Source organism: Mercenaria mercenaria, chromosome 12, assembly GCF_021730395.1.
Source record: "Mercenaria mercenaria strain notata chromosome 12, MADL_Memer_1, whole genome shotgun sequence".
In the NCBI taxonomy this organism is placed as follows: Eukaryota; Metazoa; Mollusca; class Bivalvia; order Venerida; family Veneridae; genus Mercenaria; species Mercenaria mercenaria.
In genome coordinates this window covers 14,677,094-14,792,748 of record NC_069372.1, presented here as the reverse complement: position 1 = coordinate 14,792,748, position 115,655 = coordinate 14,677,094, and the positions used below count along the sequence as shown (strand labels likewise).

Genomic DNA, 115,655 nt, shown 5'->3' with positions numbered 1-115,655 from the left:
AATAAATTATTTCAAATAGCTTATCATTTTCAATAACTTATCACAGCAACACTTGCTAATTGTGTGTATTGCTCTACATCCCAGAAAGAGAAAACTGTGAGCGATACCTGTGTGCAGCGGAATTTAAAGCACGGCTAACCGTGGCGATACCAGAATTTAGAAAACACAAAACTTCAAAGGAAAATGCCGCAGTCATGCAATAAATTGTTGTAGCGAAGGTCAACAAGGCATATTGCTTGCTTGACGTATGCTCAAGGCTCGAAGACTGTGATCTGATTATGATGAAGGATCACCTCTTCAATATGCCAAATGCTGTAGTTAAACACTGGCAGAGGAATGTGTGTAATCTTATTGTAAGAGAGATCAACGGTTATCAGACGGTTTTTATTTTTAAAAAAGTGCATTGGAATTTCAACTAGTTCATTATGATTAAGATATAGGTGTTCAAGCCTTCGCATTATTATAAAAGCTTCGGTCTTTATTAGTGATATCTTATTTTTGCAGAGATCAAAAACTTCTACATTCCATAATGTGTCGAATGATGAGTTCTGGACTCTAGCAATTTCATTATTGGACAAGTTGAAATACCTAGCACCCGTGCAGTTGAAGAACCATCCATTATCTATTGCTGTGTTTGAAGTACTAATCATATAAAAATGAGTTGTATTCACACACACGCATTGGATGCTATTGACATGTATAAGTGTTACAAAGCAAACGATAAAACCTACTACGGTTTCCTTCGTCTTCGTTTCTGAAAGAAAGAAAGAAAATAAACAAAATAGATTTCTTCATTTTCTCTATGACAAAACGACAGAGAAATATCTCGATAAGACGATAGATGAGAAAGTTTTAATATTATATCATCATATCAAAGACGATATCAATATTAATTAAATGCACATACTAAAGCAAAAAATGAACATAATGTTATGTTATATAAAGAGCCTTCTTTACCGGACAGTTGAAATGAAACAAACGCTGCTATTTATTTGTCAAGTAATGCAATATACAAGCATATGAATTGTTATTTTTTTAGCTACCATGGAATTGTATTGCTCGGAAATCAAGTTATCATTGGGGATTAGTACAATAACCGCGCCATGAGAAAACCAACATAGTGCGTTTGCGACCAGCATGGATCCAGACCAGCCTGCGCATCCGTGCAGTCTGGTCAGGATCCATACTGTTCGCTTTCAAAGCCTATTGCAATTAGAGAAACTGTAAGCGAACAGCATGGATCCTGACCAGACTGCGCGGATGCGCAGGCTGGTCTGGATCCATGCTGGTCGCAAATGCACTTTGTTGGTTTTCACATGGCGCGGCTCACATCTTTCTTCCAAAACAACGAACACGACTGAAGCATTTGAATCCCATGGTTATCATTTTACTTTGTTTTCTTTTCAAGTCATTGCATATGCATTGGCAAACTGAGAACCAGTTTTTGCAATATAAGACCCAAAAGAACTCTTTATAAAAGAATATTAGAGCCGCGCCATGAGAAAACCAACATAGTGGGTTTGCGACTAGCATGGATCTAGACCAGCCTGCGCATCCGCACAGTCTGGTCAGGATCCATGCTGTTCGCTAACGGTTTCTCTGATTGCAGTAGGTTTTAAAAGCGAACAGTATTGATCATGACCAGACTGCGCGGATGCGCAGGCTGGTCTTGATCCATGCTGGTCGCAAACCCACTATGTTGGTTTTCTCAAGGCAATTTATTTGTTTTGTTTTTCGTAACTGATCGACGGTATGCCAGTATATGTAAAAGACGATTATCGGACCTCTAACTAGCTTTTACAAAAAGCTAATCTAGTCCACTAAGTTGTTTTATCTTCCTCGTTATTTTTAATTTGTCACTTAAAAATTGATAAAGAAAGATGGAAACGAAAATATGTTAACTGATAAAAATATTTTAGACGTGGAAGTATCACAATCTGTCAGACTGAGTTTTTCATATCTTAGTTGTACGTATATCTTTAATTAATTCATTATTATTAGACAGAGGAACCATGGTTTAAACGAAAACGTAAGTCCCTTCACCACACTAGAATGTACAATACCATGGCAGGAGGTACACACTAAGTCAAAATCTATGTTGAAACATACGCGAATCGAGCTTAAATGTTTAAATAGAAAACATTCTTCTGCTGTGACCCAAATATGTATAACCATAAGAACACATAGAGGTGAAAAACTTTTAAATAACCTTTAACAACAAAAGATAACCGATCCATTTCCAATCACCAATCCCAGCGCAAACCTTGAAGGAATTTACTGTAGACAGATTTCTCCGGCACTTATCGAAGTTCCAAATAATTGAAGTATGACCAACGTTATTTCAACGTTGTTCCAATATCAACGAGTGAGAAAAGCACAGCAATTAATTATACACATGTCTCCCTTATTTTCATATGCTTGGAGGAGACCAATTTTTGGCTTAAATAAGTTTGTATTCGGACTCCGGTCTATTCAACTACGGGTAAAAGAAGATTCACATATTCACATTTTAAATACTTACACAGAGCATTCATTTCTCAACAGTAAGTTTTATTTCAAATGTATCTAAATTTAAAAGCTTTTCTTTTCTAAACTGATTTGTGCTAAAAACGCTATAAATTCCATAGGTTTGAAACGTTTGGGGCATTAAAACAACAACAGAGACATTGCACCGTTATTTCGAATATTGTCATTTGATTAGATGTCTCATGGTTGTCATTTTACATTTGGTATGACCAAATCTTTGGTTTAAGTATGAATTAATGTTCTGAATATAGTCAGATACTTTCAAAATAACGCTTTTGAAACATATTTGCAAGGCATTAAGTGTAACTTGATGAACGCAGTTTCAACAAACACAGTCATTCATGTTTTACATAATTGCTAAATCAAATAAACAGTTTATGCACTGCAAAAATGCTTACCAAACATCAGACCATATTAAAGAAAGACCATACAGGAAGAGCCACGCTCTAAATGCACAGTCGCTCCGACACAATACCCTACCAAAACCCTACAGCAGTGTACGTCTGTAATGTGTAAATTAAAGACTTACCTGATAGAAGGTTTTCCGCATTAAATGAAACACGAATGGCGAATATATTAGTTTTATATGGAGACGTTATCAGGATATTGTCCTATCGGCTCTTCTTATTGGTTGTTATATTTAACAAGAGTGCCAGAATGTCACAATATACGCCCGTCACAGCAAATTTCTTTACACTAGCACCTGTATTTGCAAATGGAATTTTATTTTTCTAGTTATTACAATGTTTTTTTTTTTTTTTTTAGAAATAATTGTAATTCTTTTATTTTTTTAAGTCCACAAAAAAAAATCCTTACCAGGTAGTGATACCTTAAAATACATCCAAAATTTGAAAGTAACATCAATGTTGTACCACAGAAAAGTGGTCTTGGATTTTCCCTACGGTCAATTATAAAAAAAATACAATGTAAGTTATTTATAGTAACAACTAAGGGAAGTTAATCTTTACAGAGAGAGAGAGAAAAAAAAATTACAAGTCCATACAAAAATCCTTACCAGGTAGAGCTAGCTCAAAATACACCTCAGAATTGGATGTAACATGCATGTTGTACTACAGAAAAGTGGTCTCGATTTTTCCCTACGACTTGTAATGAAAAAGTTACAATATAAGCTATTTATAGTAACAGTAAAGGGACGTAATTCAAAAGAAGGGACCAGTGCATGACACTCCGTCTCATGATGGTGTACAATTTTGCCAAGTTACATCAAAATCCCTCCATGCGTGAAGAAGAAATGCTCCGGACAAAGTCATTCTTGTATCTGACCTTTGGCCTCTAAGTGTGACCTTGACCTTAGACCTAGGGACCTGGTTCTTGCGCATGACACTCCGTCTCATGCTTGTGAACATTTGTGCCAAGTTGTATCAAAATCCCTCAATGCATGAAGAAGAAATACTCCGGACAAAGTTTTCATTCTTGTATCCTTGACCTCTAAGTGTGACCTTGACCTTACCCCTAGGGACCTGGTTCTTGCGCATGACACTCCGTCTCATGATGGTGAACAATAGTGCCAAGCTACATCAAAGTCCTTTCTTGCATGAAGAAGATATGCTCCGGACAAAGTTTTCATTCTGGTATCCTTTGACCTCTAAGTGTGACCTCGACCTTAGACCTAGGGACCTGGTTCTTGCGCATGACACTCCGTCTCATGATGGTGAACAATTGTGCCAAGCTACATCAAAATCCTTCCATGCATGAAGAAGATATGCTCCGGACAAAGTCATTCTTGAATTTTTCATTCTTGTATCCTTTGGCCTCTAAGTGTGACCTTGGCCTTAGACCTAGGGGCCTGGTTTTTGCGCATGACACTCCGTCTCATGATGATGAACAATGTGCCAACTTTCATCAAAATCCCTCCATGCATGAAGAAGATATGCTCCGGAGAAAGTCATTCTTGAATTTGACCTTTGACCTCTAAGTGTGACCTTGGCCTTAGACCTAGGGACCTGGTTCTTGCGCATGACACTCCGTCTCATGATGGTGAACAACTGTGCCAAGTTTCATCAAAATCCCTCCATGCATGTAGAAGATATGCTCCGGACAAGGTATGTGGACGCCAAAGGCCCACCCGCCAGGGGCCTTCCCATAATACGTCCCGTTTTTCAAACGGGCGTATAAAAACGAGTCATTTAATGATTGAATAAAAACGTTTAAATATAAATAACGTACTTTTAAAATATGTATTATTTATACGTGATTAAAGGTATAAAATAATGAAACTAATATATTATCAGATAGAAACAAAGATATGTGTTGTGCCATCCAGGTATGCAGTTAACATAAACAGAGTACCAGCAGAAGTGTCAATAAACGAAAGAAATATGAGAGTTGAAGAAAGACTTAAACAAGATAGGCAAATTATCACAGAATACGCCTGTCTAAGCAGAGCAGACAAATTGTTATTTTTTCTACTTCAACTAATTCAAGGGCCATGCCTAAGTACTACAGAGACTGGCAGGTCATCGAAATAAGCAAAGATAATATGCCAATAAACATTCTGTTTGGTGAGCATTTGATATGAACTGCTTATTTATTAAGTAGGCACTGCCAAATTGCAACAATCTTAACTCATTCAGGTCTAAACGCTTCTTTTAAGTTGCAGTCTAATGCATTATTTACCGTTCAAGTCGACAGCTGATTACGATTCATGCAGAAGGTGTAAAACATGAAAACTTAAACACATTCAGCCAATAACTGCAGGGCTATTATACAAAATAAACTTAACAAACAGGAAGCACATGTATAACATATATTAGTCCATTCCACAAATTATTTTATTCCAGATCTTTGAAAAACGAATCACGTTAAAAAAGCTCTAAATACCACACACTAAGTTTCACTTTTACTTGCCTATATATTTTGCATTCCATTAAAAGGTAAAACCAGTCCGAATTAAAGTACATCACCCCCTTTATATTGCTTTTCTTCTCTTTTTATTTGCACGAATGAATGGCATTTTCAAGAAAGTCATATTAGTCGGAAATGATAAATGTCCAAAATATTGTCAATGTCATTTTAAGTTAATTCCTTATCGTCGCCAAAATTATTCAATTCATTCACCGTTTCAACCAAATTATAAAGCTGAGATGAGCGTTCTTGGTTATGAATAAAAAGCAAATGAATAAAAAGCCTGAATGAGTTAAGTAATTAAAGGGTCGTTACTCAGTAGTGATAATATCCCGCTTATTAACGAGCATACCCATAAACGTTGTGACCAAACCTTGTGAACATTTGAAAATAAACTCTGTAAGAAGATCCTTTGGAAGCAAATAATGCAACCAAAAAGAATAGTAGCAGACTCGGTTTTACTGAGTCTGTTCATGAAGGTAACAAAATGAGCAACACCTCTCACATCCCCTAGCACCGGCTTAAGCGGGACTCTATTACACATAATGTTGAATGGACTCCGTGATCCCAAAGGACCAGAAAATAACAATACTGAAGACATACTTATGTAGACAGCTGGCACAATTTTCGCAAGTTTAGGCACCTTAAGGCTATTAGTGACGAATGACTGACTGCTATAGAGTTTGTCTGAGATATTATACCCATATACATTGTGACAAAGCACAAAACGAAACAAAACATATGAGTTAAATTTTAATACAAATAACAAACAATTCTCCGGGACTACAATGTATGTTTTCTTTATTCAGTTTGTCGGGTATTACGAGCTTCTGCATATTGGAGTATCTTCTATCTCGCAATGTCTGTGTAAATGTCATTTCGTGTTAACGTATTAACTTCTTATACATTTGCCACTTTGTTGAAACCTTAATTTGCATCATGAAATGGTTATTCATTGTAATTACAATATATTTCAACATAGTACGTTGTTTGTTATCGCTGTTGACATGCTCTGTTTACAATACTATTTTTTAAAAATAAATATATTCAAGTTTATGCATTGGTCATAGAAAATAGGTTGGTCATAAGAAGTATTCAATTTGCATGCTACTGTAGTTCAATACCTTAAGTTAATACAAACACGTAAAGTTATTTGGATCACCTTTGTTATTTTAGATTGATAGATGATATTGAATAATAATGCACCAGGTGCTTCTATCGTACAAGTTGTCCTTGATGGCTGTAGGTTCCAAAAGCCTAGAAACATTCAACCTATCAAAAGATTTGAATTAAAGGTCAACATTATGTGTATGTGCCCCCGCCTCCTTTTTGGTGCTGAGGGGGAGGGGAACTTAGAGTTGCTCTTGGCCGTCCGTCCGTCTGTCCGACTTTGTGTCGTATATATCTCAAAAAGTATTTGACCCAGAATCATCAAATCTACCCGAATTGTTATTCAGCACGGAAAGTTGTACATCTGGTGTTTTAATTAGGATCATACAAAGTCATATCAGAGTTATTGCCATGGACTTAATAAAATATACCTAAGTTTATGTCGCATGTATCCCAAAATGTATTTGACCCAGGATTACGAAACATCAGAAAATTATTATTCAGCATGTAAAGTTGTGCAACTTGGGTTTTGTTACAGATATCTTTCAGTCAGACCAGAGTTATGATCATTGGCTTACTCTAAAATATGCAAAATAGGGTATATGTTTGTGTTGCTCATATCTTTAAAAGTATTTGGCCTAGAGTCATGAAATATCATTGGAATATTGTAACGCCTCGAACAAAAGGGACTTACCATATTCTTTTTTCATTGATTCATGATCCTAGTCGTTAATCTTGGCTGTGATTTAAATTGTTTAAGTGACATTTCCTTGTAAGATTAAAGTTACAAAACACAGAGTTATACCTACATAATATGTCCGACCAATCACATATCTTACACCCTCAAGTTCGTTTAAATCTTATCCGAATATTGTTTACTTTTACGAGAGACTGTTTTAGCTGGTTCATTCATAATCCTGATTTTTCATCATTAAGCATTTAATTGTTTATCTAAGACAAGTTTCATCCTCTTATTTAAACCTGGGTTTGCGTAAACATTAGTATTTCATTACATAACACTAAATTTGTCACATTGCTTGACAGGATGTGCATCATTTATACTGCATTAAGGGCCTCCGTGACCGAGTGGTTAATGTCGCTGACTTCAAATCACTTGCCCTTCATCGATGTGGGTTCGAGCCTCACTCGGGGCGTTGAATTTTTCATTTGAAGAAGCCATCCAGCTAGATTACGGAAGGTCGGTGGTTCTACCAAGGTGCCCGCTCGTTACGAAATAATGCACGGAGGGGCACCTGGAGTCTTCCTCCACCATTAAAGCTGGAAAGTCGCCATATGACCTATCATGTGTCGGTGCGACGTTAAATCCAAAAATAAAAAGAAAAAAAATACTGCATTAATGGATTATTTAGCTCCGTTAATAGGCAACATAAAATAAGTGAAAGGCGTTTGAATGGTGGTCGCAAATGCAATATGTTGGTTTTCTCATGGTGCGGCTCATATGACACTGCTATAAATTCACAACAAAATTGTAAAATATAACTTGATGCGTATCAATAAAGCATGTTTATTTCGTTTAGTTAGACCATTTACATAATGTTTTGTCTTAAGTTATCCTTTTATTTAGAGTTGCAGGACACTTTCCTTGACCGTATTTCTACGTACAGTCAGTCAAAGGTCACCTCAAAGGCGTGTGTAATCCACGCGTTTGTTGCTCTTTCCAGGCAAAAGAAGGAAGTTTTAAAAAGACCTGTAATAAATATGATCACACACACACGCATGCATGATAGTGCATTGTTTGCAAATAGCTAATGTTGATTAAGGTTTTATGTTTCCTTCAAAAGGATATTTTCACAGATTATCTTTGAAATAATATGATGTTTTAATATAAACCAGACTGAAGATTTATCAAGCAATACTGTGACATTTTATTACACTTTTGTACTTATTATAAAGCTTTCATACGCGATTGTGGCTGCACTAGTATATAATTATTTAACCCTTTTTAAGCGATTTGTTTTGAAAACTATGAGAAGCTGACCGTTTGGAAATCGACGTACGTTCTTTATGTAGCAGTGATATGATGTCATTTTTAATCAGTTATTCTACACAGTCAAAAAAACATTATGTTAATGTGCAGAGTAAAGGCTTCTTGTGTCACGCATGGTGCGATGTTTTGCGTTATCTATCTACATTTTATACGTGGACTTGAATATAGCATATACTTCACCTGTTATTTTTAAGTTTCTGCCAGCTACACGGATCACTAGGCTAAGTGAAAACTGTATTTCATATGTTTAAATGATATCTTATTAAAATACGTTTATTTATAATAAACATGCTGTTCTATGTGATTAAGTAAATTATATATCGGTCTGATACAGGTATGTTTAAATAGTGTTAGATGTCATTAACAACTGTATCCTTTGTCTGCACGATATGGGCATGATATCCCTTGATATCATTTATGAACTTTTGGCCGTGATACTTACATTACTTACATGTATTCTGCAGGTCAGTCGATCACTTATTCAGACATTTTCAAGAGCGTTCCGTTACTATTCCATGAAAAAACAACATTGATCTTTTTACAGATTTTATTGTATTTTATATGATCATATACATGTACGTTTAGTTTTTTTTATTATTAATGTATGGAAACCTATTCTATTCTGTAAGCAGCACGTTTTTCAAAAAGAAAATATGTTCCATTTGTGTCACACCTACTTTGCTGGCGTACTTCGATTGTATTGTTTACGTTAGCGTCACTTTCGTGATTTCAAATAACGTTACTTATATATTTGTTAGCAAGAATAATTGCAAACTGAAAAAAAGATTTATCAAAATTGCAAGCAAGAAATGTAGCATTCTTCCTGGAAAGAATCTTTGAATTAGGGCAGTTAGTTTTAATCACAGCAGTTAGACATGATGTTAATAGTGCCGAAATATTTGAACAAGAGCTTGAATTAACGATGAAGCGAGCTTTATATGGTTGTTTATGCAATATAGGAATCCAGTACATGGTTGAACGTTTAATTTGTTGATCGTCTATATAAACTTCAAATTAAGAACTTCAGTGGTGTGATCAATGTCAACAGAAGGACTCAATGTTTAAGGTTTATTACTATTTAGCTTTTTATAAAAATAGAATCTGAAAAGTACATACATTGGAAGCACCGAGAACAAACAGTGAAAATTGCAGACTCGGTTTGATTGAGTCTGTTCATGAGCACTGGTTTAAGCAGTATTCAATCTTCAAATCTATATGACTTGAAATCAATAATCCCGAAGGACCAGAAAATATAACAACAGGGCCGTATTCATACAGCATCTTAAGTATAAGTTTTGACTTAAGTTGAAGATTTTACTTAAGTTTGTGGTGATTTCAGCTTAAGTCTAAGTAAGAAAGTTAAATCATATTCATAAAACAACTTAAGCTATGTAAGAAATGACTTAAGTCAGAAAACAAAATGGCGTCGTGAGTACGATTAAAGTGTTGTTTTTCAGGTAAAAGCACTTTAAACATTACTGAGCATGTTGTATTTGTCTGAAATTAATGTTGCTTTTTTTAATGTTTTCGTCTACAATAAAATCCAAGAATTACTTAATAAGTTGTTTTATGAATAACAAATATACTTAAGTAAAATAAATTTCTTACCTAAGTAAAACTTAAGTAAATAATCAATTTCTTACACTTATACTTAAGATGCTTTATGAATACGGCCCCAGATGAAATCAGGGCGTAAAACATTAATATATAAACATTACTTTAATGTAGGCGGCAAATGATGATAATATTGCTGGCCGCCTTTTCTGCTGGAACTAAGAGATACTTAGAATGAAATTCTTAGATTTCCTATTTTAAATGTCTTAAAGTAAACGTGGGTTTTGGTGGAAGTAGGTGTTCATTAGCTTGATAAAATTTTAATCGAGAATCAACAATGTTGAAAATATTTAGTTTCCAAGACGTTAATGCATTCGGATCAGCTGTCTCATGACGAAACCATTTAACACAAAAAGTTTCGATGGACTCCGCAATCTGATCACGACAAGCATCAAAATCAATAATTGGAGGAATTCTATATTTAGGTCCTTTAAAGAATAATTATAATACGATTGTCTTTTAAGGATGACTACCCGTAATAGGCCTCAATTTCACTAAAAGCGTACATACAACTTGATAATGTAAGCTTTGAAAATGTCAAATGATAGAAATAGGTGCATATTGACAAGTTATATAGTGACAGAAGTTCTCATCAATTTCCTTTAGATTACCTCCCCTGATAATTTTGTTTTTTCATGAGTTATCTCCTCTGAAAACTAGAAAAAAAATAATTTCAATCTTTTCCTTATGGGGAATTTTAGATTTCTTTTTGATATTTGTATCAGAATCATATAATGCAACTTTCTACCGCAAAATCGAAACTCAAGCTAAGATTCTCATAAGCAAAGAAATTACATTTTCCCCATAGGCATCAATGTTAACTTCAATACCAATTATCTCCCTCAAAAATGATAAAATTCGAAAAATTTCTCAGTGAGACGTTTTTAATTTTGAATGTCTTTAAAGTGACCAAATTTTATTTAAACATCAGCATCCAGTTACAAAATATGAAATATGGCTATTACACCATGTTATCCTTAATATCAAAAAATATGAAATATGGCTATTACACCATGTTATCCTTAATATCAAAATTACCAGTGATGACATGATCGGCATCTAAATAGCAAAATGTTTAGCTTTTACATTCGCAGTAAGAAGGGGCATTTGTTAGATCATCTAGGTAGGAATTTTATTGTAATTGAATATAACATTTCTCATAGGTGTTTTATATTTATAGCAGATAATAGGAACTCTCTGACATAATAAATTATTTAGGCACATACTCAATGACACGTCTATCACGATATACTAGGTACATCGACGAAGTCAATACATTTGTTCATGAAAACAATTTTAAGAAAGTGTCTCTTATGGTCAGATTGAGTGTCAATATGTGGACGGAGGACGTGTTGTGTGTAACTTTGAAAAAGATATGATACAGTGTAAAAAAACAAAGACAAATATCAAACAGGGAATGCCACACACCAAAAACGCAGCCTCCCACAAGCGAAACTCACAGCACGCAGACGCGTGCACCACACACACACGCAGCCAACACACTAGGACAAAACGAACAAACAAAGGAACACACACACACACACACACACACACACACACACACACACACACAAAGCCTACACAAAAGGAAAAAACGAACAAACAAAGGAACACAGTGGGGCACCGCCTTGGAACGGTCAGTGGCAAAAACACCACTGGGGAGCTTAAACCGGTTTATGGTGCGCACCCAACCTCACTCTTACCCCCACCATGTTCCAAAGACACGGGACAGAGTAAATAAAAGTAATACCCTCCAGGTGAATCTCTTACACACGTAAAGGAAACAAAAAGGCATGGCATGGAACACACAAAAATGCTCGTGTATAAATATATAAAAAGCAAACCTTAAGAACCAAAAACCTATGTACTCAATGCCTTTTCAGAAGACAGAGCAACAAGAGAAACACCCTTAAGGGCCCGACGAAACAGGCCAGAAGACAAATATCAAAACAGTTCAGTCCTGGTAGGATTTATAACCTGCTTATCATAGAGTCCTTCCCCCTCTTCCGTCAGACACAATCAAAGAGGGAAGCGTAGTGTCCAACTGTAAACGGGTTGAACACTAAACATGCGGTATGTCTCAAAACAGTTGGGTCGTAACCTCTTTTAATAAAACGTTTTATAATTTTATCAAATACATTTGGAAAATTACCATGACCCAATATCTTACGAAGTTTGTAAACCACATCCCCATAAAAAACGGGTTTAGAAATACCTTCTCGCAGAAGTGTCTTTAAATTACTATTGAATTTTAAAACTAGATCAGAAATACGATAGTAAAATTTAGCAAAATATTTACGCAATTTGTAATAACGGTAGCCTTGCTGAAGAAGTTTACTTGTAATATATTGATTCCGTTCATTGAAATGCTTGACATGACTACACGCTCTGGCAAACCGAATTAATTGAGAAATATATACCCCATAAGATGTAGCCTGAGGTACACCACCATCCAAATGGGGAAAATTTACAATACTAAAATTAAAATCATCCCTCTTGGCATAAATTTTGGTATGTATAATATTGTCATAAATAGAGAGATATAAATCTAAAAATGAAGCATCAGTATCCGAATTGTTAGTTTTAATTAACTGAACCTGCCTAGGATAAATAGTACCCACCAAATGACCAAAGAACGGATTATCCATATTAAGAATATCATCCAGATAGCGTAATGTATTATTGAATGCAGTTATAATATCTGCCTGCGTATCTGGAGAAAGGCTCAACATAAAGTCTCTTTCATAACAATACAAAAACAAATCTGCGACAAGGGGTGCACAATTTGTTCCCATGGGAATACCAACAACTTGTCTAAAAACTGCATTCCCAAACCTGATGTAAATGTTGTTTAATAAAAAGGAAAGGGCTTTATAAACTTCGTCACAGGTCCACATTGTATAATGTTTAATAATATTGCTAGTAAAAAATTGAAAGCGAGAAATGTAGCATTCTCTCTGGCAAAAGTCTTTTGAATTAGGGCAGTTAATTTGTCATTTATTAAGTTATGTGGTAAAGTGGTATACAAAGTAGAAAAATCGTATGTACTGACTGTAGACACCTTGTAATTATTAATTTTAAACTTATCCAGGATTTCGCCAGAATTTTTAAAACGGATCTGTTTGAATAATATACTGGTCCGCTTCCTTGTCTAGCTTTTTAAAGGACTGAACAGATAAAGATGTGAGACGAGAAAGCATTGAACGTCTACCAGAGTTTGAAAGAATTAAATCGAGGTCTGCAACAGATATATTGACTTTATATTTGCGCTTAATGTTACTATTGCGTCTAATTCCGTGAGACCTAGATTTACGTTTCCAAATATCTAAAATAGAAAATCGGTATCAAGGTTTTTAGAGATATTTCCTTCTAGATTCATTTATTTCAAAATTCTATAAAGAATAAAGGAATGATGATTGTTTTGTTTTGTAGAGAAATATTTTTTCACATTTCACGCGTCGGGAAACAATATGACAAATCGAGAGTACTTTCTTGCATCTTGCGTTTTGGGAATAGCAACACATGTTTCCCTTTTATAGATTAATTGCTAGACAAGTATTAGATAGTCTGCTACAGATAAGCTTTATACCTAACAGTTCTTCTTTTACAGAAACACATTCATTTAAATATCAGGAGGTATTTTTCGTTAATAAGATATGGGCGACACGATACCTGCAGAAAAGAGAAAAGCTTTGAAAGATGACGTTGATCGTGGTTTTGCTTGGGTTGTATTAATAGGTATGCATTACTATCTTATTTTCACACTCATTTGATTAATGTATAAATTTGCTTAGAATTTTTAAAAAATTCAATGTTTAAATTTCCTGTTGTCAATGTAAAACAATGGGACCGTATTAGGAAATGAACTTACAAGGGGATTTAGCCTGTATGTTTAAGTCAAATCATTTAATAAAATAATAAACTAGAACTTGATGTAATGCATCGCTGACTTCGAATCATGTGCGCTTCATGTCTGTGGGTTCCCTTGACGAAGCCACTAAGTTTGCCAAAGAAAGATAGGCGGTTCGACCCAAAGGTCCCGTCACAATTGAAATTTTTAAAGCCGTCGTATGAACTGAATTATATCGATGTGGTTTAAGAAAAAAAAAAAAAAAAAACAAAAAAACAACAACACAAAAACTTGCCAGGTCAAAGACAATTTTTCATGCCAGACAGGATCTTCCCGTTACGTGCCTTTGCTTTTACTGGAAAAACTCGACTTACATCTTGGTGTGTAAGATGACTCTCGTTTTATTTCATTTCTTCTATTAATTGCAAAATACGGTATGCAATAAAAACAATCTATCATTAGTTGAAATTGCGGATGGAAATATCTCGTTCTGGCTCTTGGATGATTGGTTAATGGCACCTCGGCAGAGCCTCTTTACCACCTAAGTATTTATCCTGGAGCCAGATATTTCCATCCGCACCTTCAAACAGTAAAAGATTCCTATATTATTTACCAAGTTTACAAAACACTAAAACAAGGAAGAATATCCAACAGGGAAAGCCACGTTCCAAAAACGCAGCCTCCCCAAAGGCACACACAAACAACACTCGCACACCACACACACACACACACAATAAACACACAAGGACAAAACACACAAATACAGGGACACAGTGGGGCACCGCTTTGGAACAGTCAGTGGCAAAATCACCACTGGGGAGTTTAAACCGGTTTATGGTGCACCTAACCTCACTCTTACCCCCACCATGTTCCAAAGTCACAAGACAGTGTAAATAGAAGTTATTTCCGCCAGGTGAAACCCTAACATACGTAAAGGCAACTTAATGCATGTAATGTAAAACACAAAAATGCTCTTACGAAGTTTGTAAACCACATCCCCATAAAAAGCGGGTTTTGATATACCTTCTCGCAGAATTGTCTTTAAATTGCTATTCTATTAGAATATCAAATCTGAATTACGATAGTAAGATTTGGTAAATTATTAACGTAATTTATAATAACGGTTGCCCTGTTGAAGAAGCTTATTTGTAATATATAAGTTACATTCATTGAAATCCTCAACATGAAAACACGCTCTAGCAAACCGAAATAACTGAGAAATATTTACCCCAAAAGATGCCCTATCCAAATGGGGGGAAATTTACAGTACTGAAATTAAAATCACCCCCTTGTCATAAATTTTTGTATGTAAAAACTTGTCGTAAATAGGGAGATGTAAATCTAGAAATGAAGCAGTATTATCCGAGTTGTTAGTTTTATTTAACTGCAGCTCCCTGGGATAAATATTTTCCACTAACTAATCAAGAAACGGATTATCCATATTAAGTATATCATCCAGATAGCGTGATGTATTATTAAATGCAGTAATAATGTCTGCCTGTGTATCTTGAGAAAGGCTCAACATAAAATCTCTTTCATAACAATATAAAAACAAATCTGCGACAAGGGGTGCACAATTTGTTCCCATGGGAATACCAATTACTTGTCTGAAAACTGCATTCCCAAACCTGACGTAAATACTGTATAATAAAAAGGAAAGGGCTTTACAAACTTCGTCACAGGTCCACATAGTAAAATTCTTTACAATGCAAGTAGTACAAAATGCTTTATCGAAATTGCAAGCGAGAAAAGTAGCATTTTCCCTGGCAAAAGTCTTTTGAATTAGGGCAATTAGTTTTTCATTTATTAAGTTATGAGGTAAAATCGTATACAAAAAAGAAAAATCGTGTGTACAAATCATATTACAGTACTTCTTTCCATACTTTTATAAATACTTCAGTAGTTTCAGCAAGGAAAAAGATCCAACAGAAATTATACGTTTCAAGAACACAATGACTCAAAACCGAAACCCAAAATCAACCACCAGTGTATGTATGGATTTGCACATGATCGACATTTACACAAAAATAAAACCTAAAAGAAACAAGGATAAACCGCTCTGATAAAGCACTTTGAGCATCCATTTGGAATGATCAAGGGCGAAAACTCCAGCTGGAAATCAAAACCGGTTGATGGTGTGCACCAAACATACTGGACAGCGTGAATACTAGTGCCTCATGGATCTCTAATACCATCACTGATACATACAAAGCACGAAATGTTAACAAAAAGCAAACCTGAAAGGCTTGATACGCATGTACTCAATGCGTTTTTAGAAGGCATTACAACGAATGAACACCACCATCAGCGTGAACATGCAGAAGAAGTATGAAACAGATAAACAGCCAAAACGTGAAGCTCACAATTTGTTTTATAGAATGTTTAATATTTTTAAAAGATGAAATTGCCGAGACCCAGAATTTAAAGAAGGATGTAAACTATATGTCAATATATAGCAGCTTTTGATATATAAATGTAACGCTGTCAAGTTGTTTATGTGACGTCGTGTAGGTATGAGCCTGAATCAATTACAATTTCACAGAAATATATTTGTACTGTGAATCATTTTCGCGTAGCGAATTGCTATTCGGAACATGCGAAATTATGACGCGTATATTATTTTAATTTCATTTTCATTATAAGAAACGCGAATAAACCCGCGAACATCTTTTCACTTGCGCGAATTTATGCCAGCGATTTAATGATTCAAGTTAAGAAAATGTACATTAAGAGTAGTCCAAGTTTGTCAATGATAAACAATGTGAAACCTTTTCCAGATTCAAGTTCTTTCCCTTCGCCTTTTAAAATTATATTCTGCCTATAGATTTCTTTCTCTTTATTTTCTGCATTGCCATAAAGGATGTTTTGTAATGTACATGTTCGTGGTTGGAAGTATCAAGGCCTATGGGATGCTTTATACGGAGGTGGTCGAGTATTATTCTTCCGGATCTGGTAATACAGCTTGGATTGGCAGTATAGTCATAATACTTGAATTAGGTCTAGGTATGTATATCATATTATTTTTATAAGAAAATACATTTAACAATAGAAGTCGGAATATCACTTTCGACAAAAATGTGCTACTTTTTACGTCAAAATTCATATCTTTCAGAAAATGTAAATATAACCATTGCCTCCGAATACTGTTTTTTCTGTAATTAAGTTATATGTGTGTGTGTGGTGGGGGATTTTTCAACATTTACGTTAGTTTTTTGTTGGGTTTAAAGTCGCATCGACACAATTTAGGTCATATAGCGCCTTTCCAGCTTTGATGGTGAAGGAAGACCCCATAACAGGTGGGCACTATTTTAGAACCGCCGACCTTCAATTAGCCAGCTGGATGACTTCCTCACATGGAGAGTTCAACGCCCCGAGTAAGGCTCATACCCACAGAGGCCCCTACCTTTAAGTTAAAGTGCACATTTAAGGTAATAAATCGAAGTAATGATGTGAGCTTTTAAGAACCAAAATGTTGACATATATTATACATTTATTGACTTATGTTGAGATCAGTATGAGTTTTTACAGGTCCGTTGCGTCCTCGGTCAATATCATTTTTACAGGTATTATATCTGTTAGAAAATAAATTTAACTACTGTGAAATTTACGTCTGAATATCATTTTAAACATAAATTTATGCATTTTACTTACTGACTTTGAGATATGAAACGAATCTTTCAGACGGTATAATTACAACGACAGCCAGTGAATATTGTTTATTTTAAATTTATATGAGATCTAACGCATGGCTACAGAAATACTACAGGCAAATAACAAGCGTAATACAGAAAACATCAAAATCTAATAACACACTCGGTGTCATTCTCTTTGTTCATGAGAGGTACAGAAATGTGTAACACCTCTGACGCCATCTAGCACAAGCTTAAGCAGAACTACAGATGAAACAGAAAAAGTGAAAATCAGAGCTCGCTCAACACGACATAAATGAAAATGTACTCCTTCAGTCGAATGAATTCCCTTATCCAAACTGACCTGACCTTTAAGAGAGCCACCCATGGCACTTTACGACTCTGGACACCTAAGATGGCAAGTAAGCCGTTTTAAAAATATCACTATATCACTAGATGTATTTAAAAATGTATATAGAGTATTTATTTTAACGTGATATATGTAACCTCAACAAAATAAAGTTTGTTGTTTGTTTGTATGTTGTTTTTGAATAAAGCACTGGGCCGAACTGAATAGTACTTAAGTTATGAAACGAAGAACCGTAAACCTAATTAGTTCCAATGTTAAGTTGCCTCCGTAAACGAGTGGCTAAGGTCGCTGACTTTGAACCACTTTTTCATAATCGATTTGGGTTCAAGCCTCGCTCCGGGCATTGATTGTTTTCATGTGCTGGCTTACTATAGGTTGTTTTCCTCAGGTGGCAATCCATGCTGGAGAGGCACCTTGGGTATTCCTCCACCATCAAAGCTGAAAAGTCGCCATATGACCTATACTTGTGTCTGTGTTACGTTAAACCAAAGTTAAAACATTTTTTTCTCTGCAAGTTTCTGACAACTCCGTATGATTCAATAGAGGAGAAATGTTTTAAAAGCCTGGTCATTTATAAACTTTTGGGGGTAGAACTAATTTCAACATTAACTTTCTGGTGTGAAAGAAGTAGTACGTAAGAGAATGAAACTTAGAAAAAATCCTCAAAAATATCAAAGCACATTTCTGAGATAGTGCATCTGGAATTCTGAAATAACGTGTACACCTGATACTTTACTATCTTTGTCATAAAGTGTTGGGATGTCAAAATTCAGAACATAGTTGTCAAAATTCAGAACAGAATTCCTAACCAAATTTATACATATATATTTCTTAAACAGACTCGTCGACATTGGAATTAAAAGGTTTAAACACTCAGACAGAAACAAGGTGAAAAAAACCCATTATAGACGAATCGCGAAACACAAATGTTTTCACAATGTTACTGCAGATGGGTGGGGTACTTGATTATAATTATTTGCTCGAAATTCAAAAACAGTTATATCATTTTTTTATATTTCTTGATCTGGTTTATTTTGTAATGCGTGCATGTGAATGAAGAAATAATACTTATATTTTGTTAAATTGATTTTATTGTAGATAAATCTGCAATACTTTGTGAAATTAAAATGTATCGGAAGCTGCCCTTGAATATCACATTTCAAAAGTTTGGCTTGGATTTCTTTTATTGATTTTTTTTCTGTTTGTATACTTAACTAACGATCAGCAATAAAATTTCATGTTGGAATTAGTTTGAGGTTCGGACATTTTGCCTAGTAATATAACCGACATATAGCCCAAATAAAAAAGCGTTATGTTCGACGAAATTCTCTGGGAGTACGTTGAGAGATAGATTATTATTCATTCATGCTAAAACACACAATTACAAATCATGAGTACAATACTTTACACAGTAAAACATGTTATTGCACTTTGTTAAAGTATTTTATATTTCAAATAATTACAAACACTCTGGAGGAAAAAAATGCTTAGATCATTGTGTATAGTGTAATAATTAAATATATACTATATATCTGTTACATACTATATAATGGTTATATAATATGACTCAAAATACACCATGGAAACAAATTATAATGCTATTTCAAGACTAAATATGTATAATGAATATGTATAAAAAGTGGGCTTATTTCCAATGGGGTCAAGGAATATTACACTTACTATTGGTATTATAGAAAATTCAACCAATATAATATGTGGACGGATAGCTCAGTGGTTTGCACACTGGCCTTCCAATCCTGAGGTCGGGGGTTCGTTCCCCGGCAGCTACTCGGGAATTTTCAGAAACGCTTTTCAGTGTTTCCCACCCAACTAGAGGTGTACTGGTCAGGAATCCAGGCAATTCTTGCGTGTATCAGTGCTATATACTGGGCACGTTAAAGAACCAGGATGTCTATTCGCAACGAGCTAGGCTAAGTTAGCCGGACAAGCCTGTATCTGATTTCTGATCTCTTTGTCGTGAGGGCTTTGTCTCACTCTGTCCCTCTGGTCAGATTGCTCTGTGTCTGTACTAGTAGAGGATGAATTATGCGCCCTGTGTGGCTGCATTTGAACTATGTAAAGCACCTTTGAACGTGAAATTGATCATGAAAAGGGCGCTATATAAATCTGGTATAATAATAATAATAATAATAATATAATATAATAAACCATCAAAGACAATACACAATATTGTTAAAAATATTATATTTTAAATTTCCTCATATGTTACGGATACGTTTATCTACTCAGCAGTGCCTAGGTATTTAGTTTACTATGCACTAGTACAGCAGTTGGTTCTTAACATTTGTCTTCAAGAGATGTAACTTGTCTATTTTCTTGATAATGTCTGGTAAAGAATTCCAGTCTTGTCTTTGATGGCAGTGTTAAAAAAATCTTAACCAAAGCTTTTTGGTACTTTGAAATTATACAGTTTTCCCCTTGTGTTTCATGAATGTGCATCCCTAGCCAGCTCTAAATGTTCCTTCCTGTAGGACTGACATTTTTAATGCACAGTTTAGCCGCAACTGCCTGTTTCCATTTTCTCTACATTCAAAGAACCAATATCCGAAAGCCGACTGTCATTTACAGTTTCTCTAGGTCCCATGGTCTTGATAAATCTAAAACATTTATTTTGGCATATTTCAAGTTTATTTTTAAACACTTATTCAAGCTAGTGTAAAACGAGGAACATGTCTATTCTAAGTGGCACTGTATCAGTGTAGAACACAACTATTTCCTAGTTTTAAAATCTAAAATCTAAAAACATAGTTGTCTATATAAAAATTTGAGTCTTGAGTTGACCTTAGTTACAATATCATTCACAATGGTTTCACTGGACAAAGACATATCGATCTTGAGACCTAGGTATTTTATTGCATTTGAAGATCAAATGTTATGTCCATTGCAGACATTTTATTTTTCATCCGTTTGGTAGCGGTTGGTACAAATTACGCATGCTAGCCTGCAGTCTTATGTCAACACCAGGTGAGCATGTTAGAACAGTACACAGTTTGTAGATATGACACTGATCTCTATGTGCAAATAAAATACACACATCAGCGTACAATGTATTTACAATCGTATCAATAGAAAGTTGAATACTCATAGTCGTTCACACAACAAAAACGAAATGTGCAGGCTCGTTGATTGAAGCTGTTCATGACGGTTGGAAATGCATGCTACAGTCACGCCTCTAGCCGTGACAGACTCAACATTTAGCATTGCCAAAGTACAATAGCATTAGGACATACCCCAGATGTATTATCGGCATGACATTGAATACTAGATCATATCACTTTATACACAAAATATGTTCAGATACAGCATGAGTACTCAAAGTTTGGTTTAAAATCTGAACATACATTGCTATCCTAACTGTTTGCTTCTGTTCATTAGATATGACATAAACAATCTTATTCACATTCATAAGTTTCAGTTTGTTACAAAGTATTTCATGATCAGCTGTATCAAATGTTTTTATAGATCAGAACCATACCAGGGTACAAACCATTTGCATTGTTGCCTCTGATTTAATCAAATGAATTAGAGAGTTATCATTAGAGTAAGAATTTCTAAATCAAGACTGGAGATATACAGTAGTTTGTCTGTTTGTCTATCATCTATTATAACATTTTTAGAAGCTGATGGCTCACAAGAATGCATTGAGAGTCGCCCGACGTTTGAGAATAGATAGTATTTTGACAGTTCTGAAGTGATAGCTGTCTGGTGAACACAGATGAACATGTAACAAGATAATATTTAAGCAAGATGTCTGAACTCTTTTGAGATTTAGTTATGCATTACATGCGATTATCTATACTCCAAATACTGCCATTTCGTTTTAGGACCAGTAGCCAACTTTCTTTGCAAAATCTATACATTTCGACGTGTAACTACAATAGGAGGTATTCTGATAGGGTTTGGATATTTTTTGTCGGGGTTTGTCACAAGGATGGAACACATGTACTTAACATTCCTAAGCGTTGGTTTGTATAACTATTAGTTGTCTCATTGTCCGATTTAATATTGTCACTATCATCACTTTCATAATATAAAATTCTCTCCGCTTCAACAAAATATATACATACAAATTATTTCCGCCTTTTAACCAAATTGCTTCGGTGGGAGAAGCCATGTCAAAAACGTATTTTGTTCATTTTCACGACAACAAACATTTAATTGTTATTTTGTTATAACATTTTAGCGTTGTGCATGACAATATATTTGGACTTAGACTGAGCAAAGCTATATATGCATGGCAAGCATTTGTTTAGACAATTCATTTCCAAAACAATAGGTTAATTCCTATTCAGCAAACTTTATATTTCTGGGTCAATTCACACTACATGTTTATTAACTATTTCATTTCTAATACCTGCAAATCAACTTTTTTTTTAACGTAATGATATTAGACAATTTATTTGTTGCATATGTTTTGATACGTATACATGTATTCTATTTTAGTGATTTGTTTCTTTAAAATAAAAACAACATCTCACAATAATACAATAAAACACAATTTATGGAAGTATCAATGTAGCTTTGTTTCATTACTTTCCTCCTACAAACTATTTGCAAACGAAAAGAGATTTCATCAGATTTTCGAACTGGTAAATCATTTTATAATGACCAATATCTTACATGCTTTATATATAAGTATTGCTTGTGATACTGACCGATACACTCCAAACCAAGTATATTGAACATTCCAATATGCTTATTTCTGTTAAAACACTCTTGCACTTGACTGACGTCACGCTAACGCGCGATGACGTCAACGTTTTTGTTGCGACCAAGAAACGGAACGCTCTCTATTCTATCTACTGTTTTAGATAAAGGATATATTAGAATCGAAATAATTTATAGCACAATCGTGTTTTAACACTATCTATACACTCGGGTGGTAATTCGTCGTACAAATAATTTCACTCGGGCTGCGCCCTCGTGAAATTATTACGCCCGACGTATAACCGCTCATCGTGCATAAATAGTGTAAAAGCACACTTTTGCTATAAATTGTTTCTTAAGTAAGTTTCATCATATTAAGTAACCAGAAAAGATCTTATCGACGAAAGAAAAAAATGTGTTTTACCTCTACAGATGGCTGTTAAGAAAGAAAAAAAGTTGACACAAGTTATAGTTTACAGTTAGAATATTGCAAAATACATAATAAACGCACTTACCTAGTTAAAACATTAAATTCAGCCGCAGCCTGATTTCCTATTCTTCTTTTATACATACCTTTAAAGTGAGCATGATTTATTGGAAAATACGAAAATTCATGAGAAATATTAATATATATTAACATTTTGAAACTTACGTGAACAGAGGCTATACACCCCTAATCTAAGTAAATATAAACAACCGTTCACCATCTAGATTTTCAACAATTGAGATTTCAAATCGGCCATTACTGCCGATTTCTAGATTTTACCTTAAACATGTTCATTTTAGTAGTTCGTGTAACGATGTATAAGACATCGATAAAAGCCTGCCCGCTTAGATCAGTAGGGAGAGCGCTGGTCTATGGGTCGCAGGGCCGCGAGTTCGATCCCCGGGCCGGGGTTATGTTCTCTGTGACGATTTGATAAAAGACATTATGCCTGAAATCATTCGTGCTCCACCTCTGAAAATTCATGTGGGAAGTTGGCAGTTACTTGCGGGGAACAGGTTTGTGCTGGTACAGAATCCAGGAACAATGCTTAGGTAAACTTCCCGCCGTTACATGACTAAAATACTGTTGAAAAACGGCGTTAAACCGAAAACAAACAAAGACAGCAAAAAAAAAAAAAAAAAAATATCTTTGAACACCAACCTACAGTGGCAAAATCTATAATATCATACTACATACAGAAAATATTTGGCAATTGGAAAGTACATATATGGATTTAAAACTAGAAGTGATGCGTGGCATTCCCTGTTTGATATTTTTCTTTGTTTTTTAAAACTATTAGTGGGGTTTAGAAGGCCAAAGAAAATTATTATACATAAGAATTTATGCGTTTATTTACGACGACATTTGAGAAATATTAGAATTTTTGATGACCATAATTCAATGAAAAAGAAAATACTTGACTATATCAGGATATTTATTCATTTCAGGACTTGGATGTGGTTTAACGTTTGCACCTTGCTCTACAATTATAACTTATTATTTCAATAAACGTCGAGCACTTGCTATTGGTATTACGGTGTCTGGTAGTGGTGTTGGGGCGATATATCTTCCATTCCTATATAAGTATGTACCTTTGTAGATTAATTATTTATGATATCTTCTCAACACTAATGAGAAAAAAAGCCGAACATCTTAGGGTCAATAAGAATAAATATGTGTACGAGAGTTATTGTTGAAAAAGATTAATAGAGCTTGCTAACATTTTCTGACAAATACATTTTGTTACGGATAAAATGATTGAACTAGTCATCAATAATGAAACTGAAGATGAATAATGAAAATTTAGGTGGATAATAAAACTTTAAATGCATGACGAACATTAACTATCCGGCTTGCAAAATTAGTTGTAATATCACTCTTTAAACGAATAACGCATACTTATTTCAAATTACAATATTGTGTAAATTTATGATACGTGAATTATACAAAAAGAGATTAACAAATCTTATCGACCTTCGCTGCATGTTAGTTAAAGTATCAAGATATTAGATTTTAAATATTCCAACTGCATTCTTCAAGACAGCAAACAGGCTATAAAATCAAATATGTATACATCTTCAGGTATCTCATTGAGAAGTATGGTCTGAAAGGGACGTTCTGGATCATCGGCGCAATCTTTGCTAACATTTGTGTTGCGGCTTGTATATTTCGACAGCCAATATACTTAGTAGAGGAACAGAAAAAAAGAGTTCTTGCGAACAATAATTCTAACAGTGAATATGATGTTGATGGTGGCCAATCATCCCTTGGGGAAAATGGTGAAAATATTGCTCAAGGGATTAATAAAAGTCGTTGCGATGCATTAGGTCTGAGATGTTCTCTTTTTAAAAATGTGTTATTTACTCTCTATGTTACATCATTCATGTGTTGTGGATTTGGATATGGTGGAAGTCTCGTTACAATTCCAGGAAATGTAAAGGCACTTGGTTATGATAAAACATATGTTGCACTCAGTGTAACAATATCGGGTGGTGCGGAAGTTTTGGCTAGAATTTTGATCGGATTATTTGCAGATATGAACATTATTAAGCCTAAATACATATATGCAGTTAATATGTTTATCGGAGGAGCATTTTCTCTAATAGTTCCATTTTTCGAAAGTTTTACTTTCATTGCTGTTTATGCAGTTATTGTAGCTACGTTTTCAGGATCATTCTTCAGCTTGATGCCACTGATTATGGTAGATGCTGTGGGTTTAGAGAACTTTGTGTCTGCATTTGGACTACTGACATTGTCCTTGGCTGTTGCCGTTTTACCAAGTCAGCCTTCAGTTGGTAAGTGCTAATTCTTCTTTAAGCCAGATTTAATATTATTTGATAGGAACAAAAAAGAACCCTGTTTGACGTCGAAATTACGTCCCTTGTTTCCTTGACGTCAACGTCAGAACTATTAAATTAATTCCCTTTCTTTTATTGTTATATATTTAGACACACTGATGAGCCATTCACGGCGAAACTAGCTTGTGACTTTTCTATTAAAATTTAAGAAAATCTAGGTGAGCGTGTGAAGTCATTTTATAATTTTACGATATATATATAAGTTCAAATCTAGTTCCATGTATTATCCGAAGCGGTCATATATTACTGTTAACAATATCTCATATGAATCTGTAAACAGTTGAATAGTTCTCTGCTATAAAAAATTATACTAGATCCTCCAAAAAGTAAACTTCTGTAAACAACTGCACTGTTCTCTGCTATAAATAGTAATACTAGATCCCAAAAAAGGTAAAATTACGAACGTTTTCCGTAAATCAGTATTAACAAGTTTTATTACATAAAAGTTTAAGACCATTTAGCAAACATGTAATACACGATGTATGTATTAATACTAATCCAGGGGCATCCGTGGTCGGGTAGTTAAGGTCGCTTACTTTAAATTACTTTTACTCGGAGTTCGAAGTTTTACTCGCTTGGGATTAAGTATTTGTCTCGTGAGGATGCTATTTGACTGGCTTACGGAAGGTCAGTGGTCCTACCTAGTTGACCGATGAAATGACACTCGAAGGTGCACATGGCGCCTTCCTCCACCATTAATATCTGGAAAGTTGCAATAAGACCTAAAATCATCTCAGCGCGAAATTAAAAATAAAGGAAGAGAAAATCAAATGACACTAAATACGTTTTGTAGTATACCCTCACTTTACATTCTTTATTACAGGTTGGTTGTACGACTTGTACGGAAACTGGAATCCATCATTAATTCTGACTGGTTGTATGTATATTTTGGCCGGAATCATTGTACTTCTGGAACCTATCGTAGTCCGATGCTGCTCCAGAAGGGACAACGAAGAATCTAATTCACCTGACAACCAAAGACAAATCCATAATCAATGCACACCAGCAGAAGATGTGTGTAATGATAACGTCGGATTCTCTGATACTAGTTTCGCTTCTTGAATTTTCCGTGCATAATATTGACTTGTATCATGTAACTTGTCCATTATCAAGATTTTTATTGACAATGAAATCATGACTATTTCTTAGATTCTGTCACATCAACGTGTTTTAAATGAGGGAATTACTGAACAGTTTTGATGTTTACATCTGTATCTGAAATAGTTAATGATTTGCCTTTGTTTGTTTTGGGTTTAACGCCGCACCAACAAAATTATATGTAATATGGCGACTTTTCAGCTTTTGGTGGTAGAAGAAGACCCCTAGGAACCCCTCCGTGCAATATTTCATCATGGGCGGACCCCGGGGTAGAACCAACGACCTTCTGTAAACTAGGTGGATGGCTTCCTCACATGAAGTGAGGATTGAATAATGTTTTTAAATAATTACTTGTAGCTAGGAGTAACCACCTGAACTTTTGCTGCATATTTTACGTTACTACTTCCTGGAGGAAACCATACTCAGATTTTTGAAAACAATAATCTTTTTCAACATTATGTTTTTTGATAAAAATTGAGGGTGTTATACACCTGTCACTGTATAAACAACGTTATAAAATTAATAAAGGCACAGATATTAAAGTCCTGATCAAAACTATATAATAAAGCCTTGTGCAAATGGACAAGCAAACATAAGTCTTAAACAGAAAATAATTTATAAGTATGCTCTTCGAAATATGTTTGCCATTGTAATATTTATTTCTAATGTTTCCTTCCTTTGTAAATAGACCAATGTTATAGATTTCCTTTGTTCTTGTTGTTTCTTTTTTATCCCCCATATTAAAATCGCACTGTCCGTCCGTGCGTGTGTGTGTGTGCGTCCGTGCGTCCGTCCGTGTAAATTCTTGTCCGGGCTGTAGCACTGCCATCCATAAAGGTATTTTGAAATAACTTGTAACAAATATTCTCCATAATAAGACGACGTTTCATGCGCAAGACCCAGACTTTAGCTCTAAGGTCAAAGTCACACTTAGAGGTCAAATGTTAACAGGGTATGTCTAGTGTCCGGTCTATAACTCTGCAATCCATGAACAGATTTTGAAATAACTTCGCATAAATGCTTACCATAAAGAGACAAGTATCATGCGCAAGACCCAGATCCCTAGGTCCAAGGTCAAGGTTACACTTTGAAGTTAAATGTTAACAGGGTTTGTTTCGTGTCCGGTCCATAACTTTGCCATTGATGCAGGGATTTTAAAATTACTTGGCATAAATGTTTCTCATAATAAGAAGACATGTCATGCGCAAGATACAGAGCCCTAGCTCTAAGGTCAATGGCTCAGAGGTGGAAGGTTAAGATGGTCCATCTCAAGGGATGTTTTTTTTTGCTATTGCTGTTGTTATATATAACATATATGCCTATACGTTTTATTGAATAAAAAACTAAACAAAACAACAAAACAAAAAAAATAACCCCCAAAAAACCCACATTTATAGACAATTTAAAATATATTTGAATACAAGAAAACAATCTATGCTATAAACAGCATTTTTATAACATAAGCACTTTAATAAATGATTTCAGTAGGTTTATTTATACATGCTTCAATTATTTTAACACAATAAAATGGACAGGTTTATTCCCTTCTAGCAATGCCGTAGCCAGACAAAAATTTTAACCGAGGCAATCTAGGGGGATCCAGGGGCATGTCCCCCAGACGTTTTCCCCAGGACGTCTCTGGTGCGTTCTAAAGCACTCTCAAACTGTTTTATATCATAGTAAAATCGTCCTTTTAGCCCTATATTTCACAGTTGCGTTCATATTTTAAGAAAAAATATATTTATAACAAGGATAACTGGGGATTTTTCCTATTCTAATATGGTCTCGGATACAATCATTTTTGTAACTGAAAGGCAATAAGATCAGAAAACCATCAGTAAAGACATACAACATGCTATTTTTCACTATACTAGTAGTTTATTAGTTTATAACCCGGGTGGGGGTAGGTACGGGAGGGAGGACTGTGTCCGTGTTGGGATAGGGGTCATGGGGTCTTCCCCTAGAAAATTTTAAAATAAAGGTATAAAATGGTGGCGTCTGGTGCATTTTAAGGTATTGGAGGGGTTTCCCCTTCATTTTAATGGTGGTCAGTGGGCTCTCTTCCTGGAAAAGTGAAATACAGATACGAAATGGTGGCCTATGGTGCATTGTTTGGTCTAAAATTTGAGGTACTGTAGGGGGATCCTCTCAAGTTAGGGGGTCAGGTGGCTCTCCCCCTGGAAAAAATGAACTACAGGTATTAAATGGTGGCCTCTGGTGCCTTTTTTGGTCTTAATTTTAAGGTATGGGAGGGGGCCTACCCTCATTTTCAGGGGGCTTTTCCCCTGAAAAGTTTTGAAAATTCGGTATGAAATACTAGTAGTGGCCTCTGGTGCGTTTTTGGATTTAAATTTGATAATAATAAATAATTGGGCTCGACTTTGATGAGTAGCTCACTTCTCAGACAACTTGGTGGAGGGGGCACGGACAAGGCTATCAATATGGCTGTTAGGATTTCCGCCTCACCTTGCCTCAATGATGTCATGAGGCAGATTATATTATGTTATATTCTCATCACACTGGATAACCGGCTATCCTGACGCCCGCTGGAAATGTAACCCAGCTGGAAATGTAACCCAGCTGGAAAACAGGTTTTCATTTATTTCTATCAAAACGAAGCCAATTCTTGTAAATCAACTTGACAGTTTTGTCAAGGAATGACCATGGCTTACACTTACAATTTCCGGGCCAAAAACGATCGTTATGTTTTGAGATATTCGCTAACAATTTCTTCAGTTTGAAAAATCGAGCAAAAATCCAAAGTTTTGCGCAAATTGTTCTGTTTATGAACAACCTGTGAAAACTTCTATCATCTGGTGTAACAGATGTGTCCTTTCGGTACACCTGTGTGAAGTTTCCGGATTCTACGTTATTCTTGAAAAGTATATTAGCCGTTAAATAGACATAGTCGAGAAAAAAAAGAATGTCGAAAACGGCCGCTGTATTTGAAATAGGCAGTCGTTGGTGTCAGCAGTTGGCTATCGAGAATACAACTGTATAAAATTAAAAAAAAAACCTGTCATGTAGACATGATATATGCCCCGTTGTGTATCTTCTTTATGCACATTTTGAATCTGTTTAGTCTGTCTGTGTTTTTGCGATTTCTTTCATCTTTCATTTGTGTAAAATGTGTATACTTGCAGTCAGTAAACAGTTTGTATATACTTACGTATGGTCCTTATTGCCATGTCGAGTAATTCTGGTTGATTTCATTATCATTGTCCTTTTGGTTTAGAGTCTAGAAGTTGCTTTGTTCCTTCGTCCGTTCGTCCGTCCGCCCGCAGTGTCTTGTCCGGGCTCTGATTCTACATGCATGAACTGATTTTGAAGTATTTATTTTTAAACTTCAAACATGTGTTACTGATGGTACAAGTATTAGTGAGTCCCATTCATTAATGACCACCTCTAATGTCAGTATAACAAAAAAAAAACTTTAACACAGAGCTATAAATAAGTATTTTGTGTCAGGCTGGCAATTCCTTTACATGCATAGACAAAATTTCAAATATATTGTGTCGTATAGTAGAACTTTTATTTTCATGCGGTTTTATTTGATAGCTGACTGTGTAAGATCGTAAACAAGCAAAGAAGAAATCGCTGCCATGTTAAGAAATAACTGATTTACAGTCATGTGACATTTTGCAAAGTTCTACTCATTTAGATTTCAAATTGAAACAATCGTTTCCAATCGTTTGCCTCTATACATCAACAACTTGCAGTTTTAGACCACGAATAAACTGGTATTTGTTGAAAAGGTATTTATGAATAAAACAAAATGGCAGATTTACATTAGGAGCAATTAAATAATTATGTATGAGCAAATAAGATTATACACCTATCAAAACAAGAACGGGTATTTGAGATTATTATCATAATACTGACTTCTTCAAACGAAATTCAAAGGACTGACGACCAGAAGCAATCATGTGCACTTGCAAAACCCGAGGTGAAATTACTTTCTGTAGTAGCCCGGAGGCAACTGTAGTGGTTTTCCTCCATCATCAAAAGTTGGCAAAATAGCAATATGTACTATATTGCTTCGGTATAATTGCAAAAAATATATGGTTGGCTTTCGCATGGCGGTAAAATGGCAAGAACGCGTGAACTAGGTTAAAATTCAGCCCGGTTGTGAAGGAATATAGTCCTAAAGCCTCTTGAAATGAAAGTGTCATTTTAAAAAATAATTACGTTTCCGTCAAATCACTGCCAGTAATACTTTTACATACAAAAGTATTCAAAATCATCAGAGTTAATGGATAGTCTATACATGTTAACATCCGAGTTCAACGACAGCACTAGCGGCCGTTTTCGACAGTCTTTTTTTCTCGACCATGCCTATTTAACGGCAAATATACTTTTTCAGGAATAACGTAGAACCCGGAAACTTTATACAGTTGTTCCGAAAGGACACATCTGTTAATCCAGATGATAAAAGTTTTCACAGGTTGTTCATAAACAAAAACTTTGGATTTTTGCTCGATTTTTTTCAAACTGAAGAAATTGTTAGCGAATATCTCAAAACGTAAAGATCGTATTTGGCCCAGAAATTGTAAATGTAAGCCATGGTCATTCCTTGACAAAACTGTCAAGTTGATTTGCAAGAATTGGCTTTGTTTTAATAGAAATAAATGAAAAACTTTACCTACCGATTTACAGCTGGGTTACATTTCCAGCTGGGTTACATTTCCAGCGGGCGTCAGGATAGCTGGTTATCCAGTGTGCTCATGATATTAATATATTTTTTTGAATTTTTGTAACTGAAATTTTCATCAGTGTTAAAGGCCTACTTTTTACTCTTTTTTTTATTTTTTTGCTCTTCAAATTTTAACCGAGGCAACTGCCTCGGTTTGCCTCAGTGTGGCTACGGCGCTGCTTCTAGTATATATTAAGATAAGATAAGAAATTTGTTTATTAACGTGACCTGTGTGAGCATATAAACATAATTACATACAATATTTAACAATTAAAAACACCCGGTCGAATGGGTCTATGAGTCACCAGGAAATGCAATACAAAAACATGTCTTATGTCAAATGAAAAGAACATGTTTGTCTGAAACTATGAAGATAGATAATCAATAATTTCAATATCATACCTAATACAACATAGTAATAACAAGCACTTGTAAAACAGATGTGAACATTTATCACAGGATCATGAAATTGTAAATACAAATAAATACATATAAATATACTGAAAATAGATACATTTTCTACTTATATTATTTGGTTTTTATTTATCTGGTGTTATATATTGCTTTCCTCCTCCTTAAATAGCTTTTAACAATGAATTTTGCAACTTTACGAGGGTAATTTTTTATGAGATGTACCAGCTTGTCGCTATCACTCAATACGGTAAAGTTACAATTGTTTAGTTGGTCACTGAACAAATCAGTTCGTATATCCCTATAGAATGTACAGTTAATGAGAAAATGACACTCGTCTTCAATGGAACAGAATTAACAAAGTCTATCCTTAGGGCGTTCACCAATGTACCGTCCAGTTTCGATCCTAAGAGGCAAAATTCCACACCTAAATTAAGCGAACATAGAGCGTTCATATTTTCTCAGATTATGCAAAGTATAATTTTCAGTCTTATAAACGTTCTTAAATATAGCATAATTATGTCCTCAACTTTGATACATCCGGCGAACTGTCTCTCCAAATGTTGCTGAAGTAACAGTTCAGCTTTTCACTTACTGTCTGTAGATTAACGGCGCTTTTGTTTTCGTAGTGATCATTTTGGTCTAATTTGGTTAAAACGTCACTACACCAGTTATTACGACCGTTTGTATAGTCAAATTTGAAAACACACTTAGTTAAACGGTGGTCATCAAAGTTTATCAATGTATTCCAGTATCGAATCATGTTCATCCATCGACGGAAGTTGCTTGGAAGCCATCCATTATTGCCATCAATAGCAATGGGTGGGGTGGGGCAAACCTGTGTACACCAAGAAAATAGCGTATAGCCTTGTGTTGAATGTTATCGATAGTCTGGAATTTCCGGTATCCCCATTCTTTAGAGCAGTATGTGTGTGTGTGTTCGGGTTAAACGTCTTTTTCAACAATTTTTCAGTCATATAAACGACGGTGTCTTCTTGTAGCAGTGAGCACAATGCCCAACTTTATAATGTTGCCTCACTGGAATGTCACGCCGTAGACAGGTGGCATCATACCACATCCAGTCACATTATACTGACACCGGGCTGACCAGTCCTAGCACTATCCCCTTAATGCTGAGCGCCAAGCGTGGAAGCTGCTAGCCTAAGGTCCATTTTACGTTTTTGGTATGACGCGGCCGGGGAACGAACCCACGACCTCCCGCACTCGAAGCGGACGCTCTACCACTAGGCTACGAGGCGGTTTCCCAGAGTAGTAGTCCAAAATGGGGGTAACACCGGATACGTACAAATTAAATTATAAATTTTCGAAATAATCTTTCCTAGTGCTCTACCCGCGTCCTTAGTTTGAATATCGGCGTTTGTGGAGAAATCACCTTTATAATGAAAAGTAACAACCAAGTACTTGTATGTCTCTACAATTTCTACCACCAACAGTAAATATCTGAACAGTTTGTGACGTGCGACCTTTTCTGAAGTACATCCGGTTGGATTTGTCAGTATTTATCAGGACACGCCAACGTCTCCACCAACAGTAAATATCTGATCAGTTTGTGACGTGCGACCTTTTCTGAAGTACATCCGCTTGGATTTGTCAGTATTTATGAGGTCACGCCAACGTTTACACCAGTTGTGTAGGACGTTTAACATGCTTTGTAAATCGTCTTCGGTTTTAGCAAACCTCACTATGTCACCTGCATAGAACAGCATAGACACTTTTCTTTCTTCTCACTCAAAACCGAGGTCAAGGTCATTGACCTCTTTCTCAAGGTCATCGATGAGCATGGAAAAGTTTGTAGGCGCAATATTGTCTCCCTGCTTTACCCGGTCATGCAATCGAACCAGTTAGTCACTTTATTCTTTATTTTCATGCGTGAAACCGTATGCTGCTTTTAACAGTACTATACATTTTTCTGTCAATACCTTTTAAAAGAAGCTTGTATAACATCATGTCCCTTTCAATGAAGTCAAAACACTTACGGAGGTCAATATACGCAATGAACACGGAAGGATTGTTACGTACTATACTGTTTAGAACCAAACAAGATCTTCGCAGAACCTGTTGTATCACGATTGTCCTATCGTTTGAAAAATCTTTCAAGCGTCTTAAGTATTCAAACAAATCTAGCATGTTAACATATTACAAAAAGGGCACAATTTATATTATTGATATATGCAACATGTGCATAAAATGTCATTGTAAAAAAAAATATGGCACTCGCTGCAGTTAAAATGTAAACTGTAAATTAAAGATCATGTTCATATTGCTATGAAAAGTCTTCTACAACCGTTCTGCTCATCGGCCAATACGTCATTATCGTCTAAGAACTGTTGTTTAAGCCGCTTATCAATGACAGCACTGTATAATTTACTCACACATGATAATAGACTAACACCCCTATAGTTCATTGGGATACGTTTAACTGGATTTCGGTACTTCAAAATGGGACAAATGATGGCTTTTCTCCATATCGACGGAATAATGGATTTCTTGAACAACAGCTGAAATAACTGTTGTAATATGGCGATAATTGGCGGATTTTTAAGTACCGCGTACGGGATCTCATCGTACCCACTAGCTGACCGAGAATTGGCATGCATAATCACATTAGCGACTTCTTCCATATCTATATTACACTTTAAAATATCGTTTTCTAAGTATAAAGGATCGTCCATTCTGCTTTCTAATAAGAGTTTATGTACCTTTAATTACATTACTGTTAAAACATAAGCGCTTTGATAAATGATCTCGCGTAGGACGGCAGCATGCAAACCTGTATAATCGTCAGGTGCTTGTCAAACATTATGCGTGTGCTCTTATAGTACAAGATATTTATAACTTTCGAAGTAAGTGCCAAATATTGTCACGTCTAAGTGTCTCAAATGTCTGTAATTTCCATAGGGACTTGTACTAAATGTATACGTAATTTGTAGAGAATATCAAATATTTGAGAAATGTTCAAAGTATTATTTCTTAACGTAAGGCAGCTTCAAACAATCAGCCTATCCAGGTATAAAACTATGCCAAATGCTTGCATTATAAGAAAATGTGTATATAAAGTGATATTTAGACCCATATTCAGAATGGATGTAGTTTTAAATTGTACTCTTCTATGGTTTGTATTGCCTTCCATTGTAAAAGTGCAATTATAACTGAGCCGCACCTAGAGCAAACCAACACTGTGCGTTTGCGACCAGCATGGATCCAGACCAGCCTGCGCATCTGCGCAGTGTGGGGATCCATGCTGTTCGCTAACAGTTTCTCTAATTGCAATAGGCTTTAAAAGCGAACAGTATGGATCCTGACCAGACCATGCTGGTCGCAAACGCACTATATTGGTTTTCTCATGGCGCGGCTCATATTAATTTGTATTACCTTTGCCTACATTGTATTTGGCTTTCACTTTATGTGTGGTTATAGTGGCTACAGGTATTTTTTTTATAATCTTGTAATAATTTTGTTATCTTTTATAACGTTTTGCCCGGATGACTAAACAATAAATCATGTTTAAGTATATAGTAATACAAATAAAATCTGGAAAGAAGATCCCTCGGAAACACCGAGAAGAAGGCTAAGTGTGAAAGTTGCAGACTCGGTTTGATTGACTATGTTCATGTCATTGAGCAGTAATTGAAAAGGCAACACTGCCCGCGCCTCTAGCACCGGCTTAAGTAGTATTCAATCTTTAATCAATGATCCCGAAGGACAAGAAAATATAACAACACTGCCACGGATGTGTCAGAACTATCTTAGGGTCGACAGCAATAATCGTTCAAGTTCTTCTTCTTAAGCAGTTATCCATGCATATGCATACGAAGAAAAATAGAGTTTGACTGCTGTCACAGGCAATCTTTTGAAAGATGTTGTATGATAATCTTGTAGATTTTACATGAAGATACTGGGTTGAAAGCACACTGATGGCTCTTTCAGAAGCCTTAGGGAAACCAAACTACCAGTAATATACTTTTGAAATGAGAAGTCAAAATTTTTGTTACTAGTTGTTACTCTTCGGAGCATATTGTTCTTGACTACAATAAATATGCTCACTTTGTATGTCATTTAAAGACTGGCAATTTTCATCTAACATGTAATTTTCAAATTTTGTCAAGGATTATATATCATGTAACAGATGCGGATGTTGTAAGCCTAAACATTGTTCAGATTTTATTTTACAACTTACACATACGTTTCGTAACTGTTGTTTGTATAATTTCTCACCTGTATCATTGTTAAATGTTTCTCGCGAAAATATAATGTAATGGTAATTTTTGTGCACTAACAATTTAGTATTTCTAGTAAATAAAAACACATGAAACGTTATAAATACATTGGTTTCCTTTATGCTGCAACCTAAAACATTTCAGACAGAGCGGCACTAGTTCTATGAACCTGCTCATTCTCATTTAATATTCACATTAAAGCCTTAATAAACATTAGTTGTATATCAGCATGCGTGTGCGTGTGATCTTATTTATTACAGGTCTTTTCAAATGTAACTTCCTTCATCTTCCTGGCAAGAGCAGCAAACGACTGGATTAAACACGCCTTTGAGGTGACCTTTGACTGACTGCACGTGGAAATACGGCCAAGGAAAGTGTCCTGCAACTCTAAATAAAAGGATAACTTCAGACAAAACATTATGTAAATGGTCTAACTAAAGGAAATACTACTAATATTAACGTTCACGTATTGTACTGGAAGAACATGCTTTATTGATACCAAGCAAGGTGATATTTTACAAATTTGTTGTGATTTCATAGCAGTGCCATTTGTATCTGTTGTTATCCTGTTCACGAAGTGCCCCAACATTTCAGTCACTGTAGAAGCATGATATTATCATTTTACTTCACGATCGAACCATCCATTAACTGTGGAGAACAGGTAAGTACGGAACAGAAATCAGGAAACACAGGTTCGGTTAACTGTCAAATAAAATACTGTTGAAACGGCGCCTAACCCAAACCAGACCAGACAAACACCTTTGTATTCAGTTTAAACAGATTTTACTAACTGACATAATAAGATACTAATAATTGCTGACTAATGTTCTCGCGTAGAAGTCCAGGGATGCACCATGCAAACCTGTATTATCGCAAGATGCTGGTCAAACATCATCAATGGCATTACTACATACAAAGTTCTTAATATGTCAAATATCATATTCAAAGCAGTGACACATCAATTACATTCAGCGAGTGCAGTTTCTTACTTTCATCAGCTGCCGCCAATAATTGCTCAGTTTTCATGTGTTTCCGGACCTGAAGTGAAGGAATCGTCCAAAATCCATTCCAGTTATTGCTAGTTAACGCTTCTGAAAAAACAAACAACAACATTAATTTATACATTTGTTGTAACACTAGTGAAATGTTTTGGTAAGCATGAGCAAAAATAACAATAAGTGAGCAGCACCGTGAGAAAACCAACATAGTGCATTTGCGACCAGCATGGATCCAGACCAGACTACGCAGCGCATCTGCGAATTCTGGTCAGGATCCATGCTATTCGCTTTCAAAGCCTATTGCAGTTAGAGAAACCGTTAGCGAACAGCATGGATCCTGACCAGACTGCGCGGATATGCAGGTTTGTCTGGATCCATGCTGATCGCAAACGTTATATGTTGGTTTTCTCGTAGCGCGGCTCTTATGTACAAGTTGAAATGTCGTACCTGGATTACCTTCGTTAATTTTCCATATCAATGAATAGACTGTATCCTGTTTTACGTCATCAAATCCTATGAATATATGGGAATCATTTTGGTATCTGTAAACCAGTCTGTCGGATCCAGAAGGCAGACATATTTCGAGGAATACATCATTTACAGACATGGAATCACGTGCAGCTAGGTTATTCTCTTTTACATGCGAGTTTTTCATTTTGTCTCGTGCTTTATTGCGATGCTTCCTTGGCTGGCACGTACATATCAGCTGCATCAGATATAAAATCCACAAAACATGAAAATATATTTTCATTGTATCACAAATTTCCTACCGTTTCAAAAATCTTTCAAGTGTCAGAAGTATTCAAACAAATATCTAGCAAGTTTACACATTATAAAAAGAGAACTGTTTATATTATTAATATATGCAACAAGTGTATAAAATGTCATTGTAAAAAAAGATCTGGCACTCACTCCAGTTAAAATGTAAAATGTAAATTAAAGATCCTGTTCATACTGCCATGAATAGTCGTCTCATGTAGCCAGATTACAACGTATAAAACTGCGCTTTTTGAATCTAAAAGTTAATAAGAACAAAACATCCCAGGCTTGTTTAATCATGACTGGTATAAGTGTGAATCTATATTATTAGATCCACTCGTATTTTGTATCTTAAACTTTTACGCACGTTCTGTTAAATGCTGTTTTGAAAAGAAAGCTATTATTACAAACATTAATTTAATGAAGTAAAAGGAAATAAACCTGTCCATTTTATTGTGTTCAAAATAATTGAAGCATGTGTAAATTAGCCTTCCGAAATAATTTATCAAAGCGCTTATGTTATAAAATTAATGTACGTAAAATGCTGTTAAATAAAGCGTTGTCTTGTATCAAAATTCATTTCAAATTGTCTTTGTTTATTTTGACAATAAAACACACTAGCATATATGTTATAAATAACAACAACAATAGCAAAAAAAAAAAAAACAACAACATAAAAAGCCACAAACAAACAAAGAAAGCGAGCAAAAAAAAGAAGAAGAAAAGAAACAACAACAACAACAAAGAAAAACTGTATCATTGGTCTACTTACAAAGGTAGGAAATATTAGGAAGAAAATATTGCAACGACGATAATATTTCGAAGAGTACAACTTAAGCACTTGTTAACTATTTTCTATTCAATACATATATTTTACTTGTACATTTGAAGTAGGCTTTATTATATAGTTTTGTGTATCTAATGCAAATCAGATTATCTGTGATTTTATTAATTTTATAACGGATTATATTGCTTTCAAAAATCTAAGCATGCTTGCTTCAAGCAGGTAGTAGTGTAATGTATGTAGTAAAGTCTTATTAAAAATAGATTAAATCCTCAACTTCATGTGAAGAAGCTATTCAGCTGACTTACAAAAGGTCGGTGTTTCTACCCCAGGGTCCGCCCATGATGAAATATTGCATGGAGGGGTTCCTAGTGGTCTTCCTCCTTCATCAAAAGCTGATGGAAAATCGCCGTAAGTATTACCTACAATTGTGTTGGTGCGTCATTAAACCCAAAACAATTAAAACCAAATAATTAAACTATTTCGGATACTCATATCACTATCAAAACTGCTCAGTAATTCCCTGATTTAAAACATGTTGATGTGAAAGAATCAAAGAAATAGTCATGCTTTCATTCTCAATAAAAAAATGGATAACGGACAAGTTACATGATACAAGTCTTATTTTCAATATTATGCACGGAAAAATCAAGAAGCGAAACTAGTATCAGAGAATCCGACGTTATCTTTACACATATCTTCTGCTGCTGTGCATTGATTATGGATTTGTCTTTGGTTGTCAGGTGAACTAGATTCTTCGTTGTCTCTTTTAGTGCAACATCGGATTACGATAGGTTCCAGAAGTACAATGATCCCGGCCAAAAGATACATACAACCAGTGAGAATTAATGATGGATTCCAGTTTCCGTACAAGTCGTACAACCAACCTGTAATAAAGAATGTAACGTCAAGATATACTACAAACGTATTTAGTATCATCTGATTTGTTTATGTTTAATTTCACGCCGAGACGATTATAGGTTATATGGCAACTTTCCAGATTTTTTAAAATGGTGGATTAAGGCGCCTGATGAATACCTCCGAGTGTCATTTTATCGGTCAGCTGGGTAGGACCACTGACCTTCCATAAGCCAGCTAGATAGTATACTTACGTGACGAATACTCAACACCAATCGAGCAAGGCTGTGAATCCCAAGAAAAAGAAATATAAAGAAGGCGACCTGAACCACTCGACCACGGAGTTAGTATTAATACATTGAGTATTACATATTTGCTAAGTGGTCTAAAATAAAATCTGGAAAGCAGATCCCTCGGAAGCACCGAGAACAAGGCAAACAGTGAAATTTGCAGAGTCGGTTTAATTTAGCCTTATTTAAAAAGACGTGTTTATACTGAATTACGGAGAACGCTATTGGTGATATAGTATAACATTTTATAGTAGAGAACAGTTTAGTTGTTTACAGAATTTTATTTTTTTGGATATCTAATATAACTTTTTATAGCAGAGAACTGTTCAATTATTTACAGATTCATGTTAGATAGTGTTCACAATAATATATGACCGTTTAGATTTGAACTTAAACATCATTCTATTAAAGTTACAGCAAATTTTAGTTTTGAACTACAAACAGGTCAATAACGCAGAGTTATATATATATATATATATATGTATATGTAATCAAATTGTTTATGAGTAGACCTACTTGGCTTAAAGAAGAAATAAGTTAGCACTTACCAACTGAAGGCTGACTTGGTAAAACGGCAACAGCCAGGGAAAATGTCAGTAGTCCAAATGCAGGCGCAAAATTCTCCAAACCCACAACATCTATCAAAATCAGTGGCATTAAGCTGATGAATGATCCCGAAAATGTAGCTACAATGACTGCATAAACAGCAATGAAAGTAAAACTTTCAAAAAATGGAGCTAATAGAGAAAATACTCCTCCGATAAACATACTAACTGCATATATGTATTTACGCTTAATAATGTTCATATCTGCAAATAATCCGATCAAAATTCTAGCCAAAACTTCCACACCAGCCGATATTGTTACACTGAGTGCCACATATGTTCTGTCATAACCAAGTGCCTTTACATTTCCCGGAATTGTAACGAGACTTCCAACATATCCAAATGTACAACACATGAATGATGTAACATAGAGAGTAAACAGCACATTTTTAAAAAGAGAAAATCTCAGATCTAATGCATCGCAACGACTTTTATTAATCCCTTGAGCAATATTTTCACCATTTTCCCCAAGGGATGATCGGCCTCCACCGACATCATATCCATTGTTAGAACTATTGTTCGCAAGAACTCTTTTTTTCCGTTCCTTTATTAAGTATATTGGCTGTCGAAATAAACAAGCCGCAACACAAATGTTAGCAAAGATTGCGCCGATGATCCAGAACATTCCTTTCAGGCCATACTTCTCAATGAGATACCTGAAGATGTATCAAATGTATCAGATGCTATCGAATAGCATGTTTGCTGTCTTGAAGACTGCAGTTAGAATATTTAAAATCTAATTTCTTGACTAACATGCAGAGAAATTCGACAGGATGGATTAGATAATCTCTTTCCAATATTTTGTATCATTCACTTGTCATAAAGTTACACAATATTGTAATTTAAAAAAAGACACATTTTTTGTTTAAAGAGCGACAGCACAACTAATTTTAAAAAAAGGAAAAGTACGTGGATTGTTCATTTGATTCCCGGAAGACCGCTATAACTCTTGAACTATTTGATGCCAGTTTAGAAATAATAAAACAAGCATACTATACTTCAATCATATCTGTATTAATGTGCAAAATTTCGATGTGATACCACTATTGGTTTGTAAGAAATAAAATAAAATGATAATACTTAGGGAAGGGTAATCGGCCCACGTTGACCTCGACACTTTTGACGTCACGAAAAACGTCAATAATTCAGAAGAACACTCTTTCTCAAAATAGCGACCAGCTGCCGCCACACACCTCCGAAATCTATGCACCCAAGCAGAGAAAGTGTCCCAAAACCACTTGTCATCCAGCAAAGCAATAACACGGCTTACCTCCTGTGTCGGACTTTTCAAATTATCAAACTTGATGCCTCGCATTTCTGATTTGATTATTGGAGACAGTGAAAAGTCCAAAGGTGCTCAGTCCGGATTGTAAGAGTGTAGCACACCTGACCAAATCCAAATACGTCCAACTCGATCTCTGCCCTGTCGGCTGTTGTGTCGTGGGATTATATTGGTGCAACAGCAGGTTCTTCAGTTCCTCAGCTTTTCCCGGTCTCCTCTTTCTCAGCGCTCGTGATAAATCACGACGGACAACTGCGAAACAGACAAAAACGCAACAAATTCTTTAGAAGTATATAAATTCGTAAATTTTCTATGATCAAAATTATGTAGTTTGGAGTTTTTACAAATTTTCTTTTTTAATTGATCTAACTTATTATTGGATAAATATTTATAACAATGTTACCTTGCAGTAATATCCAGCATTGACTGTAGCTCCCGCTCGTACTGCATTAGTGAGGATCACACCTTCAAGGTCCATGAAGATAATAAACATGTTCTTTCCAACTGAGCGTGATACCTGTGTTTTCTTAGGGGGTGGAGATGATGCTGTTTGCCTTTGTTCGGGGTCATAGAAATAAAACCTTGATTCATCAGTCAACTCGTTGTAGAAATCGTTCCCATTCCCGATGATATGACCGTAAAAATGTCTTCGAATCTTTAACCCTACTTTCCATTTGCTCGTCCGTCAAATGACGCGGGATCCAGCGTGCACACACTTTCTTCATTTTCAAATCATCCATGAGTGTTCTATACGTAGTCCCAACACTTAATATCACACGCTTCGGCACCTTTCCTGACGGTAACCCTCCTGTCATCTTCTAACATTTTCTGCACTGACGTCGCCTTCCTGTATCTGACACTCAGCTGACCCGATCTTGCGTCATCTTTCGGTGATGTTCTACCTTCGTGAAAGCGTTTGTACCAAGTGTACACCGTGGTTCTCCAAATGAATCATCCAAAAGTTCCTTTGATTGAACTGGCGTGTGTCCAATACGTTCAAAGAATTTAATGATAACACGCTGTTCTTCAATAATTTGTGAATCCATTTGATAAAAAATACAAGTACGCACGATGACAGTAAAACCTATAAACGTTAAAAACAAGTGCATGGATGCCGTCATTTTGCATAGGCTATTACGTCAATAACGTCGTCTAGTGTTTTCCCGCTCAAAACCGTATAAATTTCCGAATTTTAGCATATTAAAGTTTATCAATAAAATAACGGCGCGAGCCGGATCGACGTTCCTTGGGTTGCTATAGTAACTGTTGCAGATTCGTTATATATATTTTCTACACATGTTTACAATACAAAAACTTCGCGTTGATAAAAATTTCAGTACAATCGGATGATAATGTCGAAATTTAGAGCGGTCGTCCGGGAACTAAATGAACAACCCTCGTAAGTTTTATTATTTATGTAAAGCTTTATCATTCATATGAAGTTTCATTCATATGAAGTTTCATTATTCATGACTAGTTTAATCATTTTGTTCTTAACAAAATGTATTTGTCAGAAGATGTTAGCAAGCTTTATCAATCATATTCAATGATAACTCAAGTATACATATTTATTCGTATTGACCCTTAGATGTTCTGCTTTTTTCCTCATTAGTGTTGAGAAGACATTATGAATAATTTATCTACAAAGGTACATACTTATATAGGAATGGAAGAGCTATCGCCCCAACACCACCACCAGACACGGTTATACCAATAGCAAGTCCTCGACGTTTATTGAAATAATAACTTATAATTGTCGAACAAGGTGCATACGTTAATCCGTATCCAAGTCCTGAAATGAATAAATATCCTATTAAAGTCAAGTGTTTTTTTCTATTAAATTATGATCATCAAAATCTCTAATATTCCTCGAATGTCGTCGTAAATAAACGCATAAAATCTTAGGTATAATAATTTTCCATGGCCTTCTTAAACCCACTAATGATTTTCATATCCATCATGTACTTTTTAATTGCCAAATATTCTCTGTAAGTTGATATTATGTTGCAACTGTAGGTTGGTGTTTAAAGCTCTGGACTGAAGATCTTTTCACTTTCTTACTGTCATCGATGTTTCATACATCGTTACACAAACTACTAAAATGATAAGCAAAATGAACATGTTGGAGGTAAAATCTAGAAATAGACAGTAATGGTCGATTTGAAATCTGGTTTGTTGAAAATCTAGACGTTGAACGGTCGTTTAATATTTTACTTAAATTAATGGTATATAGCCTCTGTTCACGTAAGTTTCAAAATGTTAATACATATCAATATTTTTCATTATTTTCCGCACACTCCTATAAATTATGCTCACTTTAAAGGCATATATAGAGGAATAGGAAACCAGGCAGTGGTTGATATAATTTAGTATCTTTTAACTAGGTAGGTGTGTTTATTATGTATTTTGCAACATTCTAACTTTAAACTATAACTTGTGTCAACAACGTCAACTTTGTTTCTTTCTTAACAGTCATCTGTCGAAGTAAAACACAAAGTCTTTACCATTTTTTTCTGTTCGATAAAACAAGTTCTGGTTACTTAATATGATGTAACTCGCTGTTCAATATACTTTGTCAACTTTGTGTCAACTTTGTCACTTTCTTAACAGTCATCTGTCGAGGTAAAACACAATATCTTTATTTTTTTCTCGTCGATAAAACATGTTCTGGTTACTTATGTGATGTAACTCACTGTTCAAGATACTTTGTCAACTTTGTGTCAACTTTGTTACTTTCATAACAGACATACTTTCATAACAGTCATCTGTCGAGGTAAAACATAAAAGACTCTTTATTTTGATTCTCGTCGATTAAACATGTTCTGGTTACGTAATATGGTATAAATCACCGTACAATATACTTTGTCAACTTTGTGTCAACAGTCACCTGTCGAGGTAAAACACAAAATCTTATTTTTTTCGTGTTCTGGTTACTTGATATGATGTAACTTACTGTTCAATATACTTTGTTTGGAGTGTATCGGCCAGTATCGCATGCAATGCTGATATATAAAGCATGTAAGATATTGGCCATTTTAAAATGATTTACAACTTCAAAAAATCTTATGAAATATTTTTTCTTTTGCAAATAACAATAGTTATGTAGGAGGAAAGTTATGAAACGGACCTACAAGATATTTCATAGTTTTGGATTAAGTGTGCTAAAAATAAAGATAAATAAAAAAATTATTTTGTTGATATTTTGCACTTTTTAGAAAGGAAACAGTTTATATATACCGTTTGCTGAAAAAAATTAACCTATTGTTTTAGAAATGAATTTTCTAAACAAATGCTTGTATAGTCAAAGTCAAAATATATTGTCACGCACAACGCACAAAATGTTATAAAAATTAAATAATTATTTGGTATTTGTCATGGTAATTGACAAAATACACTTTTGACAAGGCTACTCTTTGCTGGAGCGGAGTGAATTTTATATTATGAAATAAAATGTAATTCATGCTTTAAAAAAGTGATGATAGTGACAATATTGAACCCGGACAAGGAGACAAGAAATAGTTATACAAACCAGCGCATAGGAAGGTTAAGTACATGTATTCCATCCTTGTGACAAATCCCGACAGAAAATATCCTAGCCCTACCAGAATACCTCCTATTGTAGTTACACGTCGAAATGTATAGATTTTGCAAAGAAAGTTGGCTATCGGCCCTGAAAGGAAAACGAGCCTCGCCATGAGAAAACTAACAAAGTGCGTTTGCAACCAGCATGGATCCAGACCAGCCTGCGCAACCGCACAGTCTGGTCAGGATCAATGCTGTTCGCTTTCAAAACATGTTGCAATTAGAGAAACCGTAAGTGAACAGCATGGATCCTGACCAGACTGTGCGGATGCAAAGTACGTAAGTAAACTTGAATTGTTTTTACACACACAGCTTGGACAGTTTTTAGTTGTGAACAAACTAATGTATAATCTCCAGTCTAAATTTAGAAATTCTTACTCTTATGATACCTGACTAATTTATTTGTTAGATCAAATCAGAAGCAACAATGCAAAAGGTTTGTGCACTGGTATGGTTAAGATAGATCTACAAAAAACATTTGATACAGCTGATCATGATAAACTTTGTAACAAACTTAAGCTAATGGGTGTGGAAAATACAGGTTGGATTAATATGTCATATCAAATGAAAAGTAACTAAACAGTTAGCGTTATTAATGTGTTTTCAGATTTTAAATCTGTCACTTGAGGAGTCTCTCAAGGTAGTATCCTTGGGACTATGTTTTTTGTGTTATGTAAATTATATGATTGTAAGTATTTATACAGATTGTAAATTAATTACATATGCTGATGACAGTGCCATTTTATTTGCAAACAGAGATCCAACATTGTATCTTCAATTACAGTAAAATGCCTAGGTCTCAAGATTGATAATTCTTTTTCCAGTGAAACCATTGTGAATGATATTGTAACTAAGGTCATCTCAAGACCCAAATTTTAAAGCTAGGAAATATTTCTGCTTTGCACTGATAGAGTGCCACTTAGATTACACATGTTCCTCATGGTACCCCAGCTTGAATAAGTATTAAAAATATAAACTTAAAATAAGCCCAAATAAATGTTTTACATTTATTAAGACCATGATACCTAGAGAAATTATAAATGGTAAATGATAGTCAGGATATTGTCTTTTGAATGTAGAAAACAGAAACTGGCAGCTGCGGCTAAATCATGCTTTTAAAATTTTTAACAACAAATGTTCGCCCTACAGGAAGGAAACTTTTGAGCTGGCTAAGGATGCACATTAATATAATACAAGGGGAAAATGTACAATTTCAAAGTACCAAAAAGCTTTGGTAATGAAAAATGAAACATTTTCTACACTGCCATCAAAGACTTGGATTTATTAGCAGACAGTATTAAGAAAATAGACAAGATACATCTCTTGACGACAATTGTTAAGAACCGTCTATCTTATTCTGCATATCTGCATAATAAACTAAATACCTAGGCACTGCTGAGTAGATAAACGTATCTGTTACATACGAAAAAAAAAACATAAGACTTTTAACAATAATGTATATTGTCTTAAATATACTGTGGAAACAAAAGTAACTTTCAGTTTTTAAAATATTAATTCTTTATTGTTAGTTGCTGTCGCAACTTTATTATATTATATTATATTGGTTGGACTTTTATATTAACAGTAGTAAGTAAGTAATATTCCTGGATCCCATTGGAAATAAGCTGCCATCCTAGGTTATTGCACGCGCACTTTTTCATAAACAGTCTTTATACACATCTAGTCTTGAAAAAGAATTATATTTTGTTTCCACGGTGTATTCTGAGCTAAATATGTAACAGATATATAGTATATAATTAGTTATTACTCTCTTAACCAGAGTCCTGTGGTAGTCCGTCCATCCTTCCATCTATCTATCTCTCACAGAGAATTCCCTCGAACAACTAGGACAAATATAACGCTTTTTTATTTGGGCTATTGCTAGACAAAATGTCCGAAACTAATTCCAACATAAAGTTTATAATCTTTAGTTAAGGATACAATACAGGAAAAAATTCCTCTAAAGAAATTCTGAAAATTAGGTGATATTGAAGGGCAGCTTCCTTTACATTTTAATTTCACACAGTATTGCAGATTTATCTACAATAAAATCAATTAAACAAAATATAACCACGTCATTCACCTGCATGTATTACATAATAAATCAGTTCAAGAAGCCTAAATAATTGTCACAACTGTAAATGAATTTCGGCCAAATATTTATTATCAAGTACCCCACCCATCTGCAGTAACACTGCGAACACATTTTTTGTTTCACGAATCACCTGTGAATGTTTTTCCCACTGTTTCTGTGTTTGAGATACACATGTTTGGTGTTTAAGTATTTTAACTCCAATGTCGACGAGTCTGTTTTAGAAATATGTCTGTATAGATCTGAATAGAAATTCTGTTCAGAATTTTGAAACCTGTGTTCTGAATTTTGACACCCAAAACTTTATGACATAGCTGGCAAAATACTAAAGGCAGGCTACCAGTAAGTTCTAGATATCTTAAGATATTTTTACTGATATTCAAAGAACACATTTATGCTGTAGTTTACCATTAGAAGAACAAGACAGCATATTGTTCGAGCCTCACTCGGGGCGTCGAACTCTCAATGTGAGGAAGCCATTCAGCTGGCTTATTAAAGGCCGGTGGTTCTACCAAAGTACCCACCCGTGATTGGGGATTTCCTTCACCATCAAAGCTCGACTTTAAATAATAATAATAATAATAATAATAACGTAAACGTCGAAAAATAACAATAACAAACAACACCCCGACACACAACATTAATATAGTAAATAAAGAATAAATAATATTCGCGGACAGTGGTTATATTTACATTTTCTGAAAGATAAGAATTCACCTAAAAAGCAGCAAGTTTAATGAATAAATTTATGTTAAATGTATTTTCTTATTAAAATCATATGGTATACGTACCTAGACCTAATTCAAGTATTATGGCTATACTGCCAATCCAGGCTGTGTTACCAGATCCGGAAGAATAATACTCGACCACCTCTGTGTAAAGCATCCCATAGGCCTTGATACTTCCAACCACGAACATGTACATCACAAAACATCCTTTATGGCAATGCAGAAAATAAAGAGAAAGAAATTGTCATGAGTAGTATATATATAAGCTTAAAACACTGTATTTACGTCATTTCTTTGTACACTCGCAGCACTGTATTGCACCTATTTCAATGGGACACAGTACTGTATTTCCACATGGAGTCGAAATTTGTTTAATATTGGACAGTTTATTTGATATTTGGACTGCACTAGGAAATTTAATATTGGACTGATTTCGATGGGACACAGTACTGTATTTCCACATGGAGTCCAAATTTGTTTAATATTGGACAGTTTATTTGATATTTGGACTGCGCTTGGAAATTTAATATTGGACTGGTTTCGATGGGATACAGTACTGTATTTCCACATGGAGTCCAAATGTGTTTAATATTGGACAGTTTATTTGATATTTGGACTGCACGAGGAAATTTAATATTGCACTGATTCTGATGGGACACAGTATTGTATATCCACATGGAGTCCAAAATTTGTTTAATATTGGACAGTTTATTTGATATTTGGACTGCACTAGGAAATTTAATATTGGACTGATTTCGATGGGACACAGTACTGTATTTCCACATGGAGTCCAAAATTTGTTTAATATTGGACAGTTTATTTGATCTTTGGACTGCACGAGGAAATTTAATATTGGACTGATTTCGATGGGACACAGTACTGTTTTTCCACATGGAGTCCAAAATTTGTTTAATATTGGACAGTTTATTTGATATTTGGACTGCACTAGGATAACAAATACTATACACAATCAATTTACTCGGGTAGTCCAATATTTAGCAATAGTTGGATTCTATACAAATACGTTACTGTAACCCACTGAAAGAAGTCAAATATTTTAACAAAGTACTGATAATAAAAAATAGAATTAAAATGAAAGCTGATCTTACTGACAGTTTTTTTCTGTATATCTTATTTGCAGTTTGCAGTTCTCATGATCATCAATTTTCATCAGTGGAATCAGGTTTTTACAGTCATGTCATATGATCTTCATTACACATGTGTATATTGGGCATAGATATGTCTCACAAGGACCAAAATGCCCAAGTGGCAAACTTAAGTAGAAACATCCGAACCATGAAAGTAAAGCAAGAGTGTTAATGCTATGGAAAATATGCAGGTAAACCCTTAAACCTTTAGAATATGTACTATCAGATGATCAATTAAAGTAAACTAGCAATACTAGTATTTTACAAGTTCAGTTCGTGTTTGTGTCTCAAAAGAACTATCCAACCTTTAACAGTGTTAAATGTTGGGAGGAAAACCTTGGATGCCTCCTTCGGACAGAACTTTAGCCATGAACTGGTACCTACACAAAGCTATGAATTGTTCTCAAAGCCAGCATGATGACTTACTCTAATTAAAAAGTAGACAACTCGTGCGGGGTTTCAAAAATGCAAGTACGTACGGATTCAAGCTACAGACCATATCTCAAAATATACTTGATCCGAGTTTTACATTTGAAAATATGAACATGTTTATGTAAACATACAATTAACAGTAATATGCAATAGGTTTAAAAAAAGGCAATATTGCTGAAAATAGTTTATTGCCTGTTCATTATGACTGCATTACTATCAGTTATAGTGCACATTAGTTAAGTATCTTATTTTGAGCAAGGCAATTGTGAATGTCAAAAGATTTACATTATTTTCCTTTGTCCTGCAGTAATAGTTTATTATAATACAGACTCATATTGATCGAATAGATTGAAATCTGATTTAACTTTAAAGTAGTTTATATTATATTATATACATAGAGTGCGCATGCGCGAAATTTTACTATAGTTGCTAATAATCGCGCAAGGTGTAATTCCATCTATAGTTTATGTAAACATAAAAGCAATAGGTTTAAAAAAAGACAAAATGCATGGATAGCTAAACACAGTATGAATATTTATTACTAGTACAAAAGCCTAACCAGTTATTTATATTTAATATATATGTATACTAACTGGATGTAAAAGATTTAGAGCACCACTTCAGGGGAATCACTTTGCCACAAACTCCCCAAAATTGGGATAGTCCGTCAAAAAGAGATTCTGTTTCATGTAAGGAAGCCATCCAACAGGCTTACAGAAGGTCGGTGGTTCTACCTAGGTGGCCGCCTGTAATGAAATAATGTCCGGGGGTGCCCTTCGGTTCTTCCTCAACCATCAAAGCTAGAAAGTTCCTTTATGACCTAACTTTGTGTCGGTGCGTCGTTTTACCCAACAAATCCATTGTGCATGCAAGTTTCTACGGCAACGGCCGAGTACTCGCTTTCTACAAACATAACATTATGTATGTCCATTGAACCTCGATGTACTCAATTTGGAAATGTCGGAAAACTGACTTGCACAAAAACAGACATCTCGTCTCACTCTGCCGTTCAATTTTCAAATGACATGCGTTTTATTGGTAAACCGTGAGTGCAGTAGGAGAACAAAAACAATGAGCCGATGTCTTGAGTAAAAAAAACAACAACAGTTACGCTAAATATAACACTCTTGGTGTGATATTGAAGATTTTTAATGGTTGCAATTAAACCTATCAGTCTATATTCCAAACTACAGTCCATAAAATAAAAAAAAATATGTAAACATGGACGGATCCAAACTGAAGATGGAGAAGCATTTTATAGAAATATTTTGCTGGCAAAAATACAATACATATCATAGCCCTGACCAGCCTATAAACCGGGCTAGTCTATTTTATAAGTACAAGAACACGGTTGAACCATTTAAACGAGTTGTACCATTAATTTGCGTTTGCCAATATCATAATCATGTTGTTTACGTTTCCTAGAAAAAGATACGTTTCGCGTGAGTAAACTTGAAATATTTGCAATGTTTGGGTAAATAAATTTATCAAGAAACCTGTTAAAATGCGGATGCAGAAGTTATGCAATAAATTAAACAATGACGAAGATTTCAAAAATGATAACAAGAAAAAACTAGTAAATCCTTGATGTGTGAGGTTTGCCCATGCAATCTTCACAATGTAAAGGATATGAAGTAAGATAAATAAATAAAAACAATAACAGCTTCTCACACGTGTAACAGTTGGGATTAGGTAAGGGTTTAGATGCAGTTACCCTAACAGACACATTGTTAGGTCCCTTTGGCAATACACCATATGCTTGCGCGGATCTTGGTAGTTGCAGAACAAAATATATCATAGAATGACACAGTGTTTCAGTGACGCAAATATTTTGAAACATAATAGGGTTATTATAACAGTAGCTCGATCTGGGATGCTTTATTCGGCTCGAGTAGATTTTGCTAGATCGGATCTCACTAGGCGTGCATGCGGCGAGTGTGGCCCGTCCTTGCCAAATCCACGAGAACCGAATACAAAATCCCAGATCGAGCTACTGTTATAATGACCCTTTTATTAATTACCTCCATCTTTTTGTTTGTTTATTTGTAATCGAACGAAATCTTAAATGTTTGTTGATGTTAAAATGAAATGAGTGATGTTTTTGTGTGTGCTGTTTATATAACTGCGTCAGCATATGCATATTAATGAAAATAGTCCGGCAACATACAATACGGAAGGTATAATACGGAATTTTGGAAAGTACAATACGTGATTTTTTTTCAGCCAGTTCGCATTTCATTGTGAAATTCAAACTAAATTTTTGACAGAATTTATATAGGTATATAATGAAACTATGTCTGGCGTACTATTCAAAATCATCTAGGTACGCCCCTGACTTATACGTACTTCTTTATTGTATATGACATTAAAACAATGTTTTAAGTAAGATATAAGTACCAAACGATCAAATATGTAAATTACTGGACGGTCCTCAGCGCTGACGCCCTTCGGACAAAACCGCCTCGGTAGCCTAGTGGTAGAGCGTCCGCTTCGAGTGCGGGAGGTCAAGGGTTCTATCCCCGGCCGCGTCATACCAAAGACGTAAAAAAATAGTACTAATAGCTTCCTCGCTTGGCGCTCAGCATTAAGAGGGTAGTGCTAGGACAGGTCTGCCCAGTGTCAGTATAATGTGACTGGGTAGGGTATCATGTCACGTGTCTACGGCGTGATATTCCAGTGAGGCAGCACTATAAAGTTGGGCATTGTGTTCACTACTACAAGTAGAGTCTGACACCGTCGTTTATATGACTGAAAAATTGTTGAAAAAGGATATATCCGAACACACACACACACACACACACACACTCACACAACCTTCGGACAATCCAATATTTTACATGTTGGATCCTTTTTGTCTTATATCCTATACAGAATTCGATTAAAAATGGGCGAAGGGAAAGAACTTGAATCTAGAAAATGCTTTCACACTGTTTTTCATTGAAAACATGGACCTTTCGTCTTTAAATGTAACATTTTTCTATATATTACATAGATAATATTTCTTGGTGACAAGACATTGTAATTTAATCATGCCCATACCTACACGACGTCACATAATCAGCTTAACAAGTTACATTTGCAAATCAAAACCTGCTTTTTATTGAGATATAGTTTACAACCACCTTTACATTCTGGGTCACAGCTATTTTCAATCTGTATTTCGTAAAAATTATGAAAGATTTCATAAAAACAGGATAGTGACGCTGCACATTTGTGACTGTTCGATCTGTTTTCATACTTGTCTTCAGGCCTATTGTGTCGGACACTTGAAGGTGTTTCTCTCTCTTCTAAAAAGGCATTAAGTGCATGCCTATACGTTTTGATAAAATCCTGTCAGACATGCAATATACAATTTAGGTTAAACGATACTTTCAAAGAAGTCAATTGCGAAGGGAAACCTCAGCCGAATCTTTTGTTTGATCCACCAACTTTCTGTTAGCAGACTCGTTGGCTTCCTCAAAAAAACCTAGACATGAAGCGTACACGGTTCGAAGGCAGCGACATTAATCACCCGGTCACGCAATTATAAAATAAAAATCTAGAATATTCTTTTACTTTCTTTAGGCTAAATCACCTTTAAAATTCATTTCATAACACGGCCCAATTATTTTTGATTGACAACAGGAATTTTTAAAATTCTATCATATTTATACATAAGATCAAACAAGTGTGAAAAATAAACGGGTAATGCATACCTATTAAGACAACCCAAGCAAAACCGCTATCAACGTCATCTTTCAAAGGCTTTCTCTTTTCTGCAGGTATCGTGTCGCCCATATTTTACTATTAATAAAACCTCCTGTCGTTTTCATGGAGGTGTAACTGAACACTCTTAAAATGTCTGGATAAGTGAGTGTTTGATCAGAAAAATACATGCAAGTAATTAAGTATCACAACTAAATGTTCATAAATGATATCAAGGGATATCATGCCCATATCATACAGTCAAAATATATAATTGTTCACGATATCTAAAAAAAAATTGTAACATACTGTAATAGACCAATTAATTAGTTGCTTAATTACATTGAGCATCATGTATATTACAACCAAACGTAATATAAGCTATTATTTAAATACATAGTTTTTATTGATAAAACCTTACTTAGCCTAGTGGTCCATGTAACTGGCAGAAACGTAACAGATCCCAGGTTAATTATATCCTATATTCAAGTACACGTATCCACGTATAAATGTAGATAAATACCGCAAAACATCGCATCATGCGTGACGCATTATGCGTGACACAAGAATCCTTTAATCTCCACATTAACATAATGTTCTCTCACTGTGTAGAATAACTGATTGAAAATTATATGAGCCGCGCCATGAGAAAATCAACATAGTGGCTTTGCGACCAGCATGGATCCAGACCAGCCTGCGCATCCGCGCAGTCTGGTCAGGATCCATGCTGTTCGCTTTCAAAGCCTATTGCAATTAGAAAAACCGTTAGCGAACAGCATGGATTCTGACCAGACTGCGCGGATGCGCAGGCTGGTCTGGATCCATGCTGGTCGCAAAGCCACTATGTTGGTTTTCTTATGGCGCGGCTCATATAATAAATTTATATCGAAACATTATCACTGCTACATATAGAACGTACATTGATTTCCAAACTGTCAGCTTCTCATAGTTTTCAAAACAAATCGCTTAAAAGGGGTTAAATAATTATATACTAGTACAGCCATAATCGCGTATGAAAGTTTTATAATAAGAACCAAAATGTAATAAAAAGTCAGAGAACTGCTTGATAAATCTTCAATCTGGTTTACATATTTTACATTAAAACATCAAATTATTTCTATAAAATCTGTGACAAGATCTTTTGGAAGCATAGAACGCAACAAAGCAATACATGTAATAGCAGACTCGGTTTGATTGAGTCTGTTCATGAGTAGTAATGTAATATGCAACACACCCTAACACAGACTTAAGCGGAAAATGAATGTACTCTATGATTCTAAAGGACCAAAAAATGTAACACTGAATCATGCTTTAACCAAGTTTTCACATCAATTATATTTAAAATGCATAATAATTGTACTAAGGGGGCTATGCATATGAATGCAGTTAGATATTGAAGAAAGTGATAAACCAATCTTTGACAGTCCTATAGCTTTTAACCCTTAGCCTGCTGGCGACAAGTGATATTCTGCCTTTGCGACCAACGCAGACCAAGATCAGCCTGCACATCTGATCATGGTCTGCACTCTTCGCCATTCAGTCTGTATGTTTTGGTAAGCATCCCTTTAACAGTAGATAATACTTTTCAAATTGGAAGAGGGACAAGTTCATTATAGAAATGTAGCAGGGTAAGGGTTAATTAAAGATGGGTTTGTACATAATAAACTGGTTAAAACTCCTGTTTTATCCTTAGTTGTTTCAAGACGGGGGCCGACTGTTTGGTTTACCTAACGTCTTTTATGTGTAAGGGAACCATCAAGCGATGATAACTTTTATTTACATTGTTCTGTAGCATAGGAATATGATTTATATTAAGAATGAGGGTTTTGCATAGTTAAACTCCCAGGAATTTTTATTCATTAGTGAAATACAGGCTGTATTTCAGAGCGAGAATTCGTAGGTATATTATAATATGAAGTCGGTATAGGAGTAAGTGAATTCAGGGCATATCATTTCCAAACTTTCCATGAACAGATCCGATCAAACAGAATCTGGGTTATGTTCGGTGCTACCAAAAGATATTCTCTAAGCGATAAGGCGGCCGCAAAATATTTCCGTATTTGGACTCTTTTTACCATTTTTGCTGATAATTGTACATATAAATATTATCCAAAAGTAAAGCATACATCACTCCTTAAAAAATCAAATTGCTATTGCTTACAAAGGAACCAAATCTGGAGTTAAACCGAGAGGGCTAGGAATGAACTATAATAACCATGAAGTAATGGATAGACCGGTACAGAAACGGTTATATTAACAAACAGTCTAACACTCTTAAATGTATATAATCTAACATGTATGTTTATAGGGCCTCCGTGATCAAGTGGTTAAGGTCGCTGACTTCAAATCACTTACCCCTCATCGATGTGGGTTCGAGCCTTACTCAGGGCATTGAATTCTTCATGTGAGGAAGCGTCTAGCTGGCTTACGGAAGGTCGGTGGTTCTACTCAAGTGCTAGCTCGTGATGAACTAATGCACTTAGGGGCACCTGGGGTCTTCCTCCACCACCAAAGCTGGAAAGTCGCATTTATGACCTATAATTGTGTCGGTGCGACGTTAAATAAATAAATAAATGTCTGTTTACTAGAAATATTGTTACTCAAATGCCTGATGTCGATGTTTAACAGATAAATAGCATGTCAATTTTATTAATAAAGTACCTTGGAAGCATAGAACGCATCCAATCAAAATAATAGCAGACTCGGTTTGACTGAGTCTGTTCATGAGAGGTCATGGAACGTGCAACATCCCTCGCGCCTTTTACACATGCTTAAACTGAAGCGGAATTAAGTCATTTAATAAACGTGGTTGATAAAGGTAAAAAAACCCAGTGGAAACATGTATTTTTGTGTTGTGCCAAAAGGTGCATTTCAACATTATAAATATGTATCAAGGTTGATTGTGTCACGGCCTGCTTCCAGCCGGTAGACTTAATATTTGCCCATAACACCCTCATTGGTTGATATGGCCTCAGCCTTATAACATGTTAACAAATTGATGGTTGATTGTGTGGACTTGGGTCCTTTCGGACTGGCGGGACACTATAAACTGCAAAACAATAACCAAGATATATATATCAACAGAATGATTTTAAGAGACAGAAAATGAACCTTAAAGTGAACATCCGAGTTCAAAACCGACTTCACACGTCGGTTTACTCGAATGTTTGAAGAAACTCGAGAATTACTGACCAAAATCACATTACCATTGGGAGCTTGAATGATCAGCAGCTCGTACTGAACATATCGCTTCTTTGAACACGTTGAACTTTAATGAAAATAAGTAGTTTTTCTTACCTCACTATAAGGGATGTTGACAAAATCAACAGGAAATGCCGGTAATGGAGCGTACAATATACCATGTATGCAGCGTACCCGCCGTAAATGCGACGTATACGTTGGACACGGTGGTAAAAATGTGATGTTTACATTATGCACATGCAAGGGGAAATCTGCCCTGAAAACATCTCACTCAATGACCAGCATGTATACAAAGGTCATTGAAGGAGCATTAAAATCTTATAATCGGTATGAAAAGGGTCATACATACTATCGATACCAATTAATACAAGCCTTAAGCCTTACTGTAATGACAGTCACTCTAACAAAATTTAACAAATTGCCGTAGTATTCTCAGGCAATATCTTAAACTGGCCATTGATTTTCTAGGCATTATACAAAATACCTTAATTTGTTTAGGCAATTTACATAATGACCAACAACTTTAGTCATTTTGTAAAATGCCTTAAATTTTAGACATTATACAAAATGCCTAAATTTAGAAAACGCCTGTAACATATATATATGTAATAAATGTAAATAACGTAGCGATTACTACATATAAAATATAATGAAGGCGAATGCAATGAAGCGTTGCATTCATCATAAACGCTACGGGTCAAAGGTTAGTAAGATATTAGTGTACTATAACGGGACATATAGAATATATTGGATACAGGTACGAAAGGAGTATTGGAGGGTTGTCGGTGGTTATGGGGCAGACAGTATTGATAATTTTCCTTGGGCCAGTTATGTATTTAAATAAAACGGGTAGTTATGGAATTAAAAACAACATGTTCGATGAATTATGTTTTATCGTATACTTTATTTAAAATCATAAGTTAATATACAAATGAGCATGAGATAATTTGCCCTACGATAATTGCAATGACAAATAAACACAACAGATTAACTTAGCTTATTTTTGATATTACAGAAATAGCAATAATTCAAGTAAAAATAAACTTAAAAATCAATTTACGTGGAATCTGTTATTTTTGTTGACATTCAATTTCTTGATTACGACCAAAACGGCTATTTGTGGAGACCATGATTTTATGAGTTTTAAATCGTTAAATAAGATTTCAAATACTAATACTTTGACCGTACACTGTGCACAGACTACAGTATACTAGTATATCTTCATGCATATTCAGGTTGTACGTCATAAAATTGAAGTAATCAGAAAAAGAAAATATTAGGAGAGCTAAAGTGTGGTCTTTATTTGGAGGTGGTTTTTATTCACAGGTTAAAATACACTGTTAATGTTAAAATGGGAAACAAAACATGTGGTCTTTAGAGCCAGGTTGTCTCTGTTCAGAGGTGGTCTTTAACACAGCTGTGACTGTACTGCGGTAATATACACGTTAAGAAATTGAAGTTATGAGAATGATCTTAAACCTTTTCTGTTGTATGCAAAAGTAGTACAGATGATGCACCTGTATTGTATCAGTCTTGGTTATAAATATTAAACACGTTTCAAGCCTACGGATGATTACGTCGAATCAAGTTAATATATCTAAATCTATAAACAAACCAAAGCTTTATAACTCATAAATGTGTTTAGAATAACGATAACATTTAATCCTCTTCAAGCATGACTATGAATTTTACATTTAATGAAAAATAAACCTCGTTTATTATATACTAGACTGTATGTGATATTTTTTGTTTAGTGTTTGAAAGAAGAGGCGGAAATTGAGTAAACGTTTGGAATATACGTACGTACTGCTGTTTTAAGTACTTATTAAATTATACATCTATTTTAAGTATTTAATTATTTGTATTGCTTATTTTTCTAAAACGTTTATCAGTGATTTACTTGTAATAAGTTTCAATATTATTTTAACCTCTGAAATTAATATTTCTTTAATTATTAAAAGAATGAATGAAAAGTTGACTGTTTAGCTTACTTTTAAAGAAAAGGTTGTATTGAACATTTTCTAATTCTTTTTCACCTCTATAACCTTGTCAGAACTCGTTTGCAAACTCCTAACAATTGGCAATGTACAATTTTATAAAAAAAAATACACTCTACCTTACGGATCTTGCAATCAATGTTACTTTATTGCTGCAGGTAAAAGTTTAAAGCCATTATATGAAACTTCACTTATTAACAAATAATCAACAAACAATGGCTTATGATTTTTTTTTTGGAAATTATTCCTTTACAGTTGAAAAAAAACTAGCAGATCTCCCCCGTAGCTGGAATCAGTTCTGTTTTATTTTCTGGTCCTGTGGGACCATTGAGGGCATTCAAACATTTCGTAATAAGCTGGTGCTAAGGAGAGTAAAGGAGTATTGCAAGTATTTGTCTCTTATGAAATGACTCAGTCAGACCATGTCTTCTATTAAAATCGATTAGGCCACCGCAGCTCGGTAGCCTATTATTTCGTTTCATTGGGTCCTATGCTTCCAAAGGATCTTCTGTAGATTTGACAATTTACAGAACACAATGAGTGATACGATACGCGGTGACCATCGAAAATCATGGAAATATCATGACGTGGACAAAGGATATGCTTGGATTGTCTTAATAGGTTTGTATTTCTGTATTACTTAAATAGTTTGATGTAAAACATGTATAATTTTACGAGCTAGAACACCGCAAGTTTGATGGTTCCGTTTCCTACATTAGAGTAGTTAACTGAAAGTTTAAAGTCGGCTTCATTTTTTACTAAGTATGTTGATGATTTATTTTGTTCTGTTGAATCGTGGATTAAAGTCTATTTTATTATGACATATCCCTGCTCAAGCCGATGCTAGGGGACGGACGGTGTTGCACATTTCATTTTCCCTCATGAACTGTTGAAACTGAAACTGAAACGAATCATTTAGATTCTTTTCTTTTTTTTTGCTAGGTTGCGTTCTATGTTCCTAAAAGATTTTACTAGTATTAAGACGGTCTGTTTATGGTTATAAGAGTGCATTTCATGATATGCGGTAGACTTTCTTTACATTTTTACGAAATAAGATCATTTGACAGTGTAAAGTTTATACGCTTGTGCTGCATATTCAGTTGAATATTAACAATCACTCTTGATTTATTGTTTTATGAAATGTCTTTTGAACCAAACCAAATCACAACTTTATGTCCGATAACAGCTTAATATTAAAATAATAAAATATCCCAACTGAATAAAATCATTGTTTTGAGTTTAGCATTTAGATGCGAAGGAATTATATCACGAGGGCGCAACATCTAAACAACAAATAATGATTTTATTCAAGAGCAAATCTGTTTAGAAGTCTAACACATTACTGTATGAACATCATGGTATTGATATCAGACGTTGTCGGTCATAGGTAAATAATACAACAACAAAATTATTCAAATTATGTAAGGTTCTTTCTTTTTAATGGTTATGTTTTGCTTCTGAAAAAACAACTTATTATTGACTATTGCTATACAGGATGTTTCGTGTTGTACACGTTCGTGGTTGGAAGTGTCAAATCGTATGGAGTGATCTATACTGAGGTGGTCGAGTATTATTCTACAGAGTCCGGAGAAACAGCCTGGATTGGCAGCATATCAGTAATACTTCTGTTTGGTCTAGGTATCTTCATTATTATCATAATCAAAATTATGACTGTTAATATTACCTTTTTGTGTAACAGTGTTTTGGTGAACATTATACAAATTCAAAAGTGCCTTATAAAATATGTACAAATAACCATGCGCTTGTAGGGGATACGCCAGTAGGTGTCAGTACAATATTGGAAGAAGAAGAAGAATTACGAATTTAAAAGAAACAAGAACTGCCTTAACATCAATACATAAAAAATACAACACGAAGAAGATATATATTTAGAGGACATTTGTTTGTTCTAGTGTAAGATCGAAATATATTTCACCGAATGAACCCTATGCAATATTAGTAGTGTATAAAATACCGCAACCAAAACAGTTTAACCTAATTTAACATTCAGTCCCCGGTCCGAACCAACTAATGCCGGACAATTTAAAACCCACAGGTTTTAAACCCAGTAAAAAGTTTTAAATACATATGATATAGACGAGTTTACAGAATAGAATATATTGTTTGAAAGAAAGAAGATTTGCTGATAATATAAATCCTCATTATGTTACAACAAAAAATGGGAGAAAAATGATAATGGCTACTTGTTCATCTTGTGGAAAAATGAAATCAAAGTTTGTAAAAAGTACAGGGGGTAATTTAGATATTCACAAAGCAATGTTACCTTTATTACCTAAGAAAGGTTTAACACTCTCAGGATATAATTATTGTGGGCCAGGAAATCCCCTAGATAATGGACCCCCATGGAACTGGATGCAGTATGTATGGACCATGATTTTTGCTATGACAGTGGTGTAAAAAAGGGTACATGTGATAAGCAAATGCTTTCCAATTTAAATAACTAAATCAAAAACATTTGGAGAAAAGATTGCAAAACATTTAGTTGTGAAACCTATAATTAAAACGAAATACAAACTTGGGCTGGGACAAAAGTCAAAAAACGGGAAAAGGGGGTAGAGTATACCCCCGGAATCACATGGAGCGATGAATTAGCAGAAGAATTACACAAACCAATTAAAAGAAAATTTAGGAAACGAAGAGTGATAGTTAATGATATTGATGATACTTGGTCAGCTGATTTAGTTGACATGCAAGCTTTTTCAAAATATAATAAAGGAGTAAAGTACTTGTTAACCGTTATTGATATATTTAGTAAATATGCTTGGGTTATTCCATTAAAGAATAAAACTGGAGAATTTGTTACTGAAGCATTTAATAAAATAGTTTCAGAAGATAGAACTCAGGGACGAAATTCCCCGAAGACGGCAAGAATTCCAACAAATTTATGGGTAGATGAAGGAAAAGAATTTTATAATAAGAAGTTTGAATCATTTTTGAATAAAAATAAAATTAACATGTACCATACATTTAATGGAGGAAAGGCTGTAGTAATAGAAAGATTTAATAGAAGTTTAAAAAGTATATTATATATAGATGGTTAATAGAAAGGTAGATAGAATGATTATGCCAAAATTATCTAGCACTTTAGGAGAAATAATGAATCCAGACAAAAAATCATATAAGAAAGTTCTTAAAAGAAGAAATGTTATTAAATCAAAACTTGATCAAATAGTTAGCGATGAATATAAAAATCATGTCATTGATAAATTACAAAATGTTATAGATCCTTATCTTTTAAAAAATAATTTATTTGAATGGAACTGTGGTTGTCTATTAACTGAAGAAGAAAATGCTGAAAGATTATGTGATTGTCCCAGACCAAATCATATTCGAAACAATCCTAAAAATAAAAAAAGTTATTGCAACCAATTATGATACTAATGAAGAAAAAACATATAAAAGCACGTATGCAGCATCCAAAGACCTTAATATTAATTCAGGGTTAATAACAATGTGCTGCAAAGGAAAAACCCAAGTTAAAAGTGGAATATCAAAAACCAGTGGAAAAAGATATAAATTTAAATATTTTAATTCTTCTTAAACTTTATTTATTTATTATTTTTTAATCCTTTTTTCCTTAGTGTTTTTTTTTTCTAAATATAATATATAGATGGAAATTGAGAGATCTACAAAACAATATTATAAGAAATTTGAAATTAAAATTACATATAGACAAGATCCAAAGAATCAATTATATTTAACTATAAACGACTCTTATGAAATACTTAAATCTGAACTTAAAACTTTAAAAGGTATAAAAATAAACGTTGTTTTAAAAATAACTTTTGCAAAAATGGATAAAACTGATACAATATATAAATCAGCTTATTTTCAATCAAAGGCTTTAGAAATTATTAACACAAACGAAATAAAAAAAAAAAACTTTACATCAAGCTTTTGATGAAATAATAAATAGAATTGGTAATTGGATTTCTGAAGGAAGTGGCTGGAGAATAGAGTCAGTTGATGCTCATTATATAAATAGATATAAGTATAGTCCATTGGCTGCTTCAAGTTATTTAGAATTACCAAAACCATTACAAAATTCAATGAAAGGATTAATAAATATAAAGAATGATGATAACGAATGTTTTAGATGGTGTCATTTAGCTTACAAATTGCCTGTTAAAGAAAACCCTCATAGAGTTTCAAAATATAAAAAACATATAAACGATCTTGATTATACTGGAATAAAGTTTCCTGTTACATTAAATCAAATACCTAAAATAGAAGTTTTAAATGAAATATCATTTAATATATTTGGTTATGAAGAAAATAGTATTTATCCATTGTACATATCAAAATATCAATACGAAGAACACTGTGACATGTTGCTAATTACTAATGATAAAATAACACATTATGTTTGGATAAAAGACTTTAATAGATTAATGTTTAATAAAACCAAAGATCAACATAAAAAACACTTCTGTAAAAGCTGTCTGCAACACTTTACCCAAGAAAGAATATTAAATGAACACATACCAAACTGTTTAGCTATTAATGGTACCCAAGGTGTAAAAATGCCAAAAGAGGGAAGTAAAGTACAATTAAAAAATTATCATAAAGGTTTAGCAGTACCTTTTGTAATTTATGCTGATTTTGAATCAATAACTAAGAAAGTTTTAACTGCTTTACCATCACCTGAATCTTCATTTACTGAACCATATCAAAATCATATAGATTGTGGTTACGGTTATAAAGTTGTTTGTTGTTATGACGATAAATATACTAAACCAACCCAGATTTATAGAGGTCCTAATGCAGTTTATAAGTTTATTGAAAAAATGCTTGAGGAAGAGGAATATTGTAAAGAAATATTTAAAGAGCACTTTAACAAAAAACTGAGAATGTCTAAAAAAGATGAAAGTGAATTTAAAAAACAAAAGTTTTGTCATATTTGTGAAAAAGAATATATAGAAGATTCAATCAAAGTAAGAGACCATTGTCATATAACAGAAAAATTCAGAGGAAGTGCTCACTCAGAATGTAATATTAATTTTAGACTAACACATAAAATCCCTGTTATTTTTCATAATTTAAGAGGTTATGACGATCATTTTATTATGCAACAAATAGGGAAATTTAAAAAAGAAATTAATGTTATTCCTAACAATATGGAAAGATATATGGCATTTCTGATTTCCGACTTGGTCTTTATTGATTCATTTCAATTTATGTCTCAATCATTGGATAACCTAGTAAAAAATATTCCAGAATTTAAATATTTATCTCAAGAATTTGATTACATTGAATTATTAAAAACAAAAGGTGTTTATCCATATGATTACATGGATTCATTAAAAAAATTCAAAGAAACAGAATTACCTTCTAAAGAAGAGTTTTATTCAATTTTAAATGAAACACACATATCTGACAACGAATATAAACATGCTAAAAATGTTTGGAATAAATTTAAAATTAAAACAATGGGAGAATATCATGATTTATATTTAAAAACTGACATATTACTTTTAGCTGATGTATTCGAAAATTTTAGAAAACTATGTTTGGAGTACTACAAATTAGATCCTTGTCATTATTTTAGTAGTCCTGGGTTAGCTTGGGATGCAATGTTAAAAATGACTGGAATTAAGTTAGATTTAATAACTGATATTGATCTGTATCTTTTTATTGAAAAGGGACTGAGAGGAGGAATAAGTTATATTTCAAACAGATACAGTAAAGCAAACAATAAATATATGAAAGATTATGATCCTAAACTTGACAGCAAATACATTATGTACCTCGACGCCAATAACCTTTACGGTTGGGCTATGTGTCAACCTTTACCCTCTGGAAACTTTAAATTTATATCTGAAAAACAATTCAAGAAATTAATTGCAAAAGGTAAAACTAACTTTATAGTTGAATCTGATCTTGAATAATCCAAAAGAATTACATACTGTACATAATGATTATCCTTTAGCTCCTGGAAATTTATTATACCAGATCAATGGCTTTCTGATTATAGTAAAATATTAAAACAGAATTTGAAATAGAAAAAAGTAATGTAAAAAAATTAGTTCCAACTTTAATGAAAAAACAAAATTATGTAGTTCATTTTAAAAATCTTGAACTATATACACAATTAGGGTTAAAAGTAACAAAAATACACAAAATATTAACTTTTGATGAAAGTCCTTGGTTAAAAACGTATATTGATTTTAATACCCAAAAAAGATCTAAAGCAAAAAATTCATTTGAAAAGGACTTTTTTAAGTTAATGAACAACTCTGTATTCGGTAAGACGATGGAGAATTTACGCAAGAGGGTTAATATTAAATTAACTCATGATGAAAATATTTTATTAAAATACATAGCCAAACCTTCATTTGTTAGTTCAACGATGTTTAACAAGAGTTTGTTTGGTATTCATAGAATAAAAGAAAGTTTGTTATTAAACAGACCTTGTTATGTTGGAATGTGCATTCTAGATTTATCAAAATATTTAATGTATGATTTTCATTATAATTACATTAAGGAAAAGTACGAGGATTCAGCAAAGCTTTTATTCACTGACACTGATTAATTATGTTATGAAATAAAAACCAAAGATGCATATGACGATTTTTATAAGGACAAAGATTTATTTGATAATAGTGATTACAATAGTAATTCAAAATTTTATTTCGATAATAATAAAAAAAGTAATTGGAAAATTTAAAGATGAAGCTGCCGGCATTCCCATTGTTGAATTTTTTGGATTAAGAAGTAAAATGTATTCTTATTTATTAGAAAATGAAGTTAATGTTAAAAAATGTAAAGGAATTAAAAAACATGTTGTTAGGAAAACAATAGTTCATAAAAATTACAAAGATACTTTGTTTAATTCAACCCAAAGTAATCACACCTTTAAAGTTATTCGGTCTGATAAACACAATCTTTCCAGTTATGTTATAAATAAAACATCTTTATCATGTTATGACGATAAAAGATATATTCTTGATAATGGTATTGATACATTAGCTTATTCTTAAATTATAGAACCATAAATTGTTAACTGAATATTCATAACGTTTAAAGAATTAATAGAAATAACATCATTTATTTTAAATTCATTTGCATAATTAATAGAAATAGATTCATTTTTTCTATTATTTTTTACATTATAACTTTGAAGAATTACATTTTCTTTATTTTTTAGTTGTAATTTAGCTTCTCCTTTATCTAATTTAATTGCATCAACAAGAATAATTAAGATGCAATTTTGTTTAATTATTACATTATTACCATTTTGAACTAAACCAGGACTAGCATTTACAGTTTTCCATTGAAATAATCCACTATCGGTATCTTGGGTATAACATGTTAAAAACAATGGAGGTTTTCTTATTAATTGTTTTTCTATTTTATTTACTTTTTCATTTATATTATTGAATATTCCCATTATATTAATTATTCCAGTTAAATAAAAACACAGTTTTAATAAGTTTTAATTAAAACAATAGTTTTAACCTTTTTTATTAAAATAATTTATAATAAAGATTAATTGTTTGTTCATTTTGTTTTACATTATTAATTTTTAGTATTTTATACAATAAATCATACAACGGTACTTTATTTTGTAACATTTTAATGAAAAATAAACAATAATATCCACAGAGTGTACTTGTTTTGTCTTGATATTGTATGTTGTTATACTTAACCCCAGGTATATATTTAAATACTTCTTTCGGCGGAGGAAGTCCAAATGGGTCAAAGTATAAAGTATTAAAGTAACAAACCCAATGTGTTCCAGGACCAACAGAGTCGTCCAAATTTATAATTCCACATTCAACCTTTTCTTTCGTTTTTGGTAAATTATTCTACTAAACACACCCCTAAAGTTTTTAATTTTTAATTGTTTTACCCATTGTTCAATTTCAAAGTTAGATATTGGTTTGTTTATAATTTTTTTTTTTACTATAGGAATTCGTCTGTAAGGTCTCCGTTGTGAATCAATCTGTATACCCTGGCCATGCCCCTTACCACTTAACAAAGATGTAATCAAAGGTATCCCTAGACTAGCAGCCAACATACCTAAAAAGCCGCCATTTTGTTTTTGTTTTTGTGTTCATTTAATCACTCCAGATCCTACTAGTTGCTTTCTTTGATTAGGTGTAAGATATGATGATATCATATTTCTCTTATCATTAGCTACCGAAATCATACCATTTCCAAGTATTTTACTAACACCAGTACTGGCCAGCCCAGAAAGGGCTCCAATGCCTAGAGGGGCTAATATTTTTGGGGCTATTTTTGCTGCCCTTGGAAGAATTGTTTTTCCTAACAAACCAGCCAAAGCTCCTAAAAATCCACCATTTTGACCTTGACTGGACATTTGTTTTTTCGAAATTGTAATTTCTAATCCCTTGTTATTTGCAACAGCTTTTTTAATTTGATTAATTTGTGTTTTTGTTAAAAGTAAAGGGAAGTTTCCACGTAATTGTTCATGTTTTAATCTAAAAGTATGTGGAATTTTATTATTATAAGCTTGTGCTAAATTTTTCTTTTGTCCATCTGTAAGGTTAACTTTATATTCAATATAATTTGATGACATTATATATTTAAAATTTATTTTATTTAAACAATAACAAGTTCATTTCCAATAGTATTTATTTCAACTGTTTCCTCATACAATACAATTGCATAAACACGATATCTTGCAGTGGGAAGTGTATTTAATTTAGCTGTTAATGTAATTTGTTTAGGATCTTCTGTTATTACTTCCTTTTTATATTCTAAGTTAAAATGAATAAATCCATACAAACTTTGAAAATTATGTCTATTTAAGAGACTTTCAGTAGTTTTGTTATTTTGTTTATAATAATAATAAATTACATCGTCATATATTCTTGATATACTTGTGTATTCTGTTTCTGGATAAAAAACAACATTACCAACTTCAAGACGACAAGATTCCAATGTGCAAGCTTTATCTGCTGCATTAAGTTTAAATGTATCTAATAAATGTGGATTATGTTCTTGTGAATTACTTTTGTCAGGTCGTTGTAAATAAACAAATACATGTTGTGGTTTTGTTACACCAGCCGTTATTCTAAAAGTTGTATTAATCTGTTGTGTATCATTTGATTGCGTCACCATTTCCCGAAGGTATGACCATCTTGCTTTTGTAAATCTTTCAGCAATTAAATTAAGTCCAAATTCATCAAAAATTAAACGTGGAACCCATAAAATTAATTTTGTTATAATTACTCTACCAGCATCAGCAGCATTAGCTCTAAAAATTAAATCATCATCATCCGTCAGCTTCAGTGTTATTTGAATTTGACTTGGAGGTATAATATTTGTTTCTAAACCCTGAAAAAATGAATAATTATTTAATGGAATCTTAGCATTTACCTCATTACCACCCTTGATTAAATCCTTTCTAAATTTGAAACCTAAATCATCATCAGCGGCAGCAGTAGCAGTAGTATCTAAATAAATATATTCGTTTGTTCCAGTTGATCTTGCATAATCTTCAGATATTTCAACTAAATTTTTTACATTTATTACTTTGTATAAATTATTACAATCATAAACAATTTTTCCATTTTGTATAACCACTAATTGATCAATTAATGAAGCTGCATTATAAATTAAAGCAATCTGATCTCCACCACCATAATTATTACCATTAGCAAGCTTATTTACTTTAAAACTTACTTCAAAATAACCATTAAACCAATCAAAATATGAACTTCTATCATTAATTGTAAAGTGATATCCTTTTTTTTTGTTGCTTAACATTATTTCCCAAGACAGATATTAAAGCTGTATCTAATTGAATAGGAGTTAATTCATATCTTTCACAATATTGTTTTGTTCTAAACATGTTTATATTATATATTATTTTATTTTTTATAAATTAATCTGTTAATACGTTTTTGTCGAGCTAAAATCCCAGATCCTGACAATAATCTATTTAATCTTATATTAATATCCTCCTCGTTATCATTATTATTTTTACTGTTATTCTTTTCTTGTAATTCCTTGGCAATTAAATTACCAACTGCCGGAGCTGGTTTCTTTTTAAATTTTTCAACAATTTTATAAGCAGCTAAATTTCCGACTTCCGTTCCAACCTTTTTTGTTCCACTTTCAAGTGCTGCTTTTCCTGCTGTTTCCAAAGCTTTTTTTCCAGCTGTGCTAATTGAAGATGCAACTCCACTTGAAAGCAATTTTGTTAAAGTGTCAAAGATACCTGTACCGTGTATGATTTCTTTTCCCGTGTGAGCATCAACATAAATAAATATTCCTTTATTTTTGTCATAAACTTTTTTGTACATTATATAAAACTAAAATTTATAATTTCTTTTAAAATTAGTGTAAAACTTGTTTCAACCTCATTAAAATTAATTATTCTACCAAATACATCTGTAATATATATTCTAATTGAATTTATAATATATTTATTAATTTCAGAATATCCAACTCTTTGTGGTTCTTTTGTAAATGGATAAGCTCTTGTTAAATCTGCAGTACTTAAAGCATAAATAATATCACTGAAATTACCATCAACAAGTGAATTATCAATAAGATCACAATAAATGTAAATTGTATCCACAGAGTTAGTTATATTTGGTGTTGTAGTTCCCCATTCAGTTTTGTTTACAAATTTTTTCTCAAATCCAAGCAATGTATGAAAATATGATTTTTCCAAATCCAACATAAAATTATCTTTAATTGAAATCAAAATCTTAAAACTACTTAAATCAAATTCCAAACGTATTGGAGCAATGTCTGATTTATCAAATTCATAATCATCATTACTTATTAATGTTTCCCTTATGTAATTATTAATATCAGTGTAACTGTAAGAACCATTTGTAAATATAATATCTTTCCAATCCTTACCATTATTATAACGAATTCTTTTATTGTCATATTCATCACTAATATTATGCCAAGAATAGGTCATAGTCTTAATACTATCCAAACCAACAGTTTTATTTTTATCTAAAATTAAAGAACGACTAAATTTGATTGTAAAATCACTCGGAGTATTTTTGTTATCATTTTTAACTGTTTCAGAACTTAATACTATTTTTTGTTCCATTTATATATTCAAGAAAAAATATTTTTTATATAACATTTCATGTTGTTCTGATAACAATTTATTCATTTTTAATAGTTCATCAAGTATGTTAATACCTTCATTTTTTAGTTCTTCATTATTATTTCCAGCATCAATCTAACCACAAATTAACTCCAAGTCATTAACCAATTCTTTTGGATTACATGGACAAACGTCATTACCTTGTCCCCTAATTACTTTTTTAAATTTCATAGATCTTTTATTGATAGGTAATCCTGATTTTTTTGTTAATTCTTTAAATATTTTTCTTGAATGAATTGAATGCTTTTTATTATTGTTATATCTTTTATTAATTAGATCAATCAAATCATTATCTACTTTAGTGTTAATTACTTCTTTTCCAGTTATTCTATCCTTAGCAATTAATTTGTCTTGACCATAAAGTTTATTTAAGTTAATAATTAAATTACCATATTGTCCATTTGGTGAAACTTTATATGAATTATGATATCTTATTCCCTTTCCAAATACCTCTGAGTCATTAATCATTTTTGATAAACGTTCACCATATCTTTTAAGATTTTCTCTGTCTAATTCTAACTCCGAAACATACTCACCTGCAGCCATAGGTTCTGCATTTGTAAATTCAACTATTTCATGTGGATTTATTTTACTGTGTTCATTTATTCTACGAGTACATTTCTTTAATTTTTCGGTAACCTCTTTTCTTGTTTTTATCCAATCATCTTTATCTTTGTTTATTACTAACTCTGATAATACAGGTAAGTACCAATCTGATAATACATCTTTATCAATATTTACATCTAAATTTGCCACAAATTCTTCTGATTCTTCAATTGTATCTTTAGTTGTATAATCAGATGTTTCAGTTATTCCCATCTTTTCTCTTCCATAATCTTCTAATTTCTTAAATTCATCTTGAGAAACCCGTCCAACAGGTTTATCTCCCCAATCTATCGGTATATAAGAAGCCGATTTTAAAGCTTGTTCTTTTTCATAAACTTTCAGTACTTTTTTAATTTCTTTTTCAGTAGGTTCTTTGTTTATTTCCCTGTATTTTTTATATTCCCTCGCCAGTTCTTCAGGAGACCATGTAATTGATGGTTCTTGGAATAGCTGTGGTAAACCCTGATATGTTTGTATGTCTTTCATTTCATCACCTAGTAATAATAATTGCTCCTTAATTCCAGGTAATGCTTTTAACTGACTTGATAATTGTTCTTTTTGACTTTCTATTCCTTCAGTAATTGGCTTATAAATTTCAGTGTACATATCCCGATTTGTAGCTTTTCTTTTTCTCTCATTATTTCTTCTCTAAGAGCTCTCATCTTTTGCCCGATTAAGTTTTTTCTTATTCTTATTTCATTAAGTTTTGATTGCATTTATATAATAATGTAAGATAATGTAAGATAATGTAAAATAATGTAAAATAATGTAATATTATATAAATGGAAATTCCAAATTATGATACAAAACGTGATAAATCTAATAAGTTTAAACATTTTAAGCAATATCCTTTTATGCCAGATTCATGTTTTAGAATGTTAATATGTGGATCTTCCGGATCTGGAAAAACAAATACATTAATGCATATACTTCGAAAACCTCTTATATAATATTATTATGATAAATTATACTTATTTGCTAAAAACCTACTACAATCTAAATATCAGGATTTATTAAATCACTTAAATGAAATTGCAAAAAAAATTAAAGTAGATCCAAATGAAATACTTGAATATTCAGCTGATCCCAACCAAATTGAACCATGTGAATCAGAAAAACAAAAAATAGTAATATTTGATGATTTTGTATGTGAAGATAAAAAGGTTCAAAATGAAATAACAAAATACTTTATTCAAGGACGTCACAAAAACTGTTGTGTTATTTATTTAAGTCAGTCTTACTATAAAACACCAAAAGATATCCGAATTAACTGTTCACATTATATTTTATTTGAAAGTCCAGGTAAACGAGAAAATGATATGATTTGTAATGAGCAATATATTAACCCTAACTCTTTTACTAATGCAACAAATCAAAAATATGATTTCTTATATATTGACAAACCAAGGAAGTTTTTAAGAAAAAACTTTACTGGTAATATATAATGGGAGTTCTTAATAATATAGAACAAATAAGTGAACCTGACAGTATAAGTAAAGTTAAATTTGATATTGGTTTAAGTGATTATGCTACTAAAAAACAATACAAAAAACTTAAAAAGGACATGGAATCATATCTTCACAGAAATAAGAACTTGATAACACAATGAACAGAGCATTAGATATGGGAAGTAATGAAATAATCAACCTAGGAAATCCAGATAAACCCGCTGATGCAGTTCCAAGACGGTTTATGTATAAAAAAATTCAAAGTGTAATAGATGACTATAATCTTGAAGATGTCAAAAGTATAAAACAAACACTAAAAGCAGAAGTAAAGAATACTGAAGAATTAACAAAAGATTTTAAAAAGAATTCATTATTAATTGTTGAATTACAAGGTAAACTTGGAGAAGAAATGAAAGCTATGGTTGATTCTATTAAAGAACTTGAAGAAAAATCTGATTTGACAGATGACAATATAAAAAAAGTATTTAGAGCCAATTTTGAAAAGTTATACACTCAAGTTCAAGAATTAAAAGATAGTATGATTAAACATGAAGAACTAAAAGACAAGATTATTGAAGCTGAAAAAAAGTTACAAAATATGTATCAGTTAGAAATTAGAACAGAAATAAATAAACTAAATACTGAAACTGAAAAAAGCATAAAGATTTATTAGAATTAATTTCAAATAAACTTGCAGAATATAAATCTGAACTGGAAAAGGCAGCTTCACAAAGAGGTGATGACCATGACACAGCATTAGAGGACTTAATTATCAGCTAGAAAATTTGAAGAAACAACTTGTAGACATGATTAATAATGTTGATGCACGTCACAATATAAATTACGCAGACTTAAGTAAACTTAAAGGTTTATTACAAAAAGATATTAATGAATTTAATGATAAAATTAAAAAAGTAATAAATGATTTGGACTCTGTAGTTAAAATATCAGCTAAACAAGGAGAATCAATCACTGCTAATACCCAAGTAATTACTGCTAATACTAAAGCAATAACCAATAATGTCGAAGAAATTTCTACTAATGATGAAAAAATTTCTAATAATTGGAAAAAAATTATAGAAGTAAAAGATGCTTTCTTAAAACAAAAAACACAATTAGCTAGAACAAAGGGTGTTGTTGACAATTTGTCTGCTTCTGAAGTTGCTACAACAAAACGACTTGATGATTTAGCTGAAATAATTCTTAAACTTAAAAAGAAAGACAGGAAAATAGAAGAAAAACTAGAAAAAGTAAGACGTGAAGTGTTTCTCTTTGAATACTATAATAACACTCTTTATGATTACATACAAATGAAAAAGTATTTTGACCGTCATGGTGCCTGGATATATTCAACATATGAAGATATGGCCGGTCTGAACTATTTAAATACATTTAAATAATTACCTGGAATTATCGTAGATTATAGAGATTTTATACACATAAACCAACAATATAAAATAGCTGTACTAGATGTGTTTTTAAGGGGTGTGTTTATAGTTGAAAAAACCGGAATTTATATAATAGATATTAAGATTTTATTAACGGGTTCGAGCCCTATAGGTGAACCGAGTAAACCGGTTAAAAGCCCAATATCACATTTTATATTTAGGTGGCGGAATGATAGGTGGCGGAATGATGATGATGATCTAATTTTTGGTATATTTGATAATGTAAATATAGCAGCTGTAGCAGCTGAGGACTTTGACACTGATCAGTTAATATCTATGTATAAGAAAAAAATTAAAATTTATTTAACACAAGGGACAAAATTTGACATTCATCCTTATGAGGATTAAACATCTACAGAAGTAACATTTTCGCTTTTGAAGAATAGTTACATCAGATTCTACATATCGGATGAATCTGTATCGGATGAACATGCATTCCATGATAGAAACAAACTTTTGAATTAAAAGCTTAATTAAAGTTTTAATTACTATGTGTACCCTAATAATATACTTACTAATTGAAAATAAAATCAAATACCTTACATTTTATTAATAAAAATAATCTGCCAAATTTCTGCCAAAAGTCTGCCAAGTGGCAGCAATGTGGGATTGTCTGCCAACTTGGCAGAAAAATGGCAGGCTTTTGATTGGTTGAATTTGTGGTTTCCCACATTATCATTTTCAGAAAATGCGCTAGGTATTTATATTGCTGTACGTAAACTTGATTTACCTATGACATAACAGGTACATAAAGGACAAGTATGTGTCTTACAGGTAGGACAAGCTCTCAATACACAATAGAATTGTATTTGCTATAGCGTAGTATTTGTTCTCCAGTTACACTGAAAACCTGATCTTTATCTTGATATGCACTGTCAATCAGAAAGTAAATACGCTACGGTGTATAGATATTTAAGTCAATTTTATTTCAGCTTGTATTATAGTTAAACATTGGATTAACTGTAATGTTTAACTAAAGTTTTTTTCGCAATACTTTGATAAAACCTGTGGGTTTTAAATTGTCCGGCATTAGTTGGTTCTGACCGGGGACTGAATGTTAAATTAGGTTAAACTGTTTTAGTTGCGGTATTTTATACACTACTAATATTTTCATGGGTTGCGCAGCCACGAGTGAAAATGTAAATTATGGCGCCCACAAGTGAAATATATTTCGAGTTTTTACTTAAACGAACAAATGTGTATTTATTTTATGTATTTTCAACGGTTTTAACAAAAGTATATCCAGTTTGTCGGCGTATCTTCACTTGCATCACACGTCAGGATATTTTTGTAGGAAAACTGTAAATACTATTACGTTTCCTGGTATCTTTTACATTTTATTATGATAGAATGTATATTTTTATGGTCCTGTAAGTATTTCTATACCTCTATATCTTTACTGTAGAATATTGTTCAAGGAATTTTCTAATACGCTTCTATCTTTACTCTAATTATCATGTAGAACCTTATATGTTTGGGTAAAAACTTTATACTCTGCCCTGTATTTCAATGGTAGATGTAATATGATTATAATGGGACGTGCAGATAGTAACGCGAGCTGCCGTGTTCTTGACATCAATGGCGTTACCAGAGTCTAGTCATGATTGACAAGAGACTACATTGCAATTCTAGATATTACACAATTTGACCACATTCCTTTAAAATTTCACGAATCCAGGCCAGATATTTTTTTAAGATATTAGTGACAGAACTTTGTAGACCTTCTTTGCATATCTTTGACTGATTTAAGAGCCACAACACTGAAAAAACCAAACAAAACTCGAAGTTCTCAGCTTCATATGCTGTTTTACAATCCTCTACTATTTCAAGACTCTAGGTAAAATACTTTTAAGATATATTCAACAGAAACATTTAGTTACTTTATGCATGTTTTGACTAAGTCTATGGCCACATGCTATATTATAATCTTCTTATGTTTCAAGACTCTCTGTAAAATATTTTTGAAATAAATGCTACACAAACTTTTATGTACTTGATGCATATTGTTGAGTAAATCAAAGGCCATAATTTTGGTCTGACTGAGTAAAATCCCAGACAAAACCCCATGTACACAACTATCCATACTGAATTCTACTTGATTATAGGTCAAATACGTTTTCAAGATACGACACAAACTTAACCCGTTAATGCATATTTGTGACTAAGTCAAAGGCCCAAACATTTTGAAATACATAACGCACCATTTTTGGCCATTAAAGCTTACTTTTGACTATCAAGGACGATGCCTCTGGTCTCACTGAATGGGCCTGAATACACAACTTCATTTGCTGAATATCTATCTTACAATGGTTGATAACTGTAGGTAAAATGCTTTCTGAGATAAGCGCGACACAGATAGAGACTTTTGTGTGTCAACAAATGACCATTACCTGACTCCATATAGGGAGTAATACATATCACTATATCATACGTTGTATGACCAAGGTTTTATGCTCTTAACAACGCCCCACCATCTATCCCGAAAAATTGCGGAGGCACTAGTTTTATCATTGTTTATACTTCTGCCCGTCCGTCCGTCCAGATCTGTCCCCTCCCTCCACCAAACCAAGGTAATATGAAAATGTATCCTTTGTTTTTGTATTGTCAACAATTAATAATTTATGACCGTAAAGTGTGAGGAACTGGGGACACCAGTTTCCAGTGGACACGCGTCTAGATCATTTTACATCGCACAAATCTATGAAATTAAATGTTTCTAATTAATTCAAAATGTCATGTTAGATATTGGTTCGACAGATAATAATCCTGTAGTGAACCATGAATTTGTCAGTAAGCATGATGGCTGAACATTTTTCAGGTCCACGTATTCATTGCATGCAATTACAATCATAACCAACATTATTACAGGGCCTGTAGCCAACCTTCTTTGCAAAATCTACACATTCCGACGCATAACATTTATAGGAGGCATTCTGTTTGGGCTTGGATATTTCCTGTCGGGATTCGTTACACGGATGGAATACATGTATCTGACATTCATAAGTACTGGTTTGTATATCTATTAATCTCTCTCTATTTAAAAATGCTTTAGCTTAATAACATGGCACTCACATTAAACAAAAAATATTTAATTCCGAAATGTGAAAGCGATATTATTTAGACATGCAATATAAAGCCAATTTTTAATGTCTTATTTGTTATAGGCTTAATCTATTTCACCATAAGGATGGATTAGTTTAACATTTATAACTTATTTAAAGAGCAAACGAATCAAAAAAACAAAATAAAACATGAACTAATTGATCATATTTGTCAGTGTTTTACGTGAAACTATTTTGGGAAATGATCTTCTAAACCTAATTATCTGTTATACACATATATATTAATTAGCGATGCCTTATGACGAAATATTTATCCTGTTTTCATTGTACTAGAACAATAAATAAAACTTCATCAATGATCATAATTCTATAAATGAAATTTTAAAAGATTAACATCAAGGATATTTACTATTTTCAGGAATTGGATACGGGTTGACATTTACACCTTGTACGACAATAATAAGCTATTATTTCGATAAGCGCCGATCACTTGCCAATGGTATAACCGTGTCTGGAAGTGGTGTTGGGGCAATAGCTCTTCCATTTCTGTATAAGTATGTACATTCGACGATGGAAATGCTCTCATTTACAAAGAAATTAATCTTCTAAATACAAAGAATAAAAAAGTAGAGCATCTAGATATGTAGAAGGGTAATTTAGAATTTAATAGGAAGGATAAAACTTTGTAACCTGTGGTAGAAATTATTATGAATGTTACATTGTGAGATTAATGAAAGAAATCAGTATGTATAATAAAGATTAAGTTTGAAATATATTTTCTTGTTGAACAATAATTTTGTGTTAATAAACTATATGCATCAAGGTAAAAGTGGTAAAACAACGGAATGAAATAAGCACCCCTTCTCACAGTTAATGGTACTGTACAAATTGAAATATGGACGAGTTCATTAAAGAAATTTAGCAGAGTAAGGGTTAAATATTCAGTTTGTATTTCTAGAGAAATAAACAAACATCGCAAGAGTTCCAATTTTCTTCAGGTATCTCATTGGGCAGTATGGTTTGAAGGGAACGTTTTGGATCATCGGCGCAATCTTTTCTAACGTTTGTGTGGCGGCTTGTATTTTACGACAGCCGACATATTTGGCTGAGGAACAAAAGGAACAGATAACAGCAGAAAACAATACAAGCGATGACTATAATGTCGGTGATGGAAACGCTGTTCCGAAGTTTAATAAAGGGCATTGTAGAGCATTAGATCTTCGGTTTTCTCTTTTTAAAAATCCGTTATTTGTTACTTATGTGCTATCATTCATGTGCTGTGTTTTTAGTTACACTGCAAGTTTCATTCTTATTCCGGCCAGCGTAAAGACACTCGGCTATGATAAAACTTATGTGGCACTAAGTGTTACAGTATTCGGTGGTGTTGAAGCTGTGGGAAGAATACTGATCGGATGGTTTGCAGACTTAAACCTTATTAAGCGTAAATACATATATGCAGTTAGTATGTTAATTGGTGGTGCGTTCTCATTAATAGCTCCACTATTTGAAAATTTTGCTTTCATCGCCTTGTACGCTGCAGTTGCAGCAACGTTTCCAGGATCGTTCTTCAGCTTGATTGCAGTTCTTATTATAGATGTTGTTGGATTAGAGAATTTTTCGCCTGCTTTTGGATTACTCTCATTGTGTTTGACAATTGGAATTCTTCCAAGTCAGCCTGCCGTAGGTAAGACATATTTATTCAAAGTCAGTAAATGTACAGCAATTATAATGTCATTATACAAATCTGTGATATACTCAGAATATAGATCTATTCATGCATACTTTTGAAAGATATACAGTTTATGTAAAACAAAATGAATACTAAATTTTGCGTTCTGAGGCATCAGTGTGTGTTGAATATAAAAGTGAAAGAAATTACAATGAGAGAAATAAGGGTAGTGATAATGCACCGACCGGGACCTTAAATGGTATATATTCAACACTTTAAGTTCGGCTGTAGGTGGAGAGTTTCTTAATGCTGAGACGTTGTGTAACAATGTCATATGATATATTTGCTAACTTAGTAAGAGTAGAAAGAGAATCAAGTACAAACAATATTAAACTTGTTTTAGCATATTGTCGATAATATAATTTACCTCTTCACTCATTCAATGCAAATTAACCCTATAGTGTCAATTTAGCGAAATGTTAAATAAACAAATATTGTTTACATACCAATACTTTCAAATTATACACAGCTTGAATTTTGTAAAGATACTTCGATTTATCAGACTATTTTCAATTGCAATTGTTCCAAACATACTTTAGAGATACAGCCTGTCATTCTATCAAATCTGTGAATCCATTCTGATGGATTTAAAACTCTTACTTAAGACATATCTTCCCTGAATATTTCCATTTTTTATTGTTTTCTTTTTGTCAGAACATATATCTTGCCTAGCGGAATAAGCTGGTCCGAACCATTGCTATTAAAACCTAACTACAATAGTAAGAGATGTCCAAAAGTCAGTAATATCAAAGTAAAGAACACAGCTACGGAATCCAAAACTTTAAGATCAAGCACACACTATTTACCGGTATGTGATACTATTTAAAACGATTTTGTTGTGCTCCAAATAATTTGAAATTAAAAACTAAAATGAATGAACATTTTCATTACAGGCTGGTTATTTGACTTGTATGGAAACTGGCATGCATCATTTATTTTGACTGGTTGTGTGTACGTTTTGGCCGGAGTCATTATACTATTGGAACCTGTAGTTGTCCGATGCAGCAAGAGGACGGACGATAAAGAACCCGAAAATCATACACAACAAAATGATCGAGACAGACGGAAGGACGGTGCATGTAGGGATGAATTAGGATCCTTAGATACTAGTTTCACATCTTAAAATATTTATTACCTCACATAACATTCAAAGCCTATTAATCATATTCTTTCATGTGTTATCATGCGCAAAGTAAGATATGGTTTAATCATTGTTTTGGTTTGTTCAGCAAGTATCTAAGTACTAAATCAGGGGTTTATATTCACACTTAAGAACGGCAAATAATCAGTGTGTCATAACTTTGTATACAGAATATTTATACTATTGGATTTAAGCATAGCCATCATTTACTGCATATTTGATAAAGCCGGAGCAAAATGAAAATTTAGCATTTTAACCCTTATCATGCTAGACACGACTGTTTCTGCCTTTGCTACCAGTGTAGATCAACCTGCACACCCGTGGTTAGTATCGTTTTTGTAAGCACCGCTTCTAATATTTAATGGTATTGTCCAACTTGAAATATGGACAAGTTCATTTTAGAAATTTGGTAGGGTAAAGGTTAAAGTCTGAGTTTCAGACTTTAAACGTTGATGAACACAGGCCCAAATATCAAACTACTACTTGGATGAGAAAATTAAATACAAATGTGTTATAACATATTGTTCTAAGAATGTTACAAAAGTTTGCATTTCACTTAATAAATGATTATTTTTAAGATATATGCAAACTATCAAGGCACTTGTTAGAATAGTTTAACTGTATTTAGTTTTGAACATTTTTGTTCCCAGGTTTAAGCAGTTTTGTTTAAACATTCACTTAGGATATCTCTCGGAAGTATATAAAGCCGGAAAATGTGAAACTAAACCAAATATCAGCAATATTGAACAGAAAAAAGTTTAAATTCAAGTCGGAACATAAATGGGAACACGCTCTTAATAGCACCTTACCGTGGGAAAAAATATGGATTCAGATTCCACGTCCTTACTCTTCAAAAAAGGCGAAACAGTTTCAGTGGAAATTTATACATAGGGCTAATTTTACGGAAAACAGACTAAATCTTATGAAATTATCAGATGGGAAATACATCATATGTAAACAACATCCAGAAACTTTAATATATTTGTTGTGGGAATGTGATTTTGCCAAAGAAATTTGGAACGTTTTGTCACAAAAATTTCAAGACCATTTTTTAAATCTTAATCCTCAACATTTTCCCCTGAAACTCGCTGTACGTTTCGGCTTATATGAACAACCCCCTTTAATATGCAGAGTCTTAAATACTTTGATATTTGAAACAAAATGGGCTATTTGGAAGTATCGAACTAGTACAAACACAATAATACAAAGCAACCTCTTAAAACTTTTTACAAGAAATAAAAGTCAGCAATTTAATATCAAATTTTAATACAAGGTATTGAAATTGAAGGTTTAAACTTTAGAAATGTAATTGAAACTCTGTAAATAATTTTATTGTGAATATGTCTCCTACTTGTTTATAATTGGGTACTGAAACATAGTAGTTGTGCACATCTTGTTACTCTATTATTTCGATTTCGACAATAGATAACGTCGGTAAAAAACAACAAAATAACGTTGCGTCGTGAAGGTCTTTAATGTAAAGACCTTCTGTAACAGACATATTAGTGTTTTTTTTTCAATACTTCTATTTGTATTTTAAAATCTAAAAGAATCCACAATATTGTTTAGTCTAACGTCTGATTACTTTGTATTTGAAGTTCTTGTTTGTTATATTTGTTAGTCAGTTATAGACTGCATTAAGTTAAAATATCATAGTAAATGAACACTTATTGTACATCAATTATTTGACGTCACAAATGCCGTCATGGATATTTGAAAATATAACTATCTATTTTAGTTTATAGTGGGTATGTAGTACAAATATTATGCTTTGTTTTTGTATGTATATATAAATATATATGTATGTGTATTTTTAAAGAATAAACGGGCCATATCTTATGGTTAAAAATAGAAATAAAAAGATTTATTTAGGCTGTTCGAACATTTTAGTATACATGCTTAATCATTTGCATATAAGGGTTTAACATTTACTTCTATACATATACATATACATAAAAATATACACATATAGTACATCTTTTATTTAGAGACCACCAAGGGGAAGGCCAAAGGTAGTATCTTGTATCTTGAAACAAGTGGTCTCTTAATACAAGTGGTCTCTCAGTAGACGTGGTCTCTCGAGCAAGTTTGATTTGTATGTATAAATGTAGCAGACCCCTAGAAATCATGTCAAAACATTTCCTGTCAAATGCTGTCCTGGACGCCACTGAACGACATGATTAGAACATATTAAATTTTCATAACATATAAACCTTACAGACATTGTGTTACTGAAATCTAGGCATTTTGGTTCCACGATTAGTTTTCGTTTACTAGTAAGAAAGAATATTCTGGCAAATCCATCAAAACCTTTAACGAAAATCGGTCTTTACTAGATACTGTTATAATGACAAGCTCAGATTAAATACTTTTGTCCTTATTGTTTATTCATACACGTTTTTTTCATAACTGACGTTACAATGCATTACAATAAAATGTCAGCATGTATCATTTTCACTTGCTGATAATATACGTGAATATAAATTCCTGCTGAATGGCTCTGTTAGTCGTGGAAATAGAGTATAGAATAGGCGATCGTTTAAGATTAGATAGTGTCCGGTGCTTGAAAATGTAGTACATGTACACAACATACTGAAAATACATTTTCTTGTAACCTATTTGCTCAAAATGTATAAAGATTATTGTTTGTTAATTAACATTACCCCTTTACATACTAAAAGGATCGGCCAAGATATAAGTCCGAAAGTTTGTGGCAAAATTTCCTTTGCGAAAAAATCATTTGACAGATTACATTTCTTCATTGTCTCGGTCAATACTGTTATTGTCTTTTTTCGGTGAATATCACGTCATATTAAATGGCTCAAGATTAGGAATTGTTTCCATATATCAAAGTACCTTTTTTCGGCTTAATGGTATTTGACAAATTTAAAAAAGAATGCATATTAATAAGTATCAGGAAACAGTTATAAGTAGGTGTAGACCAGTTTTAAACGTGTAAAAGTTGATAAATAAAGAATTTAACATTAACGAAATAAAATTTCAAAGAATAACATATATAGATCTACTTCTTAAAAATGATTTCATCATCTGTGGGCATTCAATTCCATTGCTCAAATTCATTTATCAAGTCTTTAATTCACCCAAATACAATCGCAGCACTATCATACCATGTCCATTTGCTTTCTACGAGTTAGAAGCCTCTCTTTCATTTATAATTTTACATTTTACGCTTCTCTACATTCGATAAAGAGGCAGATCCCATTATTTTCGTTATTGTTACTGTCGTCTGTTTTGATATTCATTTTGATAACACTACATTTAGGAAAAAAACACTGTACTGGTTTAAGACCTTATATTTCACAGTGAAAACCAAATTTAATGCCCTTTTTGAATGCGAACTATCCACTGGACTTAAACAGCTAGAGTTGACCAATCGATGGAGACATAATATTTTCCTCCATGTTTGCATTTTGTTTACCGGCTTCTCTTTTTACACTTAACTATATTCGGGGATGAAAAACCGAAAGCAATATAGTGCCGAAGCTCCAAGCCAAACACGCGTACGTTATTTGTGCTTCAGATGCTTCAGGTTAATTGACATATAGTTTCTTTGTAGTTGTTTTGTTTCTTCTCTCGTTTTTGCTTTAGTCATTAGAGTCATTAGAAGATATTGTATTATTATTCGTTTAAGTACTGATATCTAGACAGATGTTATTAGCTATCACAACAACAGACTATAAGTAAGTGTGTGTGCGTTCGGGTTTAACGCCTTTTTCAACAATTTTTCAGTCATATAAACGACGGTGTCTACTTGAGCACACATGCCCAACTTTATAGTGCTGCCTCACTGGAATATCACGCCGTAGACACGTGACATGATACCCCACCCAGTCACATTATACTGACACTGGAAGCGAGGAAGCTACTAGTACGATATTTTTACTTCTTTGGTTAGACGCGGCCGGGGATCGAACCCACGACCTCCCGCACTCGAAGCGGACGCTCTACCACTAGGCTACCGAGGTGGTCACCTATAAGTAAGTGCCGTGTGGAAAGTCCGCCCGTACTTAAATTAAAATTTGTTATAATTGTTATATTTCTGATCCTTTGGGATCATTTGGGATCATGGAGATTTTTTTTTAGTTTTGTTCAAATAGAGTTCCACTTAAGCTGGTGCTTGAAGACTTGAGCGACATTGCACATTCCATTACTCCTCATTAACAAACTCGTGAACAAACTCATTGAGACTGGGTACGCTGTTGTTTTGTTTGATTGCATTCTTTGCATCCAAAGGATTTTACTAAAGATTTATCCAAACTTAATCGTTATCTAATGCCCATCATTTAACTACTCAGGTTAATTACCGAGGTACCAATCTTTGAAAGCAGTAACTTTTCCTTTAAAAAGAAACGGCTGTGGCCAAGTGATTAAGGTTGCTGACTTCAAAATACTTGCCTCCCAAAACTTTTGGTTAGAGTTTCGCTTCGGGCGTTGAATTTTTCATGCAGCTAGTACATGCGATACATTAGCTGACAATCTTCAAAATTATTGTATTAAAAGATTTTGCTGCAATGATCAAGTCATTTTTTGTGGAACTTTTGAATTAACAATCCCTTGCCACAGTTATTTTAAATTTTCTATATGTTTTATTTGTCCGCCTTACTTTTGTACACTGGTTTGCCTGCATACTTACGGTCATGATTACGAATATTTCATAATCAAAGACATTACTGTCTAGCACATTCTAAACTCCTCCTTATGGCACGTTTTACATGAAAATACACGTTTTTGCTCTCGTAAGCTATATCACGTTAAGTATAGTTTATTTTTGTATGTGTACGTTTTTAATAACATAAACGGATATATATAACAGGCATTTATGCTTAATTTGTAGTTTATTTTTTTATGGTTCTGTTGTTTTCCAAAAATAAGTGATTGCTTTGAAAAATAATATAGACTTGAAGCGATTTCCCTAGCTCCTTTTGGTGAAGGTTTTGAATTGACAATTCATTTTCAATCTTAAATTTTGAATTTGTTTTATTTACACTCTCTGCTTTACATTTTTACATAATACATGGATAATACTGCTTGAATGTGTTGCCTGTAAATAAGGTCTTTGATCCTCTTTGTTTAGTTTTGACCGTCGTTTTCTCATTTAGGGCAAACCTATTATTTTAACTGAGGACCATGCGCCGCTTTTCATGAAATTACACGCTAGTGTATCATTGAAGGTTCCATGTCAGCCGCCATATGACACATCTGCGGATGTCTCTAAATTGTTTTTTTTTTGTACTTGCAGCATGTGTAAATGTTGAGTTCTGCTCAACCCGGAGCTAGAGGGTCCGGACGGTCGCATGAATTTCCACTTCCGTCCACGAACAGGCTCAATCAAACCAAGCCTGCAACATTTTCGTTTTTGTCGTGTTGACCGACCTGTGGAGTTTCCACTTTTTCTGCTTTATCATCATAATTAGAATATGCTTTGCATAAGGCCAAGTTCCATCAACGTGTTTTGAAACTTTAATCGAAATTAAAGATATCTAATGTTTAAAACAGTTATGAATTCCAGTGTATAAAATACGTCGTTCTGAATTTACCTAATTATATATATTATGAAGGTGTGCATTACTAGTCTCTAAAAACAGCAAAATGGTATGCAAGTGCATAAGCTATTTAAAATTTAATTATTATGGCAAATGTTTCTGCATAAGCTATTTAATATCTTATTATTACGGCTAATGTACCTGAAAAAACAAAAAACAGTCTGAAGTGTGTACAAGCATGACAGTACATTTTATATTTTATATTTATTTTCATATTTTAACATAATAGTATATATATATATATCATATGTTACTCGATTCTCGTTTGTGATCATAATAAAGTGATTGTTTTAGAAAACTGACAAACATTGGACAAACTGCACACATAAGTAAGCTGTTATAATGTATTATGCTATTTTAAAGATACGCAGTGAACCTTCTGTCTTGTTAATGCATTTAATTAGGTATATTTTCGGTTAATTTTCAACGTTGCAACACTCTGAATTTTCATATTTTGTTTACTGCTATTGTAAGATATGCTAATAATACTCTAAATTAAGGTTTGTTTCCTTTTTGATAATAAAGTTACAGATCTCGAAAAAAAATGCTTATCATATTATTTATATTATATTAAGCAGATTTAAGTTTTGTTATAACTTTTACCTCAGCAACAGGTAAACAAGTTTGTTCTCATTTTTTTAAAACTTTGATTGTGTCAATAATTTTGACAATTTGGTTTTTGTTCCTTTTTACTTTCAAGAATTTGAATTTTGTTATTTAAATAAAGATTTTTTACGTATCACAGAAGTACAATATGAGTGACACGATACCCGGCGGCCAAAGCAAACCATGGAAATATGACGTAGACAAAGGATTTGCTTGGATTGTCCTGATAGGTTTGTATTACAAAGATTCGTATAATAGAGATATCTTCAATTGAAAATACACGTATATATTGCAGGTCAGAAGGCACTTTCAAAGAGCCTGTTCAAGGTCTAAAACTGTCAAAGATATAGAGTTAAGTTCGTTTAATTCCAAAGATACACTTTACTATTAAATAGTGTAATTATTAACAAGAAATGGCACACTGTACAACAAATTAATTTACTCATTGTTTTACCCAACGGTTTTATAACAAAATATAATGCACCTTTCGAAACTTTGATGAAAGAGAAATGATCTTAATGATAGTAGGTAAATATACACTGAAACTATCTACGTTAGGTTAATAATACTTTGCTTATATATGTAACCAATTCAACAATGGCATAGACTGCTAAATGAAAGAAGACGGTTAAACCAAATAGATATGAAACTCTTTTGAAATATACATGTTCAGTTGTATTTTGCAAATATTTATCAACTTTATTTCTTCGTATTTGCAACCGCTGTAAAGGATGTTTTGTGATGTACATGTTTGTGATTGGAAGTTTCAAGGCCTTTGGTCTACTCTATACGGAGATGGTAGAGTATTATTCTGCAGGGTCTGGCAATACAGCCTGGATAAGCGCTATATCCTTAACACTGCTATATTGTCTAGGTATGAGTCTCATTCTATTTTAACATGTTTGTTATATTTGTATAAATCATAGTCTCTTTTCTCGGAGACGATTTATTCCACAAGGAATGACAGCTATTTTGGCTAACAAACATGGTATTTTTAAGATACACCGTACGTTTTCCACTTTCCCTGTGGTAAATGTACGTATCTCATATACTTGACGTGACGTGACGTGACGTATACGAACAATCAAATCAAAACGAGCGTAATCACTTTCTCTTGAATATTTCCACTATCGCTTCGGTTATATCAAAGTTAAATTTTTCTAGAAATTGTACATACACAGGTCTTAGAGAATTATCGTTTTGAACCCAAAAGTAATGTTGATATTTATTGCCTATGTTATTCTGCAGCAGTCAGAGTATATCTTATATACCATGTAGAGGAAAAAAAACATTAACGTTTTCCAAGCAAAAAATAACGTTTTTAAAGCATTTCAACATTTTGTCTGGGCAGCTTTTAGAAATTTTCCCAATAAAATTCAGATGATGTGTTTGACAAAGACATAATGTAAACAAATTGGTTAACTCTTGACTTATTTTTAAACAGGAAAATTTTAGCATGATCAGTGCAAACTCATCAGAATCTTATATATATTGATTCTGTTATATATATATTGTGTTTGATTATGTACAAACTGTAAATTGCGCCATTATTCCAGGGCCTATAGCCAACCTTCTATGCAAACTGTACTCATTCCGACGTGTAACTATGGTAGGAGGTATTTTATTTGGGCTTGGATATTTCCTGTCGGGATTCGTAACAAAGATGGAATACATGTACTTTACATTCTTTAGCACTGGTTCGTATAAACATATATATCTATTAATAGACATTTAATTCGATACAATGTCACATTGTTGCTTTGAAACATTCTTTATCAATCATGCATCAATAGCAGTACTCATTTAAGGCATAAAATGGTTTCGTTCGAAAAATCCGTAACAGTGTAATAGCCATAGGCACTTGTAAAGTACATTATCGGCATGGTTACCATTTGCCAAGACAATCTACCTTTTCCCCCACCAGCGGTAACATTTAATGCAACGTGTATACAGTTCTTTAATGACTGATGTTGTTCTCTACATTTCTAAATTTCAATACGCGTAGGAACTTTTCGGATCTAAAATCTGCGCAATACATTGCTGTGCATAACATAAAATTATTTTAAATCTAAAGTGAATTTTATTTTGTGCCGCTTTCAAAGAAATAGTTAAAGCTTGCTTTCTCTGATTAGATTAAGGACATCAACTGTTTATTTTTCAGGTCTTGGATATGGATTATCTTTTGCGCCTTGTTCAACAATTATCAGTTATTATTTCGATAAACGTCGAGCACTTGCTAACGGTATCATGGTGTCTGGAAGTGGTGTTGGGGCAATTGCACTTCCTTTTCTTTACAAGTATGAACTTTCTCGATAGAGTAATTGTAATTTACGATAAAATTTATATCTAGAGGTAACTGGATGACCACTGTGAACTAAACTAACATGAATAATCGTAGAACAAGTGCTATAATTCATTCTGACTGATTGAAAATGAAGTAGTGTTTATTGAGATTGATGTGAATGACAGATAGTGGTTTGAGTGTTCAGACTTAGAATGAATTTTAAACTGTTATGAAGGCTAGATACCGGGTTGATTGATCTATTTTAAAATGAATAAATAAGGTTGTTGTTAAAGGCAGATATCGGTTACTTGATAAGATTATGTACCCTCTCCCTTTACTTTGAGTTAGTTTTTGTGGTACCCCTTTATTGTGGCTGCCGGAGTCCTAGGGCTGTACACAATTGTTATTTCTTGCTTATATTGCTGCGTTTGTGTGATTGTGGGTCTAAAGCGGTGCCCTGCTGTTTTATTGTGTCTTACTTGTTCGTTTTTCTGTGTTATTTAGTTGTGTGTGGTTGTGTGTTTGATTTTGGTGCATGAGTGTCTGCGCTTTTGTGGTTTACATTGTAGTGTGACTGTAAGGAACGTAGCATTCCCTTTGTATATTCATCCTTGTTCTTTTTTCTCCTTCAAGTCCCCCCACTACCACCATTTTACCACTTCCTACCTCTCTATCTATATTTGACATAAATCAATACGTACTTGTTAGATGTTTGAAGCAACCCATCTGTAATATATAGTTTTCCATAACAGCTTCTTTTTGTTGTGGGCCTATTTTGCAAATGCGTCGCTCTGAGGCTGTGATTTTGGTGTTCTGTGCTTCCGAGAAATCTCCCCTTACCTATTATCTTATGAAATACAGAACATGCTATTAATGGTAAACTAGAATGAATTATAAAGATTGTCATGAAAAGTAGATATAGCTTAGATTGATATGATTTAGAATGAATTACAGAGAATATTATAAATGGAAGATATCGGGTTGATTTAGATAATATAGATAAAATTATATAGCTTGTTTTTAGTTATCCGCATCATTTGGTATAATCTATTTAATAATAATTTATTGCAAAAGAGTACTTTAACACTATTTATGAACGATGGGTGGTTATACGTCGGGCGTAATAATTTCATGTAGCGCAGCCCGAGTGAAATTATTTGTACGACGTAGAACCACCCGAGTGTATAAATAGTGTTAAAACACGGTTGTGCTATAAAATATTTCGATTCTAATATGCCCTTAATCTAAAACAGTAGATAAAATAAAGAAGCGCTCTTTCTTAGTCGCAATAAAAACTTTGACGTCACCGCACGTTAACGTGATGTCTTTATAGTGTAAATGTGTTTTAACAGAGACAAGCATATTAGATAAGTTTAAAACTTATTGTTAATGTTAGATATCAGTTAGGTGGATAAAATTAAGAATAAATTATAGAGGATGTCATAAATGGTAGATATTAGTTAGATTAGTATAATTACTGACGCATAACTGAGATTATAATCACTTTGCATTAATATAATCTTAAATGAATTATGAAGGCTGCTGTTAATGGGGGATATTGGCTTGATTTATGTTACATGGGCTGAAGCATGAAGATTGTTGTTAATGGTATATCAGTTAGATTGACTTAGTTTAGAATGTATTATAGAAACTGTTGTTAATAGTTAATGGTAGATAACGGTTTCATTGATGTACATTATTAGAGACGGTTGTAAATACAAAAGATGTAGTATATTTCAACCAAATTGATATGATTTAGAATGGATTATTGAGGTTTTTGCAAATGGTGGATTTTTGTTTTATAGATATAGATTAGAATAAATAGGATAACTTGTATATTTAGAATGAATTATAGTGAGATTGTTGTTTATGGTAAATATTGGTTTGAGTGATATAACTTAGATAATTGAGATGGAGATAGTTACTGAGATTCATACAAAGCTATAAATATAACGTGTATGACGAGATAGCAGATATGTAAATACAAGTTCAACAATTGTTTCAGTATTGCATAGGTATCAGTTATAACACATATTTGGGAGAGACATTTTGGATAATCCAAACAGTGTATTAGCTATTTAAACTTATATATCATTTCAGTTAGAGTTTACCTATTTAGATACTTCTTTTTTTCCGAAAGCTTTAAAGACAAACGTTGTGAGATTTCGAGTATTTTTACTATTTTCATTAATAAATGATTGAGAAAAAATGAAATAACATGACTTGGATGATGCCAAAAATACTTCCTGACATACTTTTTTAAGTCAACAAACATCTGACATTCAATGATAAAATGATTCTCATCTTTTATATGTGACAGTTAGTACATATTCTGTTTTCATAAAGTATATTATTTGGACGATTCTATCTACCAGTCACAACTGCCAATCTATACGATGACAACCTCAGCCTTGTTAATGCTATTCTGAACTTTCTAACATTTATAACTGTTAAGTAATTATTGAAACTGAACTCAAATATATTCTTGTAAAATAGTACTCGAATGGATTAATTTATAGATGTGTTCAAATCCTGTGTGTAAATATCTCTTAGACGCTGTTTTGAAATATTGAGAATGGCCTTTGTGTCTCCTACACTCTGAGCAGCCAAACATGTTAGAATCCTAATTTTGATAACAAAAATGTCACCTTGGAGACCCAGTTTATTTGCTAGGATTAAGGTCTATACTATTCTTTAAAGAAATATTTACTTATTTTGTATATCTAACCTGGTCACAATTTCTTATTTTCAGCCAAAACTTTATAATATTGTAATGTCTATCTGTTTCTAAGTTGTATCTACCTGTTTTCGCATAAATAAAATTGTTCTGTGTGGTATTTTTAACAGAAGCTTAGCTTATAAACATATGTATGTATGTTTCGTGCATTCCGGAAATCACTAAAGTATCGGTTCTGGAAAATCAAATGCTGAAATATCATTCTTTGTGTTATATCATGAAATGAATTCAACTTGTGTAAAGATTTTTTTCTAAACCAGTACTATTTGTATATGAATTGTGTAGTCTCCACAGTATACACAGACATATGCGTTGTTATTTAAAAAAAAGATGCCCACCAGTTCAGTTATGTATGCAAGTTAAATCGTCAAGTTATTAAAGCTTAATCAGAAAATATGTAGTTTGATATGTATTCATTTTCAGGTATCTAATTGAACAGTATGGTCTGAATGGAGCGTTTTGGATCATCGGTGCAACGTTTTCTAACGTTTGTGTAGCGGCTTGTGTGTTTCGGCAACCAAGATATTTGGTTGAGGAACAGAAAGAAAAACTTCGTGCAAATAAACACACAGAGGATGAATATGATGTATGTGCTAGCCAATTGGTGGACGGGAAAGGTGATAAAAATGCTGTTCGAAATATTTATAAAGGACTTTGTTCTGCTCTAGATCTGAGGTTTAATCTTTTAAAAAAAACACTGTTTACTCTATACCTTATATCATTCATGTGTTGTGGATTTGCATTTGTAGGAAGTATCATCCTTATCCCGAGCAGTGTAAAGACACTTGGTTATGATAAAACATATGTAGCACTTAGTGTAATAATATTCGGTGGCGTAGAAGTTGTTGCAAGAATACTGATCGGATGGTTTGCAGATTTACACATAATTAAGTGCAAGTACATATACGTTGTAAACATGTTCATTGTTGGGGCATTCTCTCTGATTGCCCCATTATTTGAAAGTTTTTCCTTCATTGCTGTCTACGCTACAGTAGCGGCATCGTTTGCAGGATCATACTTAAGCTTGCGTTCAGTATTGATAATAGAAGCTGTGGATCTGGAGAATTTTTCCTCTGCATTTGGATTACTTTCCTTAACACAGGCAATAGGTGTTCTCCCAGGTCAGCCTGCTATGGGTAAGTATGAATCATTTAATATTTAAGAGATAGGAGTAAGGTAAATGCAACTAGATATAGTAATGTATGTCGGTAATAAGAATAGAAAGGCAGAAAAATCTTAATTCGGCTATGAATAATGATAAAGATATCTCATTTTTGTACTGATTTCCTTTATAATTAACAGGTAATTATTTTGACTCTACCGAAGGGACTGTAAATTAACATACTTTTTTCAGCTGCCCGCCCCCTCCCTGTCCGCATCCTTCATTTCCCTATTACACAAAAGTAAACTGTTTCACTTGAATTAATATGCCGATGGTGCTTATTTTATGTATAAACTTAAATAGATTTTCTGTATGTTAATCAGACATGTATTTTAAATTGAGAGGTTACTGTGTTATAAAGTTAAATTTATTTAGTGAGTCTGAGAAAATTAAAAGTCGAGGCTCAGCCGAGACTTTAATTTTTTCGTAGACGAACTTAATAAATTTAAATTTATAAGACACTAACCTAATGTTCTATTTATCCTACCTTCTGATCTAAAACCATTCTTTAATTAAAATTCAAAATTTATTACCAACTAGCTCTGAGTTCTGAGTCTGCCTTGCATAGAAATTAAAAAATTCATACGCCCCACCATTACACAAATAGGTCTTTAAAATCCAAAATATTATAAAATATAAGCTGAAAAACAAAGGCTAATCTTGTTTTGTTTTGTGCCCGACCTCTCTGAACATGACTGAATAATTTTAATTTGCTGCCTAGTTTTGTCCGAAGTTCAGTTGCAAGTCGGATTACCCATCCTCACCAAGCAAACGATAGACGTGACTTATACACACGCGATAACACCGCTTGACAAAACAAATAGGCAAACAGATGATTTTATTCAATAACACTCCATTCCAGATGCATATATTTCTTGATTTAAGTAAGGAAAGCTAAAATTCTGAACAAACGCGGTACAAGAGTCATTCTCCATTTCTCCGAGCGTTTCCGTTATGAAAAAAACTTTTTATTGTAATTGCTAATACGGTATGCATACGCAATACATTTATACTTTGGTCTCTCTTGCCTAATAAAAGCGCGTTTTTAAAAATAATTGCATAAATATGTCTTTTAGCAGTTATTCTCAAAAACAAGATGGCGTCGTTTTAAAAAAATCCAAAAAGTAGTTCGCCAAGCTTTATCAAATCACTGACCTGGTAAAGCAAAATTTATCATACCCCTTGATTTTTGCCTTTATTTAGCACGAAGGTAGGATAAAAATATCTACAGACTGACCACAATTTGTGGCAATGACACATGGAATACATCGTTTAGGTATACACTGCAAACAAACCGTAAGTCTGCCACGGACCTCTATTAAATTAACTCTATTTATATGTTAAAATCATCTACAAGGAGTTTAATTTAAACTGATACAAAATACCTGAAAACGAAATGAACTGAAAAGAATATTAGCAAAAACATTTTCTCGAAAAGTTAGTGACGAACACTTGGCGATAGCCGATATTTGGCTATATGATCTTAATCATTATTAAACTTGATCGAGATTTTGTGTACATTATGAATTTAGTCTCGGTCAGTTTTGATAATTTGATAATCGTTTGCATCACTGTCACTTTCATTTAAATCCTTTTGCTAGTCTTCAGCTGAGCGATAGAAATATTATGCAGGCAAACGACTTCCTATTCGGCTAGATAAATGGGTTGTTTCAAATATATAAACATAGAATTAGAAACGTTTTTGTATAGTTGTATCTGTGCCTGTCACGCATTTTTTTTTCTGAGTTTCAAAGGCACATCTTGAAAAAATTCGAGTATTCTAACTCTGGCACGGTAAAGTCATCTTGGATATTTTGCGCCCATATACACTTTGAGACAGTTTCTGAAAGATCGTTTGAAACGTCTAGATCCTAATACCTTAACAATTAATCTTTCTGTACACATTCAATGCAAATTTCACGAAGAATGCTATAGAAATGAGGCAGTACATCTAACATGTAAACAATGTGAAATAAGTTGAATTTTGCTTTAATATGGCATCAGTAAAGAAATCTTACCTTTTATAAAACTTGATCGAAACCATGTACCCTTTTGAGAATGAGAGTATCATAAAAGGGAATAATGTAAGATTACAAAAACCACTAACACATTTAGATATAGCGATTAGTCTAAGCTGTAATTTTTTGTCGAAATTGAATATGGAGAAGACATCTTTTCGTTTAGTCACCTATATATTTTTATAGTTATAAACTCAATGATCCGTTCTGTTATTTAAAGGGATTTTAGGCATATTCCCAGAATTGCAAAGTTTTATATAATTTCTAAATATGATTAAAATGACAAAAAGCTTTGAATATTTCAGCGAATACAATTTCATATAGATAAATGTGCGCCTAATTATAAGTATTCAAAAAAGGTTGTTATTAATCGAAACCAGTTAACACGCTAACAGGAATAGAGCAATAACTAGCAATCAATATCTAAATTGCTATTTGTAAGATTTATGAGGTCTTTAGCTTGACAGCAGGTTTCCATACTTTGCACAGGTTGTGACGTTAGATGACAAGGAACTTTGTTAATGTTGCATCATGCATCATTTCTTTGCCGAGCACACATCAAGGTTCCCGTCCCACGTGACTTTTTCATTGACAGCACCAAGTATTTTACTATTTTTTAATCAACATTTAAAGCCCTACCTGAAGCGATGCAAATAATACTAACAGACTAGCAGACTGATACATTCGCATTGCGTCCTGTAATCTTAAGTGTGTCCTTAATGATTAAATGGTACATGGCAACATTTTAAATGGAAAATAAGGGAACCGTAAAAACCAGTACTAGCAACGTTAAGAAAGTTTACTCCAAAAACGCACATTTTGCCTACTTTGCGATGCATGCCTATCTGTCTGGGGTGCTTTCTGCTTCCGGGAAAACTACCCTTACCGTTTAGTTTCTTTTTAGCTAGTCAGAGCGTGGACCCTGTTGTGTGTTACAATTCTTATGTGTTGGAGTGATTGCTTCAAACTTTAGAAGTCAAGTCTAATTGAATTATATATTACAGGTTGGTTGTACGACTTGTATGGAAACTGGAATCCATCATTCATTCTGACTGGGTTTATGTATATATTGGCCGGAATCATTGTACTACTGGAACCCTTCGTAGTCCGATGTTGGACAAAATCAGACAATGAAGATCTGTGTTCACCTGACAACCAAAACCAAAGCCATGATCAAGGCAAACCAACCGACGGCACCTGTAAAGATGAATTACAATCATCAGATACTAGTTTCTCATCTTAGGCATATTTGTTGTTTGAATCAAATTGTAAATGCAATATTTATATCGTAAAACATTCAGTATGTAACGCATTTACGCTCATAGATAAACAACAATCAATAAAACTACCAAAATCTTTCATGATTCCTTAAAAGTATTCCCCACCAACTTTAATACAATTTTTCAGGCGTTTAATCCAGTTCTGAAATGACTTTTGATAGTCTCGTTTGGGTACACTCTTGAGGACCTGACTGCATTCCAGGACTTGTAGCGGCGACCAGCAAGAAACCTTTTCAGACGTGGGAAAAGGAAAAAGTCAAACGATGCCAAATCTGGCGAATACGATGGGTGAGGAAGCACTTTGCCCTTTTTCGTTTCCAAACATTGCGTAACAACGTGGGCCTTGGGCGCTGGAGCGTTGTCGTGCAACAGGCAAACATTACGAAAACCTGTTGCTGGGCGATGTTTATTATCAAACTCCTCAACTTTGCGCAATATACTTGCCTTATAGTAGTGTCCAGTGACCGTTCGACCTTTACGTACCAGGACAGCTGCCACAACACCCCGCGGGCTATAGAAAATAGCACACATAATCTTCTTTGCACTCTGAGTTCTCTTTGCAATATAAGGCCTACGAGCATGTTGTGTTGCCCATATTTTATTGTTTACTTTGCGGTTTGGTTCAAAGTAAATTACCCACGTTTCGTCACCAGTACAGATGTCAACAAATTTCCTGGAGTCGTATTTGGGGTACCTTTTCAGAAGTTGTTTAGCATTTCGTACACGCTGGTGTTTTTCTTTGCCGGTCAGCATTTGGGGGGCCCAGCGAGCTGAAATCCGTCGTACTTGAAGATTCCTCGTCAAAATTACATGGACTGACCCTGTTGAAACCCCTGTCATTCTAGCTATGTCCTCAGCTTTATACCGGGCATCATGTTTCACAACATAAATGACTTTAGATATGGTCCTTTTTGTCACTACTAAACACTGCTGTCCACCTTTTTTGCATCTTCAATTGACTCTAGTCCGCTTTTAAATGTTTTAGTCCACCTAGTTATTGTTAATAGGAAACTTCATTATGTCCTTAAAAAGCACACAATTCATTAAAACTATCCTTCGGACATAAACCCTGTTTATAGAGCACTTGAATGTAGCTTCGAATTTGAACAATTTTCAGTGAAAGTTTCCGACCATTTTTAACATAGTGTATACGAGTAGGGCTTTTCAAATACGAAAAAGACGTATTAAAATTAACGGTATATAGTTATACATGTATGGTATCATTGTAAAGTTGATATAGCAAATTTCATTTTATGTAAACTTCTCGATATTCACATGCAACATAAAAAAGAACGAGAACCAGTTGCATTACATATTGAATGCCCCTCGTATAAATATTTGTTAAGGAGGGAGTCATGTAACGATAATTGTTCCATCACCTACTTTAAACTGAACTGAGAAAAAGGAAGTTTTGATCGGTATAACAATATAACTACTTAACTGTATGTGTCTCGGCCTGCTTTCATACTAACTGCTGAATGTTGACTTAGCTGTATTGTGTTAAAATATATATATTTTTGATGGCGTGGACATTGGTCCCTTTTGGATGGGCAGGGCCCTGCAAACTGTGAAACAATATCCAAGATATATATTTGTATTTGTAGTAGGTTAGAGTATAAGGGTGCACTTATACTTCCTTGCTATTGAGTTTGCGTTTACGAAACTATCAATGTTAACTGGTTAATAAGACATTAGTGTACTAGACGGGACATACAGAATATATTCGATATAGGTACGTCAGTCTCACATAGTAATTTCTTGTCGTCATTGGAAATTTCTCTCTAAATGTGAAGTATTACGGGAAATTTCACGTGATTTTTTATCAGAAGCGACTCAAACTCATTTTGTTTACACGCGAATGCATGAGTGAATTGTAGTTGTGTAGATCTATTTGTTTTAAAAGAGCAACACAACAATGTTCAAGTTATTTAGATCTAACAAAAATGTAAATTGACTCACTGGTAATACTATCAACGTTGTAATCTCTCCAAAGTTCTTCCAAGTCTCCAGTAGCTGTATCAATCCTCGATGAATAAGTTGTAAACAGATCTAGACGAGCTTTTCATACATCGATGAAATTCAGGCACCAATCGCACCATGCCCTTGAAACGATGATTTGTTAAATTAAACGTTCATTTTCAAACGCATGGTTTAAAGATGTTAAAGTTTCGAAGAAATGAGTCCCATTTTATTTCATTTTTTGAAAATTTGCTGTTTATATGGAAGCATGTCCCTTTAAGAGCGTGACTGACTTGATCCAAAGTTGCTGATTCAGATTTCTTTGAAAGCAAAATCCTACCGAGAACCGTTCTCTGTCTTTGACTTAAATAACTGGTATGAAGTCTAGAAAGCAGTCATAGAGCGTAGAATTTTAATAATTTATAACCGCCACTTTCGATTAAAAAAACCCTGATCTATCATCATATCAACTTTTATCGTCCACCAGAGCAGAAATATCCAGAAACAGGTTTAAAACATTTAACTACTATGTTCAAATCATAAATATTTTACGGTAATGCAAGCTGTACATTTTTTTTCTGTGAAATACCTAAGTCTTATTTTACTCTATCAAAATTTGAATCCGACCGACTCATCGGACTTCAGCCAGTCAGATCTTTTTTACCAAAAGTTTAATATTTTCATTTCTAATATTTATGCAATCTGACTAAAGTACATCTCCTATTACGCTACGCATAGGATCTGAGAACGACCTATTCATTGCCTCGTTCTGACGACCCTTTCGCTAGCCAATCAGAGCCTAATTTACAACATCTTGCAAATCTACCTGTAGCCTTGACTTTTGATATTTACAATTCTTATGTCATCATGTATCAGATAGCCGGTTAGTTCAGTCGGTAGGCCACTTGCTTTGTAAGCGAGGGGTCCCGGGTTCGAGCCCTGGAATGACTGCACATTTTTCTTACTCTTTGACATTCGAATAAGTCGTCTGATTGGATAAGATAAAAATAGCAATACTGGAAATCCAAAATATACAGAAGACGAATGTGAATTGGTCCTTCTCAGATCTTCGTTTAGAAGATCAAGTACTTAAGTCAGATTGAATATTTATGTTAATTACAATCTTTTTACAGTGAGTTTGCAGTCCGAATTATGCTTTTAAATTTCAAATGGTATGTCTGTAATCGTCAAAAGTGTTACGTGACTACTGTTTTCTTCCAGATTTAACGAGCACGGATTAATTACAGTATCTCGCACAAATTCTAAATTGTGTGTAAGTTGATAAAGTCTAAAGAAACGGATTGATTATTCTCTTTTTCCCTTGGTTCTCACATGTGCATCATAATTGGCACGTGACTTGTGTTAACTATCTCTACATCAGTATAATGCAACAAATTTTGAAATATATAATATGTTTATTATAAAAGTAGCTTAATGATATAAATCCGGTATAATATATATGTTGTGTTCGGCTCCAATGGATTATGACAGACCTAGTTTACTCGAGGCGCTCGAGCGAAGAAAACTTAATAAAATGTTTAAAATGATTAAGGAGAATGAATGTGTAATGTAGGCGTAGGAGCAGCGGGTCCGCTCCGGCACTTTTGATAAAAAAAAAAGAATTTTTTCTTAGAAATAACAGAAAATCCCATTTGAGAGAGCATTTAGATAAGGATTTGAGGCTATGTCTATTGTCAATAACGGGAAGAACGTTTTTTTTTTCTTTTTTGTTTTTCTTTTATTATTATTGTTTTAAATTTTCAGCGAAAAAAAAAGGACAGGTTTAGCTGATCGGTCCCCCACTGCAACCCCATCCCCACTTTGAGATCGCTCCTACACCAAGGTGTAACCATCAGTATTTTACAACTTTAGGTTAGAATGGTCGCATTTTATTTTTAGAAATGTCTATAGAAACGGGTCGTGCATTTTAACGAATGAGGTCCAGACACGTGCATGATACAGATTCGTTATCTTCCACCTGTACGACTTTTTTTCTTTTAAAATACAAGTAGTCCAAAAATCATTTATGGATACTTAGGAAGTGTATATATTGTTTTAGGGTAACGTACTTTGAGAGAGAGAACTGTCTTTCATAAATCAGACACCGAAATGTCACATATTACCAAACTTGAACCTGAAGTAAACAGAATGCATTATAGCTGAAGAGGGTTTTCATATATACGTCGAAACCTAACCGAAATAAAAACGAAACCGAAATAAAACCATGCACGTTGGGAGATTAGAATCGGGCTGACGATGATTAAAAGGGTCATTTTCTCCATTTTCCCAAAATGGTCAATTTTTCCTTGCTCATGCAAAATGTATGTCAAATAATCGTACAGGATCCTCGTCGTGCAATTCCACGAGAATCTCTCTCTCTCTCTGTATACATATATCTCATGCAGTCAAATGCTGTTTGTTTCATATTTTGGCGAGAAAACTGCACGTTTCTACCATTTTGCTCCATCTGTTCATTATTTTTAAAAACATAAAAATAAATGTTGCCGTTATGGTTTCATGTCAACAGAACCGTTTCTAAATTTCATCTTAGAATATAATGTTAAACTGTTCTGTAGTAATTCAAATGAAAATAATTCCGTTTCTGTACGCCGATGACTAGCTCTTAAATGTTTGCTTTTTACAGAGATATTATTTTGATTAAGTGTTCAACTTCAAAAAAGGACGTTACATTGCATCACAAACATTCTGATAATGACGATTCTTTCACTTATTCTGGCGAACAAAAAAAAAAGCTTTTGTCTCCCTTTTATTAGCTTTTTTTTCTTTTCGTTTACAAGCTAGGAAGTCCATACTTTTAGATAGTACAGCTTTTATCTACCTTCATTTTTCAGCAATAGAATATACAATTAGTGTTATTGCTATTCACTTAGTGTATCACAATGTATTATGTATAATTATCTGTTTGTAATTCAACTTATCATGCTATTAATACTTTACTGAACTATTCATGACATATTAATATGTGAATCTGTAAAATGAGGTATCCAGAAATAAAATATAAATTACAAATAAATTAATTTGCAACTGAACAAAGTTTAATATACCCATGTATTCCAGCAAGATCATGTACTAGCTGTTTTCAAGGACAAACAAGTCTTGTCAAATATTAACTTGGGCATCTTAATTTTGAATTGACCCCAGGTTTATTTCGCTACGGGTGCCATCATACTGGAAAGTTGACGTAACGTAATTTAGCATTACGGTCTATGAGGAAAATAGAAAAATGCAAGATTATTTCTTTAAAACAAACTTTACTGAAAAAAAAATGAAAAAGGGTCTATCAAAGGTTGATATTGATGTATGGTATATAAAAATGCTTTTTTTGGACGACTTTACCGACACTGATAACTCAGACACGACGTAAACGTAATAGGCAAGACAGACTTCAGTAACTTAATATCACGATATTGTGAAGTGTTGAATTTCAGAAGTAGAATGTAACCACACTTGAAATAAAATATTTAGTACATAAAACTGCGCGGTATGTTCACTCAACCTTAAATATTTATCTTACTATTGATGTATACATTATGCTTTTTATGTACTTCGTTTAAGCACTGTCATAGGATAATATCAATTTTTTCTGGCAGAGGTTAGTTCTTCTCAAAAGTTAGATTATGTTTACCTTAACATTCAGTTGCCAAGGGTTGCATTGATAGCTGTAACCTGAATGTCGAAACAATGATCTAAAGCTAGATGTTCCGGATTATACATCTTAAACCTTGACTTCGTTTTCTGGTCAGTAAACATTCTATAGGGTATATTGTATTGGATTTCAATACCTCAATTGCATAAAAGGTAAAAAGTAGATGTTAAGACGAAAACAAACCGAAAGAAGGAGCACAGTTGGGCACTAAATTCGAAGGTTAGGAGACAAGACAACAGGTAGGAGTTTCCCGCATGTTTCGTCGGATACAATCAAACTGTTAAGTGGCTGGACGTCAGGCATGCTGAGTGTGTACAAACTGGGTCAAAACCTGTTTAAGGTAGTTCTGCACGTATGATAAACCGGACGTGATTGCGTAACGACATTTATACGGAATAAGTACAATAAAGCCTGGATTCGGCGTACGGCAAAGAAAGTCATTTTATAAATTAATGGCAACAGGTGAGTAAATTTATTACAACGGCAACGCTAATACTTTTCTAAAGTTAAAGAATGATAGTTCTTAAAAATAAAATTCTGCATTCAATTTGTTGCAAACGTGCGGACTTACCTTAGCAGTTATGTTTGTGAGTGTACCGAATACAGGTGGGGATATTAGCATTCCCGATAATAGGAATATTCTTGTAAATACACCTCAATTTAAAAGTTAGTTTAAAGGTGCTTTGTACTATGAACTGAATCTGGTTATTTTGCATTCTAAAAGTATGTATAAGGTTAGACAGGCAATACAGAGCTATGATTCACTTAGTTGTGCAAGTATATGTCAAGATGAACAATTTTTTTTTAGTTAACTGAATTACATCCTTCAGAGATTGAAAATTTCTTTGCGGCGTATTTTGTTGAAATTTTAATAGTAGCTGTATAACAAGCTTAAAATGCAATTCATTATATCTTCGTATATATCTCCATACATTATTAAACTATCAATAAATTCATTCAATATTCATAAAACCTTGAAAGTATATAGTGTATAATAAAGTTGTAAACACATTTGTGTCGTTTAGGGTCAAATTTCTACAAATCAAGTGTAATTCAAGCATGACTTTGAATTATATGGAGCTACAATATACCATTACATTGTTTTCTCAAGCATGGCTATGAATCTTATTACTAAATGAACATAAACATTTGTCATATTAACGGATTACATGATTTTCTTTTTGGTAAACTGACTGTGCTCTGCGAACTTGTTCATTGGTAGGCGTAATACATTTTCAAAGATATACATGTACACAGTAAATTATAAGTTTTAAATGTTTTTAATAATATTTTATGTCTGAAATCTGTATAAAAATTCTAGCAGAATTGGAGGGTTTGGTACGAAAAAAAACACTAATAGGGTTTGTTAATGTTAAATATTAAAAGAACCATATTGAAAATGTTTCGTATTGGAAATAAAAATCAGCTTTATCTTTAGTACAAAAATGAGCGACACAACACCCGGCGATCAAAGGAAATCCTGGAAATATCATGATGTGGACAAAGGATTTGCTTGGATTGTCTTAATAGGTTTGCATTTAATGTTTGATTATCACATGCATAGTACTTATTTATTTTTCAGAATCTATATTATAACAATTTAATGATTCAGCATGAATAATGCGTTAAAGCTCAAACACTGTTCAAAAATGATTACTTTTATGTTAACAGTTACACTAAAGATATTTATGACTTTTGTTGAAAACATTGTTAATATTACTATGCTAACACAAAACTTATAGTAGATCTAATGTATAGTTTTATGGTAATCATGGCAAGTTCAAAAAGTCAAGTTAAAGATAAGACTGCAAAAGAATTCGATCATTTTATTGTTTTATCAAAGGTTAATTTTATTGAATATTTATATAATCAAACATGAAAATTACATTTATTTACCTAGTACAGAGTTCCAGTAGAATATTTGTTGTTCCGTACCCTATGTGCCGTTTTATTAAATGTATAAAATGTTAACATATTGCTCATCTCATATTAATTAATCATAGTTAGTAATGTAACGTTCTTCTTAGAGATACATTTGCGTCGATATTAATAGCTTTTGATGTCCTGAACCCCATTATACCATCGACTTGAATTTTAGAATGTATTTTCTTGTACCCCGGACTGATGTTTCTTGTGATTTTAGTCACTAAAGTTTCTAGTTATGTGTATGGTAAAGTTACTATCATTTTGTTGTTACGATATATGGCAAGAAACTCTACACACAACATGTAACAAGACTACATCTTCCTTTTTAATAGACGACGTTTCACTTTCTACTTTTAACTGCCTTAAAGGATGTTTTGTGATGTACCTGTTTGTGTCTGGAAGTTTCAAGGCTTATGGAGTGCTCTACACGGAAATGGTCGAGACTTACTCTTCAGGATATGGAAATACAGCCTGGATCAATACTATAGCCATTACACTTCTGTTTTGTCTGGGTATGTTTGTTACATTTACTTTGATTAGCTTAAGATTTATCTTGCTAAATTTCTGTAATGAACTTGTCCATCGTTAAATTTTGACAGAACCATTAACTGGTTAAAGGGGTTTTTATCAAAAAGCTACTGACTGAATGCTGAACTTTGCAGATCATGATTTTTACTGGTCGCAAAGGCATACTCATTTGTGTCCAGCATGATAAGTGTTAAACATCATATGTGTTTAATATATAGTTTAATATATATTATCAATTGAAAGTCTTTCGATCAAAATACGTATGGTCCTAAAAGCAATAGGTATAATAGGTAAAATGAGCTTCATATGATCTATTATAAGAAGGACACAGAGGGAATATGGAGATATTGTCGCACTTATTCGAGGCAACGAGATGTAAGAATCAAAATAAACACAACAAATAACTATTTGTATTTCGTGGGTTAGGAAGCATAGGCGGAATATCGCAAGTCTTCAAGGCCCTCAATGATTATAATAACATTAACACTGCACTACTATTACAGGGCCTATAGCCAACCTTCTGTGTAAAATCTACTCATTCCAACGTGTAACATTTATAGGAGGTATCCTGTTAGCGCTTGGATATTTCCTGTCAGGATTCGTTACACGGATGGAATACATGTACTTGACATTCCTTAGTGTCGGTTTGTATACCTCAGATGTTAAGCCAAGGTTCAATAAAATGAAACCCCGCCTAGTTCACTTATATAAAAAAGTAGATTGGTCAAAATTTCAGCAGTTCATAAAGTCAAAATCCCCTTCCCTGTTTAAAGGTTATAACAAACGGTATGTTGAAGACCTATGGTCAGAATTCAAAGAGGTTCTATCTGAAGGTACGAACCTATTCATTCCAACCAAGAGAATAGGCTCAAGACCCCAACTACCATGGATTACCCAAAGCATTAAACTTCAGATTAGGAAACGAAATAAGATGTTCAAAAAGGTCAAAAATAACACCAATCCAAAGGTCAAACAACATTACATAAATTTTAAAAATCTTGTCAGGAAAAATATCAAACAAGCCCATGATAGTTACATAGATTATGTCCTGGAATGTCAAGATGATCCGGATAACCCACAAACAGGTCAAAACTTCTCTCGTAAGAAACTTTTCTCCCTTGCCAAAAATGCCAAGCAAGTCTCCCAAGGCATTTCCCCACTCCTAGAAAACAGTCAAATTCATATGGATGATAAAAAGAAGGCCAATATCCTCAATCGTCAATTCCAGTCCGTGTTCACCCCGATGTCACCTCTCAAATTGGGCCAACTCTGTAAAAATCTACTCTCCATACCAACTGATTACCAACCAAAATATCCCCAAATGCCAAAGGTCACTATTGGCGTAAATGGTGTTCAGAAACTCCTTTCGTCCCTAAAAATAGATAAAGCATGTGGTCCCGATGGTCTAAAGCCGATCCTTCTTAAAAATCTTTGCGAACAAATCTCACCACTAGTCACTAAGCTCTTTCAAAGGCACTATCCCAGCTGAATGGACCAAGGCCAATGTCACTCCTTTATTTAAGAAGGGCGGCAAAAGCAATCCTGCAAATTACCGGCCTATTTCCCTAACTTGTATTCTCTGTAAGTTACTGGAACACATCATAGCCTCTAATATTACCAAGCACTTCCAGGTTAACATTGTCCTCTATGACCTACAGCATGGGTTCAGAGAGAAAAGGTCATGTGAAACGCAGTTACTCGAACTTGTAGAAGATCTATCCCGAAACTTAAAAGGCCACCAAACGGACTTGATCCTTCTGGACTTCTCTGAAGCATTTGATAAGGTTAACCATCTGAAACTTCTGTACAAACTTCATCAACATGGTGTTCAGGGCACCACGTTGCAATGGGTCAAGTCTTTCTTGATTGGCAGGCGCCAGTCTGTCCTTGTGAATAGTGAAACATCAGAGGAAGTTCCAGTAACGTCCGGAGTCTCACAGGGCTTCGTCCTAGGCCCTCTTCTATTCTTACTCTAAATTAATGACCTGCCTGAAAATCTAATTTCACAGGTTCGTTTATTCGCCGATGACACTGCTGTCTATTTAACTGTAAATAGTTCTGCCCAAGAAAACATCCTTCAGCAAGACTTAAATAGGTTACAGCTATGGGAAAGTAAGTGGGACATGGAGTTCAACCCCTCAAAATGCACTGTTATGAACATAACAAGGTAAAAAAAAATCCCTTTTAAATCAAAGTACACACTCCATGGCCAAGTCTTGGAAACAGTTCCTGATGCAAAGTACCTTGAGGTCACTATATCCTCAGATCTTAATTGGAATAAACACATCAATTTACTCACGTCCAAAGCTACCCGAACACTTAACTTCAGCAAGCGAAATATCCCATGCAAGAACCCAAAAGTTCCTGAAGCAGCTTATAAAGCCCTAGTCAGGCCACAGCTAGAATATGCTAGCTGTGTTTGGAACCCTTACACCCAACAAAACATCCACCAGATCGAAATGATTCAGCGGAGGGCAGCGCGATGGGTTAATCATGACTACTCCCCTTACAGCAGTGTCACAAACATGCTATGTCAGCTGAGATGGAGTACCCTTAAAGATAGGAGATTTGATTCACGCCTCCTTATGTTCTACAAGATAAGATAGTGAATGGTTTGGTTGCTGTGCCACTCCCTCCCTATGTCAGCCCCTCATCCCGTCTAACAAGACATATGCATCCCCACTCCTATACTCAGATCCTCACTCCCTGTAATTACTATAAGTATTCTTTCTTTCCAGCCACCATAGTGCTTCGGAATTCCCTTCCAGTACAACTTGTGCAAGCCCCCACCCTGAATCAGTTTAAGCAGGGTGTGACCAAACTTGCACACCATGCTTAACATGATAGACCTGTTTTTAAACTGCTTTTATCTGTAAATCCTTCTTGTTTTTAACACTATCAACTGTATTCATGCTTGCAATACACATCGTGTATTACTTTTATCCTCCTATCTAATCTACTTTTAACTTCTTGTACAGGCGCGCAACTGCACATAATACTCGCAGAGAGGAGTTCTGCAGTATAAATAGATAGATAGAATATGTGCAGACTTGTTTTAAAATAACGATTCCTTGCTCTGATCTGTTACTGACTTACCATGAGACATTATATAAATATTGCATTCCTGAGAGGGTGATATGAAAAATGTTCACCACGAGATATATGAATATCGACCGAGGCGCCATATCACCCCCTCAGGAATGCAATATTTATTTTATTATACCGGAATGACATTAAAGGTTAAACATTTACTGTAAAATCAACATAATGATCTAAATGATTTATCTAACGTTAAAAATGAACCAAATAATGGAGACTGAATTAAGGAGTGCTTACTTGTTAGCACTCGTGTGGCAACTCTTCTGTGTAATAAGACATTTTTGATAGATTTAGTCGGGACGTTGGCATACCGCTGAATCCTATGTTTATGCGCATAATTATTTCAACATTGTGACATTGCTGAAATCGCTAGCAGTAACATTCGAAAAACGGCAATAACTATATTATTTTTAACGAAACATATATTTGTGATGACTTATTTTCTTAGTTAGATCATTTCCAATCTCATGGAAATTGTTTCGATTCAATATTTGATAAAAGGTTGTTTTCGAAATTTTTGGCATGTAGAACAAATCATTAATAAAAGAAAAATCGACCGGGTTCACAAATGAAAGAATAAAAGCACATCTTCTGAAAAGTTAACGTTTCAGTCTTTTACTCAGTGCAAAAGTATCAATCACTCAACGGGAGATATGAAAAAAATAATATCACATGCGCAGAAAAACAAAATAGCGCTTTTGCGCAGGTGATATGAAATTATTTATCATATCACATGCGCAGAAACTGAAAATAACGATTTTGCGCATGAGATATAAAATTACTGGGGAATGTGATATATTATTCAAGTTAAACTAATGGGAAATTTGCATTGGATATTTATGTGAGGTATAATAATAAAGAATTAAAATAGAAAATGAAAATATATATCGCAAGTCTTCAATGCCCTCAATGATTATAACATGAACACTCCACTACTATTATAGGGCCTATAGCCAACCGTCTATGCAAAATCTACTCATTCCGACGTGTAACATTTATAGGAGGTATTCTGTTAGCGCTTGGATATTTCCTGTCAGGATTCGTTACACGGATGGAATACATGTACTGTACTTGACATTCCTTAGTGTCGGTTTGTATACCTCTATCTTTTCTGTGTACATATAAAAAAGGTATTATCCTCAAATGCACCTTTTATATCGTGAAAATGTTACTCATCTTTTATTATATATTTTACTTCAACCTTGTTCAAGATATTACTTTTAATTTTGAATGTTTTTTTTTGTCACAAAAAAAGTACTGAATGTTCTTATAGTGTGGGAGAGTAATTTAAGATATATGAGATAATATAAATAGTATATATTTCATGATTGCTTCTGTCCTAAAATCTTATATGTTAATAATGCTATACATAGAAACCTTAATCATGGGGGAGATGACTTGTGTTTCTCTTGTTTTTCTGCATTTTGCAAAAAGATTTTTACTTTCTGCAAAGGGATTGGTCCGCCCGCTTAACTCAATAGGGAGAGTGCAGATCTACGGATCGCGGATCGCGAGGTCGTGGGTTCGATCCCCCCCCCCCCCCCCCACCGCCCCAACCCGGGCGTCTGTCCTCCGTGACAATTTGATAAAAGACTAAAATCTGTGTCTGAAATCATTTGTCCTCTACCTCTGATTCCTGTGATGAAATTGACAGTTAGTTGCGGAGGACAGGTTTGTACTGGTACAGAATCAATGAACACTGGTTAAATTAACTGTCCAGCGTTACATAATTAGAATACTGTCGAAAAAAACGTCGTTAACCCCAAACAACCAAAACATACTTCTAACAGAAGTAATGAGAGCGAGAACATTGCATATATGTTTCTTTTGACTGTTTTAATCAATTATTATAGCATTACTCTTAGCATGTTTGTGTAATTTACTTCTTTTCAGGCCTTGGATATGGATTTACATTCGCACCTTGCTTCACAATTATTAGTTATTACTTCGAAAAACGTCGTGCACTTGCTAATGGTATATTAGTGTCTGGAAGTGGCATTGGAACAATTGCTCTCTCATTCCTTTATAAGTATGTACACTCGTAGAATGTTAATTTCGTATCTTATGAAGAAATACGTATTCTTGATATTACTAGAGAAATTCAAGTTTACAAATAAGTACATGCCATGTCCAATCTTGTAGAAAATCAAAACAATAAAGAAAGAGAAAATCATTAACAAAATATACAAAGATACTGCTCCGTTCAAATGATACCCAGTTGCTTTTAACCTAACGACGAACTGTTTCGCACTTCTAGTATATATAACAACTGCATAACACATTATGTCTTAAGTTTTCTTAAGACATTCATTTCTGTTGTGATTGCCTTCTGCAATTTCATTGATACTTAATTCACGGCTACTTAACCCTAGTGCCACCACCAAAAAATGGTGATAAGGAAAAGAGCTATCGACATTTCCGTGATGCAGCTATCTCCACTTTGAAACTGTAAATAATTTACAAGCTGATAAAACTTATTTCAAAAATTGAAGAATGTAGTGCTGTGTAAGAACACATTTACTATAGGATGACTGTAATTTCATGAAAATATCTTAAAAATTGTGGTGTCAAGAGCTTTTCTCCTGATTCGCACAGTTGCACATTTTGATATCTGTCTGTATTAGATCTGTAATTTGATGCATAAACACACTATAGGAACATTATCGCGCGCGCATGCAAATGGTCTAAATATGTATGATGCTTACACAGGCAAACATCAGCAGTAAAGTAATGAAATCTCCCTTAAAAGAAATATGCCAGTATTTTTAAAAAGTGTTGGCGCTGTCGCACCAGTGATAGCGCTATACAGTAGTGGTGGCGCTGTGGCTACGGCATGCGTTTTCTGTTCAATTGTGGCTACCAACTTACACGTCTGTCTTGTTTAAGATCTGAACAAACTGAAGTTTTATTTCTTATATATAAACAACAAATCTTCAATCATTAAAAACACACAGAAAAGAAAACATTTCGTAACTAAGCATTTCCGAAATAAAAGTGTCCACCACATATGGCCATTTCCCCCCGAGAAATGTATCGTTATACATATCTAACCTGCTGAATTCCATCTGCATTGAATCATTTTATTACATAAAGAAACAACATACATGTACATCAGCATGTGGAATTTTCGTGAAATGACAGAAACTCGATTTTTACATGTTTTCAGAACATCTATTAATACTTCTGAAATGGTTTTTCCTTTGTTAAAAACAAAGGAATCAATCGAATTATCTGCCTAATTAATAACAGAGTCTTCACGTGCACTAAGTTAATACAATTAAGTGTCACAATCCTCCATTTCGCTAATATTTTCAAGTACCTCTCCATATTAATTGTCATGATTAGAATCGTTTCATATCTTAAAGTACTTCTTGATTTGAAAGCGACTGACTTGTCAAAAGTTTTTTTTTTGGAATGTGATTTCAGTTTTATGACCTATTTTTTTATCTGTGAACACAAATTAAGCCCCTTTTCAAAGTTTTTGAGTGGTGGCTGCAACGGATAAACAGTGTCTGCATGATACTTGAATATATAAAAGTTTTATAATTTGATTAAAAAATTAGTCGTTCAATCATTATTCACACACATGCTTCAAAATAACTTTAATAAGACATTAGATTTAAAAAGGTAAATGACAATCCCTTATTTGTTATGAATAAAACTACTTATTTGTTGTTAGGCGTTCTAACGCCACAGCGCCACCACTACTGTATAACGCCATCACTGATGTGAAAGCGCCACTACTTTTAAAAATGCTGGTGTATTCATTTACAGGACATTTTATTAATACTAATGTTTGTCTATGTGAGTATCGCATGAAACATTCAGACCATTTGCAAGCGCGATAATGTTCATATAGTGTGTCTATGCATCGAAATTTAGCTGGAATGCATACAGATGTCAAAATGTACAAACGTCGGAATCAGGAGAAAAGCTCTTGGCACCACAATTTACAAAATATCTTAACGAAATTACAGTCAGCCTGTAGTAATAATGAAAGAATGTTCTTACGCAGCACCACATTCTCCGATTTTTGAAATAATTTATATCAACGAAAATGTAACATAAAATATAAAATTTACTCACCAATTTACATGTTGAAACCGGTAATAGCTGCACCACGGAAATGTCGATAGCTCTTTCCCTTATCACCACTTTTTGGTGGTGGTGCTAGGGTTTAGTAGCCGTGTAATTAGGAATGAAATATAAAACGTATTGCGACTTTAATTATACAGTTATCAGAGTCTTTGTTACAACTCCCTGTTGATGTTTTGACACTCACTGTATCGGTAGTTTTTGTTTACTTGTATAACATGTTCATGTATTTTCTTGTGTATGGCAGCCATAAAAAACTCCCCTTAGAACAAGCGCTGATATATTTCCTTGTACTTTGGTAACATGGGGTCAATTCAGTTGTTATTTATAAATTTTTTTCTCGTAACCTGTCATGAAAGGACTCAGTCTTCTAGATTAGGCCTAAAATAGTTTCTTTCCGGTATCCCGACTTACCCTAAAGTTATTGTCCGACCTAAATGTTGTTTTGCAACTTTTTAACAGAAAGTTGCAAACTTTTTTTATGCTTTAAACATGGTCAGAGATGTTTGAAATCAACTTGCTCTAAAGGCATAACCCCCTTTTGTGTATCTATTTTTCGACACTTAATAAAAAAATTACCGACCTACCTACCCTAATTTTTTAGCATGTCACCGGAAACAAACATTTTATTTTGTTAGGCCTTATTTTAATTAGCTGCATTCTATGCTTCAAAGGATCTTCTTAATTGTATAACTGAAACAGCTGCAAAATTTGCTTTAGGTGAGCTGCGGATTTGGATCGTAGCTATTCCTTTTTAATCACTGTCCCCAGTGTTTACCTCAGGATACTTTTAACCTTTAGCATGCTGGCGGCAAATTATTCTGCCTTTGCGACCAGTGCAGACCAAGATCAACCTGCACATCCGTGCAGTCTGATCATGGTCTGCACTGTTCGCTATTCAGTTAGTAAATTTTCAGTGAACACCCCTTCGAATAATAAATGGTATTGCCCAAATTGAATGATGGACCAGTCCATTTTAGAAATTTAGCAGGGTAGGGGTTAAACACATAACTTGGAGGAAAACTAGTACGAAAAATAAAATTTTGTATGAAACTCAATACATATCAACATTGTCAGTACATTGGGTATTCTTTTCACAATCTGAAGACAACAAACATGCAATAAATGAATGCAAAATATTTATACTTCTTCAGGTTTCTCATTGACCAGTATTACCTGCGGGGCACTTTTTGGATGACGGGCGCCATTCTTGCTAACATCTGCGTAGCAGCGTGTATATTCCGGCAGCCGAGATTCTTGGTCGAGGAACGGAAAAAGAAAGTTCGCGCAGAGAGACGTACAAGCGATGTATATACAATTGGCGATGAATGTTCACCTAGCACAATCAGTGATGAAACAAGTGTTCGAAATACAAATAAAAGACATTGCGGGGCATTAAATCTGAAGTTTTCTCTTTATAAAAATGTGTCCTTTACTCTCTACGTTACATCATTCATGTGTTGTACTTTTGCATACATTGGAAGTCTCATATTGGTTCCGGTCAATGTAAAAACATTTGGATATGATAAAACGTATGTTGCACTTAGTGTAACTATATTCGGTGGCGTGGAAGCTGTCGCAAGAATAGTGATAGGATGGTTTGCAGATTTAAACATTATTCAGCGTAAATATATTTACACAATTAGTATGTTTATCGGTGGAGTGTTTTCTCTGGTGGCCCCATTATTTGAAAACTTTACTTTCATTGCTATTTATGCAGCAGTAGCAGCTATATTTCCAGGATCTTACTTTAGTTTAATGTCAGTGCTGATAATAGATATTTTGGGTTTAGAGAACTTTTTGCCGGCATTTGGTCTACTTACCCTGTCGATGGGAGTTGGAACTATTCCCAGTCAGCCAGTCATTGGTAAGTACTTTACATTCAATACAAATGCAACGATTTAATATACATTGTACTAGAGTCCGTTCTACCTGTCTGTTTATTGATATAATTATTGAAGGTATGACATGCGGTATGAAGTCCTAGAATGTTTTACAGTTAAGATCCAAGCACTTTTCATTTTTCGTTAAAACTAAAATAACGTCGCCACGTTTTCATGCAAATCGCCCTGTAATATTTTTTTTTTGAGTGGGCAACTCAAAATTATCAACATAAATGTATAAAAAAATTACCGAGTTCATAGTAGTAGATAGACACGCTATATTGATAGGTAAAGTATTTTTTATTTCCGTCGCTTTGTGAAACAATGAACACGAGCTCTTCAGAGCTTTTTAGCGACCCTATTTTAACAACAAGTAAAACAAGATATACCTTACCCCCAGCATTTTGCTAGCACCCATTTACAGCCGGGTCAACCGAGGCAATCGCGATAAAGCACCTTGCCCAAGAATGCATCGCAAATAGGAGTAGCCAGAAATTGAACCCAGGATCTTCGCCAACAGAAAAAATAGAGTCTAATATCTATTCTAATCCCCAGCTCACTGGCACCAGATCAGAAAGAAAATGCCTCCGTACGTGTTATACCCTACCCCTAGGTATTCTATAAGAACCATGGTCATGAACGGAAAAGTGCACTTACCCGTTTCAATCGTACATTTCTCAACTTAAACGCGCAGTCGGCGAATGGGTACCTAGTATATTGAACAAGTGATAATTTATTTTCCATCGTGCACCAGTCACATTGTCTCAATATTCCATATTGTTGAGATTATCAACATATTTTATGCTTTCGTCAACGTTACAGAAAAAACTTACCTGAACTTCCCTAATGAACATCCGGTCTAGAGGTCACGGCAGAGCGCACATGTTTGGCGAAACGTAAACAAACAAATACAGATTTTTAAAAAATCACAATTTTACACTAAAACTCGAAATGATGAATGAAATTCATCTTGTATATGATTTTTAGTTTGAAATCGTACATTGGTCTGCATCTGTTCTGTATATTTTATTCATTTTGCACATTTTGCTGCATTTTCACATTTTAGCGAACACGTTTAGTAAAATGACAAGTTTTTTGTGTAATGTTGAAATTACTATAAACTACGCGTTGTTTTTCTAAGACAAGATGTATTGAAAAATGTGACCGGTACACAATTGAAGATAAATCACCACTTGTTTGATATCCATAGTACACATTTACCCCACTGCGTGTTTTAGGTATGAAATGCGCGATTGAAACGGGTAAGTATATTTTCCCGTTCACGACCATGGTTCTTATAGAATACCGAGGGGTAGGGTATAACACGTACGGAGGCATTTTCTTTCTGATCTGGTGCCAGTGCCCCAGCTTGACTTCCTTTCGTGCGTATTCGGGTGGCGTTCATTTGCACTATGAATTGTTTTACCATAAGAAAGAAAGATACCACATGCCTACCTGAATATATTTTTAAGCACAACTTGGATGATGCCTCTGTTTTTCGCAATACGAACAACTTTCTTTTTATACAGAATACGGACAAAATCTCAACCATAAGCGGACACGTCCTCCCTTAATCATGTGTTTCGAATTTCAGATGATCTAGTTTAACAGCGGATAATATTTCCCATAACTTGTTATTGTGAAGTCTATCTTAATAATCTTGTCATTTAAAATGTTTTATATATCAATTTACACTGCCTGGTATACAGATCATCGACCGGCGTCGAAAAAATCGTTTGTTTATTTTCGTAACTTTTCAGGATATATACAAACAATTTTTTTTTTCAGGACAACAAACGTGTTGTGTTGAAATAGCATTAGGCAACACACAATATTTATTCATCAAAACGCTTGAATGTGTTTATATATGTTCTCACATACAACATGACAACAATAAATGTAGTACTGGCAGCATCCAGGCTTTTGAGATTTAATTAGTTTATACAACGGTGACATATTACACTATGTCGACACATTTGTAACGAAATTGAGTACCAAAAAGCATGAGTATCAGCGTAGTGAAAGTTACCACAGCATTTACCACAACTGATTAAATATCATCTTACAGTTTTTGTATTTCGCTATCTGATGCATTGCAATTATCGCTCCATTTGTCATATCTAAAAATGCTATTAAACTTAATTTCTACATTACAGGCTGGTTGTACGATCTATACGGAAACTGGCATCTATCGTTCATTCTTGTTGGATGCGTGTATATTTTGGCCGGAGCCCTTATACTTATTGAACCTTTCGCAGTCAGATGTTGCACCAGAAAAAACAATAATGAAACTAGCTCCCATGACAATCAACAGCATGGGCAAGATCATGACGAATCAACAGATGGTGCCTGTAACGATGACATTGAATCTACAGATACTGGTGTCACATATTGAATTTATTAATTTTCTGTAAAGATAAACCATGATCATCGGATAAGTTGATGATCAAAGTACGACAATGAGTACTCACACCTACATGTTTCGTTCAGATATAAAAAAAATTGTTGCCGTTTTTCTAATATCAGATAGTCTGAAAATGTCAGAAACCTAAGAACACGAGATAGGCTGTCACTGGTTATGCCAAAGACTAAAACCGTGATGTTAGGAAATCAGAGCTTTTCATTTACTGCTCCTAAGCTTTGGTACTCCCTTCCTGTCAAGATTAGAGAAGCTGTTACGCTAGCTGCTTTCAAAAGCCTGCTAAAACACACTTTTTGTACAGAATTTCGTAAACTGACAAATACATTTTTCCTTTCATATCACAGATTAGAACAGTATTATATCCTAGAGTCACTTAAATTCTTTTAAATTTGTATATTTGTTTGTCTTGTTTTATATATTTAATTTGCATTCATAATTTTTGTTGGTGTTAAAAAAAGACATTTTTGTTTGTTTGCGTGGAATGTGTAATTGTTTGTATTGTTTGCAATGTATTCTGTAAAGCATTTTTAACGTGTACATGTGCATAAAAAGAGTGCTATACAAATGTGGTGTAATAATAACATTACCGATACGCGCTAAAACAAAAACACAACGCTTAAATACGCGGATGGATGCAAATGTGACGAAAGGGGTTCATCAATGTATAAACTCTTCGGGTAAGCCAATCAAATTGCTTGAATGAATAGATATTTGAATTATCATCTTATCAATGATAATGGTGAAATATTTACTATTACCGGAACAGACAGAGTAAAGCAGAGGTCTGGGTATTTTAAGATCTGAAATCCATATATGCATGTGCATGTAGAAAGTTTCTTTTTTTTTACAATTTAAGATTCGCACTTATCTACAAAATAATTGAGGGTAAAATTATATCTCTGGTCAATAACTGTGTTATTCCATTCAAACAAAGTCATCATAAATATGACTGATTGAAATTTAGATGCCTTGAAACAAAAAACATTTTGGAAGTTTTCTTCTTGCCGCCTTTACATAGACGCCTTTGTATGTACTTGGTGGCCAGGCCCATTAATGTTCAACAAAATATTTGCCGTAGTACATGAGTTTTTCTCCTTCCGTAAAAAGGGTCGTCCTCGATTGCATGTATTCATGGCCCATCTATGTTCAAACAGCCGAAAACGTGAATTAAAGAGACTAGCTTTGAAGTTTTCTTCATTTGACAAATAAAGAAGGCCATTGAAGCTATCAATTTACTTAAGTATAACTTCGCTGTTTACTTGCACGCTTTTGGTTTTTTTTTATGTATGATTAATACATTATCTACCCGAAACAGCATTTAGATGCGTGATCAAAGTAAACTGGGTGAAAATGTAACGTCCTAATTTAGCGACTGTATCAACAGAAAGGAAAGAGGATGGACACAGAATACTATCATTTATGAGAACGTGCCATATAATCTCTAGCATTTTTTTTTTAAATATTTGAACAAATTGTATTACCTATCGAGAAAATGTTTACAT

General features: G+C 33.7%; 4 protein-coding genes and 1 pseudogene across 10 annotated transcripts; 4 read left to right on the top strand and 1 right to left on the bottom strand.

Annotated features, from left to right (window-relative positions):
• The first annotated feature begins 8,608 nt into the window (after positions 1–8,608).
• Positions 8,609–27,285, top strand: LOC123535237 (monocarboxylate transporter 12-like). Of its 4 annotated transcripts, none has more exons than XM_045317811.2 (7): positions 8,614–8,843; positions 13,734–13,861; positions 16,833–16,976; positions 21,818–21,958; positions 24,075–24,210; positions 24,709–25,421; positions 26,308–27,285. In XM_045317811.2, the coding sequence occupies exons 2-7, from the start codon at positions 13,780–13,782 to the stop codon at positions 26,544–26,546; spliced, it is 1,455 nt and encodes a 484-aa protein (XP_045173746.2). In that variant the 5' UTR covers positions 8,614–8,843; positions 13,734–13,779; the 3' UTR covers positions 26,547–27,285. The 4 variants fall into 4 exon arrangements, with proteins under 4 accessions (XP_045173749.2, XP_045173746.2, XP_045173748.2 ...); XM_045317813.2 differs by having other exon boundaries at positions 8,653–8,743; XM_045317814.2 differs by lacking the exon at positions 21,818–21,958 and having other exon boundaries at positions 8,609–8,843.
• Positions 27,286–35,838: 8,553 nt separating this feature from the next.
• On the bottom strand, positions 35,839–53,669 carry LOC123534741 (monocarboxylate transporter 12-like). Of its 3 annotated transcripts, none has more exons than XM_053519268.1 (8): positions 53,588–53,669; positions 47,966–48,109; positions 45,030–45,170; positions 43,157–43,292; positions 40,162–40,874; positions 37,370–39,352; positions 36,914–37,015; positions 35,839–36,311 (listed from the first exon to the last, which is right to left on the bottom strand). In XM_053519268.1, the coding sequence occupies exons 2-6, from the start codon at positions 48,096–48,098 to the stop codon at positions 39,114–39,116; spliced, it is 1,362 nt and encodes a 453-aa protein (XP_053375243.1). In that variant the 5' UTR covers positions 48,099–48,109; positions 53,588–53,669; the 3' UTR covers positions 35,839–36,311; positions 36,914–37,015; positions 37,370–39,113. The 3 variants fall into 3 exon arrangements, with proteins under 3 accessions (XP_053375243.1, XP_053375242.1, XP_045173072.2); XM_053519267.1 differs by lacking the exon at positions 53,588–53,669 and adding an exon at positions 53,178–53,573; XM_045317137.2 differs by lacking the exon at positions 53,588–53,669 and adding an exon at positions 53,178–53,573 and having other exon boundaries at positions 37,379–39,352.
• A 3,901-nt stretch (positions 53,670–57,570) lies between these two features.
• Positions 57,571–81,918, top strand: LOC123534803 (monocarboxylate transporter 12-like). Of its 2 annotated transcripts, none has more exons than XM_045317230.2 (7): positions 57,571–58,166; positions 58,895–58,985; positions 59,859–60,002; positions 75,860–76,000; positions 76,472–76,607; positions 77,052–77,737; positions 78,676–81,918. In XM_045317230.2, the coding sequence occupies exons 2-7, from the start codon at positions 58,901–58,903 to the stop codon at positions 78,903–78,905; spliced, it is 1,422 nt and encodes a 473-aa protein (XP_045173165.2). In that variant the 5' UTR covers positions 57,571–58,166; positions 58,895–58,900; the 3' UTR covers positions 78,906–81,918. The 2 variants fall into 2 exon arrangements, with proteins under 2 accessions (XP_045173165.2, XP_045173163.2); XM_045317228.2 differs by having other exon boundaries at positions 58,811–58,985.
• A 12-nt stretch (positions 81,919–81,930) lies between these two features.
• LOC123534887 (monocarboxylate transporter 12-like) lies at positions 81,931–94,653 on the top strand. The gene is made up of 7 exons (XM_045317346.2): positions 81,931–84,816; positions 85,236–85,323; positions 85,824–85,967; positions 86,650–86,790; positions 87,255–87,390; positions 90,538–91,250; positions 94,299–94,653. The coding sequence occupies exons 2-7, from the start codon at positions 85,242–85,244 to the stop codon at positions 94,535–94,537; spliced, it is 1,455 nt and encodes a 484-aa protein (XP_045173281.2). The 5' UTR covers positions 81,931–84,816; positions 85,236–85,241; the 3' UTR covers positions 94,538–94,653.
• A 6,746-nt stretch (positions 94,654–101,399) lies between these two features.
• Positions 101,400–114,545, top strand: LOC123533839 (monocarboxylate transporter 12-like; annotated as a pseudogene).
• Positions 114,546–115,655: the final 1,110 nt, after the last annotated feature.

Excerpts from the sequence above, each read along its gene's own strand:
- LOC123535237 (XM_045317811.2), top strand. The coding sequence starts at position 13,780 with ATGGGCGACACGATACCTGCAGAAAAGAGAAAAGCTTTGAAAGATGAC. Across the intron at positions 24,211-24,708 it reads TATCTTCCATTCCTATATAA|GTATCTCATTGAGAAGTATG; the intron begins GTATGTACCTTT and ends ATACATCTTCAG. Across the intron at positions 25,422-26,307 it reads ACCAAGTCAGCCTTCAGTTG|GTTGGTTGTACGACTTGTAC; the intron begins GTAAGTGCTAAT and ends TCTTTATTACAG.
- LOC123534741 (XM_053519267.1), bottom strand. The coding sequence starts at position 53,259 with ATGGGCGACACGATACCTGCAGAAAAGAGAAAGCCTTTGAAAGATGAC. Across the intron at positions 45,171-47,965 it reads AATACTTGAATTAGGTCTAG|GGCCGATAGCCAACTTTCTT; the intron begins GTACGTATACCA and ends TTTTCCTTTCAG. Across the intron at positions 43,293-45,029 it reads CTTAACCTTCCTATGCGCTG|GACTTGGATACGGATTAACG; the intron begins GTTTGTATAACT and ends TATTCATTTCAG.
- LOC123534803 (XM_045317230.2), top strand. The coding sequence starts at position 58,901 with ATGAGTGATACGATACGCGGTGACCATCGAAAATCATGGAAATATCAT. Across the intron at positions 76,608-77,051 it reads GCTCTTCCATTTCTGTATAA|GTATCTCATTGGGCAGTATG; the intron begins GTATGTACATTC and ends AATTTTCTTCAG. Across the intron at positions 77,738-78,675 it reads TCCAAGTCAGCCTGCCGTAG|GCTGGTTATTTGACTTGTAT; the intron begins GTAAGACATATT and ends TTTTCATTACAG.
- LOC123534887 (XM_045317346.2), top strand. The coding sequence starts at position 85,242 with ATGAGTGACACGATACCCGGCGGCCAAAGCAAACCATGGAAATATGAC. Across the intron at positions 86,791-87,254 it reads CTTTACATTCTTTAGCACTG|GTCTTGGATATGGATTATCT; the intron begins GTTCGTATAAAC and ends TTTATTTTTCAG. Across the intron at positions 87,391-90,537 it reads GCACTTCCTTTTCTTTACAA|GTATCTAATTGAACAGTATG; the intron begins GTATGAACTTTC and ends ATTCATTTTCAG.